The sequence below is a fragment of the Pelobates fuscus genome, chromosome 2, assembly GCF_036172605.1.
Source record: "Pelobates fuscus isolate aPelFus1 chromosome 2, aPelFus1.pri, whole genome shotgun sequence".
NCBI classification, from domain to species: Eukaryota; Metazoa; Chordata; class Amphibia; order Anura; family Pelobatidae; genus Pelobates; species Pelobates fuscus.
The window spans coordinates 193,361,073-193,505,251 of record NC_086318.1 but is presented as its reverse complement, the minus strand read 5'-3'; the positions used below and the strand labels follow the sequence as shown (position 1 = coordinate 193,505,251).

General features: G+C 42.2%; 3 protein-coding genes across 3 annotated transcripts in view; 2 read left to right on the top strand and 1 right to left on the bottom strand.

Annotated features, from left to right (window-relative positions):
* Positions 1 to 49,020, top strand: part of ME1 (malic enzyme 1) — a 460,205-nt gene extending 411,185 nt beyond the window's left edge. Inside the window, exons 10-14 of the mRNA XM_063441145.1 lie at positions 19,370 to 19,475; positions 20,318 to 20,460; positions 23,206 to 23,379; positions 44,998 to 45,096; positions 48,844 to 49,020. Coding sequence (XP_063297215.1) covers positions 19,370 to 19,475; positions 20,318 to 20,460; positions 23,206 to 23,379; positions 44,998 to 45,096; positions 48,844 to 49,011 — 690 coding nt within the window. The 3' untranslated portion in view covers positions 49,012 to 49,020. The remainder of the gene's footprint in view (positions 1 to 19,369; positions 19,476 to 20,317; positions 20,461 to 23,205; positions 23,380 to 44,997; positions 45,097 to 48,843) is intronic.
* A 17,415-nt stretch (positions 49,021 to 66,435) lies between these two features.
* On the bottom strand, positions 66,436 to 103,186 carry RWDD2A (RWD domain containing 2A). The gene is made up of 3 exons (XM_063441144.1): positions 103,157 to 103,186; positions 68,790 to 69,041; positions 66,436 to 68,078 (listed from the first exon to the last, which is right to left on the bottom strand). Exons 2-3 carry the CDS (start codon positions 68,988 to 68,990, stop codon positions 67,410 to 67,412), a joined length of 870 nt encoding a protein of 289 aa, XP_063297214.1. The 5' UTR covers positions 68,991 to 69,041; positions 103,157 to 103,186; the 3' UTR covers positions 66,436 to 67,409.
* Positions 103,187 to 103,311: 125 nt separating this feature from the next.
* On the top strand, positions 103,312 to 139,211 carry PGM3 (phosphoglucomutase 3). Its single transcript, XM_063441143.1, has 13 exons — positions 103,312 to 103,434; positions 115,089 to 115,287; positions 115,373 to 115,557; positions 128,826 to 128,893; positions 130,126 to 130,259; positions 131,691 to 131,886; positions 131,967 to 132,124; positions 132,679 to 132,762; positions 134,172 to 134,270; positions 134,779 to 134,895; positions 137,215 to 137,337; positions 138,355 to 138,528; positions 139,088 to 139,211. The coding sequence occupies exons 2-13, from the start codon at positions 115,090 to 115,092 to the stop codon at positions 139,175 to 139,177; spliced, it is 1,626 nt and encodes a 541-aa protein (XP_063297213.1). The 5' UTR covers positions 103,312 to 103,434; position 115,089; the 3' UTR covers positions 139,178 to 139,211.
* Positions 139,212 to 144,179: the final 4,968 nt, after the last annotated feature.

The following is a 144,179-nucleotide window of genomic DNA, read 5'->3' as shown; positions in this document are numbered from 1 at the left end:
AGAACTATCACCGTAATAGGGGCAACTGGAAGGAGTGCTGCAAAACCGGTTCTTAAAAGTCGACTCTGTACATTGGGAGGCCACATAGTGAAACATCAATTCCTTTATATGCCTGAATGTCCAGTCCAACTGCTAGGACGTGATTTGCTGTCAAAATTACAAGCGCAGATAACGTTCCTACCAAATGGAACAACATCTTTAAAGTTTAATGGACCTTCAGGTATCATGACACTATCAGTACCAAAGGAAGAAGAGTGGCGACTTTATACAGCGTTGACTAGCCAAAACCCTAAGAGTGATGAATCCTTATTCAATATACCAGGAGTTTGGGCAGAGAACAACCCACCAGGACTTGCTCGCAATATTCCACCTATTCGAATCGAACTAAAACTTGGGGTCTATCCAGTGAGCCTACGGCAATATCATATGCCGCAAAAGGCTAAGAAGAATATCCAATCATATCTGGATAAGTTCATACGGTATGGTATCCTAAAATTCTGTACTTCCCCCTGGAACACCCCATTGCTGCCTGTTCAAAAGCCCGGTACAGATGAGTATCGCCCTGTGCAGGACTTGAGCGCAGTCAATGATGCGGTCGTAAGTATACACCCAGTTGTGCCCAATCCGTATAACCTGCTTGCTTTAATTCCAGGCGGGGCTACCTATTTCACTGTCTTAGATCTCAAAGATGCCTTCTTTTGCCTCCGAATTGCTGCAGAAAGCCAGTGTATCTTCGCATTCCAATGGGAAAATGCTGTAACGGGCTCGAAACGCCAGATGACTTGGACAAGACTGCCCCAAGGGTTTAAAAATTCACCTACCCTTTTTGGTTCAGCTTTAAGTCAAGACTTACTGGATTTCAAGTCCATCCCAGGAGAGTGTGTACTATTACAATATGTAGATGACTTGTTGATAGCCGCAGTTACAAGAGAAATATGTCAGCAAGCAACACATGATCTACTACACATTCTCTGGAAGGCAGGATACAAGGTGTCCAGGAAGAAGGCTCAGTTGTGTCAGCCAACTGTCAAATATCTGGGATTCCATATCTCTGAAGGTCAAAGAATCATGGGACCAGAGAGAAAAGAAGCTGTATGCCAAATACCAATACCCAAGAATAGAAGACAAGTGCGAGAGTTCTTGGGGGCAGCAGGCTTCTGTAGGATATGGATTCCCAGTTACGCGATATTGGCGAAACCTCTGTATGCAGCTATAAAGGGTACAGAACACGATTCCTTCCTATGGACCCCAGAACAGCAAAAGGCATTTGAAGATGTGAAGAAGGCTCTGATGAGTGCCCCAGCATTAGGTCTACCTGATCACACACGTCCATTCTACCTGTATGTACACGAACAAAGAAGAATGGCTGTGGGAGTATTAACACAGTACTTGGGATCATGGCAAAGACCTGTTGCCTATATGTCCAAACAACTAGATGCAGTGGCCAGTGGTCTTCCACCTTGTCTAAGAGCCGTAGCTGCAGCCGCCCTGCTGGTAGCTGAAGCCAATAAACTTACTTTGGGTCAAGAACTCTATGTGCGAGTCCCGCACGCAGTACAGACGTTGCTAGATTACAAAGGCAATCATTGGTTCAGTAACAGCCGCATGACTAAGTATCAAGCTATGTTGTGTGAAAACCCAAGAGTGCATTTAGAGACTGTCAATACCTTAAATCCAGCTAACCTTTTGCCGCAACCTACTGAAAGTCAACACGATTGCTTGGAGGTGATGGATGAAGTATTTTCAAGTAGACCAGATCTTCGTGACTTTCCCATCCAGAACCCTGATGTCCAATACTATACAGACGGCAGTAGTTATGTGAAAGAAGGGATTCGCTATGCAGGATATGCAGTAACAACAATAGACAAGGTGATAGAAGCTCGGCCACTGTCAAAAGGAACATCGGCACAGAAGGCAGAATTGATTGCACTGACACGAGCGTTACAATTGGCTGAAGGTTTAAGAGTGAACATCTACACGGACTCCAAGTATGCGTTTTTAACCACTCATGCCCACGGAGCTTTGTATAAAGAAAGAGGACTATTGAATTCAGAGGGTAAAGAAATCAAGTACGCAGCTGAAATTTTACAACTATTGGAAGCAGTATGGGAACCGAAAGAAGTTGGTATTATACATTGTCGGGCGCATCTGAGAGGAGATGGTGATGTAACCAAAGGAAATCGGATGGCAGATAATGCAGCTAAGCCTGCCGCTGAATCAGGAAGACAGGAATATGTGGAACATATAGCTGCTCTTATACCGACTCCACTGTCTCAATGGACTCCAGTTTATACAGCTCAAGAAGAAGAGTGGTTAAAGACTGAACCTGGAAAGTACCTGGAGAACAAATGGTATCAGTTAGAAGATGGGAGAATAGTTATTCCAGCATCACTAGCGGTAGAAATTGTCCAGAACTATCACAACGGGACACATTCTGGAAGAGATAGTATGGAAGAATCTCTCAGAAAACATTTCTACATACCAAGATTGTCCAACTTAACTCAAGCCATTGTACGAAGATGTGTAATATGTGCTAGGAATAATGCAAGGCAAGGACCAGTAAAACCACCAGGAGTTCAGTATATGGGGGGACTCCCTATGTCCGATCTACAAATTGACTATACAGTTATGCCTAAATCCGGTGGACATCGCTACCTACTAGTAGTTGTGTGCACCTATTCAGGCTGGGTAGAAGCATGTCCTACTCGTACAGAGAAAGCAGGAGAAGTTGTGCGATTCCTGCTACTAGAAATAATACCCCGATATGGACTACCATGCTCTATAGGATCGGATAATGGTCCAGCTTTTGTTCACCAGTGCCTACAACAACTGACTCATATGCTTGGTATTAAGTGGAGGCTTCATACGGCATATAGACCTCAGAGTTCTGGTAAAGTAGAAAGAATGAATAGAACTATTAAGAACCAGTTGGCAAAGATGTGTCAGGAAACCCAACTTAAGTGGAATGTTCTTTTGCCTATAGCTCTGTTACGTATTCGAAGTACACCTACCAGAAGGATGGGTCTCTCACCTTTTGAAATCATGTATGGGCGTCCACCTCCCGTACTTGGTAACTTAAGGGGGATTTGAGTCAGTTGGGAGAAGGAATTACTCGGCAGCAGGTTGTAGAGTTGGGTAAAACTATGGAGGAGGTACAGAAATGGGTACAAGATAGATTACCTGTGAATATTTATCCCCCTGTTCATAGCTACCATCCAGGAGACCAAGTGTGGATTAAAGAGTGGAATAATATACCGTTAGGGCCTAAGTGGAGGGGTCCTTATGTTGTTCTTTTGTCTACCCCTACAGCAATAAAGGTGGCTGAAGTGACTCCGTGGATTCATCACTCCAGGGTTAAACCAGCAGCAGTAGATTCTTGGCAAGCTACACCAGATCCAGAGAATCCCTGCAAGATCCGGTTAAAGCGCACGACTCAGTCGGAGTGACGAGGAGACATTTGGATTACAATTATATTTAAAGAGATTGGTAAGTGAGTGTTTTGACGGCCATAATAACGCCTGACCACTCACCCACGTATTATAAGTCAGGATGTCTCGAAGGGACCCCTGTGAAGAAAAGCAGAACTCCATTCCCTGCAGCCCTTACATCCTGGAAGCTGAGGTGCCATCGCACGGACGAAGACTGAGGATGAAGGCGTCGAAAGAAGTGTTATTGATAATGTTTATTTATGTGTCTTTTTATATTCAGGAGGGTAGAGGTACCGACACTCCTAGCTGTGAGGTTTGCATTAAGACTACTATAACAGGTTATCATATTTCCCAGACCCTAATTTGGCATTCACAATATGAATGTAAGGGATATGTGTCTAGGTGTAGATACCTAGGTATAGAATATAGTGTATGCCATTTAGGAGTAGGAGAACCTAAGTGCTTCAATCCGGAGTATCAACCCCGTACAATTTGGTTGACCCTCAGGAATGGAGATCCACAGGGGACCCTAATAAATAAAACTGTGTTAGAAACCGTACATTCTTCGGGTGTTCTGCTATTTGATGCATGTAAAGCGATATCAAGTGGTAGAAAGCCGTGGAATGTATGTGGGGATCTTAAGTGGGAGAGAACGTATGGGTCTAACGATAAATATATTTGTCCCAGTAGTAAAAACAAGTACGTAAGTCCAAGATGCCCAGATAAGGAATATAATTATTGCCCATATTGGTCTTGTGTGGGGTGGGCAACTTGGGGACAGACAGCAGACAAGGATATGATTGTTACTAAGTTGCCTACCAAACCATATTGTAAGTCTATGGAATGTAACCCAGTCCATATACTTATAAATAATCCTGAACAATTCTTAGATAGGTTCGGTAACTTATTTGGGTTTCAGATATATGGGACGGGTTTAGATCCTGGGACAATATTATTTATAGGGATAGAGACCGATACTGTAGCATCCCAAACTCATCAGGTTTTCCATTCTTTTTATGAAGAGATGAGTGTAGATAATAAGATCCCCCATAATGCTAAAAACCTGTTTATAGATTTAGCTGAGAGTATTGCTGGTAGTCTTAATGTGACCAACTGCTATGTGTGTGGAGGTACTAACATGGGAGACCAATGGCCTTGGGAAGCAAAGGAGGTAATGTCCGGTTCTGAGGCAGTTGAACAAATAATATCTTCACAAGCCGATTATCAGATGAGTGTTAGAGGTAAATCTGAGTGGAGATTGAAAACCTCCATCATAGGTTATGTTTGCATAGCAAGGGGCAGAGGATGGTACTTTCGGATATAGAACCCCAATATATATGCTCAACCGCATTATAAGGTTACAGGCGGTGGTTGAGATAATTACTAATGAGACCTCACAAGCGCTCAATCTTCTAGCGAAGCATAACACCAGGATGAGGACAGCAGTTTACCAAAATAGATTAGCTTTGGATTACCTATTGGCAGTAGAGGGAGGTGTATGTGGGAAGTTTAAACTGAGCAATTGCTGTCTTCAAAAAGATGACGAAGGGCAAGCAATAGCTGAGCTTACTAGCCATATGGTTAAACTAGCGCATGTGCCTACTCAGGTATGGAAAGGGTATAATCCAAGTAGTTGGTTTGGTAACTGGTATGAGCAGTTTGGAGGGCTTAAGGCATTGGTAGGCGGAGTCATGCTGATTTTAATGTTGTGTCTACTCCTACCATGTCTTATTCCTTTAGTAGTTAGGTCTGTGCAGAGCGTTATAGAAAATATAGCAGAGAGAAAGGCTGCTGCACAGATAATGGCCATATATAAATACGAGGCTCTAAATCAGGGAGAACCAATGCAGGAAGAGGAATGTTGAGGGATTCACATCATCAAAAAGTCTGGTCTGGTTCATGGCAACCTGAGGTATATGCAAACTAAGGTTAAGTGATGCCTCAGTAATTGTGAAATATCAGAGGCATCAAAGGGGGAATGTGGTGGAATCTCGGTAAAAATACATTTAGTAGGCCGAGATTACCACGTGGCATGTGTACGTGCATGTACTGGTGTATCGGTCGGTTGGTTGCACGTGGCAAAGATACGATCAGTAGTGTACGGAGCATGTGCGAGAATACCTGATATAGTATTCCCCTCCTCCATTGTGCTGGACAAGCCATGCGGTCAAGCAGGAAGTTAGTTCTTGTTCGTTTTGATTGGTTAAGAGAATGTGTGGGTGGAGCTTATTATGGGAGGAGTTATGTGCCTATATAAGGAGCCTACACTATTGTCCGGGGCTCAGAACTTGTTGTATTTTGGTGACATTAGTCCCTCTGAGTCCCGATCGGTGAACCGAATAAAGAATCTCTTCCTTCCTTAAGAAACCTGTGTCCATCTCTCTGTGCTTGGCTTCCATCAGTTTCTCCGGTATCACTGGTATATAGTCTGGGACAGAGAAAAGGTGTATGTATTGAGTGGGAACATGCCACAGCGAGAGACCAAAGCAGCAAGAGTATTCATGTAGTCAGCTTTACCTTAACTACCGTATTTATCTGCCTTTTTCTCCCTGAAAATAGGGGGGAAATCGTGGGTGCGTGTTATACGCCGATATCCCATAATTACTTACCTGTCTTGAAGCGTGGGCGGGTGTTCAGCTCGCACCGCGGTACTGGAACTTCAATTTCAGGTTCCGGTTTCCGGCGGGACTGAAAGGAAGTGTGCACTATGGGAGGGGGGGAGAATACTCTGGGAGGGGGGGGAGAATACTATGGAAAGGGGGGGACACTATGGGATGAGGGGGGGACACTATGGGATGAGGGGGGGAACACTATGGGAGGGGGTGGAGAATACTATGGGAGGGGGGGGAGAATACTATGGAAAGGGGGGGGTCACTATGGGATGGGGGGATACTATGGGAGGGGGGGAAATTTCCTGGAATTTCCTTCTTAAAATGAGGTGCGTGTTATACGCCGGTGCGTGTTATACGCCGATAAATACGGTAATTTCATTGTCAGCCAGTCCACACATGTTTTGTTACTCTACATCCCTCTTATGTTCCCATGCTTAAAGGGATTCTCCAGTGCCAGGAAAACATATTCGTTTTCCTGGCACTGCAGGACCCTCTAGTGCCCCTCTCTCTCCCATCCCCCATCCCAAGTTGCTGAAGGGGTTAAAACCTCTTCAGTGACTTACCGGAGTCCAGCGTTGATGTCCCTCGGCGCTGGGTCAAGCTCCGCCTACTCTCCTCCCCCGCTGACGTCAGCCGGCAATGGCTGCGCACGCGCATTAGACCTCCCCATAGGAAAGCGTTAAATAATACTTTCCTATGGAGATTTTGGCGATGTTGGAGGTCCTCACATAGCGTGAGGACGTACAGCGTTGTTTTAAAACACTTTTCGTGTTCTATGAACACGGAACTTCCTCTAGTGGCTGTCTACTAGACTTAAGGACTTAACCCTACAATGTAAATATTGCAGTTTATGAAAACTGCAATAATTACACTTTCAGGGTTAAGGGTAGTGGGAGTTGGCACCCAGACCACTCCAACGGGCAGAAGTAGTTTGGGTGCCTGGAGTATCCCTTTAAGCAACAGCATGTGAAGAGTAGTAAAAAAAAACGTGTTTTTTTTTAAATCAATGGGCCTATTCCATGGTCATGGACCTGGAGCTGCAGCTCAATCAGCCCCTATGTTAATACCGCCTTGGTTAGAGACACCAATAATACCAGGTAGTAGCCCAACAGGTGGTACCTCAATAATAAATATTCAGTTAATAAAACATTTAAGACCAATCCGTCTAAATCTTTAGATGTCAGAGATAATTGTTATTTGTTATTTCTAAATATGTTTCTTTAGACACAATTTTCTATGTTTCTCCATATGATCCCTCTTCAATACGATGCTTGGTAATGTACTTCAAGAGAAGCAAATGGCATATAACATTAAGGTACATGTAAGACAAAAAAAAATTAATACATTAATGTAGTAAATTCAGACATTGCAGTACTTCCATCACTTTTTCATTACAAAAAAACATACTCAGTGTATGTTTGCAAGGGGCATGACCAATGAACCAGGTAGGCATGACACCTTATTAAAGTATTTTGGGCGGGGCATATGCACCCAGGATTGGGGAGATGGACATACGTATGGACATAAATAATGGCACCTTTGACTCATTCAACAACATATGCAAATATCATGTTTCAAGGACATTGGTTCACACTAGAGGAACTCTCTTGATAAACTTATATTTTTCTCCTGCTGCTCATGTGTTGAGAGAAAATAAGTAAAAACCGGGCTACTTTTATTTTAAGTGATTGTATGCTTGCAAGGACATTGTTCTCTTCCCGACCAGTAGCTAAATTGTGTTATGTTAGTGATGTATTTTTTTTTAAATATCAACTGGTCTGTAACCCTGTAATGCTAATAACAATTATGTCACACTGCATAATGAGTGTTTTATAAAAATAAATAATATGGGGGACAAGAGGGATGATGTATGGTACATTAACCTCACAGCATATTAGAGGAGATTAGATTATTTGAGAGTTAGACAATGTAACAGAGCTGCAATAGATGACTTGACAACTAACTTACACTTACTGTATACCTGGAATTTTCAACCCATGTTGTCAACTTTTCCTGGCATTAGAGGGACACTCCTCAGCCCAAATAAAATAAATTAAAATCACAATTTAGTAGATATACCTACGATGAAAACATGTATGTATTTCTGTGGCTGTCCAATCATTCCCAATGCAGTTCACTTTCAAAAGCAGGTGTTCTGGGTAATTGCCTGTCTCTTGAGTTTAGCCTCACTAAAGATAAACAACCAGGAAGTAACAGGATGGTTGTCTGATTGACAGCTAGGGGTTGTAAGAAGGATAAAATATAAAAGTGTCAATCTCTACTTAAATCTGCACTTTTTGTAAAATGGACTAAAGTTAAAGTGCTTCTGGTGTTTGAGTTCAAATTTTAACCTATGTCAATGGACTGTTAAATGAACTGTTTAAAAAAACAAAAAATGACCATACACAATAGATATGCAACAATACCAAGACAAATGAGAATGTACATACTTGTCTTAGTATGTTTAAATACTTTACATTTAAGAGCCTGAGAAAAAGGTCATAGTAGGAAAAAAAACTCAAAATCCAGGCTCTGTAATATAGGAATTATGATGCCCTCTAGTGGTAGATCTCCAGAAATAACATCATAAAAATAAAGTTAATATATTTATAATTAAAATATTCATAATATGTGTTACACTACATACATAAACTAAACTGAAGCTCATTTTTAAGCAGTCCCTAAATTTGGAATGCTTGCTAAATTTCACATTCGTGTTGTTTTGTCCCTTTAACCCTAATTAGAGGAGACAGCAGACTATATGCCAATGGAAAGCTGCATTCGGTGCTCCAGCCCTTCTGGTGTTCTCTCACAGGGTTTTTAGTAAAGTGATAATGCAAAGTGAATTTCAAGTGCATTTAAAATGTAAGGCCAGAGTAGCTGAACTGAAAGCATTGCTGACTTAGAGAATTTTTTTTCAAGTTTGGCTATTTTAAACTAAAATTTGAAATTCACTTTGAATTCTCACTCTAGTGAAAACTTTGTGTATATTATTAAAGGACCACTATAGTGCCAGGAAAACAAACTCGTTTTCCTGGTTCTATAGGGTCTTTGGGTCCCCCCCACCCTTTGGGTCCCCCCCACCCTTTGGGTCCCCCTCCTGCCGGGCTGAAGGGGGAGGAAGGGGTTACACGCTTACCTTTCTCCAGTGCCGGGCTCCCTCGGCCCTGGGGACTCTCATCCCTCTTCCGACGTCATCCGCTGAATGCGCATGTGCGGCAATCAGTCCATTGGAAAGCATTTCTCAATACTTTCCTATGGATGTTGGCGTCTTCTCACTGTGATAAGTACGGAAGGGCCTCTAGTTTAATCATTGCGTTTCAGTTAGATCCATTTCAATTGGTTAATCACAAAACTAAAACAATCTCTGACATTCAAGATAGTCACTTCACCGTATAGCTCATGCATTTCTTTTCAAATACATTTTATTAAACATTTCTCAAAATATAGTAAAATAAACATTTTGAGAAAATAAACTAGGTAAAACACTACAGATGAAAAAAAGGGGGGAAATGGATGGGGGGGGGGGAGGGGGGGTGTTGAATCTACACCCACAACAATGTGTACCTATATGTATATGTAAACATGCAATACAGTATGGCCATTAAACCGTAGAAAATATTATTATATAAACAGCCCATACATTACTAAACAGTTTTAAATCTAAATAATATACCGCTGAGTAGGGAGGAGAGAGAACAATTATTCAGGTAGAAAAAAAGAAGTGTACACAAAAGTATATACCAATTTATAATAGGCCTTGGGAGGGAAAAAAAAAGCAAAACAAAACTTTTTAGATCATGCATTTCTACGTAATACTGTACATCAATGTTGATGCCTCAACGCTGATTTATTGTTTTCTGGATAATTATCCGTCTCCCAACTATTAAAATTAATTTGAGCTGTGATGAGAAAGATCTGTTATTCCGTCAGCAGGAATATACATGCATATTCAGACGGATGGCCTATTTTTTCCAAGTGGGTTTTTAAATGCTGGTCTTTGATGGACACCACACCCGTCTTCAGAAGAGAAAGACTGTAATTCTGGGATGTGGTAACACAGCTGTAACATGTAATATATGCAAGCATAGTGAATTAAAGGGTAATCTAAGAATCTGTTTCACATGTCAAAAAATACCAAATTTCATCAATTTAAAAATAAATGTAATTTCATGAATGCTACTGGAGATAAATGATCTATTTTATAGACTCAAAAGTAATAGATATTGTAGAAAGATTTGACAGGACCAGGGGATATAGATGTATATAAATGTCAGGCATCCATTTCAATTACGAGATTACTTCAAGTTACTCCAAGCAACTTTTCTGAAAAAAGGTACCATGACTACTTCACTGAGTCTGTGTGTGCAGCATTTCGCATTAAACACCGCACATTTGGTATTTATCCCCTTTTCTGCCAGCTGTGTAACTCCACCTTCAGCAATGTTATTGGGGTTTCATTATCCAGCCAACAAGAGTTCCATGCTAGCTAATTTGGCTCACTGTTGTAAAAAAAAACACAGACCACCCACCAAATCCAATAAAGGGAAACCTGACACAGGTCCCCCATGCCCCCACTGTGGGGCACCTATTAAAATAATTAACGGGGGTAAATAGTGTCCCTCCGAGCCCCCATCCATGCCCTGCAAGTGGGGGCTATAAAAGTTAACGAAATCCCGACCCATTAGCTTCTGGTGGGGGCCCTAAATGTCAGTGGGTGAGGGTGGGTCCCCCTGTAAGCTCTCCTAAACCCCACCCATTAGCAGCGGGGGAGGGGACATATTGCCCCCAGCCATTTGCGTAATAAAGGGGGGACCTACTGTCTCCCCCTCCCTGGCCCTTCACCCATTAGCGGCGGGTAGAGCCATAAGTGACATGAGGGGACCTATCATCCCCCCACCCCGGCCCCCACCCAATAGCGGCAGGTGGGGACCCTAAGTGACAAGAGGAGAACCTATTGTCCCCCCCAACCCCCGCCTCAACTGACTGTTTATCCCCGGCCCCCCATTTCCCAAGCCTATTTAGTAAATGGAGAGTTACTGATTGGCTGAGAGCATCAACCAACTGACCAGTCTCAGCCAATCAGCAGCGGCCCTGCCCTGCAGCCCTTCACTCTTTCTTAATCAGAAAATTGCTATCTGCAGCGAAGTGAAGAGTAGATAAGGCCGCTGGAAGCAACTTTGAGGTTAAACTGTTCAAGAACAGTTTAACCCCTTGAGATAAGAGTGCCTCTGGGGCTTCCTGGCACCATAACAACTTTATTTAGATGAAGTTCTTTTGGTGCCTGGTGTGTCCCTTCAAGCGACTGGATAGTGAAATGTGTTTAAAAAGAAACATGAACAGTGCGTTTAAATAATTAAATGCAAAGGTTAAGTTTATATACAGAGTAATCAGCATCTACTTCAAGTTTACAAAATACGATGTTCAAGCAATATTTTTGTAGATAGTTATCCTGTATTGCCTGAATGACTATAAATCCCGTGGGTATTATAGCAACCAGTAAATCCATACCACTTTAAAACCTATATATATAAATTAACATTTTACCAAGCAAAAGGGAAAAAAGTAAAATCAAACTATTTGCGTTTGTGTGGGCCCTTATAAATCAGATTGTAATATGATTTGTAGCAAAGTGCAATACATTTTTTTTCCCAGAGCTAAAAGCACTTTCCATTTTCAGTGCTTAAAGCACAATATTTTTTTAACAATTCTCAACTGGAAAACTCCTTAATTAGCTCCTAAAGGCAGTGGTGCTGGATAGTCAGTAATCCTTTGCAGCCACCCACCCGTTGCCCATGTGGAAAAAGCATTAGTTTTTCCATTGGAAAGCCTGATATAGTGGTCTGTATAGATTATACTAACATCATGAATTAATTAGATGTGTGCTTGAATCTCACTATTAAAATGTTGGCCTTCATTAAAATAACAATAAGAATTCTGTAACCATACATGGCATGAATGGCATTGTTTAATGCTTAAAAGAGATAATATAAACTGAAAAGCAAATGTAATAGTAAGGTACTGTCATTGTATATGTAATAATCATTATTATTATTTAATAGTTAAAGGGACACTCCAGGCACCCAGACCACTTCTGCCCATTGGAGTGGTCTGGGTGCCAACTACCACTACTCTTAACCCTGCAAGTGCAATTATTGTAGTTTTTTATAAACTGCAATAATTACCTTGCAGGGTTAACTCCACCTCTAGTGGCTGTCTAGTAGACAGCCACTAGAGGGCACTTCCGTGTCCAAAGCACAGGAAACCTGTGCTAGAGTGTTGCTGGACGTCCTCACGCTGTGTGAGGACCTCCAGCGTCGCTCAATTCCCCATAGCCATGCACACACCTATTATTGATACTCTATTCAGGGTGGATAAAGAGGACTCTCCACTGAAGAAAAGTTAATTATATTATAATGTTTATTATTTTCATTTGGGGGGAGGGAGGGGGCACCTGGCATATAAGGTTCAAGGAACAGTCTTATAATTGACATTTTAATGTCAAAACATAACACCTCAAAGTCATTGAAAATATCACACATCGCAACATTTCAAATGAACAAAGACACTTTTGTTTTAGAGGTGGTATCAGAAGGCTGTGGCGCCCAAAATAGGAACTGTCCCTCCTGGTAAGTATGACAAATACCCTGAAATAAATCTTTGCTATATGAACAGAACTATCACCAGAAAAGCCTCCACTGACTTGATGATATTTGTAAGCAATATCAACTTACTTAGATACTACCATCAACAAGTCCGATGACGCTTCAAAAATAAGTGAAACTTGGAAAAAGTGTCCAAGAAAAAGGAAGAAATTACCAATACAGATGTCCCTTTAGGTAAAGTAAGATGTTAATAATACAATTACCCATTCAGTATACTATAGGGAAAATGGGACTTTTAAGCAAAAGAGAATAAACACTAAAAAAAGAAAAATCATAGCATAACTAGAACCACTAACATACTGCAGAGCCATGAGCAAGCTCTGTGATATCAGCAAAAGGAAGTCCACTTCACAGGCCACAATAAATCTCAAATGGCAGTGAGTGAATGCCGCCAAAAAAGTATGGACAATAAATATATTTATTATAAAAAATATTTCAAAAGTGAAGGGCTACAGTGCCAATTAAACTGGATACACAGTGATACTGAATGTTCTCACCAATGGCTCACCCAAATAAAAACATTATGCGTTTCAGAGATACACGTCTTCTTCAAGGTGAAATAAACTAGTCCAGTACAAGTCCTCTTAAATAGGGAAACCTTAAGTGTGGAAAGACTTCAGGTGGCATCCGACGCGAGTTCTGATACAGAACTGACAGCATGAAAACAGAAAGATCAAGACAGATAGTCTCTCTCTAGTGATTAGCAGCTTTACACAATGTGGAAGAGGTCTACATCTTCTGTTTATTACAAGGTTTTGGATAGATAAGGTCTGGATTGGGTTTCTAGAAATAAAATCCTCTCTTTTAACCATTGAAAAGTGTATTTAGATAAACATTTTATTCATTACAGTGAACCTGTTGGTGGCTATTAGTTCAGGATGCAGATCTCTGAACATCAGGCATTCTTTTGTAAAGAACCCTTAGCGTATTCTCATGACAATGAGTGTTTTTTATGAACTGTATATGAATTTAGACCAAGTGTGATCTCCACGTTCTATGTTGACCAAGAAGTACTACTCCATTTTTACTACACAGAGCTCTCTTTAACCCCTTAAGGACCAAACTTCTGGAATAAAAGGGAATCATGACATGTCACACATGTCATGTGTCCTTAAGGGGTTAAAGGAGAAACATAACTGAAGAAAATTGGATTTAGTGAGAGCTCTATCTATCAATATTGAGATGTAAAGAAACTTTGTGACTGTTTGTCCTGCATTTGGAAGGCAACAAAGCAGGATCAACTGCTATGGCAATCATAACCCACCGGATTGTGGTTGCCATCTCCAAATCTCTTCAGGCTCTGAATTTACCAGTGCTCTTGGGAATCCTTGCTCGGTCCACAAGGGCGTTTTCTTCACTCTGGGCATAGTGGGCAGAGTATAGCAAGACTACTTCTGTAGGACAACTACATGGATCTCAAAGAATACATACATCCAGCATTACAAATTGGATATAGATGATTCTTCTAATGATTACTTTTGCCAAGGAGACCTCCAAGCTGCTGTCTTCTAAGTTTTTAATTCAATATTTTTCAGTTATTTTTAAGTCTGTTTCTTCATGGAGCAGATGTGCCAAGAAAAAATATAAAATACAAATGGAGTAGGGAGACCAAAGCAATACAATTTTTAAAATAAATAGAATTGGATAATGTCCTTACAGAGATAATAAATGGAGTATCAGGTATAAAAGAGTCCCAAATACTGTATCCTTAGTAGTCCTAAATATTCAAGCAGTGGTTCTTTTAATAGCTTAGTTTCTTGGTAAAATATATAGAAAAGAGCAGAGAAGAAACCAATAGTGCAATATGGCAGTTAAATATGGTGCATATAACACATCAGTCCTTTAATGGCAACACTCTTTATTTTATTGTTTTTAATGCCTTGTTCTCCCTTTTTTTTTTTTTTTTTTTTTTTTTTTTTTTTTTTTAGCACAACCTGTATTCTGTTATTTCTATCTTAGTTTGAGTATTACCTATTGCAGTGCTGCCTTGAATATGTTTGGGAAAAAGGAAAATGTATTCATATATACCACAATTTTTTTTTACTGGTTGTAGGCCGTGGTTGCAATACACACCTGCCCTTTTTTTCTCGTTCTTCTGGGTTTGAGGTGGTGCCAGACTGGGTCAGTACAATGAAGGATGACTGTTGATTTATTTAGCTTAATTTACTATGGCATGGCAGTTGTGGATTGAGTATGCCTATTGTGCAGATACCATGGCCTGCAACTGATAAAAATCAATTATGGTCAAAATGAATATGTTTTTGTTTATATAGACAAATGCTGTTCTTTTGTATCTCCACTGCATGGGCCACTCTGACTGGCATAATGTATATGTCCTGAGATGACACATCCCAATTCCAGGACTCGAGCATTACCATTATTATGATTAGACCGCACTCCAACCCTGCTCTCTATACAGATTGCATATGTAAGGCATGGTCATATTTGTCTAACAGGATCTCAGTTATTTACATCATGGATAAAGTGTTTTCTACAGATTCTCAATCTGGTAGCATGTATAATGTAGATGTGGTGTGGCATCTTTCCAGCATCAGAATTTCCTGAGGAAATTAGGAATACATCTCTTTTTGTATTTACTGTACAGAATAAATTCTAATTTGGTTCCAAGGCTTATGATACGCTATGTTTTGTATATTTCTACTTTACACAAATATATTCAACAGCTGCCTAAGGCCTGCCATCATGTTTCCTGTATTATTGTAAATATAATTATTAATAAAATCTTATATCCAGAAGATTAAATAGGAATTCTGTGATTTTAGTACCTCATTTAACATCACACTTGGAATAGTAACTCGAAATGTAATAACGTATACAGTCCCATGTTTGCTATGGTTACTAAATCTTTCTATTACAAGATGAGATATATGTCTTTGTTGAATTACACACTCCTACGCTAATAGGTTTTTCATACCATCATTTTATATATACATTTTGTAAAGCTAACTATAGTTTAAATTGTTGCAGAATTACATTTTAATATATTATATATTAATCATTGTTTCAGATTCTTCTCTATATGTCTCTCTAATCTATCTACACCAACCATATAGCTACAGGTATATGGATAACTGATCATCACACCTATGTGAACTAACTTCTTGGACATCCTTTCCAGAACCATTTGAGTTACTATGGTCCTCTTACTCTCCCACCTCTTTCCCACTCTTCTGGGAAGGCTTTTCATAAGATATTGGAGATTTTGCATCTGTAGGAATGTGTTCCCTTTCAGTCAAAAGAGAATGTGTCAGGCACTAATGCTGAGTGAGAAAGTCTGGTGCCTAGTTGGTGTTCCATTTTATCCCAAAGGTGTTCAGTAGGGGTCAGGGCTCTGTGTAAGCATCTCAAGTTCTTATGCTCCTAACTCATTAAGCGATACCTTCATGGACCTTAATTATACTGTTGCCACAAAGTTTAAAATACCCAATGTGCGTGGTCCAACAGATGATAGGCAATTTTTATGTGCTATGATCTGTAGGACGTGGTGTCTTCACTCTGTTAGTATGCATGGTCTGTCACTTGATGGCTGCTATTGTTTCTAGATACTTTGTCACCTGTTACTCCCTCGCCACCTCTCACCCTGCGGCCGACACAGTCCCTACTTGGAGCACGCCGGACCCTCCGGCTTGTTTACTGTTGAGAGTGGAGACCAGGCATCTGACTCTGTTATTGCAGCATTGCTGCAGCTCTTCCCATCTTGCCGCAGTGCACTGCCACTCCACACGTCAAACAGTCACAGGCGTGCTCGCGTCTAGAGAGCCGTCTCGTAAAGGGGCAGAAGACTTAAATTACATAAACCAATTAACCATGGGAATAGGAGAGGTGTAAACCTCTCTTCTATAAAACTCCATCCCAACATGTCTCCAGCAGTCGGTTATACTGTGCTTACTGTGGTGTTAACTTCAGTGTGCCTATCCTGCCTTGTCTGATTTATCTAGTATCTGACCCTCCGCTATCTTAATTGTCAATGAACCTGTGCTGCCTGTCCTGACCCTTGGATTTTTTCTGACTACGACTTTGTTTATTCCTTTTGTACCTCGCTTTGGCTCATTCCTGCTACCTGTGCATTTCCTGTCAAATACGTAACACAATTCTACTTCTAGTTGGCCTGACCAGATCTAGTAGGTCGGAAATGTCACAGAAAGCAAATAAAGTGAACAGTGAACATAATAACTGGAGTGCCATAGACAAATGCTCACTAAGTGCATGAGCCACCTGATGGGCCCCGTTATTGTGCGGGCGCCGGTGCAGCTGCTCTAGTATTCACTGCGGTAGTTCCGCCACTGATCTGTGCTTTATCTATCAATCTATCTTTCAGTGTGATCATTTATATTTTTGTCTGTCTATTTTCAAATCTGTCTGTCTGACATGACCAAAGGACACTTTGCACAATGTGTGACGTTTTTAAATACCAATCCGTAATCATGCTCATTCATACCAATGGCAACATTGTTCCATAACTCCTGGAAAAAAATGTTTTCCAAATGATAGTAAACCCACCCAAGATTTGCACTTGGTAACAACATTCATTGTTCTTAAAAATCCTAAACTATCTACATGATTCTCTGCTTGGAGACAAGACCTATCCTCTTTATTCAGAGGCAGCTTTCACTTCAAGTGTTCTATATGTGTGATAGGGTCGACTACCCATGCAGTTAGAATGTATGACAAGCCTCAGTGGAATCGGTTTGCACCCTTAACTTCTTCTCGGATCTCCTCTCTCCATACAGCATTGTGTTCTGAAATAAGGTATGCTATTATACCCTCAACATAACCACAGGCCACTCGAAATTTTCAACCGCCCTCACAAGTGACCTCTAATTTGCCCTCAGAGAACAAGGAACTACAGTATCATTACAATCACACAATTAAGACAAATCTGCCGCCTCAGCACAAACACTGTTGCTATGGCAAGAAAACACTAAAATGTACTAGTGCGTTTCCAAAAAACTATAGTGAAACATGACATAATTTACAAAGTAGAACTTGTTACTATATGCTGCATTTTGCATATGTCACTTCTAAACAATATGTATTCAGTTAAACATAATTGAATTATTTATAATTAGTTAAGAGGCACAGCAAAAGTTCACGTAAATGAGTTTCACAATACAGTGTGGCAAATGGTGACTAATAATTCAAAGTATGTAATTGAGGGCACACATTGCTGTTCCCAGGATCATTAGCCAATCATTTTATTGGTCAAACTATTGACTGTATAAATCATTAATGAAATACTGATTACATTTATAGAAATACACCAGTTTAGAAGGTATGTCTGTTGGCATGCATTTCTACTGGTAACACTACTGTACTGCCCCCTAGTGGGGAAAAAGCTTATATGTTCTTGTTAGCTGTGTTGCATTTTGTCACTATTAGAGTTATCTTCCACTTGCAGTCAAAGTTAAAAACTGTGCATCCAATGTGGAACACATGATATGTATCTAATTGTTCAGAAAGGGATTGCTCATGTTTATTACAGTGTTTTAAAAGTGATCAGTTGTTTCCATTTCAGTAGACATGCAGAAATAGAGATACAGAAACATTGAAAAGTTAAACAGCATACTAAAAAAAAATTGAATAGGCAGGATCTGACTGCCAAGCTGAACAGTCGCACATCGCTTGAGCTCCAAGAGCTATGCTGAAATTTATACTTTTGATGAAATGTTGTTCTACTATACCACTACTGTACTGGAAGAATTGATGATATTCTGTAAGCCTGTGGGCTCATCGTATAAGCATCTTGGAGCCATGTGAGCTCATAGGACCCCTGGTCGTGGAAGCCGGAGAAGATGTCGATGACGTGATGCAATGGCACTGTTCTTAACTTTACCACCACTCTCGGGCAGTTATTGGGATAGTTCTGGACAGCGAGACTGGCTGGACTAGAGGCATAGTATACAGGTCTGTCTTGTTACCTGGGGGCTGGATTGTGGCTCTCTCAGAGTGCATAGTATGGACTTTAGGACATGGTTTCACTTTGTCTTTTGTATGCCTTGGTTTCAAGCCTCTGAGAAAGGAATTGGATGAACATTTACATATTTGCAGGGAGCATGCTTCCATCTATAACACAGGTTCAGCTTTTCAATACATGTGCCAATTATAAAAAAAAAATCTCATTATCTCACCTATACATACTTATTTTTATTTTCTTTAATATGCTCCTGAGATTTCTCATTTGAATCTGCAGAGTCCTAATGCAACTTATCTTATCTATGTTATTTGCATACTCTCTATTGTCTTTTTTTTTATTGATGTAACAGATCTCTCTTTATTTCTAAAAATGAGGCACCTTAATATACAATTTAGACAGATATTACTTGTGATATCTCCTTAAATGGATTCCTCAGGTATATTGGTAATACATACTATCTCTGTTCAGATTTCATCTCAATAAAACAGTGAGTGACATAAAAAACAATGAATATTCAAGCATGGTTAGGGCTCCATCGAAGCAACAGATGAAAGAAAATCAGATTTAATATTCTGCACCACAAAAGTGCAGAAAATTGTGCAGAAAAGTGTAGCTGATGCTAGACAAATCTTCCCCACTATCAGGTTAACATGATATCAATCAGCATTGGCAAAGCATAATATTCTATATTATATTTACAGAATAATTACTATCTTTTTTTTTTTACAGGGCAGGGCTTCCTTAACACATGAAAAAGAACGCTTTGCTCATCCACATGAGGGAATGAAGAATTTACAAGATGTTGTCAAAAACATCAAGCCAACTGCTCTGATAGGTACTAATTCATATATCCCTTGACATTGTCTTTAAAATCAGAGAAAGGAAAAACAAAATACAATTAAAGGGTTCCTCTAATCATTATAACCATACAGCCTGCTAAGTGGTTATGATGCCAGAAGTACCCTGGATAGTATCAATGGGGCAAACTGTTTATCAATGTTTGGATCCTTATCTGGCTCCGATGCTGTGGTCCAGTGATGCAATTCTGGCTACGGCAGAGCTTCAGAAACCAGAAGCTGCAGCCATCGCCATTCCTTGCCTGAGAGCATCCGTGTTTTTACATACTGGCAAACCGTGATAGTGGGAATCTGGCTGGGAAATTCACCAAGACTTCTAGTAAGCTGTATATATATTGTGTTTTATGAATAAATATTTTTGATAATGTACCATTGTGTTTTTTTGCTCTTTGTTTAACTATATTGAATACATTTTCTGTTTTTTATTAATCCTACATCATTTGACACTATATTTTTTAGAGGAAAGGAGTACATGGGGGAAGCTGGGGAGCTAGGTTTCGTGTTATGATACTAATGTATTAGGTGAATGAGTTGGCATTTGTAGCCATTGTATATATTTAAGATATCTGTCGTACTGTCTAATGACCTAATTAATTGTAATGTTTAAAATTAAAAGATTTTACCGGCCACTGTTTCTTTAAGGATTATATCCAACAAATAGTGATGAATACATTATTACACATCCTGTTAGCAGTTATAACGATTTTAAGTGTGTCACATTTAATAACATGCTTGCTTGATGCTGTGTAATGTGCAATGTTCGTTTTTACAAAGTCCTTTCATAAAAACCTAATTTCATCCCACAATTTTTGTGTTTTAGGTGTGGCAGCCATTGGTGGAGCATTTACTGAACAAATTATTAAAGACATGGCTGCCTTCAACAACAGACCAATCATATTTGCACTGAGTAACCCAACAAGTAAAGCAGAGTGCACCGCAGAGCAATGCTACAACCTGACTGAGGTAACAGCCCTCTTTATAACTGTGTGCAGTGTCTTTTGTGTTAAAAACACTTTAGTCTTGCTAATTAATGATTTTGTTTTTCAGACATGCTCATTGACATGAATAGAAAATTATTTAGAATGTGCACATGATCAGTGGTGTATTTTAGATTTGTGCTTCCCTAGGCATGACGGAACGCGGGCACCCCCTAATTTACATTTGCCCCACCCCTTCCTATCAAGGCCACACCTCTTCCTGTTAAAGACTAGCACACACTTTGACTGACAGACACACACTCTCGGATACAGACATACACACTCACTAATCTGACAGACACACACAATCACTGATTCACTCACAGACACACACAATCACTGACAGACACGCACACACTCACTGACATATACGCACAATGACGCAAGCATGCACTCACTTACTGACAGACACCCACCCACCGACTCAAAGACACACACACTGACAGGCACGCGCCGCAGAGTGATGTGACGTTGTATTCCGGCTCCCCGGCATCACTATGCAGCGCGCAAGGGAGCTGAGCAGGGAGAGCTCACAAATCAGTGCATTAGCCTGGGCATTTGGGGCGGTGTTTTTTTCCGCCCCCTGGAAAGTGCCGCCCAAGACAAATGCCTTGTTTGCCTCGCGGCAAATACAGTGCTGCACATGATATCATGCATGTGAGATTGTTCTGTAATTTTCCATCAGAAAAATATGGGAGAGTAAAAATTATCTTTGATATCACAGCCATTTCACTGAAGAAGACCTCCTTGGATAAGTGACAGAAAGATACATATATCATTTTTTTTATATAGATTTGTTTTTATGTATTTATCATTTTTATTTTTTTTGCAAATATATATAATGTATTGTCATTTTTATGGAATCAGATTTTTACCTTTTTAGGCATAGAAACTGGATGAGAGTTAAAATATCATCATTGTGGAACCTTTTTTTACTCACTCTCCTATTAACTTAATAGTTGCATGGCCTAAATAGCGTTAATTGGTGAAACATTTCCTTAGCATGTAACCTGAGTTTCTGCCGGTAGTACAGCAAATCCCTGACATAATAGTGTGCTAAGCTATATTATGATATGCATCCCAGAGCAATATCAAGGTTAATAACGTATTAGGTTTACTTACTGATTACGTAGATCTTTACTAGCCTACTCTATAGATTAATTTGCATTGCCCAATATTTTTTAAAATATGCAGTGATGACATTTCCTTTTTAAGTCCTGAGATGGGCCACCAGTTATGCCAGTAAAGTGACCTACAGTTGCAAAATAATAGCTCTTTCAGCACATTCTTTAAACTGTCTCCCAGTAGCTTGACATGACAGGAGCATAACAGAAAAAAAAAGATTTTTGTACACTCTACAAATATAGTTGTTAAATATCAAATATTTACAGAGTAACTAACACCCTCATGAACACTACTGTCAAATAGCAAGCACCGGGGTCTGTTTATTAACACTGCAGATAACATTCTGTGAGCAAAGTCCCGGTGTTCGTCAATGGGAGCTATTCATTAGACTTGCGCATGGCAAGAAAATTCAGCTCGGCCAAATTTGTTTTTTAAAAATAGAAAATTGTTTGGGATGCCCAATATTTGGCCGAATGTCAGCTAGGCAGATTTTGATTATAAACCCAGTTCAGGGACCAAATGAGATGAGACAAAAGGGCATGGAAATTGGCCAACCAGTGTGCTGCAAACTATATATATACATTTATAGGTAGTTGTCCTGTTGCTTGGAGTGTTCCTTTAAAGCATCTGAAGTGAATAAGCTATAGCAGAAAATTGTATTATGCTGTGAGAATTGTATTAGCAAAGTTTTAAAACAAGACTATGATACAGATGTGCACAGTAGGACATAGGACTAGAAATAAGAGTCTCAAAATGGACCAGTCAAATCAAAAAAGGAACACGAGTTAGGCACAAATGTACAAACATAATAATAATAATGCTTGAGTGACTCTTAACCCCATGAACTTACAGTCTTAATAAAAAACATGGATTCCCTGACCTCTTTGGCCCGGTCCTTAGTGAGTTAATTGTGTTATTTGGTGCTCCGGCATATTCTGTTTACCCCATGTATTTATATACACAACTACATTTCTTAATGTAAATGTTTCTACAGATGTGTTTAAATTTGCTGTATATGTGGTATACAGTAGAGCACTCTCTAACTGTAATACTACTTCCAGAATTTAGTTTATTTCTGATTTCAGTTTCATGTTGTACTAAATGGGTTGTTAACTATATATAGATAACTATAATTTGCCAGAATGTCTAATGTTATATTTACCTAAACTTATAGTTAACAAAGATATGTTTGTGGGGTATGAAAAATAAAATTAAATATAGAAATCCACAACGTGTCAAACATTGTTAATAGAAACAGCCTTTCATCTGTCATCATAAGGAGACCTCAAATTATTTTGCTGCACCAGGAATTGACTTGCTTGTCAATTGCTACATCTTTAATTTACATTTCAAGAAAACGAAAAAATGAAGCTTCACATGAAAAGCAAGTTGTCACGTTATAGGTGATTGTCAGCATATTATTCAATTATGTTAATTCTAGAGAAGTTACAGTTCCCCTTTAACACCATTAAAAAAAATAATAATATTAGTACTATTATCCTAGACAATTTGGTAAAGAAGCTAATACAATGTGTAAAGAGTTAACCGGAAAAACATATATAATTGTGCTAAAGTGCTATTTCTTCTTTACTCTTATTAACTAAAGGGTCGTGGAATTTTTGCAAGCGGAAGCCCATTCGATCCAGTCACTCTTCCAGATGGACAAATCTTACATCCTGGACAGGGCAACAATTCCTATGTATTCCCAGGAGTTGCCCTTGGAGTTATTGCGTGTGGCGTGAGACATATAAGTGATGAAGTCTTCCTCACAACTGCCGAGGTAAAGGCAATGCTCAAATTGTTAGGTGCAGTTATGTTACTAGCTGTTAGATTACGTGAAATAAACAGCGTCGGGCACACATATTAAAACTCAGCTTCAAATCATTATTTTACTCTGCTAATGTTACACTAATAGCCAACTGGTAAAAACGATCCCCTGTTAGGAACGCAGGGATTAGAGTCTGCATTTCAGATCCTGACTGTTCCTGTTATAAATATAAGCACCCCTGTGCTCCATGCACCTGGGCTATGGTGTAGGCGCTGATGTTCCTTTATTTATATTACTTTATGGAAGTCCATATTCATATCAACTTATAAAATTCAGAATTAATTAAATTTACACCGCCATTCAGGACTTACATAAATTCTGTAGAAAGGGATATTCTGTGTGTTCTATCCTCATTGTAAATGGTGTCACATTTAAAGGGCTACTCCAACCCCTACTTTTATTGTATTTCTTTTCTATTTATATTTCCCTATTGTGCATTATTCTGTAGCCCCCTCCCCCTTTAACCCTAAAATAAGTAATAAAGCTCCTGGCACAGCTCTACACTCCCCCATCAGGCGTCATGAAATTGTATTTGTCACACTTTATGATTGCCTGTCTGTCTATATGTTTTTTTGTTTGTCATATGTGCTTTCATATAGAAATCTATTATATATCATCCTAGGGTGATTACTTCTGTTGCAGGTTATCCCTGCTGTTAAAATAATCTCAGGAGGCTTGTGTATGAACCCTAAGAACCACAAGCGAGAATAGAATGCAGGACAAAGGTACCTAAAGATGGACCCAACGAAGGGCAATAAAAAAGTGGATGTATTGAATTTCTGCGGTCTAAAGCTTTTCTACAGTTAGGTCTAGAACATGTCAGGTGGTATCTGGCACCAATACATTAGTAGCAGATCCTTTAAGTCCTGCAAGGTGCAAGGTGGGGCCTCCATGGATAGGATTTGTTGTGTCAGCGCAATCCACAGTTACTCAATCGGATTGAGATCTGGGGAATTTGGAGGCCAAGGCAAAAATAAAACTCTTTGTCATGTTCCTCAAACCATTCCTGAACCATATTTGCAATGTGACAGGATGCATTAGCCTGACGAAAGAAGTCACTGCCATCAGGGAACACCATTTTCATGAAGGAGTCAGTAACAATCTTCAAGTAGGTGGTATGTGTCTAGGTAACACCCACATGAATGCCAGGACCCAATGTTTCCCAGCAGAACAGTGCCCTGAGCATAGCCCAACCTCCGCCAGTCTGCCTTCTTTCCCTAGTGCATCCTGCATCCATCTCTGCCGCAAGTGAACGATGCTCCTGATCATCTACCAACGTGATCCATCAGACCAGGCAACCTTTTTCCATTGCTCCATGATTTAGTTCTGACGCTCCCCATTGAAGGAACTTTCGATGATAGACAGGGGTCATCATGGCCACTCTGAACGGTCTGCAGCTACGCAGCCCCATGCGCAGCAAACTGCGGTTTACTGTGTGTTCTGACACTTTTCTATTATGGCCAGCATTAGGTTTGTCAGAAATTTGACCTACAGTAGCTCTTCTGTTTGATTGCACCAGGAGGCTTGCCTTCACTTCCCACGTGCATGAATGAGCCTTGCCGACCATGACCCTGATGCTGGTTCACCAGTTGCCCTTCCTTGCACTACTTTTGCTAGGTACTACTAAGACTTTTTGGAAATGCTCTCACCCAGTCGTCAAGCCATTACTAATTGACTCTTGTCAAATTGGCTCAGATCTTTTCACTTGCCCCATTTTTCCTGCTTCCAACACTTGAAATTCAAGAACTGACTGTTCACTTGCTGCCTAATGTATCCCAGCTCTTGACAAGTGGCATTGAAACAATATAATTCATGTTATTAACTTCACCTGTCAGTGGTTTTAATGTTGTGTATGATCAGTTATTATGCCCAGTAAAAATGAACAAAACTCCATACTAAATTTGTAAAATAAACCCTTTTTTTATTTCCAAATGTCCTTGGCTGCCAACATAAATATTTCAGTTTATGTTTGTGTACTTTGCATTCCAATAATATATAAAGCATTCCATTAGCCCCCCCCCCCCTCCCCCCCCCCAAGTCACACTACAACGAATGTTTTTTAAATTTTTTATATCTTTATAAAATTAGTGTCACGACTACTAGTGTGGTCCAGCACGCAGAAACTATGTAAACATATACATATACAAGGAAAGGAAAAATAAAAGGACAGAGCGTAAACCGGACCTTAGAATGGGCGGACTAATACGCTAGAGACAGAGAATGGTCAAAGGGAAAGCCGAGGTCAAGGAAGCCAGAAAATACACAATACCGTAAACACAAGCCAAGTCAGGGAAACCAGAATTCAGAATAACCAGGGAAAAGCCAAGATCAGGATACCAGGAAATCAGATACACGAATATAGAGCACTCTCAGGAAACCAGGAAACGGAAACCACGACAGGGCAAGGTACTGGGGTGAGTTAGGGATTAAAATATCTCTCTCAATGCTCTGATTGGTCAGAGGGCGACCTCTGACCCCAAAACGTGCGTGTGCGTTGACGTTGTGACGTCACGCACACGTTAGTATAATTTTTGGGGGCAGAGCTAGAGATGGACGCGACCACACGGTCAGCGCCATCTTGGATTTGGGCGCGATGCCCGGAAGACCTGGGGGAGCGGTTGCCGGCTCGCCGACGAGCAGGTAAGCTCGTGTTGTCAGCGAGGCTGTGCCGGTCGGGCACGGCTGTGTGACGCGGCGGGCCGGCGACCGCAACAATTAGGTTGTATTTCTCCATCTGATATACTTTGGTACAGTACTTTGACTCGTATTGCTCACTTGTTTATATATGTATCAAAACTTAAAAACTTAAACCTCATTAAAATAAAGATGGACAAAAAAATTGTAAATTGTATATTTCTATGTAGGAGATATGTGTATAATGTTGTTTAAATTGTTCATAGTTTGCTATTTAGCTTTTAATTCCCCACCACTAAATTCTGTCCTGTCTACAACACAGTAGTAGGCGATGGGGTTAATAGAAAATCGTAGTTTTAAGATTTTACTAGTAAAAATTTTCACTTTTGACATAATATTGCTTTATCTGCGTCATTACACAACGCAGATGGGAAAATGTGGCACTGAATACAGGAGATTGTGGGGAGTATGAGTAAAGGAGGGTTGCAGGGGATATCTGGCAATGCATATTAAGTATTCTAAGGAATATGTGATATCGGATATAGGGAGATGAGGAGGAGACATGAGTAATGGAGGCATGAACAGGAGAGGATATTGGAGGCTGTTGAGTGTGTGGCAGTTGATATAAAGACAATGGAAGTTATAACTAAGGGAGGACTCTTTGGTACATGTGGCATTGGATATTGGGGTCATGTAGGGGACATGTGATATTGGAAATTAAGAGATTTTGGGGACATGTGGTACTGGAAGTTTGTGGGGGTATATGAGCAATGGAGGGCTGTGGGGGACATGTGGCAATTGATCTGGGTCCTGTGCTGGGGATGGCAGGCTGTTACATCATGCTACCACTGTAGTTACACATATCAGCATTGTAAAACACATGACAATATGTTATTCTAGACATATAATGTTCTTGTCCTCTGTGTTCTGGCCAGCCTTCTCATCACTAAAGAGATAGGTGTGGGAGTGAATTAAATTAGGAAATAACTCAGCATGTATGAGGGATGTGGAGAGGTAAATAAGAGAAGAGACAGCACGTGAGAAGGATAGGGAGAAAATGCAGGAAATAATGAGCACATTAAAATGAGACAGTGCAAAAATACAATTATAGTGTGCTCTAAGTGGTCAAGAGGTAGCACTACCAGGGAGGCCATCAAGTTTTTCTTTGGGCTTAATCCCAATCTAGCAACACCCCTGAGAGAGAGAGAGAGACCAGCTTCCTAGAAGGGGTTTTATTTAACTGTTATTTTGCTTGTAAACATTAATAACAGACTTTTGGGGTTTTCACGTTGTGTATTGAACCTGATGATAATGAATTTGTATAGTTGTGTTTTACAAATGTAGTGCATTTTCATTTTTGCCTGTTCTACTAATGGGTTTATTGCTTTGTAAAGTCCTCAACATGTATTTTTGTTGATAATTTCTTTAGTCGTTCAATCATATGATAGTCAGCACGTGCACATCTTGGCTAGTGTACAGCTTTGTGTCCTCTAGAATAACATTTATAATAGGATTATCTATGAAGTTACTTGGGCATACAGCTCTATCTGTGCCAAAACTATTTCATTAGTTTATAAATCCTTGACATTTTTGTTCTGCTTGGTAAAGCTCATAACAACAGGGAACATTGCTTGTCAACGCTGTGAAATTGTCTGCAATTAGAGGGTATTACAGCTTGAAATACCTGGCATCAATCAACCCCAATCAAAGATACCTTATGTTTTATTTGGCCTTAGATAGGGAACACCTGAATGCTAGCCCGTCTTGCTCACAATAAATGAACTGTTACTTCAATAACCATTGACTAAAGAGGTGGCAAAGCATAATCAAGCACTCAAGCTTGGTGGCTTGATGATAAATATGTTGTTCACAATTAATTATTCTTTGATGAATGAGAACATGTTTTTTCCAAGTTTAAATATAAGGGAAGTGGGCAATGGCAGAGTGGGCTATATACTATAATTGTGTTAACCTTGCAGTGACGTAACAGATGAGTTCACTTAGAAATCATTTTATTTGACTTGTACATCTTAGCTTCTATTTCTGTCTTGTTTGTGTGCCGTGGCTGGGGGATTAATGTATGGCCTGTAAAAATGGCTAGAACAATTTGTAGGCATCGATTACATTTCTTTTCTTAGTATGATGTAATATGACGTGTCAGAATATCAGTGGGTAGTGTAGACTGAAAATACCTGGTGTGGTATATTACTAAACTCTATAAATTATGTACACATACACATATAAACTCTGGTCTGTCTACTTTAACAAATATTTATTCAGAGACAAAACAACATCAACATACAAATAATGACACACAATATAACTAACTATACCAACAACAACAACAATCTAACTAACTAACAATAACAACTAAATCTTATAAAGTCACCAGATCGCACTCACAGTTCACCATGATAAAAATTAGCCCATGTCTGCTCACGTGTCTGCTCAGTGGCACAGCCAAGAAGGAACAGGGAGGAATGGTGATATGGGGACAAAGGTGGTCTATTGAGCTTATACCCCTGTAAGAAAGGCATACATGAGCTTGGTCACATGACCCCTGGTCACCATATTAGTTTGATGACAAAATGTCACAACACTTGGTAGATGCTTCCCTAATGTGGGTTTAGGGTATTGAATGAATAAATGAATAAATAAATAGCGTAAAAAGGAGACCAACTTGAAATTACATAACTAGCAGCCTGACATGTTCATGTCCAGAATCCTTCCATATGCATTTAATTGTGTAAGTTACCATAAGTCACGCTATTCCATCTAACATAAGAAATCAGATGAGGACAGGAGGGCACACTAAGGTAGAACTGTACTATGGAGATTAAAAAGATCCCCTAGTAACCAAGGAGGACTTGAAAGGTTTATAACAAACTGGTAGTTGGGCAATACTGTTGTCCATTGCTCTCAGTCCTTTTGTGTTGGGTGGTTAGGTTTGCAATATACAATTGTGAGTCAGGGGATCTCCAAACCCACTCACCCATATATGGCACCATAATTCGGGACTTTGCAGTACAATTGCTTTTACATGTATTCTATACACAAATGAGAGCAAGGGATGGCCGGAACTCCCAGTAGAATATAAGATATCTGCCTACAGGCACACTTCACAGAGCTGCATCTGTCTGACACTATTAATTCTACTTTTATAAATATTTATTCCCTCCATTTAGTTGCCTGTCACTTTTTTATAGCATAATGACTTCTGTCAACAATTAAGCGGCTGTGGCATTATTGATGGGGAGGTGGATTCACATAGGTACTGCTTGTCATGTGGTATAAGTTAGTTCTGTTTGCGGTATTATCTTTGGCCCAATATCAACTAGAATAATGCTTCTGGCTCCTGTAGACAATAAAGATAGCTTTACAGCAGAAGCACACATCACCCAGGAGAGAGCCAATGGTAGATAGTGGATGCAAACCCAGGTTATTGTTATTGATAGATCTAAATAATGCCTGCTCCCTTACAAACATACCACTTTTAAATGGCTTTTTGAGTCTACCTAGGATTGGTGCTAGACTATTTTGCTTCCTAGGAAAGACCAGTTACTTGCAGACCCCTAAAACAAAAATGTACAACTTTATGTGTCTCATTCTCTTTTTCCCCAACCCCTTTATGTGTCTCTTTTTCCCCTTCCCTAGCCCCTCTTTGTATCTCTTTACTTCAAGCACCTTTTTGAGTGTTTTGTCTCCCCAGACCCTTTTTGGGTCTCTTTCTCTCCCAGACCCACTGTATGTCTATTCCCCTAGCCCCTTTGTGTATCTCTTTCTCCCTAGCCCCTTTTGTGTCTCTTTCTTCCACAGCCCCTTTTGGTATCTCCCCCCACCAGCCCCTCTGTTTTTCTTTCCCCTCCAGCCCCCTTTGTGTGTCTCTTTTTCCAATAGTCCCTTTTTGTGTCTCACTCCAACTAACGCCCGTTTGCGTGTCTCTCCCCAAAACCTTTGCATATCTCTTTTTCTCTTTCCCAGCCCTTCTGTGTGTGCCATTGTCTCCTTCCCCTGCCCCACTGTCTGTGTGTGTAATTGTCCCCTTTCCCAGCCTCTTTGTGTGTGTCACTGTCCCCTTTACTAACCCCTCTGTGAGTTCCATTGTCCCTTTCCCTAGCCAATATAAATGTCTGTGTCCCCTTCTCCAGCCCCTCTGTATGTGTGTCATTGTCCCCTTCCCCAGCCCCACTGTTTGTGTCTTTGCCTCCTTCCCCAGCCTCTCTGAATGTTTCACTGTCCCCTTACCCCAGCCCCTTTAAATGTGTGTATCTGAGACCCCTTCTCCAAATACTCTGTATATTTAATTTCCCCTCTTCTCCAGCCTCTCTGTGTGTGCCACTGTTCCCTTCCCAAACCCATCTGAGTATCTCTGTGTCCCTTTCCCCGGGCCCCTGTGTGTGTCATTGTCTTCTTCCCCAGCCCATTTTGTGTGACTTTCTCTCTTCCCCTCCTTGCATGCCTGCTCACCTCCCCAGTGTAGCGTAGCCGAGTGGACCGTATTTAGTGGATCTTCTGTATCTTCTACTTGGTGTGACATGAAGTTGTTCATTGCTCCCAGCAAGCACTTCCTGTCAGATTGGGTAGAGGATACAGACGATTCTTTAGTCCACACAGCCACGCTACAAGAAGTAACTGGTAGGAGGGGGAGCGCTGAGCTGTGCACTCTTCTCCTGCTAGTCACCCGGAGCCCTTCACGGAGTCCTAGTCTAGCCCTAGTCTAGCCGACATCCTCTGCTGCTAAAAACTAATAAGACACAGATAAAATTGACCGAGTCAGGCTCAGCACATCTAAACCTGTCTCAGCAGACAGGTATAAAAATATGCTAAAAAATAATAAATAATTGTGATGAGTGTAAACTTGTTATGTTCTTTCCTGCCAGTTGTAGAAACTCTCTATATTCAACTATACTCATCCTTCATAGACTTTTCTTGACTGTTGAAAAATCAAGGTGAAAGTGGTTCTGTACACACCTTCACTACTGTGGCTAATTAAAGAGTCTTTGGATGCTGCCCCGACAGTTTGTGTCAAAATCTTTTTGATTCTGTATCTTGACTCTGCATTCACCTGTCCATGTTTGTAATGCTGTGGAAAGACTGTGACTGCAACTTACATTTCTATATGTCATTTATGGTCATGGCTGAATCAGCCCAGTCTGAGATAAAAAAAAAAAAAAAATTACAAAAATCATTTGACTTTTATAGTGTTTGCATTTTATGGCAAGTTGTTGAAGTCTAACAACAATTTATATAAACTTTTGTTAGGCTTTAACCACTCACTATAAAATACACTGTCCCTGAGATGCCCTGTGCATACTAGTGCGCTGGATAAAAGTTCTCTTATCAATCCTTTTGCAGTCTTGCGGAGATAAAGGCATGACAACCTGGAATAGTGGAACCGTTGGTAATTGCATCATATGCCAGACTATACCAGAACAGCTTTTGATTTGATGCCTATTCAAATTTTAAAAAGAGATTTAAATAACAAAAATAAAAGAAACGACTAATAACAAGCTTATGGTTAGCAATGTTCCATTCTCTCCATCTTTTAATACATGTGGCAATCACAAGCTGCCAAACGTTTGCAGGTGTTGAAAGCATAAATCATAGTACTCATGATGACCTTCATAGTAGACAGGAAATGTGAAAAAATACATGTAACTTTGTGATAGACTTTCCATTACAGTTTATTTTTTTTACTATGTTGTTACTCGCAAGGTGCAAAGAATTCATGAAAAAAAATTTGCACACATCTGACATCATTCAATCAGAGTTACTGGTTTCCATTTTAAAGTATATAAAATAATTTACTTCCCTTCACACAGCCATCTACTCATGTCACTTACAGAACAATCTCCCAAACTCCAATTTAACTCTATTACACCTTCTTACTCTATTTCTGTAAATGCACAAATTGTGCACTTTTTTTTATCCATCTTATCCCAAAAGCCTTTTCTCTGTGCAAGCTGGGGATGGCTGTCATTTACAACCTCTGAGGTAAGACATGTCAGCATTTGTAAAGGGGAGGCATAGCATGTCATTGAGAAGGGATATCATCAAGGATATAACTAACCCCCTGATCCCTGACTGAGACGAGCAGAGAATTTGATTGTATAGCTGTACTTGGACCAAGTGTGAGGTAGAAGCTTTTAAATTGTAAAACTTATGTTAAATTGGCTTTTCAGCCTTCAATGGACACAAACATGCCTCAAGCAATTGCTATGCAGACTTACGTATATAATATGGTTTCTTTAGAGGGTGAAGATGGTAAAATCATGATTGGAAAAGCTTGGTCATGCAGGTCTAAGGTGTCTTGCAGGTAGAGAGCAAGGTTTGCCTGGGTGCACTCTCAAACTTATAACCTAGGGAAACGACATCTTCTCCTATGTGATACATTTTAGGATAGTCACCATAAACCTTATTCAGACCGTTTCTCTTGAGTTGTGCTCCAAAACCTTGTATGGACGATACATGCATGACATCACGTGTTAAATTGCTGGATTGCCTTTTATTTTCAGAGTAGGTTACATCAAAGATATGTAAATAACCTCATAGTACTTTATTTCATCCTTTTGTTTTGCACGTATCAAATCATGTTAAAAAAAAATAAGGAAACATTGTATAATGAAATGAGAATGTGTTGGTAACTTACTTCATGCATATGTCCATTCAAAGGCCTGTGTCAGATGTATTATCTATGATTTAATGCTCAGCCTGCTTTGTTTTATGTATCTCCACTGTCTCGGGAATTTACAATGAACACACAGCTCTTCTAATACCAATCCAGTGGTGGACATGCTAGGATGTGTTATTTGCATAATGCTTTAACATCTTCTAAAGCCAGCATGCTGGACATTTAATAAACATGTGCCTTGATTATTTAGGTTTCGTTTTTGTTTTCTGCTTCTGAAATATCTCTCTAGGTTGTTGGTCCCATAACATCTTTAGTTTCTATCCATCAGTCAGTGTATTAAAGGGTTCTCCAACCCATATATAAAAATGTGTACTCTCCATTTAAATCTGTAAAAATAAAAATGTTAGACTTTTTACTTTTCTTAATCCAGCGCCAGACGAAGGTCCCAGTGCTGATCCTCCATGCCTCCTCCGTATAGACAAGCCTGTGTTTGGACCATTTTGCCAGCTCAGAGCACATGCACGCAGTCTGAGCTGGCGAGGGGAGCTGGTGAGAGGGATTTTGGGAGGGAGCATGGAAATTTTGATACTTTAAAAAAAAAAAAAAATTAAGAAAGAAACGAAGGGAGCATCCACAGGGTGAGGGGGAGAGGAGAGTTATAAATTATACATTTAAATTAATGGTAAATTTCACTATAAAAAAACTATACATTTGGACTGCTGTGTGATTCAGATAATACACACAATTTGTACATAGTCCTCCTGAAGCCCATGGAACAGTGAAACAGGGGAGTGGGCCTTGACAAGGCCAGGAAGTAGGCAGGTGGAAAGGTTTGGGATGTTCAGGGCGGGGCTAAGTAGGGGAGGAGTCAGGTAGTGTAAATAGGCGGCCATCTTAAGTGAGGAGCCAGTTAATCTGAATTGCACTGACCTGTCACTTGTGGCCGGTCGGCGGAGTTCTTTTTTCTTTTTCTCCCTCTGCAGGTAATGGCGTCCCTAGAGGAGATTTTGGACGGAGTTCGGGCGGCGGTTCGTGATCGAGGGCTGGCGTGGCTGCATGAACAGATCGGGGCTGCTGCCACCCACGCAGAGGGACCGGAGAGGAGGTCGGCGCGGAGGACCAGGCCGCCACAGAGGTTGAGCCCGGGAGAGGCCCCAGCGGCCCGGCGGCGGAGGAGCCCTTCAGCGGTCGGCGGTTCGGAGGCCGGACCGAGCACGGCGACGGCGGAGGGAATGCGGCAGGCGCCTTCGGGCGGACCCGCCGGGCAGGCGACTGTGGGCGCAAAACGGAGGCCACGAAGTCAGAAGGCGCCCCGCGTAATGGCGGCCGGCGGGACAGCGGAAAGAGGGACTGCGGCACCTCCAGTGGACCATGCGGCTGCGGATGGGTTCACCCACGCGGCCAGTGGGCAACGGACTGAGCGTCCCGGTGAGTCAACCTCCAGCGGTATCACTGAGGGGCAAGGTGGGAATACTAGTCGGGTTACTACTGCACCAGCGGTCCGCCAGGCAGTGCGGGGAGACCAGGCCAGCAAGGGATCCGAAGGGGCGGCCGGAGGGAGGGCCAGGACTGAGAGCAGTAGACTAGGAGTAGAGGATAGCGGAGCGGGTCGGGCGGCTCAGAGGGTCTCTGGAGCTAGGAAAGCGACAGGCGGCCTATCCTTAGGGGCTAGGGCAGAGTCAGACGGGGCGGCCGGTGGGGGGCCAGGCGCAGCGGCTGTGGGAGAGCCTGTGGTGTCAGCACGATACCGGGGAACTAGAGATGGCAGTATAGAGCGGGGGGGCCCATCCGGCTGCCCTCAGGTACGGCCTAGTGAAAAGGAAGCGGCCGCAAAGGGCCGGGGCGGCCAGCGGCGCAGCAGCAGCGCCAGGTGCAGCAGTGACAGGAGCTGGTCGGGAGGACGGGACAGCAGGGACAGGAGCCATTCACGGCTAGGCCGCAGTGAGTCCAGGTTCAGCGTCAGAGAGAGGAGAAGGAGGTCCAGGTCAGAGGAGGGGAGGCGGAGCAGAAGGCACAGTGGATCGAGATCTTCAGAGAGGAGCTTCAGGGAGCAGCGACGGGGAGAGCTCAGCAAGGGAGGTCGGAAAGAGCAGTGGAGAGGATCCAGGGCAGTCGGAGAAGAGCGTAGGGAGGAAGGGCGGGTAGGGAGCTACTCGGGCAGACTACCCAGGATGTCTTCTCCTTACAGGTCGCGGAGTAACTCACCAGCGGTTCCGAGGAGGGACCAGGCGGGCAGGAGTCGGCGTCTACTGGGAGCTCCAGTGTCAGAAATGGCGGATGGAGGGACAGCAACCCCGCGGCCTGCGGCGGCCAGGGGCATCAGCGGTGAGTCTACCTCTACACCACACCCGGGGACATTCCTACATTGTTTGAAATCATTTATAGATTCGTGGTCAGAGGATAGGGAGCCACTTAGGTTCGATAGGGTTTGGTCAGCAGGTGAAGGCAGTGGGTCGGGGTTGGTGGGGGTATCCTCAGGAGTGACAGGTGGTACTAGGGAGGAAACGCGTCCCACTGATAAGCCTGACGGATCATCGGTGGGGGACGGGGTACTCGACGTGACGGGGGGGGACATTACGGAGGCAGCACGTCAGAATGTACATGTGTCCTTCGCGGGGCCGTTGGGTTGCCATTTGAAAGGGGAGGTGAAAGAGAAGATTGCGAAAGGGGAATTCGTGGAAATATTTTCCCTTCTTCCCCTGGAGGAATTCTTAGATTTAAAAGAGGAGGACAAAAAAGACGCCAAGAAGGAGGAGGAGGAGAAAAGGCGGAGGTATCGCAAGATACCGAAAACCTTCGGCAATTGGCTGCGAGCCTTTTGCATTTTGGCCAGTGTTATTGGGGAGAAGCGGCCGGAGTGCTGCTCCCAGTTGTTTTGTTACTTGGACGGAATCGGGGACGCATACCGCACCTATGGAGGGTTGGCATGGTGGAGGTATGACGAGCAGTTCCGCCAGCGACTGGCGGCCAACCCTTCCATGCGCTGGGACCAAATGGACCTGCCGCTTTGGATGCGGTTAATGATGGCGCAAAAGAGTGCGCCCTTTCCAGGGACTGCCGGCACCGCTCCCGGGGGGGCGGTGGCGGCAGGTCAAAAGAAAGGTGCCTGCTGGGCCTTCAACGAAGGACAGTGTAAGTGGGGATCCGCGTGTAGATTCCGGCACGAATGCTCAGGGTGCGGCGGGAACCACGGGGTCAACAGGTGCTTCAAGAAAGGTAAGTCGGCCACAGGGGGAGGAGCAGCGGGAGCGGCCGCTCCCACAGCTCCCGCTGGGGGTGTCACCAGTGAAGGTAGGCGCGATGTTGCCTTGGCTAAGGCAATACGCTGATCAGGACGTGGCAGAATTCCTTCGGGCGGGATTTGCCGAGGGTTTCAAAATTCCCTTCAAAGCCACGGGGCCGGGGGCACCTTGGGAGAACCTCAGGTCGGTCAGGGAACACCCGGGGGTTGTGCGGGAGAAGTTGGCCAAGGAGGTGCAAGCTGGGAGGATGGCAGGGCCATTTCCGGCTCCGCCCTTGGCGAATTTGAGGTTGTCACCATTGGGGGTGGTTCCCAAGAAGGAAGAGGGAAAGTTTCGTCTGATTCATCATTTATCGCACCCGAAAGGGTCTTCGGTGAATGATGACATCGACGCCGACCTATGCTCGGTCTCCTACACGTCATTCGACAAAGCCGTCGAGCTGGTTAGGAGAGCGGGGCGTGGGGCGCTGATGGCCAAGGTGGACGTGGAGGCGGCTTTTCGGCTGCTGCCCATACACCCGGACTGTCACCACCTGTTGGGGTGTCACTTTGAGGGTGCAATCTTCGTGGACTTGTGTCTGCCTATGGGTTGTTCCATCTCTTGTGCTTACTTCGAGAGGTTTAGTACCTTCTTGGAATGGGTGGTGCGCACGGAATCGGCCGGGGGTGCTGTAGTGCACTACCTGGATGATTTTCTGTGTGTCGGCCCACGGGACTCGGAGCGGTGTGCTCAGGTACTGAAAGTTTTTCAGCGGGTGGCGCATACCTTTGGGGTGCCGTTGGCGGGGGACAAGACGGTGGGCCCCACCACGTGCCTTAGCTTCTTGGGTCTCGAAATTGATTCGGAGCTCGGGGAATGCAGGCTGCCTAGGGATAAGCTGCGGCATCTGCGACAGCTAGTGGACGTGGTCAAGGGGGCAAGGAAGGTGACCTTGCGGGGGCTCCAGTCCCTCGTGGGGAGCCTTAATTTTGCGTGCAGGGTGATCCCCATGGGGAGGATATTTTGCCGGAGGTTGGCGCAGGCAACGAGTGGGGTGCGGCGGCCGTCGCACTACATTCGGGTGTCGGCCGAGATGAAGGACGATTTGGGGGTTTGGGAACAGTTTTTGGGCAACTTTAACGGGACAGTGTTCTTTCGGGAACCGACGGTGTCGTCGGCAGCAATGAAGTTGTTTACGGACGCTTCCGGCAGTGTTGGTTTTGGGGCCTACTTGGCAGGTAAGTGGTGCGCGGAGGCGTGGCCGGAACCGTGGAAGGTGAGTCCTCTGATTAAGAACTTGGCGTTCTTGGAGTTGTTTCCCATCGTTGTAGCGGTGGTACTCTGGGGTACGGAGTTGGCTGACAAAAAGGTGGTATTCTACTCCGATAACATGGCGGTAGTGCAAGCGATCAATAGCTTGACCGCCTCGTCGCCCCCGGTAGTACGCCTGCTTAGACAATTAGTACTTAGTTGTATGTCATTCAACATAGTGTTCAGGGCTAGGCACATCCCGGGGCTCCAGAACGTGGTGGCTGACTCACTGTCTCGTTTTCAGTGGGAACGCTTCCGGGAGGCTGCGCCGGACGCGCTGGCCCAGGGTCAGGAGTGCCCGGGTGTGATGTGGCAACTCGGGACGGCCTGCTTGGAGACTGTGTGAGGAGGTCACTGGCGCCGAGCACGTGGGCGTCCTACGTAAAGGTTTGGAAACTGCGGGACGAGACGGTGGCTCAGGTGAGTAGCGCCCCTACGGAGGGGCAACGCTTGGATGCACTTTTGTGGTTACTCTGTCGACTGTTCGCGGCTCAGGCGTCGCCTGCCATGGTGGATAGGCATCTCTCTGCCTTGGCTTTCCTGTTTAAGTTCAATGGCTGGGTTGATGATACCAAACACTTCCTGGTCCGTCAGGCAGTGAAGGGATTCAAGAGGGGGAAGAAAACGGTAGACTCGCGTAGACCAGTGTCCTTTGAATTGTTGCGGGAGCTGGTGGGCGTTCTTCCGGGTATTTGCAGCTCCTCATTTGAGGTGTCGTTGTTCACGGTGGCATTTGTGTGGGCTTTTTTCGGGGCTTTTCGGATCGGGGAGTTGGTGAGCGCAAACAAGAAGGGCCTTGGGGGTCTTCAGCTCACAGATGTGGAGGTTCGCGAGGACAGGGTGCGAATTCAGTTACGCCGTTCGAAGACGGACATTTTTGGCAAAGGTTGCGCAGTTGTGTTGTTCGGGTTGCCTGGGTCAGGGGTGTGCCCAGTCGAAAAGGGGTCGGAGTACCGGGCATTGCGCCCGGGGGGTGATGGTTGCTTCTTGGTGCACCAGGATGGCTCGGCCCTGTCGCGCTTCCAGTTCGCGAGGGTGTTTAGGATGGGGGTAAGTAAGCTGGGCCTAGAGCCAGGGCAATTTGGGACTCACTCCTTTAGAATTGGGGCGGCAACTGAGGCCGCACGGCTGGGACTGGGGGACGAGAGGATTAAACGCATAGGGAGGTGGGAATCCTTGCGTTTTAGATCATACGTTAGACCAGATAGGCTGGTGTGAGCAGGGCGATGGGATGCTGTGATGGAAGTGGAATCCATCTGTTTGGTATTAACGTGTTTTTCTTTGCAGGATGGAAAGTGTGGATCTGGGGCCACTCGTATGTCTATTGGGCTCAGAAGAGGGCTGCTGTTCGGAGAAGTGGAGCACAGCTGGGTTTTACTCAAGGAGAAGTGTCGATTTCTTGGTTTGGCTTTAGGGGGTTTAGCTGGCAAAGCCTTAGTAGTTTGTTGTTTAGCAGGTTGGCCGGGGGGTCTGCTCCGGACATAGTTTTATTACACGGGGGTGGGAATGATTTGGGTCTGATTCCGCAAAGGGAGTTGGTTAGACGGATGAAGAGAGACGTGGATCGGCTGTTGGACCTGGTCCCTGGCGTGGTGGTAGTGTGGTCGGAAATGGTCCCCCGTTTCACGTGGCGGCACGCCAGGGATCCAGCTGCAGTGGCTCGATGCAGGGGCAAGGTTAACAGGGCAATGGCGAGTTTTGTGCGGCGAGTGGGGGGTATTGTAGTTCGGCATAGGGAACTGGAGGACATGCTTCCGGGCTATTTTAGGAGAGACGGGGTGCACTTGTCAGACGTGGGTTGTGACTTGCTCAATCTAGGCTTTCAGGAAGGGATTAGCTTGGCCCTGTTTCAGGGTGGTGGGGGGCGCACATGTCCTTAAGGGATCAAGTCATGTGCTATGGCGGAACAGGGCGTGTTAAAGCCAGGAGTTAGATGGAATTGGGAATGGACAGGCCAAGGCCTAGGCTGGAGTAGGCCAGATGGATTAGATGTTGGTAGGTTCAAGCTCTTCGGTGGCTACGAACCTAGGGGGTAGGGGTGTCTGGGTACACCCCTACAGTTAACAGATGGTTTTGGGGCCTCTCTGGTAGGCCGTGTGTTTCTGGTTATATGTTAAGTGAATGTTAATTATTGTTCAAAAGATAGGGTCATTGTCAGGGGTATTGTACGGGGGGATAGTAATATAATGTTAGATGGACAATGACCCTAAATTGTTAATTTATTTATTTACATATTTAATAATTAATAAAGCTGTGGACGTTATAATCCAACAGATAAATTCGGTGTCAGTGTTTTATTTAAGGTAAACTAAAATGGCACCTGCCGAATAACGACGGTGCATATGTCATGAAGCCCATGGAACAGTGAAACAGGGGAGTGGGCCTTGACAAGGCCAGGAAGTAGGCAGGTGGAAAGGTTTGGGATGTTCAGGGCGGGGCTAAGTAGGGGAGGAGTCAGGTAGTGTAAATAGGCGGCCATCTTAAGTGAGGAGCCAGTTAATCTGAATTGCACTGACCTGTCACTTGTCCCACCCTCCCTCCCTATAGTTGAGTTTGATCCCGTTTGGTCACAGCGGCGGGAACAGGGCGTGTTAAAGCCAGGAGTTAGATGGAATTGGGAATGGACAGGCCAAGGCCTAGGCTGGAGTAGGCCAGATGGATTAGATGTTGGTAGGTTCAAGCTCTTCGGTGGCTACGAACCTAGGGGGTAGGGGTGTCTGGGTACACCCCTACAGTTAACAGATGGTTTTGGGGCCTCTCTGGTAGGCCGTGTGTTTCTGGTTATATGTTAAGTGAATGTTAATTATTGTTCAAAAGATAGGGTCATTGTCAGGGGTATTGTACGGGGGGATAGTAATATAATGTTAGATGGACAATGACCCTAAATTGTTAATTTATTTATTTACATATTTAATAATTAATAAAGCTGTGGACGTTATAATCCAACAGATAAATTCGGTGTCAGTGTTTTATTTAAGGTAAACTAAAATGGCACCTGCCGAATAACGACGGTGCATATGTCAAGATGACCCAGTATTTAAGCCCATGTTCAAACACTTTAGTAGCATATGGAAGCAAGGAATATGAGTTGATGAAAACCTCAAAGTATACACAAACAATGTTTCCAATGGAGCATTAATACATAGGGTATAGAAAAAAATGGAAGAGACTGCAAATGACACTCAAGCTCTTTTTTCAAGTCAACATAGTGACCTAATATGATCAATATGTTCATCTCTACCAGTGCTTTCACATCTTTCAGTAGAGTCTACTCATGTTCAATGATGAGAGCGCTTAAATTCACGTTTTGCATTATACCAATATACGCAGTAATATGTAGAGCTGTATTCAGGAGTATTTAAACCTAGTAGATAGGTAGGATTATTCACCTAGAACAGTGATGGCGAACCTTTTTGAGCCCGAGTGCCCAAACCGCAATACATGCCAACTTTTTTTTCCTTAAAGTGCCAACACGGCAATTGCGCGTGTGTGTGGGGGGGGGTGCGTGTGTGTGTGTGGGGGGGTGCGTGTGTGTGTGTGGGGGGGGTGCATGTGTGTGTGTGGGGGAGGGGGGGTGCGTGTGTGTGGGTGTTGTATGTGTGTATGAGGGGTGCTGTGTGTGTGTGTATGAGGGGTGCTGTGTGTGTATGAGGGGTGCTGTGTGTGTGTATGAGGGGTGCTGTGTGTGTGTATGAGGGGTGCTGTGTGTGTGTGTGTATGAGGGGTGCTGTGTGTGTGTGTGGGGGGGGTGCTGTGTGTGTGTGTGGGGGGGGTGCTGTGTGTGTGTGTGGGGGGGGTGCTGTGTGTGTGTGGGGGTGCGCTGTGTGTGTGGGGGGGTGCTGTGTGTGTGTGTGTGAGGGGGGTGCTGTGTGTGTGGGGGGGTGCTGTGTGTGTTTGGGGGGGTGCTGTGTGTGTGTGAGGGGGTGCTGTGTGTGTTTGGGGGGGTGCTGTGTGTGAGGGGGTGCTGTGTGTGTGTGAGGGGGTGCTGTGTGTGTGTGTGAGGGGGGTGCTGTGTGTGTGTGAGGGGGTGCTGTGTGTGTGTGGGGGGGGTGCTGTGTGTGTGTGTGTGAGACGGGTGCTGTGGGGGGGTAGGGGTACTGCTGGGGGGGTAGGGGTACTGTGTGGGGGTAGGGATACTGCTGGCGGGGTATGGGTACTGCTGTGGGGGGTAGGGATACTGTGTGTGTGGGGTAGGGGTGCTGTGGGGGGGTAGGGGTACTGTGTGTGGGGGGAAGGGGTGCGGTGTGTGGGGGGGTAGGGGTACTGCTGGGGGTGGTAGGGGTACTGCTGGGGGTGGTAGGGGTACTGCGGGGGTAGGGGTACTGCTGGGGTGGTAGGGGTACTTCTGGGGGGGTAGGGTGCTGCTGGGGGGTTAGGGTGCTGCTGGGGGGTGGGGTGGTGCTGTGGGGGGTAGGGTGCTGCTGGGGGGGTAGGGTGCTGCTGTGGGGGGTAGGGTGCTGCTGGGGGGGTAGGGTGCTGCTGGGGGGGTAGGGTGGTGCTGGGGGGTAGGGGTGGTGCTGGGGAGATAGGGGTGGTGCTGGGGGGTAAGGGTACTTCTGGGGGGTAGGGGTGCTGTGGGGGGTAGGGTGCTGCTGTGGGGGTAGGGGTGGTGCTGGGGGGGTTAGGGGTGGTGCTGGGGAGATAGGGGTGGTGCTGGGGGGGTAAAGGTACTTCTGGGGGGGTAGGGGTGCTGTGGGGGGGTAGGGTGCTGCTGGGGGGGTGGGTGGTGCTGTGGGGGTAGGGGTGGTGCTGGGGGGTAGGGGTGGTGCTGGGGAGATAGGGGTGGTGCTGGGGAGATAGGGGTGGTGCTGGGGGGGTAAGGGTACTTCTGGGGGGGGGTAGGGGTGCTGTGTGTCAGTATCCCCCCCCCTCCCTCCTTCTTACCTTTAATGAAGTGGGGGGGGGGACACAGCCATCCCTGGTGGTCCGGTGGTGGTACCGTCATCCCTGGTGGTCATGTGGTGGTACCGTCATCCCTGGTGGTCCGGTGGTGGCAGGCAGTGCTTCCGTGTCGGGAGGCAGGGGGAGGGATCTGTGATGCTGATCCCCTGTCCTCCCGCGCGATGCTGTGTGGAGCGTTGCCATGGTAACACTCGGCAACGCTCCACACAGCATCGCGCGGGAGGAGAGGGGATCAGCATCACAGATCCCTCCCCTGCCTCCCGACACGGAAGCAGAGTAGGCGCCTGCCGTTTCGGGCAGGCTGGTGCCTACTCTGCAGTGATGGCGGACCTGTGGCCGCGTGCCCACAGAGAGGGCACGGCGTGCCACCTGTGGCACGCGTGCCATAGGTTCGCCATCACTGACCTAGAACAAAGAACTAATTTAGACAGATTGTGTGTATCTGTATACTCCACACCCACAAGAGAAAACAGGGGGGGAAACAAACACACACCAGCGTCTAACGTACCGTAAGGAGACTCCAGGGGTCTCAATGGGATTTAACCCCAGATATAAATACTATGAAAAGAGAAGAGAAATACAGACAGTCTTTGCAAAAAAGTCAATCCTAGACTATCTGTATAGCCTGGAAATAATGTATAGTACAGTAGCATAAGACATAAACTTGTTATCATATATTAGGCTAGAGCCTAAGAGATTTCTATAAAGTGTAATACGCTCAAAACTAATATTCCTTATGCCAGCTGCAAGGTAGGTATATATAAATAGGAAATCCAATGTATGGCATTATATAGTCTGATCACCCTTCCTATATAACAGCTTTATTCAAAAATTATATGGACTAAATAGGAAAGGGTCCAGTATGCTATATTCCAAATATTAGCGTCCTCAATGCAGTGTCTCACAGAAATCCTGTATCCAATAATTAAAAAGCCAGGTAGTAATGGTGTCTGCTGTAAATTATACAGGTACACAGCATAATGTATTATTACAATACATGGTAAATACCTTACACACAGCAGTACACCTTTTATATGGGAAATTATTCCAAACAGGATGTTGCTCCTAAAAAAATGGAGCTTCAGGGAGAAAGAGAGTAGAAGATATCAGAAAGTCAGTCTAAAATAGGCTGACTATAAAAATTACAAAGCCTCTCTCCCTGGTAAACTGACTAGACAGGCATAGGAATACAAAGAGAAAATAATAATAAGGAAAATTAGAATTAGGTGAAATTCATGGTGCTAAAGTGCCAATCAGTGCCCAGTGTCATTGTGAGGTGAATATGAACGTCCAACGCACGTTTCGGTGCTTAGAGAGTGCACCTTCGTCAGGGGCCAACTTACTACTAAAAATCCTACCTCTTAAATGCTCTATCGCCCTCCCTCCAGCCAATCGGTGTAGGGGGAGTGTAAATCCCCATGTGTTTCAGATGATGCGCCCGTCTTTGCCGTGTATCGGTTCCGGCCACGTGGTGTGCGTAACCACGTGGTCTACGTGAGGGCGGAGCTAGCTCGCGGGCTGTCAGAATCAAACAGCCTTGCGGGTAGCCGCTAGGGAACGCCCATAGATGTACTGTGGGCGTGTGTAGACTAGTAGGGTATTCAATATGCCGGATACCTTACGTCAGATGTGGGCGTGCTTAAGGTATCTCGGGCTGTCAATCATTGGTCTGGGACGGCTCCATGATTGAAGAGAGACTCTATTCTCTTTTCATAGGATTATTCACCTAGTGCTAAATAATCCTAATTTATGTATCAAAATATAGGCAAGATAGATAGCACATACCTGATGGGTAAGAATACCTGCTTCCACACACATGAAAATGTACATCATCTGCACAAATAATACCTATTGGATGATGTCCAACTATTCAGTGGTCTATTACTGAAATCTAGAGTAGCAGTGAGCATAATCACTAGTTAAAAATGTGTGACTGCATCTTAAACTCTTCAAAATATGTTTGTTAATCCTCTACATCGATAGTTCCCAAACCAGTCCTCACGCCTTCCTGCCAGTCCAGGATTTAGGGATTACCCAGTTGAGTCTAAAGTGATCCCTGGTTTGGGAACCACTGCTCTAGATTGTAAGCTTGTTCAAGCAGGGTTCTCCTTAACCTCTTGTTACTGTTATCATTTGTAATAGTTTGCCTAATTTGCTGTTATAGCCCCACATTAAAATTGTAAAGCGTTGCAGAATATGCTGGTGCTATAATAACAGCACTCTTGCATAAGGAATACAAACAGTTATTACAAAAGCTAAGTATAATTATCACTATTTAGACAGAATTGTATCTACAAAAACAGCATTTTACTTACCTTCTTTCCCTGGCGCACCATTCCTGCTAATGCATTAAGGGGCCAGCACGCATGCTCTACAAGTTGCCGTGCTTCATTAATCAGCATCTCCTTATAGAGATCCATTGATTTAATGCATCTTTGTGGGAAGCAGTAAGCATGTTCATGCATTTTAGTGGATGCGGAGTGACAACCACTAGAGATGTCCTTGGGCAGCAATCTAATTCTGCGTTTTTTTAGAAAAGGCAGTGTTTTGTTTATAGTGTTCAGGGAAAGGCTCTTTGCCCCAGAGCCACAACATTACTTTACAACATTACACGCTTTAATTCTACCTGACTCACTAGCAGATTTTGGCAAGTTCTCACTGATCCTCCAGTAAAGTCAAAATTGTCAATTATTATATATATATATATATATATATCTGTCAAAGAATAAGAAAGTCGCTGAGAAGCATGTGCTGAGCTTTGCACAAGCTGAGACTAACCTGTTAGTTTAGCACTTAATGAGTGGAAGAACGAAATAAAGGAAAATTAAAGTTCCAAAAATAACCCACATTTTTTATACTTTTGTTTTCAAGGTTATAGCTGAACAAGTTTCTGATAAACATCTGGACGAGGGTCGTCTGTACCCACCTTTGCAAACAATACAAGACGTCTCTGTTAAAATTGCTGTTAAGGTAAGAAAGGAAATTTGAAGTGGTTATGGTGCCTAGAGTCCGTGGGCACAGAGTCCTATATTGCTTCTAATCGATTTACTTGGCAGCCTGCAACCCGGCCTTTTTTTACCAGGGATTTGGTGTGCTAACTACATTCAGGCAATCAAGGCATTTAGCCAATGTGAGAGTGCTTAAACACATTTGTGCATGGATTGACCTGAGTGGTTGTCTTGTTTTTTGTGTAGTCTAGCCCAGCACTTAATTATTACCACGCTACCCTTGGCCCCTCTTGTCTCGCCCCACTGCCAACCAGTGCCGATTGGGCATGGGCGGTGCCTAACGAGTGGTGGTGGGAGCTGCATGAGGAGACAGAGCTTAGCCCTGCACACTCTGCCTATCTACAGAGCACCTGGGCGGTCCGCACACCCATGATCAGCTCTGAATGAGGATTAAGTATAGTATATGATCACTTAGTGCATAAGTCTGACACAACCCATATATACTAAATTTTTGGCTGTTCTCTAGCAATGTATCTTATGTATTCATAAGTGTGCACAGAACATTTCATTAGAGTGCGCACCCGGGAATTTTTAATTTTTAGAAGGTTTATATCTTTTTTAAATACTTAAAGTAACACACCCAACCCAATAATAACTTAAGTTCATTTAAGTTGTTATGGGAACAGGAGTGTTTAGATACAGTTTTAACTTCAGCGATTAAACTGCAAAGTTACATTGGGGCTCCAGCACACCGACAACACTGCCGCCTTGCTTCCTAATCCCCCTCCTGCTTCCACAATATGAGGAAGGTGTAACCAGGTAGCTGGTGGTAGGCTGAGAGCATTAGTTAATGCTCTAAGCCTAGCAGTAGTAGGTACTATTTCTCTCAGTGGGAGGCAAGTGACAGGGGGCACTGGGCATTTAAAGGAACCATTCTCAAACAGTTTAACTCCAAAGTCTGTGTTCCAGCGCAGAATCTCTCTGCCTCTCTGTTCTTTCTCAAAATCGGTAAACCAGAAGGCTCTTACAGAATCGAAAAGTAGCACCACTGATTGACTGATTGACTGAAAGCCATTAGAAACTCCCTATTGATCAAACTGGCTTTAAAAGAAACTTACGTTTTTCAAGCCAATTTTATAAATGAAGAGTCACTGATTATCTGACTGCTTTCAGTCAATCAATTACAATAAATAGTAAGACAAAAAAATAAATACAAAAGTGAAAACAGCACACACACATATTAATGAGAAAGTACATACAACTTGCCAGAGGATAATACCAGTGAGAATAATATCTTAAAAAGCGGATAAAGTAGAGGGGAATCTATATACTAAACATAGGAGGAGATATGTCAGTTTAAACATACATTTAGGTATCTGATAATCTAGCCGTACATGATAGCAGGCACTTTAGTCTGTAGGGGAATTGTTTGTTTTACATGTATAGCTTCTATATATGTTTCGAGATAACTACCTCTGAACTTGCAAACTATGCTTCCAGTGCTATCTCTAGCAACATTCAGTGCCTTCGCTATCTTTTTGGATGCTATTCTTTGTCTGTAAGAGGTAATGATCTCTTCTCTTAACGGGACCATTCTTTTGATTTTGCCATATTCTAACATGCAGTCAAATGTGACACTCAACAAACCCCTATCCAGGTCAGGTATTTCAAGTGTTACAACTCAAGCACACCTTGTGCAACTAATAAAACACCTGATTAGTTGCATCAGGTGTGTTTGAGACAACACCTGTTTTGCATATTTGTGCTATTGTAAGGGATTCTATTGAATAATTTTGAAACTGGAGAAGTCATTTCAGTTGCATTTTCAGTCGAATTTGGAAAAACCACTTGAAGCATTCATTGTGTTGAGTTATTTTAATTCCTTTTGTTTCATTTGTTCATTGCAAACAGCTGAAAGTCTGTAAATTTTGACAATAAATTCTGATATTCAATGGGGGTAGAATAATTTTGAGTACAACTGTAGCTAGTTTTAGAGTGGGTTAACAAGTCAATATAATGGAGGTTGATAGCAAGTCTGCTAAATGAGTGATATAAGATTTCTGGAGCACCAGGCGTTCATCTAAATGAAGCCCAACTTCATGTTATACTTGAGGGGACTCTTTTTCTATATCCCTTGTACCTTATTGAAGTTGATCATTTTGTAACAATTATGTTACATTTAGTTTCCCTATGAGGCTAGAATATATAAAGTATTTATTACGTGGAGTCACCAATATGTTTGTTTCTTGCTCTAGCAAATACTCCTAATATTTTATCTCTGACCCCACACTGTTTATACAACTACCTTCTTTTTATTGGTACCTGTATGTTATTTTATTTATTTAAATTGATTCTCTGTAGCTAGCTAGCTAGCTTTAACTATACTCCCCTTTACCTAGTTGTCTTTTAGGGCACTATAATAAAGTAGAGTTTGTTAGCAAGTATACTAAATGACATTTATTAACGTTTTGGCACATTGGGTATACAGGTAAATTAAGTTTAACTTCATGCTATATTTAGGGTATTTTCAATATATTTTCAGTTCCATATTGAGGCTTTCTTTGTATCAACTTTTGTTATCTTTAGTTTTCATATATTGATGGAATAAACAAAAGAGTTACTGTGTTACTATCTCAGGCTCATTGGCATGACTGTCTCATGCGCCAGTAAATGCTCCTACCTCTAATTGATTTTTGTGCATATATTGCTGACCGAGACATCCAAATGCTTTTTCAGCATGCCAAAGCAACCAGATGCCCTCTGCCAAAGGCAGCTTTGGTGATTGCTGTGAGACCCGGAACATACCAATCACAGCATGTACTATTTCAGGATGTATTGCATAAGACATCCAGTTGGCTCAGAGCTTTCATGCCACCAGCCAATGTCGCCACCATATCTATGTCAGTAGTTCAATGTGCATTTAAAACAATGGCAGTCCATGAATAGACCTCAACCCCCAAGACTACTAAATTGTGATTGCTATAGACATTTATTTCGGGGGGGGGGGGGGGGAGTTTGTTTGTCACGCCCTAGAACTCTTTTGCACTCTTTAGCCTCCTTTTTCTTTTTGCGTTTTCTCCAACATTTATCTTACACTATAAAAAGCAAACAATGTTCTTTGGACTATTAGCTACATTGGTTCATCATTTTGTACTACACAGATATCCTGGTCTTACTGTCTTTTATGAATCTTAAAATAAATGAATGACATGAATTCTCATATCCTAGATAGGGTAAAGGCACGTGACTGATGGTCTTCATTTCATTCCATTTTAGCACTGAATGAAATCTATGAGGTAAAAATGTCCACTTAATTTTCACTGCCTTATGCTATTAATGCACACATAATAATTCAAAAATTGTAAATTTAAACAGAAAGTGCCTACATTCCTTTAAGGTTTCTCTTGGTGCATTGTTTAGTTTCATTCCCCACCTGGAAGAATATCTTATCCAATTAACTCCCACACAACAAGTTCCGCTCTGCTGTCGGTATAAGGTTACAAAAAAAACCCAGTATACTATGTATCTATGGCCCAGCCCTCTATCGGAGGAGAAGAGAGGGCTCAATTTAAGTTGTGTGTCCAGAGTACAAACACCACATGTAGAACTTGGATAGAATTGGTAGCTTCTGGTAGGCTGAAGAATTGAAATATCCTGTAATTGACAGAATTTCAAGTTGAAACATTCCACTGACAGAGTAGCCCTTTAAATTTGTAATTATATACCATGAATCCACCATGTCATTAATCACATGACTCTATATTTGCAGATTGTAGAAAATGCATACAGAGATAACACTGCATCCGTGTTTCCTGAGCCTGAGGACAAGGAAGGTTTTGTCCGCTCTCAGATGTATACCACGGATTATGACCAGTTTGTGGTGGATTCCTACTCGTGGCCTCCTGAGGCAATAAAAGTGCAGACTGTCACTCTCTAAAGGTGAAGCCGGTGATGCAGAAAACTATGTTGAATTGAGTTGAATATACCCTCAGGGTTATTTACTAAAGTGAGAATGGCTGGAAAAATTGAAAGTGAATTTTAAATTGAATCCCAAAGCCGGAAGCATTGCAGACTTACATGGTTGATTAGGGTTTCAAAGTGAATTTCACATTTTAGGCCAATGTAGGAATTCTCGAAGCATTCTAGAAACATGATTTGAAGAATATTGAAGATTTGAAGAATATTTTTGCCTTAAATTTAAAATTCACATTGAATTCGACAATTCTCACTAGAGTAAATAACTCTTCCTGTGATTTATACACCAAAGTGAATATTTAACTTGTGTGGTCACATGGTAATAACTTTTATTGATGTTTGTATTTTAAAAGTTATATTTTTAATTCACGTTTCAAATAAAAACAAATTTTGTGCAGCACTTTGGGACGTATCGTTTTATTTTTTCATTTTATAATCAAATCAAGAGTGCGTTGCTATTCCGAGTATGCATGATGTTAGGACAATAAAGAGTTACTAATTACTAAAGAGAATGAAACGTTTTAATCATGCTATGATAAAGCCCATTGTACAGTGCTACGGAATTTGCTGGCGCTATATAAATAATAAAAAAATTATAATATTAATAATAAAGAAGTTGTATTGATTTGCATTAGAGATAAGTGACTCAAAGGGCATATGATGACAGACAAACATATACAGCGTAAATACAATCAGCTGTATAGTGTCCTGTTATCAACAGGACTGTAGTAAAGTAAAGAGGTCATGCAATAAGACACGTGATTGAGATCTATAAAATGAGTCTAAAAAATTTATTATTTTCAGGAAAAAATGTCTTCCCTTACATTCTCCTTATTCCTTATGGATACAGTAGTCATAATATAATTCTACCCTTTAAATTATTCCAGATCCCATTTTTCATAATGTCACTCTAGAAGTGTTTCTTTTTATTTTATTTTAAGGATAATGTTGATAGCTCTGACAGCTAATTTCAGGGTTCACCACTCTGCATGACAAAGCTGTCATGTTCAGAAACTGAAATTGCCTATGCACGCCTGTATTTTATTCTCCATGTTTTCTTTGTGGGTATATAGAAGGCTGTCTGCAGCCGAAAAATACTCCAAGCACAAGCTCATTGAGAAGCCTCTGTGCTCGACTTGCAAGTGCGTTCATCCATTTTCAGCTTTTCTGTTCTTCTCATTGAAGCACAGCTCATCTACCCCTTCCTACCCCTTCTATTTGCTATGTGGAGCTAACAAGCAGAGGAAAACTTTCCTGGCTATCTAATTAACAACCAAGAAGGTGTTTCTGTCCCAGATGATAAAACTGCAGATTTTTTTTAGAATTTCTCAAGAAAATGACAGATTCCTGAGTGCTACATGTGTGTGGAGTATTCCTTTATAAAAACTGTGACTTTGTGGTATTAAAGTTAGGAAAATCTTAGATGTTTTATAGACAAGAGGCTCATATGCTAATTCAAAGTTAAACAGATCACAATAAGTGACATTCATAGAAGCATGACCTATGGGTTTAATGTAGAAAGAGTTAAAAGTTAATCTAGACTGATCTGCTGCATTAAGAACAAGATCATTAAAGTTACCTGTCTGAAAAATGTTACTATTCATACGAGCTCTAGAGGAATAAGGTCCAAACTTAGAAATGTCAGTACCTGCTAATGACATTACATGCCTGACTCATTGAGCTAAGCTAGCTGGTAAATAGTGTTTTTCCCAGAAGAAAACTGATCTAAACATTTAAACATTTTCTTCACAGACTTTCAATTTAGGGTTTCAAGACATAGGATAGAAACCAAAGTTAAAAGAACACTGTACTCACTATAACAATTACATGTAAATGAAGTTGTGATAGTGGTTCTCCCTCTGTCCCAGGCTCACAAAAGCAATATTTTAATAATTAGAAGGCTTGGAAGCATGACTTCAAGCCACGTCTCAAAGCCCTCTGTGTTGGAGAGCCAGGTTGTTAATTCACAACTCTCATACTCTAGCATACTGTGACATCATGCATGCTTTGCATGTATTGATTCTCTATAGCAGAATCATTGGTGCCGTGCATGTGCCTATGGTCCCCAGTGCTCCTCTATGTACAGTGCAAATAATATAAAGAAATCAAAAGAAAAGAAAAACATAACATATGTAATCATATGACGGCTCTTAGAATCATAGATGGCTTAGATGGTGCCTAATAATATCAGCTGAACAGCTGGAATGTACCAGAGGAGTACACAGACTGGAGAGTCCATAATCAGCCTGTAAAAAATTATGACCCTCTTACAAGGATATTCTTTAGGGAATGTGTGACAAATAAGACACAAACACAAGTGTATAATAAAATGTATTGTAAATATTAATTTAAGGATACTGTTAAATTTTAAATGGATATACACATTACACATTATACATTATATCCAGTACATAATCAAAAGATGCATACTAAAAGGGCATACTAAAAGGGCAATACTTAAATGGAGCATCTCTAAGCTCACCATGGCACCTGCTTGCTGCGCTGTCCTCTCCAAAGGAGACAAAGAGAGAAAGAGAGAGAGCCTGTTGTCATTTTAAAGACTCATTCTTGCTGTCATAAACAACAATTCCCAGAATCCCTTTTCCCTCCCAAAAGTGGTTTATCCCGCCCTCTTTTTCCAGAGAGTTCTGTCTTTACACAAGTCTTTCCCTTTGAACTCTTCCCTCCAGCTATTCTGTAACATACTATAAGAAGTGACCAGTTAGGTTAGGTTTCTGGGTAGATGGCTTGGGAAAACACACACTACCATGGTTACACCTAGATGTTCATTACTCTGGTCTTCTGATATCATGCATGGAAAACTGGTTGGCAGGAGAACTGCTGGAGGGATGTAAGCTTTTGTTTTAGCTGGGTGTTGTAAAATGCAACTGAAAGCTTTGATCCTTATCACACTGTTATCAAGGAAATGACCCCAACTTGTGAAACCATTCACATACACAGAACGTTATATACAATATTGCAGTTTTGTATATCAATTTGTTACAAGCCGATTCCTCTACTTGGCAGGGAGAGAGCTGGTATATCGAGATAGATATTCATTCTAAGTGTGTATTTATTTATTATTTGAACATAAGTCGATTTTACTAATTATATGTTGGGGGATCTGCTTGACAACCCAGGCAGCTAGTTAATGTGTTAATCAAGCCAGATGACGCGGATCGTCGAGTTTGACCTTGGTTGTCAGGCAGTACCCCTGATCAGATGAGGAGGGCAAGTTTCTGGGCTGCTGGGAGGATCCGATCATTAGGGCGTGCTGTGCTGCCCTAATGACTTTACAGACCTCCTCTTGTAGGATGGCATAGCACGCATTTCGTTGGGAAGAAGTTAAGGTATATTAATATACATTTGACCTTCAACTTTAATTTTAATTTTGACAACAGAGAAATAGGTTTCTTCTCTATCCGTGGAAGATATACTGTGATAAGAAAATAGATATCAGCTGGAACCAACTGAACAGAAGAAAAGAAGGTAAAGGAAAGATTTACCCTCCTTAGTTTTCCCATGGCTGCCATGTTTTGTGAAAGGCTGGTATCTTATGGTGCACCTGCTCCTATTAGCTGCCTAGAGATTAGGGAGATTGTGTTTCTGTTATCTAATCCTGAGGGCTTAGAAAGGAGAAGAGTTCCCAAGTTTAAGTTCAGTTATCTATGGGAAATCTCTGCTATTAGGTTGTTCACCTTTGGGCAACTCCACCAGAAATGTATAAATAAATAAAAAAGAATGTAAAAGTACAAAGTATGTGTAAAAGTGCCACGCTCCCCACATATTTGCCTGAAGTCGTCCATGGTGGATTTACCCATGTGGTGCGCCCTAACTGGTGCATCATACCATCTAAATAACACTTTATAGAACTGCTCCTGGAGCTTTACACAAACTGATATCTTCGAGCAAGCTTCCCATTCTGCCCCCTCCTGTACCCCTCCCATATAAACCTCCTATTCATCAGTGTATCTCAAAGTACCACATTCTTTTGATGTCGAGATGTGACCTTTTGGGGGTTGTCTGTAATGCACAATTTAAAAAAAAAAAGGTTAGGTGCTTACCAGCTGCCCGTTTAACCTCTTGGCTCTAGGCAAAATCCCTAATTTGAAGGTATCAAATATAGTCAGAGGGAGTCAGGTTGGCCGAACCCTGCAGGTCTGTAAAAATAAGTATTGATTGGTTTAGGTAGAGATGCAGGTATCATTACAGCCAAGACCCTTCTATTCCTCCCAAATCCTGTGCCCTCATACAGGCAGGATTTCCCATAAGACCATGGATAGGAGTGGCACAGTAGGTCAAGGATCTCACTCACCGCCAAGCCCATTCTCATGCCGAGGTAGCTGGCCGCTGTAGCATTTTGTGCAGCGGCCAGCCCTTGTGAGAAGAAGATTTCAGTTGAATTTGGGGAAACCACTTAAAGCGTTTGTTGTTTTGAGCTTTGTCAATTGCTTTTGTTTGACTTGTTCATTGCAAACATCTGAAAGTCTGTAGATTTTGACAATAAACCTGATTTTCAATGGAGATTGAATCATTTTGATTGCAACTATATGTAGGCATGTATATTAGTATACCAACATTTTACATGTATTATTTATAAAGCACCAACAAATTCAGCAGCACTGTACAATCAGAGGACTAACAGACACGTATTTGTAACCAGACGAGTTGGACAGACAGGAACAGAGGGATTTAAGGCCCTGCTTAATGAGCTTACATGCTAGAGGCAATGGGGTATAGTGACACTATACTGAACCGACTGCGGGCTGGCGTATGGAGGAAACAGCCCTTGACCAGCAAGCAGGGTAAAATAGTTATTTATAGTCTGGCAGTTTGTTTGTAGCAATGCCCTTTGGGGTTTAGGAACCCATATCTAGAATTGTTGCAGGTCAGCACCCATCAGGAAGGATTCTGCCCACCTTCTTCTGTCTGGGAGGACATGTAAGGAGTTTATCTGGGCCAGCTGAGTTGATAGGTTGTAGAAGTATAGATCGGGCAGGCCAAGAACTCCCATCGAATTAAGCTGGTACAGAAGGTTTTTGGTCACTGTGTGTCATTTATGTAGGCTGGTGATATCTTGTCTAATGCCCACTATAGGGAGGGCATGGAAGAGGATCTTAGGTAATAGATTAGTTTTTCTAGTGTGAATATGTCCAATCCAGGAGATCGGCTTATCCATCCTTGATTAGGTTGCTGATCCGCAAAAAGTAATTTTCAGCATATAATTGGGTTGGGACAGCAGTTAATTGAATTTAAAGCACTCCTTTACTATCCTTATCCCATGGGTCTATTCCACATATGCTGTGTCTATGGCATCACTATTCATTTTGTAAATTAAACTTATATCCGGATTATTTTCCAAAGGAATCGAGGTCTTCTACTTGGTTTTGCATTGTTGGTCAAGGTAAGCAACACCGTCCACATAAGCTGATACCGTAAACGTAGCTACAAATATATTATTTCCCTCTATGCCTAGATGGTCTATATATGATATAGCAAAAGTTCAAGAAACGTTGCAAACAGTAGGGGTGATAGAGGACACCCCTGTTGTGTGCCTTTACTCAATATAAATGGCTCCTGTGATCATAATTTGCGGTAGAAAGTTGGAGTAGAGGGCACAAATGAATGTCACAAGGGGTCTCAAGAACCCCAGATAGTGCAGAAGTTTAAAGAAGTACAGCCACTTTACTCTATCAAATGCCTTCTCCCCATCCATAGAAAGCGCTTTTGATTCCACTAGTTTCCAAGTCAGATCTATATTTTGTCTGGTATTCTCATAGAGTTTTCTTCCAGGGATATATCCCACCTGTTCTGGATGTACAGCAAGTTCAACAAAGGGTCTGTTGGCCAAGATTTTTGCTAGTAGTTTAAGGTCTGAATTTATTAAGGAAATAGATCTGTAGTTTGCTATTTGAGTGGTGTTTAGGTCGGGTTTAGGGATTCATATTATATTTGGTATATATATAGGGTTTCCCCTTCCATGTAGCTATTAAATAAGGGTTCTAAATGTAGGAGAAGTTATTCTCTAAATATCTTAGTAACTCCGATCAAATGTGGTTTTATTTCCCTTAAAGTCTGCAAGGGCTGATTGTATCTCATCCTTTGTGATGGGAGAGCATAAACTAGGTTTAAGATTCCATGGACAATTGGGGTATTAATAGGGATGTTAAGTATTCCCTGACCTTCCATCAAAATTGTAAGTTATCAAAGCTATTGTTAGGAGAATGGTTGTATAACGCACAGTAGAAGTCAATAAAAATGTATAAAAGCCATACGGCAACGTGTCTATCTCTCCTCTGTCTTTTTTTAGGGCTGAAATTGATTTGAGTTGTAAGGTTCTTGCCAATAGTGTGCCGATTTTATTAGCTGTTTTGTAGAACATCTTTTTTTAGACCATAGAATTGAGTGGGAGACATTATTCATAGTCACCTTCCTAATGGAATGTCTAATGGCTAATTTTGCTTTGGTAGGGTTAGCTTTGTGCTGCTCACATTTAAGCAGACAGCTCTATTATTAGTTTGTTTGTTTTTGTTTTTCTTATGTTTGCCTAATGCTATAAAGTGTCCGTGAAGTACTGCTTTATGAGCCGACCACATTGTTGAGAGTGATATTCCAGGAGTTTTATTACAGCTAAAGTAGTCCCTAAGAACCACTTTCTTCAACCACGTTGGTATCTTTTAATAAGGATGAATTCAGTTTCAAATACCATGGGGAGAAGGTGTGCAAATTGTGATAGGTGATTGCTATGACAGTGTTGACCAGGTTATGCAATTTATCTCTAGTTTTTCCAATTTAGACATCACCAGGCAGTTAGTGACAAAGTAATCAATTCTGGAATAATTTGAATTATGGGGCTGAGTAAAACAAATGATCATTAGTGCAAGGGTTTGGAACTTGCCAGGCATCAATAAGGCCTGCACCTTGAATAAAGAGATTGACTAATTTGTCCTGTTCTCCTCCCCCATGGGATCACAATGTTCCTGATCAAGAGATTCTGTTGAACGTGGGGAATGGCACAGAATTAAAATCGCCCTGAACCAGGATCTTCTCCCTGGATAGTGACTCAACCAAGAACTCCAAAAATGTTGGCGAGCCTAAGGCACAAGAATTCCTGAAACAAGGGCCTATGCTTTGTTTAGCTTCCATAAACTGCCTTTGAGGGCTCACTCTATTGAGTTTGATGGAGGGTGATAGGAGCAATTCACTTACTATCAGATAAAGCATTACTATGACACACTAACAAATCGCTTCTGCTTACTGATTTGACACTGACAAAAGGAAATCTCAGTTCTGTATCAGCTTCTGATTGCCCCGAAGGAGCCACTCCCTCCAAAATCTATGGAGAGCTGGGGAGATGACTTGGTAACGTTTTGGAAGGATATTGGTCTAAAATTTGTAGTCTTCTTCATTGCCCCTTTTTAAGTTCCTGTGTTCAGGAGATGAACTATAAACCCCTATCACTGTGGTACTGAATGTCTCAACTCCTTCACTTGATTTTCTCTGACATTTCTAACAAATGCTGGAGTTGTGGGCAGATTACTGGCACGCAGGGCCGCCATCAGGGGGTGACAAGCATAACAGTTGTCACGGGCCCGGCGGCCCCACACTTAGGGCCACCTGATGAGCCCCCTCCTTCAGGGGCCCGGTCAGCGCTGTGGCCGTTGTATAGCGCGACCGGGCCCCTTTAAAAAAAAAAAAAAAGCAGCCACAAGTGCTGCTGGGAGGAAGTGCTCACTCCCTCCCAGCTCACTCCGCGCGGGAGGAGCGCGCCCGCTGCCCGCCCAGCCGTAAAGAGGGAGAGCCAGGCAATGAAGAGGGAGCAGCGCCGACTCCCATCATCCCCAGCCACCCTCCTGCAAAGAAAAGGTAAGAGACAGGAGGGTGGCTGGAAAATGAGCTGTGTGTGCATGTATGTATGTATGTGTGTATGTATGTATGTGTGTATGTATGTATGTGTGTATGTGTGTATGTATGTCTGTCCGTATGTCTATGTTTGTATGTATGTATGTATGTATGCATGCATGTCTGTCTGTGTGTGTCTGTCTGTCTGTGTGTCTGTATGTGTATGTATGTCTGTCTGTCTGTCTGCATGTATGTCTGTCTGCATGTATGTCTGTCTGTGTATGTCTGTATGCATGTATGTCTATATGTCTATGTATGTATGTCTGGATGCATGAATGTCTGTCTGTATGTCTATTTCTGTCTGCGTGTATGTCTGTGTGTCTGGATGCATGTATGTCTGTCTGTGTATGTATGTGTGTATGTCTGTATGCATGTATGTCTGTCTGGATGCATGCATGTCTGTCTGTATGTCTCTGTCTGTCTGTCTGTATGCGTGTATGTCTGTCTGTATGCATGCCTGTGTGTCTGGATGCATGTATGTGTGTGTATGTATGTCTGTCTGTGTATGTATGTCTGTCTGCATGCATGCATGTCTGTCCGTATGTCTATGTTTGTATGTCTGTGTGTATGTCTATATATGTCTGTATGTATGTATGTATGTCTGGATGCATGTCTGTATGTATGTCTGTGTGTATGTCTATGTCTGTCTGACTGCATGCATGTCTGTCTATGTATGTTTGTGTATGTCTGTATGCATACATGTATGTCTGTATGTCTATGTATGTATGTCATTATATATGTATATATGTATGTCTGTATGTCAGTATGAATGTATGTCTGCATATTATTATGAACGTAGGTCTGTGTATGTGTGTATGGATGTCTGTATGCATGTATGTCTGTCAGTATGTCTGTATATATGCATGTATGTCAGTCTGTATGTCTGTATGCCATTATGAATGTATGTGTGTATGGATGTCAGTGTCTGTATGTATGAATGTGTGTGTGTATGTATGTATGTCGGTGTCTGTATGTATGTGTGTCTGTATGTATGTTATTATGTGTCTGTCTGTCACTATGTATCCCTGTGTGTATGTCTCAGTATGTGTGTGTCAGTATGTATGCCTGTATGCGTGTATGTCTGTTTCAGTATGTATCTGTGTCCTTTTGTATCAGTGTGTGCGTTTGTGTCTGTGTGTGGACCCAGTGGGCGGTATTTGGAGGCGGGCCCCAGGGGGCCCAGACCCTGAGCTGAGTTAGGGGCCCCAAAATTTCTGGTGGCGGCCCTGCTGGCACGCTTCCTCATATTTATTGGAGTTTGCTTCACAATAAAATAAATAAATAAATAATTTATAATGTAAAAAATTCCACAAACTCTATAAACACACTTTAGATATATGTATTAGTGAAAACCCAAGGGGATAATCTTCTAAGCGGTGCAATCAGGTAAAATGTGCAACTGTCAAAATGGCCCAGATGGTCAAAGGCCCAAGGTAGGTGCAATATATAAAAATAAAGACCACTATAAACATAAAGCTGGTTCTGAAAATTGCATGAATTAACTAGCAGAAAAATGTATATAAAAATGTCCACAAATCTTTGTAAGCGCTATCAATCCAACTAACATACCTTACCATGGGGGCCCCACCACAGATTCTGATGATGATAGAAGTAGCTTATTGAATTTGTTCTGATGAGTAGAATCATTACATTCAGGCCTTTTGCTGTAAACACTGACTTTTCAGAGAAAATGCAGTGTTTACTTTACAGCCAAGTAATAACTTCACTGGCCACTCCTCATATGGCTACAAGAGGTGCTTCCTGGGGCAGTGCTGCATAGTGTGCAGCAGTACCATTCAGTATCTCCACCCTCTGCATGGAGACACTGAACTTTCCTCATAGAGATGCATTGATTCAATGTATCTCTATGAGAAGATGCTGATTGGCCAGGGCTGTGTTTGACTTGTGCTGGCTCTGCCCCTGATCTGCCTCCTTGACAGTCTCAGCCAATACTACGGGGAAGCATTGTGATTGGCTCACAGAATCACTTCTGATGTCAGACAAGCAGAGAGATCAGGAGCAAAGGCAACAGCTGCAGGCTTGAATTCATGTAAGATATTACTGTATTTGGGGAGGGCAAAAGTAGGGGGGGTGGGTCAGGTCAGGGGGGCTAGATGGTGGTTTTAACGCAATAGGGTCAGGAATACATGTTTGTGTTCCTGATTCCAATAGTGTTCCTTTAATTGTGTTTTTTCAAGAATTACAAAAAATAACAAGTGGGAGATTCTTAATAGACGGAACACATCTAATTAAAAAAAGGCGATTGCCTTTTAATTAGTGTTCATTTAAGTGATATATTCATTCAGAGAAAACTCTGTAGACATCTGCTGAGCAGGCTGACTCCATCTCCAAGCTACGCCCTTATACAATGCTGTTTCTGTAAACACATGTTAATGCTCTCTGGATGCAGGGAGTGCTCTGCATTCTAAACATTTCATAAAAGAAGATAAATGTATCTAGTAATGTGATTCGCCCACCCATATAGGTATTTACAAGGACAGAAACAAACAGAATACAGAACAAGTTTTTTTATCTGTGTTTCAAAGAAAATATTTTGACAGCAGTCGTCCTCTCACCTTCAACCTATACAATTTGGCTGCACACAGTCATTCGGAGATGTTAATAAGACATATGTCTTTTATTGAGACAAATATGGTTTTAAGACATTATGGCAAATTTGAACTTATGTGACTCAAGGGAAGACAAACTGTTACTATAGCAGGGCTTATGTTGTTGTGTTCAAAATCTGGGAACAAGACAAATAACGTCATCACAGTGGCCATGCAACTTCAGCTGTAATTAGTTTAGAACAGTCTGGAGCAATGCAAGGCTCCTTCATCGAGATGCACAAACAACAGCGATCATACAAAATTGTGTTCAATAACAGGCATGTGTTAACAAATGTGGATACTGATTTATTTTTTGCACTTGGGGGGGTAGCAAAACAATTTCTTGCAACAGGGCCCCCTCTATATTAATTGCACCACTGGGTGGTTTGGGGTGGAGGATCCAGCGGGCCCAAGCAAATGCTTGCCCAGAGTCCAATCAGTATTAAAGACAGCCCTCCAAAGACCCACAGGAAAGTACTGACTAATTGGATCAAAATGGCTAAACCAAGGCCAAAATAGTCAAGGCTATGGCTGAGTTAGAGAATTTTATCAGGTCTGCTATTTTTGCCTCAATTTTTAAATTCAGAGTGCATCTGCGAGTTTAGTGAATAATCCTGTTTGGGTTTTTTTACATCCTCCTACTTGTACAGATTTCAGTTGATCCATTAAGAAAAACAAAACAAAAAAATCACAGTTCTCCCATCTGTACCTATTTTGATTTAGTGATTTACAAATGAAAGTCTGCCCCAGCCATCATATCAACACATATAAATTGCATGATTTTGCTATTACATGACGAAAAGTCATGATTTTATTTAATAAAAGACTCAACCATAGTCACCTCACCTGGCCTGATTTCTGAGTCGGAGTCACTCTCAGGTTGTGCTCTAGCACATTTCCAGAGTCACGCCCATTCTGCCTGGCGCGGAAAGGCTCTTTTGCGTGGGTGGGACACGCTTTCTGGGGTGACCGTAGGTACGCCAGTCATAACAGTTCTGGAGGCAGAGGGGTGTTTGGACTTATGGGTCGCCTTCTTAGGTGCGCCCTCAGACAGGTCCATAGTGGGACGCGGAAGAGGCGTCGTGGAACCTGACATTTGCGCATTCAAAGGACGTGGCAGGAAGGCCTGGGAGATGGTATGGGCAAGGGTAGAAGACATGGACCCCATGGCTGACATAATGGCATCTGTCATCGAGCGCTGTAGCACCAAGAATTGGTCCCCTTCAGGTTGGGTGGGTCTATCTGCCAGAGTGGGTCTCTCCCAGAGGCAAAGGGGCATCTATCACCCCAGAGGGTGGTGAGATGGAAGGCATCCTGGGTTTGGCCATATTGGATGCAGCTCAATATTCCTACCAGTTAGATTACAGGGTAGTAAGAGTTAGTCACCCAAACTATAGGGAAAAAGAATGATAGGGATCTCACCAGGGTCCAAACCAGAGGCACACAGACACACACGAGGTAGTATGAGAGACAGGAAGTCGGAAAATGGCCACTGCGAGTCTCGCGGCAAAACCAGTGAATTTGTCAATAGAAAAGAACTGAACGTGAGGTAAAATAGGCGAATTCGGGTGAATAAAACAGACGAATGAGTAAACCGCACAAACCAATAAGTCGAACGCGGCAAATAGGCGAATGTTGCTGTATGCCGGTGAAACTAACTAATGGTCTGGATTCGTGAATTTAGCCGGAGGACATGATTCATGCACAAAACAGCCAAACAGAACAGAGAAAAGTAGCGCAAAATGGTGCCTGAGGACAGGGAGAGGAGAGATGGCGAGAAAAGAAATAAGAGCAATCATAGAAAAAAGTCAAACTGAGAGTGCATAGATAGATACTTCACACAGAAGGTCTGGAACCCTGGGAGACAACAATATGTATATACAGACATATAATAAACATAAATAGATAAGCTGAGGAGAAAAGAATTCTTAATAGAATCAAATAAAAGAATAGTATTGAATCTGTCAATAAGGAAGAAACAATAGAACAATAAATGACAATAAATAGCAGAATAACAACCATAACTGACAGAATAAACAAGTAATCAATGAGAGAAAAATGTGAGCTGTTACTTATCTGTGGAGCAGCAAAGAAAGAGGGAAATGGAAGGGAAGTGCTGCCTATTATACTGGGACCTGTGTAGGGAGGGGCCTATGTCACTGTATGCTCATTGTTTTTTCATTCTGTTTATATCCTTTGCTGCTATTGGTGGACAGTAAAGAAAGGGATATGCAATATGAGCCTCCGTGTCTTGTCATAAAATTAGATTACAAATGCTTTACTGCTATTCTTACGCAAAGCCAAAAAGAAATAAGTCATCATCAGGACAATTCTACTGCACAATTCAACTGTAACTAATTTCTAGGATTTGTTTTTTAAATTCTCATTTCATTAAAGTAAAATCTCCTTATACAAATCATTTTGTTATACAAATCCAAAGTTATAGTAGAATTGTACAAAATAATGTTTAGGTGGTGACCAGACACCACATCCGCTTTGCTTCTGTAGAAAAAAATGGAAAATGTATACGTTATTCATTGTTTGGGAGATATCTGGTATCTTTATTTTTATAGGGACACCATTATCACCAGAACAGCTTAATGTAGTTATTCTGGTGTCTACTGTCTGTCCCTGCAGGCATTGTAATATAAACACTGCTTTTTCATAGAAAAGGCAGTGTTTATATTGCTGCCTAGTAACATCTCTAGTGGCCGTCACGCAGATGACCACTAGAGGTGCTTCCTAGCCCAGTGCTGTACAGTGTGCAGCACTGACGTTCAGCGTCTCCACACTCTGAATGGAGACAATGAACATACCCCATAGAGATGCATTGATTCCATGTATCTCTATGAGATGCTGATTGAAGCAGCACAGCATTTTGCCACGCATGCGCAATACCCTCCAATGCTTTCCCGTGGGAAATTGGTTGAGTTAGTCAATTTTCATGATCTCAACCATGGAAGCAGATCGGGTGCGGAGCCAGCACCGGCGGACCCGCACAGCACTGGAATAAAGGTGCGTAAATTACATAGGTTACAAGGGAAGACAGGGGGGCTAGATAGTAATATTACAGCTATAGTGTTCCTTTAAATCAAGAAAGGTTATTTCAGACAAGTGGATAGGGATACATATCCCTATCTGTATTTCTTCATATGTTTTAACAGCTATTAGTGTTGGTTTCAATTTTTGCCCTTTGTGCTTTCCCTACTTTTCTTGATCATAAACGCAGGAGCTCTGGCATAAAAGGACTTTCGTATTTAGCCCGCATGCGCAAACTATATAACCACACCTTCAAAAAGAGCGACTGCCAAGCAGGATGCACCGAAAATACGTTTCATCGTTTGAAAGTGGAACGCACGCAGGGCGCATTCGCACCACATGAACTGGGATGACCTTTTTAAACTGGACTCTGCATACATTTTATATATCCCTGAAGAAGTCCTATTAGGGCTAAATGAGTAGGATTTCTATTTATTTTATGGCTGTTTTGAATTAGCATGCTTTTTGGTTTTTAGCAGTCTTTTATTTTACCCAACTACTTCCCTCTTTGGAGTCTGAACTCGTGGGATTTTACCACCTAGAGTGGAAACATGCCTGCTTTGCGTTTGTGTTTGTAAGTGCAATATAATACATATTTGTATTGATTTATATACATGCTTCACTATTGTGGCTATTTTTAAAAATTTCTCCACATTAACAAGAGGATCTTCATCACGAATAATTGAAGCTTTCACACACTACCCCTAGAAAGCGAACAGCCTGAATCGCCCTTTTGGTTTGTGAGTGCGCTACTTTACCACTTTTAATTTATTCTTTTTTTTACTGTATCACACTATGTGCGATGTGTTTATATATTTTCTAGATTGACTATATTTTTCTACTGGATTTGCATATATCCACATTCCCCCTTTTCAGGTTATATATATATATATATTTTACATATGTGTTTTTGTTTTTTCCTCCTTTTTTCTATATATGTTGAAATTTCGCTGAAATTTACTTACATCATAGTAGTTATGTTATATAAGTCAAACCTTAACCCCTTAAGGACCAAACTTCTGGAATAAAAGGGAATCATGACATGTCACACTTGTCATGTGTCCTTACTATAGGCACCCAGACCACTTCAGCTTAATGAAGTGGTCTGGGTGCCGGGTCCATCTAGGATTAACCCTGCCTGCTGTAAACATAGCAGTTTCAGAGAAACTGCTATTTTTACCTATGGGTTGATCCAGCCTCTAGTGGCTCTCTCATTGACAGCCACTAGAGGCGTTTTCGCGCTTCTCACTGTGATTTTCACAGTGAGAAGACGCTTGCGTCCATAGGAAAGCATTGAGAATTGAATGCTTTCCTATGGACTGGCTGAATGCGCGCGAGGCTCGTGCCACACATGCGCATTCAGCCGATAACGAGGAGGAGGAGAGTCCCCCGCCCGGCGCTGGAAAAAGAGGTAAATTTAACCCCTTCCACCCCCTAGAGCCCGGCGGGAGGGGGGACCTAGAGACCCTATAGAGCCAGGAAAACGTATGTTTTCCTGGCACTATAGTGGTCCTTTAATTTAACAACTGCCACGTATGGAGGGGAGTGTTCTGTCCGACATTTTTAGATGGGGCATCGAGTTAAGCTTGGACATGATTGTCACAATTACTTGTATCCTTTTTGTTCTAAAGGTTTTAGCAATGCTCTCTAATTACTATGTACATGGTAAGGCCAGAATTCTAGACTGCAAAACCCTATCATTTTGTAAAGGCTCCTGGAAGTCATTCAGTTGTACAAGAGATGAGACAGCTGGACTGAATGTGATGTTTTTTTTTTAGCTTTTTAGAGAGCTGACAAATACTGGGTATTGTCACAACTCGGATCATGTGATGTATTCAATTAAACAGCGCATATCTGCTGAGTTTATCAAATTAATAGAATCAGTTTGCCCTCTTGTACACTACTGGCTCTTGGCGTTACATAGCTTTTTGGATGGAGTAGATATCAAAGAAGCCAAAAAAATGATGAGTTAGTAAAAAATGTTTATTTTAAGTACATTCATCACAGTAAAATAATATTTTGTTATAACAGGCAGTGGATTGTGTAAATGTGAAATGTAACATGCAGACAAGATAAAGAGGTATGAATTATCTCTAAACCAGCAGTAGAGTTTCATCCTTCAAGTAATTTATAATATGTCTTGGGGAGAAAAATATACATAACTACTGCGGCATCAATGTAAGATTATTTATTTTAAAGAATGTTTTATTATAAATGTAGGTCAAGTTTCCAGAAAATTAGTCACAGTTACATGAATTAATTGGTTGTTTCTCAAGAATGTTGGTACCAGGAATGAGCCACTAAATTGAAGATTATATTCCCTGTTTTGGCTCAAGCATGGTATATAACACTTTTATACCTATAACAACCAAACATTACAGAAGGCAATTTTTGCTAATGGGGGTTACAGCATTTTTCCAGTAAAAATGCTTTTATTATTAAACAAAATATTATTGCATTCCCATCATTTAAAACATTCAAACACTAGAATCACTAGAATACATACTGAGGTTAATTGCCTAATTCGTAATGCACTGAGAACCAGACTGCAAGGCAGAAGAAAAGCTGGATTTTCCCACTTGACTATTGTGGCCTAAATTCTGTAATTTGAATGTTTAATTACTGCAGTTCACTATTCATAAAACCTTATGAATGGAGCCTTCACAGGTTTGCCATTAAATGGTATTTTGTAGTCCTCACTAAGATTTAAAGGAACACTCCAAGCACCATCATCACTACAGCAAGCCTCCTAACGTCCCAATTACAGCAGAACATTCCGGATTTACAAACCGATCCCAACTGTCCCTGTTTTTTGCTTTTGGGGACAGCAGGGAAATGTCCCCAAAAAGTGTAGTGCGCTTCATGCTAAGCGTGTGGGCTGACCTGTGTGATTGGCCAGCAGCCGGTCATGTATTCACACCATGTCTGGCGTATTTTTTCCCCATTCTTCTGGCAGATCCATCCCCCCTCCCAAGCGATTAATGTCACTCAAGTGCCGGCATCCTGGTTCAAGGGCTGCCGCCGATGTTGAGGATATTCTACAGTGCACTGTAGTGGTTATAGTGACAAGAATGCCTTGGCACCCCCCAATGTAAGTGATCTGCTTTAAAATTGCTCTAAATTCTTACCTGGGTCCACCAAGCACCACTCACTGCCTCCAGTACTGATGATGGAGAGCTCTTCTGAACTAATCATTGTAGTACAGAGCTCAACTCATTGGCTGAGAAGACAAACTGATCACTCTCATCGAGTGAGCTAAGCCCTGCACCACTGGGGATTGTTCAGACAGACAGCTTCTGGCGTGTGAAAAACCACAAAAAATGTTTTGCAATGTTAATGTTAGCTCTAAATCTGTAATTCACTCATTGCAATGTATTGTTTTATGTTTGTTGGGGCTATCTCTTTGGTTCCTCTCAGATGTATGTGAAAGACAAAAATAAAAGGAAACACAATGGTATAGTATATCAGGCAGGAAAAGTACAATGAAATATGTAATTACATTCCCACTTACCATTTTTAGAGCCTACACCAGCTCTAGTGTGTACACAAATGTGTTTAATAGCTTTTAAAGTGATCCTAAAAATCTTCCAGTTATATAAATGTGCACAGGAATTAAGGATAGTGTGCAAGTGTCTTTTTTCTTTGATTATAATTGTATGTATTGGGGCTGATGTGTACTAAAGTAATTGCTGACATCCAGGAGTAGTGGGAGTTTGAGTGAAGGGCTCAATTTTGTAAGACACAGCCATGTTACAGTGCTGCCGACCTCCCCATGTGATACCTATTAAAGGTTAATAAATAAGTAAGGGTATAAACATTTTTTTTAAATACCCCTCTGTCTCATTGGAGATGTTGCCTTTCGGCTGAAACAGCAAGGTGAATTGTTAGTGTAGGACTCACCAAAGAGGTTTTGCCTTGACGTGGCAAGTGAGCTTACACTTTAATGGCCATTGAAGTATGCTAAAAATCCTCCAGTTATTTAAATGTGCATAGGGAATTGGAATACTGTGCAAGTAACTTTTTCCCTTGGTTTTTATTGTATGTATTGGGGCTGATATTTACTATACTCATAGCCGCCTAGGAGTAGTGGGAATTTGAGAGCAGGGCTTAATTTGTAAGTTTGTATTGCTGACAGTTAGTTGGCCTGATGCTTTCACTGCACTGTGCAGGGAGTGAAGCAAGGACAACTATAGACCCAAGGTGTATGTATATGGCTGAAGGATCCTGTCATAGAATTACGATAGGGATGAGATTTTTTTTCTTACATATCCTTCAATTAACACAGAATCTATTTCCTTTCAAAACTTGATGAAAAGATTATTACATTAAAAAAATTGTGTTGAGGTGACATCAGTTGTCCTTAGGATTAGTGGTGTTGGTGCTTAGTAGAATGCCAGCCACAAGACAGGAGGTAGAATGGGTTTATTATATGCATATGTCATGATTACGTATTTTTAATGGCAGGTCTAAGGTTAACATTCCCTGGGACAGCAACACCATACACACGTTTCAGTCTGCCTGATATTGGTGCGAGTTACATTTCCAGGCATTATCTTTTGACCCATTTGTGCTGTTTTTTGTTACCTCAGTTCCTTTACTGCAATATCATTATCGGGATCTGTGAGCATAACCTCCACTAATAATGGGCATGGAGAGACCAGAACATGTTGCGGCATGTGATATCTAAATCTACATCTATATATAGGTATACATCTCTGCAGCTCACAGGATTCAATGGAGCAATATTGATAAAAAAAAAATACACAAAAAACTCACTCATTCCAACCATTTATCTCTGTTGGTAAATACATCAAGATTTGCCCTCAATGCCAAATAGAATCTGAAATATATGTTCACTCTTATGTTGTTTGAGGTATTCAAAAAACTGTCCCAAGTCCATATGGTAGTCATTGCGGAGCCCGTAATCCCCATGTGCGGCAAACTGTAACTCCTCAAATGAGTTAAACAGTCTTACGGCATCAAGGTTGCCAGTTACTTGTTTACTGTCCGTGTGTTTGCATGAGATATGTTTCCAGTTTGGGTACCGTATGTCACGCCAGAACTCTTCGCATTGACCTTTAAGTCCTTCAATACATATCACCCCAGGCTTCCCGGTCAAGCAAAATCCAGTTAAGTTTAGATGCTTAGCGCAGTCTAAGATCTTTTTTCTTAACTCTTGGCGATATATGTGGTGGCTGTAAATCCACATTCTGTGGAAGGTGTCTGTAATCTCATCCACATGCGACTCAGCTTCCTCACTGGGCTTTGCGCTCTGCACATAAGAGGAGATGTTGTCTTGCAACCACTGCGCAGCATTAGTGATGCAGAGCTCTCCTCGATCAAGTGACATGATATAGGATTCCAAGCATTTGTTCAGAATGTTTTGTTGCTGTCTGTCCAGTGCACTGTATCTCACAAATAGCTGGGGTTCAGCTTTGGGGTAGTTATGAGGAAGTGACACGTGCATCTGTAACTTAATCTGAAAAAGATGTATTGAGAATATTAAAAGTCTGTATGTCTGAGTCTAGGTGGCAAAATGACAACAGTTTTAAATGGTGTAAGAGGAGTTGCTTAACTTTTGAACGTGGTTATTTTATAATGACCAAATATCAGAACAGGTGTCATATTAAGGCACACATTACAAAGGCTCTAGCTGTAGTTTCTGGGGCACCACTTCCAAATTGTTTACCAAAAACCTGTGACAGCACCCACAGACACAACACCGAACTGTAATGGTTATTGTGACCCTTTCATTAAAATCTAGAAGGTCCTGTGTTCTAAGGAAACAGATCACAGATAACAATCGCTATTTTGGGACTATAGGCTCCGTTCTGTCCACCCCCACTGCTCAATAAAATGAAGTTAAATAAATTTTATTGAGTAAAAGCTCATATAGAAGCAATGGTTTTAAAGTTGGCATGTGCAGCCAAACATCACGCTCCTTTAACATCATACTGCATACCATGAAGAATACAGCTTCAATAGCTGCTATATGAATGCATTTCACGGGAAATAGAGGAAAACAGAAATATCTTCCTTGAATTGGTATAATAGAACATGAAGAATTGCAAAAAAAATATTAATAATATTTAGTTAATGACAAATCAGAAACAAAAAAAAACCCCGTCCTGTAGAGATATAAAATAGATATAAAATAAATAAAAGGATAATAAGTAATAATAATACTTACTGGTGAAGCCTCAGTTTTGAGATATAGTGAGAAATCAAGGCGTGGTGGAAGTGACTCACAAATCCCCTCTAAATACCTCTGTACACGTAAAACAGAACTGGTATCTTCCAGAACAATATCCTCTTTGTTGGGGAACATTGAGAAAAGCATTTCCATCTCCAGAAGCTGTAGCTCCAGACATTCGCGTTCTGTGGCGTTCATTGTTTCACACGTAAATACAGACAATTCCCAACTAATGGTCTTGTTCTTGGTCTGCGGAGAAAATAGTTAACAAGTATTTGTGATATCTTTGCATTCTGTATGAATGTAGAAAGCAAGGTGTGTGAACTTACAGAGAGAAAACACATGTAAGTGTAGGCAAAGTTTAAATGGACCCTGTATGCAGAGCACACACAGAATCTTTACACACCTTTAATATTCCTTCTATTGCTGCCCTGTTCCTCAAATAAGAAACTGAAGCCTTTCAGCCATTCTTAGTCTTCAATCAGCTAACAGGGGTTCTCAACCCAGTCCTCAGGACCCCCTACCAGTCCAGGATTTGGGGATTACCTAGTTGTGTCTAAGGTGTTTAGAAAAAGGGGGGGAAAAACACCTTAGACTCCAAGGTGTTTTTTTTTTTCTTCTAGGTAATCCCTAAACCCTGGACTGGTAGGGGGTCCTTGAGGACAAGGTTGAGAACCCCTGATAATAGTACATTGCAAAAAAGCTCAATACCCAAATCTTTCCATAAAGCAACTGAGTGAGGGAAAGAAGAACATGGAAACTATTGAATGAAATTGTACTCCGAGTCTCCATTTTTATTACAAACTGTTCTTTGAGTACCACTATAGGACCTAGTATGTAGCTGTGTGAAATGTACAGTTTGTCCTTAACCAGCTCCTGCAGTAACTGTGCAGGACGTGCTGGGATGGACACACCTCCAGATCTCCTCTCTCTCTCCTCCGTTCATATTTGGGCTACAGCAGGGATGTGTCTATCAGCAAAATGAATTGGACACACATGGTGTGAGTTGTGAACAGTAAATATTTCCTGATTAAGAGACTGGAGACTGTTGTAAGCCAGCTATCATCAGACATGACAACAAGCCTATTACTGGAGGACTGGGAATGGTTTAGTATTTGAGGAAGGAGTTGCATGGTAAAATGGCGTGAAAATGCTGATTATATAAGTCCCTAATGTGGGTGCACCTCTGTGACTGCTCGAAGGTAAAGAAGGACCTACCCCAGCCATTCCTTCTCTATTTTGTATTGTTATTGTAATGGTGTTTGTGGGAATTAAAGGGGAAAGTCATCCTTGTGGTTAATAAGAGAGGATGAAACATTGTATTCTGTAAATAAACTTTATTTTTAGTAATTGTGTCAATTTGACAATTCATATATATTGCAACCTCTTTAAATTAAAACATGTTATAAAACAAATAATTTACTGACCTTTGTCCCAGCGCTGACAACAGCCCCCTCACAGCATCCCGCTCTACCCTCTATGGCATCAAGGGTGATGATATAGGTCCAATCAAATGCTTCTCTTAAAGAGGCATTATTGACCTATAGTGCACGCGTGGCAACCTGTCAATCAAATGCTTCTCATACCAAAGCATTAAACACAATGTTTCTCTATGAGAAACAGTGAGCATTACTGTCAGGATATACTAATATGCCCAACACTGAAAACTAAGTAAAAAATAAAGAAAATCCTAAGAAGTATTACCGGGCCTTAGAACGGCCGGATTTAACGTATAAAAAGGAAAAAAACCCGGACGGCGGGGCCTGACCGCCGACGGGATCAGACGTGTTGTGTCTGAGCTCCCGCTCCAGGGCCTGACGGGTGGCGCAAATTGGAGGCCACCCGTGACAAACAACCCACACCGGGACCACACAGACCCCCAGTAACAGGAGCGAGCGGAAATAACGTCTGAACCTTGTCCGGCGCCGACCGTAACCCGCGCGGGGTCCGGAGCTGGATGGAACTTGAGCCGGGATGAGACAGACGCTCTCCGGCCGGAGTCTCGCTTTCCCCCCCCTCTGGACCGGGGGGGTCATCCCGGTCTACAAGGGCATCAAGCAGAGTGTCGGCCTGGGCCTCAACACCCGCCCTGGCAAGGAATATCCAGCGGGCAATAATCCACAAAATGGCCGTCGTGCGCCGAAATTAACGAGCTGACTGAAGGGGAAATTACCAAGCACCATCAGACCACCATGACAGCCTATCCCAGGCTTATACTGGCGGACTATGCTGGCCAGATCAAGGTACAGGCTGTGGGCAAACAATAAGGTGAAAAGATACATACACAAAACGGGACCTGCCCTTATACAGCAGACCCACAGGGGTCACCAGACCCTACAGCTGCCAACCCCCGACAAAATAGGCCAGATGGACCAAACAACAAGCCACCCACCCTGCATCCAGTTAGAAAGGGCCCACCCTACCAGACCGGACCTACGACACCATAACCACCGTCATACGCAACGCACAGCGCAGGACGACTAAACTGCAGCTCCAGGGCACAAGCAGCACCTACCAAGCGAACGCACAGCGGCGAGAGCCGCAGGGGAACTACCTGCTGACCAACTTTGGAGCCGACGCAGGTACAGTTGACCACACAAATCCTGCTTAACCTGGCGGACTCATGTAACTAGGCCGAAACCCAGAGACAATGATCTAAGCTCATTATTACCTGCCCTAGCATAAACTCCAACTGTGCTTAGCCAGACACACTGCCTCCAGCCCACACAGCATGTTTCACGCATTATACCAAGCGAGGCACACAATCAAGAATGCCACACTAGCAAACTTTAGGGCTCTGACACCCACTTTAACGAATGAAAAGCGTCACCAAACTTAACCCTAATGTAATGAGGCATTCCCATAACTTGCTAATACATTTTAAGCTAGACCATATATGTTTGGTCACTCACTCATACGTAAGTTCAGATAACCTAAAAACTAAGCCACGGTGAATCCCTCAACTACTGACAAATATCACTCTACTATTGTTATTTGTTTGTTATCATACAAAAAAAATGTGCAATCCCTACTAATGCTATGTTACTGATATTCTATGTTTATCACACTATGCTTGATAGTGCTGTTGTGGCATATGAAGCTTGTCTGTACACACTTGTACGATAAAAATAAAGAATTAAAAAAAAAAAAAAAAGGAAAAAACACAAGACAGGCTGAGAACAAGAACACAGAAAACACAAAACCGTTAAAGGGACACTCCAGGCACCCAGACCACTTCTGCTCATTGGAGTGGTCTGGGTGCCAACTCCCACTACCCTTAACCCTGCAAGTGTAATTATTGCAGTTTTTCATAAACTGCAATATTTACATTGCAGTGTTAACTCCACCTCTAGTGGCTGTCTATTAGACAGCCACTAGAGGTCACTTCCTGGGTTCTAGCACAGGTTTCCTGTGCTAGAGCGTCGCTGGACGTCCTCACGCTGTGTGAGGACCTCCAGCGTCGCTTAAAACCCCATAGGAAAGCATTGAAATGATTTTTCAATGCTTTCCTATGGGGAGACATAATGCGCATGCGCGGCATTTCCGCGCATGCGCATTAGGTCTCCTCGGCCGGTGAGCGAGATTAGTCTCGCCCACCGGCCGACGTAATCATTAGGAGGAGCGTCGCGGAGGCGGAGACAGCGGCGAGGGACATCGCCGCTGTCCCAGGTAAGTGACTGAAGGGGTTTTCACCCCTTCAGTAACCGGGGATTGGTGGGTGGGAGGGAGAGGGACCCTCCAGTGCCAGAAAAACGGATCGTTTTTCTGGCACTGGAGTTTCCCTTTAAGTAAGCCAAAGGTCAAGGAATACAGAAGTCAGAAAAGTCAGGAGCCAAGCCAAAGGTCAAGGGATACAGAGATCGGAATGTCAATAGGTAAGCCAAGGTCAAAATACACATGAAACAGTACCAGAAACGCTCTCTGATAACCAGAATGGAAACCACGACGGCACAGAGAAATGAAGGAAATGGTTTAAATAGCCTAAGGTACTCCTTGATTGGCTGCAGGGGAGCATGTGACAGTTAACGTGTGTGTGTGACGTCTCACATACACGTTTCCAAAGTGTAGGCACTCATAGGGTTAAGCAAGAACCTTAAAAGATTCTTACTTGCAGAGGCTGGGGTCTCTAATGATTACAGACCCGGCCACTGTGAGAAGGGAGGAGAGCACGTCAGTGGACAGCAGGCATCGCAGGAGGAGGTAATTGGCTGCATTCTCATTACCATGTGGGAATGCCGCCACAACAAGATGCGCCCACCGAGTCCCAGTCCGCTCTCGGGCATTAGCAGACCCGGCGGGTGCCTGCAGAATGGGTGCGTAGTCGGCGGCATTCCCTTTGCGATGTGAGAATGCCGCCGCAACAATACGCGCCCGCCGGGACCCATACCGCTCTCTGGCAGAAGCGGACCCGACTGGCGTCGTGACAATTACCCTGTGTATGTGTGCTGGTGTTGTAGTGTGGGCCGTTAAAAGACCCAGGTTTTACCATTCCCATAATCAGAGGACTTGGAGGCATGGTTTGAAGCCATGATTTCAAGTCCTAAAACACATGAAACAAAAAGAAGTGGAGAACAGGACAAAGGAGACATATTTATGATACTGTAACAACTTTAATAACATCAAGCTGTTATAGTGCCTACAGTGTTCCTTTAATGGAAATAATAGTGAAGTTACCTATGACTGACTGGCATTTAGACATGTCAAAAGGTTAAAGGAACACTATAGTCACCTAAATTACTTTAGCTAAATAAAGCAGTTTTCGTGTATAGATCATTCCCCTGCAAATTCACTGCTCAATTCACTGTCATTTAGGAGTTAAATCACTTTGTTTCTGTTTATGCAGCCCTAGCCACACCTCCCCTGGCTATGATTGACAGAGCCTGCATGAAAAAAAAAACTGGTTTCACTTTCAAACAGATGTATTTTACCTTAAATAATTGTATCTCAATCTCTATATTGAACTTTAAATCACATACAGGAGGCTCTTGCAGGGTCTAGCAAGCTATTAACATAGCAGGGGATAACAAAATCTTAATTAAACAGAACTTGCAATAAAGAAAGCCTAAATAGGGCTCTCTTTACAGGAAGTGTTTATGGAAGGCTGTGCAAGTCACATGCAGGGAGGTGTGACTAGAGTTCATAAACAAAGGGATTTAACTCCTAAATGGCAGAGGATTGAGCAGTGAGGCTACAGGGGCATGTTCTAAACACCAAAACTGCTTCATTAAGCTAAAGTTGTTTAGGTGACTATAGTGTCCCTTTAATAATGAATGTGTTATATGTGGTTAATGTTGTTACTGCCTTTAAAATAAAAAAAATGTTAAGCCTTTTAAAATATATTCTAACCCCTTAAGGACCGGACTTTTTTTGCGATGTTGTTCATTTGCGACCAGGCATCTTTTTGACACTTTTGTGGTGTTTGTGTTTAGCTGTAATTTTCCGCTCTCTCATTTACTGTTCCCATACAAATTATATATTGTTTTTTTTCAGGACAAAAGGGGCTTTCTTTACATACCATTATTTATATAATCTCATGTAATTTAATTTAAAAAAAATGAAAAAATATGATGAAAAATTGAAAAAAATACAAGTTTTTTGAATTTTATGTGAAAAATCTTTTACTCATCTACAAAAGCGAATGAAAAAAACTGCTAAATAGATTCAAAATGTTGTCCCTAGTTCAAAAATACCCAGTGTTTACATGCTTTTTGCTATTTTTTTGCATGTTATAGGGCTATAAGCAGGGGTCAAGTCCTGGGGAAAAAAGTGTGGGAACTCTCCCCCACCAAAAAAAAACCCACTCGTATGCATATATAAATGCGTGCACACACATACACTCACAGACACACACATGCACTCAGACACTCACAGACGCACACACATACTCAGACACTCACACAGTGGTGTATTTTAATTTTGTGCTGCCCTAGGCATGACTATACCGGAGCACCCCCTAATCTAAATTTACCACCCATTCCTGTCAAGGGCGCACCGCTTCCTGATTAAGAACCCACCCCTTCCTCTTTAGACTCCACCTTTTCCTGCTCCTTTTAAAGAAATACTATAGTGCCAGGAAAACAAAGCTGTTTTCCTGGCACTATAATTCCCTGTAGTGCCCCCCCTCCCTCATTCGACACTGATGGGGTTAAAATCCTATGGGTATTTAGCAGATGCTGGATGTCCTCATGCACAGGGGTGAGGACGTCCAGCATCAGTTAGGCGACTTTTGGTCACCTAACCACCCGAAAGTCCCTCTAGTGTCTGATAGACAGCCACTAGAGGTGGAGTTACCCCTCAAGGTAATTATTGCAGTTTCTGAGAAACCGCAATAATTACACTTGCAGGTTTAAGGGGACTGGGACACTGCACCCAGACCACTTCAATGAGCTGAAATTGTCTGGGTGCCTATAGTGTCCCTCTAAGCACACTCTCTGACAGACACCCACACTGGCAGATACACACTGACAGTAACACACACACTACGTGACAAACACACAGACGTCACTGATTTGACACACACACACATTCACTGACACACACTCATTCATTGACAGAGAGACACACACAAACACACTGACAGACACACACTAATAGTCACACACACTAAATGACAAACAGACTCTCACTGATTTGACAGACACTTACAAACATACACTAACAGAAGCACATACAGGCAAACATGTGCATACACTAACAGAAGCATACACTAACAGAAGCACATACACGCAAACATGCATACACTAACAGAAGCACACACACATGCGTACACTAACAGAAGCACATACACGCAAACATGCATACACTAACAGAAGCACATACACTCACACACACGTACATATGATAACAGACGTAAATACACGCATACACACACACACACTGACACAAACACACACATACATACACCAACAGACATGAACTAACATACACACACATAGACTAACAGACATACACTAACAGACATACACACATACATAGACTAACAGACATACACTAACAGACACACACATACACTAACAGACATACACATACACTAACAGACATACACACACATTCATAGACTAACACACATACACATACACTAACAGACATACACATACACACACACATACATACACATACACTAACAGACATACATACACATACACTAACAGACATACACACAGACATACATACACACACATACACTAACAAACATACACACAGACATACATACACAAACATACATACACATACACTAACAGACATACACACACATACACTAACAGACATACACACAGATACATACACATACACTAACAGACATACACACAGACATACATACACATACACTAACAGACATACACACAGACATACATACACATACACTAACAGACATACACACAGGCATACATACACATACACTAACAGACATACACACAGACATACATACACATACACTAACAGACATACACACAGACATACATACACATACACTAACAGACATACATACACATACACTAACAGACATACACACAGACATACATACACATACACTAACAGACATACATATATTCAAATTATTCAAATAAACATTGCCCACCCACCCAGCCTCCCTACCTTTCAGGAAAGCTGGCATGGATGGGTCCCTGGGGTCCAGTGGGGCTGCAGTGAGGCTGGCATGGGGGGGGCCACCTGATTGCCCCCCTCCTTCCCCCCGGCGGGCGGCTCTCTCCCTGTCACACACGGCGAGGGAGCTGTGTCCTCTCTGCTCCCTCTCGCCGCGCGCCGTTTTCTGATGCAGGGAGCCGGAATATGACGTCATATTCCGGCTCCCGGCATCAGCAGACAACCCACGCGGCGAGAGGGAGCAGAGAGGACACAGCTCCCTCGCCGCGTGTGACAGGGAGAGAGCCGCCCGCCGGGGGTGAGGAGGGGGGGCAATCAGGTGGCCCCCCCATGACAGGGGGAACAGAGGGCATTTGGGGGCGGCATTTTTTGCCGCCCCCTGAGTGCCTGCAGGGGGAACGGCGTTCCTGCTGTGAAAAAAGTGCAGGAACGCCGTTCCCACGCGTTCCTGCAGGACTCGAGCCCTGGCTATAAGTACAAGTAGGATATTGCGGTTTCAAAACATACATTTTTAAAATGTATCAATAGTGACATTGTAACACTATTATCTGTCATAAATTGCTAAATAACACCCCACATGTACATATTTTTTTAAAAGTAGACAACCCAGGGTATTCAATATGGGGTATGTCCAGACTTTTTTAGTAGCCACTTAGTCGCAAACACTGGCCAAAGTTAGCGTTCATATTTGTTTGTGTGTGAAAAAAGTAAAAAACTAAATTGAACGCTAATTTTGGCCAGTGTTTGTGACTAAGTGGTTACTAAAAAAGACTGGACATACCCCATTTGCAATACCTTGGGTTGTCTTCTTTTGCAAATGGTATGCCATCATGGGGGTAATTCTCATTCCTGGGCTACCATACGCTCTCAAAGGCAACGTAACCAACCTGGCCATTTTCAATGTAAAAATATTTGACCCATATATTTGACCCTGTAACTTTCAAAAACGCTATAAAACCTGTACATGGGGGGTCCTGTTCTACTCAGGAGACTTTGCTGAACACAAATATTAGTGTTTAAAAACTGGAAAATGTATCACAACAATTATATCATCAGTAAAAGTGCTGTTTGTGTGTGGAAAATGCAAAAAAAGTAACTTTCACTGACAATATCATCGCTGTGATATGTTTTACTGTTTTGAATCACTAATATTTGTGTTCAGCGAAGTCTCCCGAGTAAAACAGTACCCCCCATGTACAGGTTTTAGGGTGTCGTAGAACGTTACAGGGTAAAATACAGTGATAGCAAATTAAATTCTCTGTACTTTCGGCCTGGGTTGGCAGGCAGGTCCCTTAAATTGCAATCAATAAAATAACTTAATTATGTAAAAATATTACATAAATACGCACGTAGAATTTAAATATATATGCATATTTATATATTTGAAGTCTACGTGTATATTTATATAATTATTTATGTAATTTTGTATATGGACATATGAATAGTTTGCATTCTTTTTATTTATTTATATATACATAGATATATATACAATTTCATTCTAAGTGTATTTTGATATAAATATATATATATTAATATCAAAATACAGTTAGAATAAAATTTCGTATAGATATATAATTTTAATTTTTATTATTATTTTTTATTTTTTAAATGTAATTTAAATTATTTATTATTCGTATTTTATAATAATATATATATACAATATATATAGTTATTATATATATTATATTTATACGTGTGTAAATTAATTATAAGTGTATTTTTATATTAATATATGTACATATTAATATAAAAATACACTTAGCATGACATTATATATATGATATATAGACATATATTATATAGGTATAATATATGTCTATATATCATATATATACACATATATAATAATATATTTTTTTTTATTAACTATAACTTAAATTTTTTTTTTGATTTTACACTGATTTTACAGTTGCAGGGAGACTGCCTGTCAGCACAGACAGTCCCCCTGCAGGCAGATACTTGGACACCTATTGTGACCATGTGGTCGCCCTGTTGGCGATCACATGGCCACAGGGGTCCTAAACCGCCATGGGGAGACTGTCTGGGCTGCAGGCAGTCTCCCCACACCGGGAGCACCGCCGATCGCCGCCGGGGGAACGACGGCGATCGGGTAAGTACATTGGACGGTTAGGACGGTTCAGGACCGTCACCGGTCGGCAACGCAAAAATGCCGATGACGGTCCTGAACCGTCCTCCGTCCTTAAGGGGTTAATAAACACCAAGGCTTAGCTCAAGATAAACATTGTTACAAGTTGTCTGTGTTGATTGTGTGGTCTCTTAAATTCTTTTAATTTAATACATATTTCCTATTGGACATATGTTGGTTTCATTTGATAATCATACTCCCACCCACCCCTAAATTGAGAAGCATAAATAAATAGTAACAACTTTTTTCCCTCTTCACACCCCACACTCAGATAACCCAATTCTCTTTTCACCAACTGCATCATATAATGCTTATACGTCTTATTTATTGTAGACATACTTTGCTTTCAATATATACTGTGTATAAAATACACGTTACCCTTTCATTTTGGGTAATTATACCCCACTACCTTTAGAATGTAAGCTCATTTGAGCAGGGCCCTCAGCACCTTCTGTGTCTCATATTTATCTGCACATAAAAATGTGATTAATGGCATTTACTGTCCTGACAGGAAAAGTTGTGCCGAGCAGCAATCAATCCACAGGAGGGTTTGTGCTGAGCAGCAATCATGCAAATAGGAACCTGGTAACTGCCTTGGGGGTCAAAGGCCGGTTACAACCAATCAGATCCACAGGTGGGGTATTTAGGCCCAGTTCTCCTCTTGCTCTGTGCCGTCGTGGTTTCCCTTGTGGTTGTCCGAAAGCCCGTTATTGATTCTGTTTTTTCTGGTTATTTGACTTTGGCATTGATATTGACTTCCCTGTTTTCTGGCATCCCTGACTCCTGGTTTTTCCTTATCGTTGTGTCTCTTTCTGTATCCCTTGACCTCGGCTATTCCTGACTATTCTTTGGTACGTTAGTCCGGCCATTCTAGGTCCGGTATATGTTACCTATCAGTCCTCTGTGTTACACAATTCTACGTGCTGGATCATTCTGTAATCCTGACATTCTGTTCCTGTAATTCCAACTTGTCTTACCGCAATAACTTGTTTATTTGTCCACCTAAAATTCAGTTTCTCCAGCCTAATAGATGGCAGCATGTAGGGGATGGCTGGTAAAAAAAAATAGGGACATGTATGGAAACAATTGGTGTAAATGTATCCAACTTTCACACCCAAGTTACTTGGTCTATCTAACAAATACTGTTCCCCATGTTTATTTCTATGTTTCTCTGGAAATGGAAATGTCTATTCTATGTGGAGAGTGTTCTATGTTAGTGTAACTAATTAAATATAGACACATGGATTCAAGTAAAGGATATTTTCATGTAACTTTTACCCGGCGCAATTTTTTTTTTTTTTAATGCTGGTACTGGACACTGGGCATTGTAACAATGACATATTAAAGATAAATAGTCAAGTAGCAGAGTAAACACTGACTGTATTCACATCTTTATATAACACTTGTTTCTCAGATCCAAAGTGCAGCTGACTATGCTTTTTATTGAAGTTGTTTGAAATAGACAGAGCTATGTCTAATAGCGTGCAGGGTCCAGCAGGAAATATTTAGCCCTCATTAAAGAAGGCGTGAATGGCCCCATGTCCCAGCAGGTTCAAGGAATTACTTTCCTGGTTTGAGTCCAGAGTTCTTCTATTCTCAGTAAATAGGTTATAACATCAAGTGGTTGATCATTACTGAAAATGTTGACAGTGGTGCTGTTCACAAAATTATTATTTTTTATATTTTAAGAATCCAAATTTTAACCAACAATTGAATGTATGAAGTGTTAGGTTTCCTCACAATCAAAACTTAAACTCTTTAGTGACACCCAGGGGATTTTTCATTTATTGCAGTTCAGTGAACATACATACGGTCTGATTTCCTGTTTAATGAACACTATAGGTATGTCTCTATATGCCATGTGCCCCCTGTTTAAACCCTGCAGCTAAAAACATTGACACTAGAGGTGCAATATCAAAGAAAAACTCTTTTTTAGTCAGACTGTCTTAAAGGGACTGATTGGCACAGATTGGTGTTTTGCCATTTAAGTACGCTAATTTCCTAATGCTTTCCTATGGGAAAGCACTGGATTGGCAGAGATCATTGGATGTTGTTGATCTCAGCCAAATTGTAGGGCTTGTAAAAGGAGACACTGCGAGTGAGAAAGGGTAATACTCGCAGGGCTAGTCCGGTCACCTAAACAGTGTCTAGGACACTATCGCTTTTGAATTAAATATCTGTATCGCTAATGCTAAAGGGTTCCTTTAATAATAAATTGCATTGTATAAAATAAATATTTTTATTATGAAAAAAAGAAAAGTATTTCTTGCACAAAGGCAAAAAAAAAAAAGAATAAACTAAATGTGCACAGTGATTATTTTACAGGCTGGAAAACAATAATGACAAACTGATTTTCTGCAGATAAGAAAGAGCAAGTGTATCAACTGACTACGTATGTATATGTATATATATATATATATGTATATATTTACTGTGAAGAACAGTGTGCATCACTGAGTAGATAGATGGAAAGGCTATGCAGAGCGGTGCGTCAGTGTATAGAGGGATTTACTGTGCAGAGCAGTGTGGATGTCACTCAGATCTCAGTTGTGCGTGTATATAAATATATAATAGTCACATTACCGTGACAATATACAATATTGCTCTCACATTGCAGCCATGTTGCCTGGTGCATGTACACATAATGATCCATCCCCCTAACCCCTCTTCCCTCCATGTAAGGGACCAGGCTTCCTGATCTGCCAGCTCGCTGCTGGCTTTTTATAGGCTCACACATGGCCTGCATGCTCTGGTTGCATGATCCCCTCCATCTCAGAGGTTCGCTCCATAAAGGAAACAAACAAATGTTTTTCCAAGTAGTTGGGCTCTGTTTGGGAGAGATGGGTGCAAGCCCTACAACTTTCCACTATTCCTAGGGATGACACTGATTGATTACATCAGTGTTCCCACTAGGGTGGGAATGGCAAGTTCAAAAAAGAAGAAGCAGATAAGTATGAAAAAAAGTCATATTTACCTGCATTTTCTGAATGCTGAATGAGACAACTGTCTCATTTACAACTAAAGCTTATGAGACAGTTGTCTCAAAGGGATGCATGTTCCTTTAATATCTACAGGTTAGGTGTCACCATGGAAGGCAAGATTGCTGAATGCTGTGAAGCATTCTAATGGCTGAGGACAGCGATTGCCAGGTTTGTCCAGTAGGTCCACAATACTTCTTCATGAGAATAAGACTATTCCAACACATTTCTGTCAACAAGAGTGTACTTTAGTTGTGTCCTGTGCCGACATCAGATCCATGGAGTCCTACCAGCCACGAGCTTTTTATGTCTATAAGTATTTTAGTGGTCTGGAGTGTCTGTAGCATATTCTTCTTCTTCCTTCTGTGTCTTTCTCCAGTTGATTGATATATATATATATACACGTCTTTTGTATATATAGTCTTGGGTCAAAGGCTTGCGACATTAATATACATCTATATTAATGAAAAGTACTAATATGCAATCTGACTTATGGTTTATTCTTAGTTACTGATACATAATAAAACAACAAAGGATGTTACATGATCATGGATGTTCAACAGCAGATGGTAATTGCTGGACTCCTGAAGGGAGAGTTACATCGTTGTAAGAGAGAGAGAGAGAGAGAGAGAGACAGAGAGACAGAGAGAAACCTCATGTCCCTTTGTTCAATTACTATATAGATGTGCCCATACTGACGTCAGAATATAACTCTTGCCATATAAGGACAAGACCCCCAACCCACATTCCAGAGTTCTCATACAAGAAAACCTTGTGACTTATACCATCTGTTACTTATGTCAATCCACACATCCATATATAATCAATAGAAACATAGAATATGCAATATTCTACAGTGTCCTGTTAAAATATGTTTCTATGCTCCTTAGACTGACATTGCAATCTTCTAGTTGACATGATAACTCCCAATGTTAGGGAGACTAGTTTGCATAGTTCAAAGCTGAATGGAGAAGCACACGCAAAACATTTTTTAGATTTAGAAGACAGCAGTTGCCTGGACAAATCATGCAAGAGAATATATATTCACAAACAGCGATTTGGGTTGCTTTGGAGGTCAACGAGCAACATTTAATCCCAACAATAATTCTTCAATTCACACACCATTACAGTAAATTGAGTATATTACACAAAAACAATAGAATAAAGTTAAACTGTACCATACTTTAGCAAATTCACAATGCAGAGATATAAGTGAGTTATTGATACCGGAGAAACTGACGGAAGCCAAGCACAGAGAGATGGACACAGGTTTCTTCAGGAAGGAAGAGATTCTTTATTCGGTTCACCGATCGGGACTCAGAGGGACTAATGTCACCAAAATACAGCAAGTTCTGAGCCCCGGACAATAGTGCAGGCTCCTTATATAGGCATATAACTCCTCCCATATTAAGCTCCACCCGCACATTCTCTTGACCAATCAATACAAATAAGAATTAACTTCCTGCTTGACCGCATGGCCTGTCCAGCACAATGGAGGAGGGGAATACTACATCCTGTATTCTCGCACATGCTCCGTACACTACTGATCGTATCTTGCCACATGCAACTAACTGATCGATACGTCAGCATATGCACGTACACATGCCACGTGGTAATCTCGGCCTACTAAATTTATTTTTACCGAGATTCCACCACATTCCCCCCTTTGATGCCTCTTGATATTTCACAATTACTTGAGGCATCACTTAACCTTGGTTTGCATACACCGCAAGTTACCATGAACCAGACCAGACTTGTCTATGATGTGAATCTTTCAACACTCATCTTCCTGCATTGGTTCTCCCTGATCTAGAGCCTTATATTTATAAATTGCCATTATCTGTGCAGCAGCCTTCCTCTCTGCTATATTTTCTATCAGGCTTTGCACAGACCTAACTACTAAGGGTATAAGACATGGCAGGAGTAGACACAACATTAAAATCAGTAGGACTCCGCCTACCAATGCCTTAAGCCCTCCAAACTGCTCATACCAGCTACCAAACCAACTACTTGGATTATACCCTTTCCATACCTGAGTAGGCACATGCGCTAGTTTAACCATATGGCTAGTAAGCTCAGCTATTGCTTGCCCTTCGTCATCTATTTGAAGACAGCAATTGCTCAGGTTAAACTTCCCACATACACCTCCCTCTACTGCCAATAGGTAATCCAAGGCTAATCTATTTTGGTACACTGCTGTCCTCATCCTGGTATTGTGCTTCGCTAGAAGATTGAGCGCTTGTGAGGTCTCATTAGTAATAATCTCAACCACCGCCTGTAATCTTATAATACGGTTGAGCATATAAATTGGGGTTCTATAACCAAAGGTACCATCCTCTGCCCACGTGGCTGGCCCATAGTAATCTATAATACGCTGGGGAGGCCATTCATCATCTTCCCAGGCGCCTATCTCTATGGGTCCCCTTTTCTTCCTATGATTCACATCATACACTTTAACACCTAAAGTCTCACCTGTTTCAATAGGTAACAAGAAGAAGGATGGTTTGAGCATACCCAACACACATGCCCCTTCCCAGTCCTGTGGCAACTCCGAATAGGCTTTCTTACCACAGATCCAGTACAAATTTGCTGGGGCTCTCCAACTAGATGTGATGGATAAATCAAACCATACGTCCTTTAAATTGGCATATCTTGCAAACGGGTTAGATGGTTCTGAGACATTTGAAGCCGACCACCAAGTTGTATTCTTTGTATCATCATCATAAGCTTTTTGCCCTAGACAAGTTAACTCTCCTACAGAAGTATTATACATCATTCCTTTCCTCGCTATCATAGGTGTGCGCAGCCTGTTGCATTAGGGTGTGCACCCTAAAGCACAAACACACACGCCGCGTGTATATGTATTTTTATATACACATACACACACACACATACATACATACATACATACATACACACACATATATATATATATATATATACAAATATGGCATATGAGTTTCAGCGCTTAGTAGATATTCCCCTTTAAAAATAAAAAGGGGGCATTTAGTATGAAAAAAACAATAATATAAAAAAATCATATAGATCACAGAAAAAAGAAAAAAGAAAAAAAGGGGAAAAAGATAAAAATGTGTCCAAATGTTCTATCTGTAACAAAGTCCTGAACAAAAAATCCAAATTTCGTAATGATTTGCAGGGACTCGAAAGTGAGTTGAGATACCTTTAAAAAAACGGAGACAGGGAAAGATACATAGCGTGATACTGTATCAAAAAGGTATTTATTGTCCAATATACAGGAACAAAGTTAAAAAGGATCCCCCCCCAACATAAGACTCTTACATAAAATAAAATGTAGTACTCATCGTAATATATATTGCAGGCAAATAGATCTGTCCCAGCGGCTTGTGTGTTTCCCTATGACAGCTCCTCTCCGGTGCACTCGGGTAGGTTGTCGGTAATATGCTCAAAGGGAAAATGCTGGCTGGAAAAACCGGCTTCTAGTAGGCGCTGGTGCAGTCTGCTGCAAATGGTAGTTCTCAATGAAGAAAAAAGCACCCTATCGACGCGTTTCGCCCTTCCACAGAGGGCTTTTTCAAGATAGGTGCTTGAGGCTTGATGTGGCAGTTTTATACCTTGCCGGGTAAAAAAATTTTAAATTTCTTAAAGGGATACACTCCTTTTTTTGAAAAATGAATGAAAAATAAATGTTTTACATAGGGGAGAGCTGAGGAAAGCTTGCTTATAAAACATATGATAAAATATAATAAAATACAATGTTTATATGGACTTAAAATTAGTGCATCTGCACTCATAACACATCAAATTGAAATTGAAATATAAAGCTACTCTGTAGTGATACTTATTACACATTTATAGATCTAGCTTAATTCTGACATAATTATTTACGTTTGTCATGGAACAGTCATAAGAACAGACATTTGCAATAATTGCATATAATCACATTTTGATGTGATATTGTTAATTGAAAGTGTTTAAATTGTATTTAAATTATGTATTAGCATAAGGACAAGTATAGTTATACTGTAAAAGGTTTCGGGATATATACTTTGTTTCGAGTTTTCCCATCAGGACTGAAACTCAATAACAAGACATCCTAAAGCGTGATAATTTTATAAATTTGTAAAAAAGAAAATTTTTTTTTTTAGAGGATTCTAAATCTTTGGATGAACCTAGAGCTCAGAGCCCATGGTTAAGACAGAAACACATGAGAAGATATGGAGACTAATATACTACTTCTTTTCTAGAAAAGCTCAGAACTTGAGAGAAATCTGGAATTTGAGGCTTAAGCTATTTCTTTTTAGTAAGTGATAATCCAAAGCTAATTACAGTTCCGGTTCTCCTTTATAGTATGTTAGCTAATTCTAGTTCAGCATTCAGACCCAAAGGGGTCAGGGTCTTTAAGGTATAGATCCAGAACATTTCCCGGTATGTTAGGGTTTTGCTTGGTTCGCCTCCCCTCCATGGTATTTCCACCTTCTCTATCCCACAGTATGAAAGAAGTGTTGGATCTCTGTTGTGGTGTGTTCTAAAGTGGTTGGAGAGAGAATGTTGCTCAAAGCCCCTTTTGATGTTGTAGACATGTTCTCTGAGTCTAATTTTGAGTATCCTTTTTGTTTGACCCACGTATTGGAGGCCACAAGGACACTCCAACTTGTAGATCACTTGTTTGGTATTGCAAGTGATGCAGTGTTTGATATTGTAGGTTTCTTTTGTGACTGATGACTGGAAGGAGGTTTGGTTTTTTCCTTTGGAACTGGTTTTACATATGTTACAGTTCCCACATTTGTAAAATCCCTTTTGACTTGTTAAAAAGTGAGTGGGTTTCATAGGTTTATGATAACTATGAACTAATCTATCCTGTAATGTAGGGGCCCCCCTGAATATTATCCTGGGTCGTATAGGTAAAAGTGTGGCTAAAGTCGGGTCTTGCCGGAGTAGATGCCAATGCTTTTGTACACTCGCCTTTATAAAGTTCGCTTGTGCACTATAGTTGAACACCACCGGACACATGTTTTCCGTATCCTTGTCCCTTTTGGCTTTCTCCTGCTTAGTTTGTAAAAGGGTCGTGCGTTCTATTGTTTTCACTTTTCGGAGAGCTAGTTCCAGTGATTCCTCGCTGTAGTCTTTCTCAGCAAACTGCTGTTTTACTTTTAGTGCTTGCGATTCATATACCTCAGGGTCCGTGCAGAGGTATATGAATCGCAAGCACTAAAAGTAAAACAGCAGTTTGCTGAGAAAGACTACAGCGAGGAATCACTGGAACTAGCTCTCCGAAAAGTGAAAACAATAGAACGCACGACCCTTTTACAAACTAAGCAGGAGAAAGCCAAAAGGGACAAGGATACGGAAAACATGTGTCCGGTGGTGTTCAACTATAGTGCACAAGCGAACTTTATAAAGGCGAGTGTACAAAAGCATTGGCATCTACTCCGGCAAGACCCGACTTTAGCCACACTTTTACCTATACGACCCAGGATAATATTCAGGGGGGCCCCTACATTACAGGATAGATTAGTTCATAGTTATCATAAACCTATGAAACCCACTCACTTTTTAACAAGTCAAAAGGGATTTTACAAATGTGGGAACTGTAACATATGTAAAACCAGTTCCAAAGGAAAAAACCAAACCTCCTTCCAGTCATCAGTCACAAAAGAAACCTACAATATCAAACACTGCATCACTTGCAATACCAAACAAGTGATCTACAAGTTGGAGTGTCCTTGTGGCCTCCAATACGTGGGTCAAACAAAAAGGATACTCAAAATTAGACTCAGAGAACATGTCTACAACATCAAAAGGGGCTTTGAGCAACATTCTCTCTCCAACCACTTTAGAACACACCACAACAGAGATCCAACACTTCTTTCATACTGTGGGATAGAGAAGGTGGAAATACCATGGAGGGGAGGCGAACCAAGCAAAACCCTAACATACCGGGAAATGTTCTGGATCTATACCTTAAAGACCCTGACCCCTTTGGGTCTGAATGCTGAACTAGAATTAGCTAACATACTATAAAGGAGAACCGGAACTGTAATTAGCTTTGGATTATCACTTACTAAAAAGAAATAGCTTAAGCCTCAAATTCCAGATTTCTCTCAAGTTCTGAGCTTTTCTAGAAAAGAAGTAGTATATTAGTCTCCATATCTTCTCATGTGTTTCTGTCTTAACCATGGGCTCTGAGCTCTAGGTTCATCCAAAGATTTAGAATCCTCTAAAAAAAAAAATTTTCTTTTTTACAAATTTATAAAATTATCACGCTTTAGGATGTCTTGTTATTGAGTTTCAGTCCTGATGGGAAAACTCGAAACAAAGTATATATCCCGAAACCTTTTACAGTATAACTATACTTGTCCTTATGCTAATACATAATTTAAATACAATTTAAACACTTTCAATTAACAATATCACATCAAAATGTGATTATATGCAATTATTGCAAATGTCTGTTCTTATGACTGTTCCATGACAAACGTAAATAATTATGTCAGAATTAAGCTAGATCTATAAATGTGTAATAAGTATCACTACAGAGTAGCTTTATATTTCAATTTCAATTTGATGTGTTATGAGTGCAGATGCACTAATTTTAAGTCCATATAAACATTGTATTTTATTATATTTTATCATATGTTTTATAAGCAAGCTTTCCTCAGCTCTCCCCTATGTAAAACATTTATTTTTCATTCATTTTTCAAAAAAAGGAGTGTATCCCTTTAAGAAATTTAAAATTTTTTTACCCGGCAAGGTATAAAACTGCCACATCAAGCCTCAAGCACCTATCTTGAAAAAGCCCTCTGTGGAAGGGCGAAACGCGTCGATAGGGTGCTTTTTTCTTCATTGAGAACTACCATTTGCAGCAGACTGCACCAGCGCCTACTAGAAGCCGGTTTTTCCAGCCAGCATTTTCCCTTTGAGCATATTACCGACAACCTACCCGAGTGCACCGGAGAGGAGCTGTCATAGGGAAACACACAAGCCGCTGGGACAGATCTATTTGCCTGCAATATATATTACGATGAGTACTACATTTTATTTTATGTAAGAGTCTTATGTTGGGGGGGGATCCTTTTTAACTTTGTTCCTGTATATTGGACAATAAATACCTTTTTGATACAGCATCACGCTATGTATCTTTCCCTGTCTCCGTTTTTTTAAAGGTATCTCAACTCACTTTCGAGTCCCTGCAAATCATTACGAAATTTGGATTTTTTGTTCAGGACTTTGTTACAGATAGAACATTTGGACACATTTTTATCTTTTTCCCCTTTTTTTCTTTTTTCTTTTTTCTGTGATCTATATGATTTTTTTATATTATTGTTTTTTTCATACTAAATGCCCCCTTTTTATTTTTAAAGGGGAATATCTACTAAGCGCTGAAACTCATATGCCAATTTGTTTCTTAGAATTTGGGAGAATTCTTTTCGTTTTAGCTGCTATTACTGTCTAAGTACCAGAGGGTACTATATTCACTGTATTATTCTAACTATATCTTGACTTTTTGTTTAGGACATTTGCTTTAATTTCATATTGCGCTCTCTTTTTAGTATTATTATATATACAAATATACATAGGTGCAGTGTGTGATTGTGAGCGGTGCAGCGTGTAAGGGGTGCAGTGTGTGTGATTGCGAGGAGTACAGTGTGGTGTAATTGTGAAGGGTGCAGTGTGTGATTGTGAGGGGTACAGTGTATGTAATTGTAAGGGGTACAGTTTGTGTAATTGTGAGGGATACAGTGTGTATGATTGTGAGGGGTGCACTGTGTGGGCGACAGGGGTTAGGAGGGTGGAGGGGCAAAGACAGGGGTTGGGGGTAGAGGGACAGGAGGTAGGGGGGTGGAGGGGCAGTGACAAGAGGTAGCGGGAGTAGACGGTTAGTGACAGGGGTTAGGGGGTAGAGGGGGAGTAACGGGTTAGGGGGATAGAGGAGTAGTGACAGGGGTTAGGGGGATAGAGGGGTAGTGACAGGGGGTGGGGGAGTGGAAGGGCAGTAACAGGGGTTAAGGGGGTGACATGGGTTAGGGAGGTAGAGGGGCAGTGACAGGTGTTAGGGGTAGAGGGGTAGTGACGGGATAGAGGGGTAGTGACAGGGGTTAGGGGGGGTAGAGGGGCAGTGACAGGGGGTGGGGGGGAGTGGAGAGGCAGTGACAGGTGCTGGGGGGTGGAGAGGCAGTGACATGGGTTAGGGGGTAGAGGGGCAGTGACAGGGGTTAGGGGGGTAGTGACAGGGGTTAGGGGGTAGTGACAGGGGTTAGAGGGGTAGTGACAGGGGTTAGGGGGTAGTGACAGGGGTTAGGGGGGTAGTGACAGCGGTTAGGGGGGTAGTGACAAGGGTTAGGGGGTAGTGACAGGGGTTAGGTGGTTAGAGGGGTAGTGACAGGGGTTAGAGGGGTAGTGACAGGGGTTAGAGGGGTAGTGACAGGGGTTAGGGGGTAGTGACAGGGGTTAGGGGGGTAGTGACAAGGGTTAGGGGGTAGTGACAGGGGTTAGGGGGTTAGAGGGGTAGTGACAGGGGTTAGAGGGGTAGTGACAGGGGTTAGAGGGGTAGTGACAGGGGTTAGAGGGGTAGTCACAGGGGTTAGGGGGATAGTCACAGGGGTTAGGGGGGTAGTCACAGGGGTTAGAGGGTAGTGACAGGGGTTTGGGGTTAGAGGGGTAGTGACAGGGGTTAGAGGGGTAGTGACAGGGGTTAGAGGGGTAGTGACAGGGGTTAGGGGGTAGTGACAGGGGTTAGGGGGTAGTGACAGGGGTTAGAGGGGTAGTGACAGGGGTTAGGGGGGGTATGGGGGCAGAGGCAGGGTGGGGGGGCAGTGAGTGACAGGGGACAGAGGGGGGTTTAAATACCTGCCCTGGTGGTCCAGTGGGTGCCCTCTCTCTTCAGTCTGCAGCTCCGCCGGGAGTGAGCTGCAGACCACATGGTGAGTCTCGCGATCTCCAGTCAGGGCGTTGCCGCGGCAACGCTCTGACAGGCTGGAGATCGCGAGACACCTCAGTCTGCAGCTCACTCCCGGCGGAGCTGCAGGCTGAGGATCATGGCAGACGGACAGGAGGGGCCTTGCACCCGGCGGCATTGTGGGCAAGCCGCGGGCCCCCTCCTGTGTCGGGTCCTCGGTCATAGACCGAGGACCCGACATGTCAGTCTGCCCAGAGGTAGTGCAGCACGGAGGTGTGATTAGGGTGTGCCCAGGCACACCCGGCACACCCCGTGCGCACGCTTATGCTCGCTATGCAAACATAACCTATGATGGAGGTCTTTAATCTCCACTCAGATTTACCTCTAACACTCATCTGATAATCGGCTTGTGAAGATATTAATTGTTCAACTGCCTCAGAACCGGACATTACCTCCTTTGCTTCCCAAGGCCATTGGTCTCCCATGTTAGTACCTCCACACACATAGCAGTTGGTAACATTAAGACTACCGGCAATACTTTCAGCTAAAACAATGAACAGGTTTTTAGCATTATGGGGGATCTTATTATCTATACTCATTTCTTCATAGAAGGAATGGTATACCTGATGAGTCTGGGAGGTTACCGTATCAGTCTCTATCCCTATAAATAATATTGTCCCAGGGTCTAAACCAGTCCCGTATATTTGAAACCCAAATAAATTACCATATTTATCTAAGAACTTGTCGGGGTTATTTATAAGAATATGGACCGGATTGCATTCCATAGACTTACAGTATGGATTGGTAGGCAACTTAGTCACAATCATGTCCTTGTCTGCTGTCTGTCCCCAAGTTGCCCACCCCACACAAGACCAATATGGGCAAAAATTATATTCTCTATTTGGGCATCTAGGACTCACATACTTATTTTTACTGCTGGGACAAATGTATTTATCATTAGACCCATACGTTCTCTCCCATCTAAGATCCCCACATACATTCCACGGCTTTCTACCACTTGATATCGCCTTACATGCATCAAATAGCAGAACACCCGAAGAATGTACGGATTCTAACACCGTTTTGTTAATTAGGGTCCCCTGAGGATCTCCATTCCTGAGAGTCAACCAAATTGTACGGGGTTGATACTCTGGACTGAAGCACTTAGGTTCTCCTACTCCTAAATGGCACACACTATATTCTATATTTAAGTATCTACATCTTGATACATCTCCTTTACACTCGTATTGCGAATGCCAAATTAGGGTCTGGGAAATATGGTTACCTGTTCTTGTAGTCTTAATGCATACCTCACAGCTAGGAGTGTCGGTACCTCTACCTTCCTGAATATAAAAATACACATATAAAAACATTATCAGAAACACATCTTTCGTCGTCATCCTCAGTCTTCGTCCGTGCGATGGCACCTCAGCTTCCAGGATGTAAGGGCTGCAAGGAATGGAGTTCTGCTCGTCTTCACAGGGGTCCCTTCGAGACTTTTCCTGACTTTTAAACTACACGTTGGTGAGCGGACAGGCTTTATTATGGCCTTCTCACTCACTTACCAATCTCTGAAACAATAAAATTTGTAATCCACAAGGTTCCTCGTCACTCCGACTGAGTCGTGCGCTTTAACCGGATCTTGCAGGGATTCTCTGGATCTGCTGTAACTTGCCAAGAATCGACCGCTGCTGGTTTAACCCTGGAGTGATGTATCCACGGAGTCACTTCGGCCACTTTTATCGCTGTAGGGGTAGACAAAAGAACAACATAAGGACCTCTCCACTTGGGCCCTAACGGTACATTATTCCACTCTTTAATCCACAGTTGGTCTCCTGGGTGGTAACTATGAACTGGGGGATAAATATTCACAGGTAATCTATCTTGTACCCATTTCTGTACCTCCTCCATAGTCTTACCCAACTCTACAACCTGCTGCCGGGTAATTCCTTCTCCCAACTGACTCAAATCCCCCCTTAAGTTACCAAGTACGGGAGGTGGTCGCCCATACATGATTTCAAAAGGAGAGAGGCCCATCCTTCTGGTAGGTGTACTGCGGATTCGCAATAGAGCTATGGGCAAAAGAACGTTCCACTTAAGTTGGGTTTCCTGACACATTTTAGCCAACTGGTTCTTAATAGTTCTATTCATTCTCTCTACTTTACCAGAACTCTGGGGTCTATATGCCGTATGAAGCCTCCACTTTATACCAAGCATATGAGTCAGTTGTTGTAGGCACTGATGAACAAAAGCTGGACCATTGTCCGATCCTATAGAGCAGGGTAGTCCATATCGGGGTATTATTTCTCGTAACAGGAATCTCACAACTTCTCCTGCTTTCTCTGTACGAGTAGGACATGCTTCTACCCAGCCTAAATAGGTGCACACAACTACTAGTAAGTAGCGATGTCCACCAGATTTAGGCATTACTGTATAGTCAATCTGTAGATCGGACATGGGGAGTCCCCCCATAAACTGGACTCCTGGTGGCTTTACTGGTCCTTGCCTTGCATTATTTTTAGCACACGTTACACATCTTCGTACAATGGCTTGAGTCAAGTTGGACAATCTTGGTATGTAGAAATGTTTTCTGAGACATTCTTCTGTGCTGTCCCTCCCAGAATGTGTCCCGTTGTGATAGTTTTGGACAATTTCTACCGCTAGTGATGCTGGAATAACTATTCTCCCATCTTCTAACTGATACCATTTGTTCTCCAAATACTTTCCAGGTTCAGTCTTTAACCACTCCTCTTCTTGAGCTGTATAAACTGGAGTCCATTGAGACAGTGGAGTTGGTATAAGAGCAGCTATATGCTCCACATATTCCTGTCTTTCTGATTCAGCGGCACGCTTAGCTGCATTATCTGCCATCCGATTTCCTTTTGTTACATCACCATCTCCTCTCAGATGCGCTCGACAATGTATGATACCGACTTCTTTCGGTTGCCATACTGCTTCCAATAGTTGTAGGATTTCAGCTGCGTACTTGATTTCTTTGCCTTCTGAATTCAATAATCCTCTTTCTTTATACAAAGCTCCGTGGGCATGAGTGGTTAAAAACGCATACTTGGAGTCCGTGTAGATGTTCACTCTTAAACCTTCAGCCAATTGTAACGCTCGTGTCAGTGCTGCTATCAATTCTGCTTTTTGTGCTGATGTTCCTTTTGCCAGTGGCCGAGCTTCTATCACCTTGTCTATTGTTGTTACTGCATATCCTGCATAGCGGATCCCTTCTTTCACATAACTACTGCCGTCGGTGTAATATTGAACATCGGGATTCTGGATGGGAAAATCACGAAGATCTGGTCTACTTGAATATACTTCATCCATTACTTCCAAACAATCATGTTGACTTTCAGTAGGTTGTGGCAAAAGGGTAGCTGGATTTAAGGTATTAACAGTCTCTAAATGCACTCTTGGGTTTTCACACAACATTGCTTGATACTTGGTCATACGGCTGTTACTAAACCAATGATTTCCTTTGTAATCCAACAACGTCTGTACTGCATGTGGGACTCGTACATAAAGTTCTTGACCCAGAGTGAGTTTATCGGCTTCAGCTACTAGCAGGGCGGCTGCAGCTACTGCTCTTAGACAAGGTGGAAGTCCGCTGGCCACTGCATCCAATTGCTTAGACATATAGGCAACAGGTCTTTCCCATGATCCCAAGTACTGTGTCAATACTCCCACAGCCATTCTTCTTTGCTCGTGTACATACAGGTAGAATGGTCGTGTGTGATCAGGTAGACCTAATGCTGGGGCACTCATCAAAGCCTTCTTCACATCTTCAAATGCCGTTTGTTGTTCTTGAGTCCATAAGAAGGGGTCGTGCTCTGTACCTTTGATAGCTGCATACAGAGGTTTTGCCAGTATCGCGTAACTGGGAATCCATATCCTACAGAAGCCTGCTGCCCCCAAGAATTCTCGCACTTGTCTTCTATTCTTGGGTATCGGTATTTGGCACACAGCTTCTTTTCTCTCTGGCCCCATAATTCTTTGACCTTCAGAGATATGGAATCCCAGATATTTGACAGTTGGCAAACACAACTGAGCCTTCCTTCTAGACACCTTGTATCCTGCCTTCCAGAGAATGTGTAGTAGATCGTGTGTTGCTTGCTGACATATTTCCTTTGTAACTGCTGCTATCAACAAGTCGTCTACATATTGTAATAGTACACAATCTCCTGGGATGGACTCGAAATCCAGTAGATCTTGACTTAGGGCTGAACCAAACAGGGTAGGTGAATTTTTAAAACCTTGGGGCAGTCTTGTCCAAGTCATTTGGCGTTTTGAGCCCGTTACAGCGTTTTCCCATTGGAAAGCAAAGATACATTGGCTTTCTGCGGCAATTCGGAGGCAAAAGAAGGCATCTTTGAGGTCTAAGACTGTAAAATAGGTAGCCCCGCCCGGAATTAAAGCAAGCAGGTTATACGGATTGGGTACAACTGGATGTATACTAACAACCGCATCATTGACTGCTCTCAAGTCCTGCACAGGGCGATACTCATCTGTACCGGGCTTTTGAACAGGCAGCAATGGGGTGTTCCAGGGGGAAGTACAGAATTTTAGGATACCATACCGTATGAACTTATCCAGATAAGATGGAATGTTCTTCTTAGCCTTCTGCGGGATGTGATATTGTCGTAGGCTCACTGGATAAACCCCAAGTTTTAGTTCGATTTTAATAGGTGGAATATTGCGGGCCAGTCCTGGTGGGTTGTTCTCTGCCCAAACTCCTGGTATGTTGAATAAGGATTCATCACTCCTAGGGTTTTGGCTAGTCAACGCTGTATAAAGTCGCCACTCTTCTTCCTTTGGTACGGATAATGTCATAATACCTGAAGGTCCATTAAACTTTAAGGATGTTGTTCCGTTTGGTAGGAACGTAATCTGCGCTTGTAATTTGGAAAGCATATCACGTCCCAACAATTGGACTGGACATTCAGGCATGTAAAGGAATTGATGTTTTACTACGTGGCCTCCCAATGTACAGAGTCGACTTTTAAGAACCGGTTTTGCAGCACTTCTTCCAGTTGCTCCTATTACGGTAATAGTTCTTCCAGATGGAGGAGCAACTAGGTTAGTCACCACCGAATGTTCAGCACCAGTGTCGATCATGAACGCACTCCTTTTTCCCCCTATTGATACATCGACCATAGGCTCCGCTCGACCAAGGGGGATGGAGCCCGGTCGGTATCAATAGTCCGCCATGACCGTGTCAGCCAATCCTACGAAGTCCCTACCTTCTCTATCGCGGGACCTTTGCGCTGCGGGATAGTACCTATCTTCTCTTACACTTCCTCTGTTTCCATTACTTCCTCTATTACCATTGCTCCCTCCGGGGCCTCCTCTACCTCTCGCTCTACCTCTAAAGTTTCCATAACCTGCCCTGGGTGGGTCTCTCTCGTACTGCTCTCTTTGCGGACACTCGCTTCTCCAATGCCCTTCTTCCCTGCAATACGCGCACTGATTCCTACTCAGGGGCTCCCTATTCCACCTACTATCGCCTCTATCTGGGCCCCGTCTATCTACGCCTGCGATCGCTACCGCTAGCATATCAGCCTTTTTACGCATCTTGCGCTCTTCCTCTTTCTTACTTTCTGATTCCCTATTCATGTACACCTTATTTGCTACCTCCATTAGTTGGGTGATGGACATTCCTGCAAACCCTTCTAACTTTTGTAGCTTGCGCTTAATATCTCCGTAAGCTTGGCTGACAAAGGCAGAGTTTACCATTCGGGAATTATCAGTGTCTTCCGGATTAAAGGGGGTATACAAGCGGTATGCCTCCAATAATCGGTCATAAAAGACACAGGGCGCTTCATCACTTTTCTGAATCACCTCAACTGTCTTCGACATATTAATAGCTTTCTTCCCTCCGGCTTTCATGCCAGCAATTATAGCGGCTCTATAGGCTTTTAGTTGACGCATGTCTGCGCCATTAACGTTCCATTCGGGATCGGTATTAGGATAATGCGTTGCGGCCCATTCTGCTGGATTGGCTTGATTTAAAGTACGGGCTTCTTCCTCTAGTGCTTTAATGGCCGCTTGGTTAATCCTAGTCCTTTCCTCATTATTGAACAATGTCATTAATAACTGCTGGCAATCAGCCCATGTCGGATTATGTGTCTGAACTATCGAGGTGAACAGATCAGTCATAGCTTGTGGTTTCTCAGTGTACGAGGAATTGTGGGTCTTCCCATTCAAGAGATCGGTAGTCGTGAACGGGACATATACGAAGACTGGGTCAGCATATACCATTTGACCTGCGGCATCGAGATAGGCTGACCCAGGATTCAAACGAAGAGGCATCTGATAATGTTTGGGTTGTTGGGTATCAGTCAGTTGTCGGGTTAGTATAGGGCTACGTGGAGGGGCGTCGGTTATGGGTTCCGGTCAGCGGGTAGTAAGGCGTGGGGATGTAGAGGCTCTATTGTGGGGAAGGCCGGTGAATAGAATATTCCGAGCCGAGCTAGAAGAAGCTTGACCGGAAACTTGAAGTGGCGCCAAATCAGGATAATGGGATCTAACGGGGGTTGGTTCCGGAAGGGGAGGTTTAGTACGGCGGGGGGTGGATTCTGAACTGGAGGAGGAAGCGGAAGCGGATGGGGACAATGGGGGAAGGGGTGTAGAACTTCCTGTACTTGTATCACTTCCCTCTACAGGGAAGTAAGGGGGCGGCATAGGGATCTCGGACTCAGGGGGCGTGTCCAAAATGGGCCTAACCATAGTCCTAGTGGACAAACAAGTCCTGGCCACCATGAGGCGACATTGCTCCTCGTGGCATATCCGAATCCATCTTGGCGAGTCGTTTACGGCCTGTCTCCAACAATCAATATATGGAAACTGTCCGTAAAGTTCAGGCCTACCTGATACAGCCACGTGTACACGTTGTACCAGAGTTGGATCAAAACTGCCACGTGGCGGCCATGCCGCAACCAAAGTAGGCCACTCCCTAGTGCACAAAGTGACCAAACGTACAGGAGACATTTTAACCCCAAAATCACATGTTGTAAATCCCTTTTTAAAATTCTTTACCATACAACCTAAGGGATCCAAAATCGTCGACTCCGACGCGCCCATACTTATCAATGGAGCGTCGTTGACAACGAATACTTTGCACACGTTCTATTCAACAGTCACACCCGTTTCTTCCGGCAACAGCACCACGTGGTACAGTTACCAAGTGAAACGTACACAATAACACAATAAACACTCAGGGAATTCCCGTACACACACAGCTGTTACACCAGTCACTAAGTAATCAATATTATGCCCTTTGGCGAAACTATACAGTCACCCACGCTATAATTCTCTATATATGAATTACCCGTCTATAACACACCCCAGTAACATCGTCTTTTACAAACAGCGGTTACAGTACGGTTAGCATAGGTCAAAGCACAATTTAAGGTCACAATACAATTATTAGTGGTTATGGTGTTAAACATGCAATAGACGACAATGATTAGTACTTATATACAGTGTCAGTAAATATACAGGGTTATGGTACCGTGCACTATAATACAGCAACACACTATTAACACTCTCGCTAGACGGCTGAGCTCGCGCTATCTAACAAGATATACACTTTACTAACAATCTTTAACACATATACAATCCCAACTAAACTATTGGCCAGTACCTTGATGGACTACCTAAAACTATCTACATCCGTTTTGGTTAGCCACACTGCCCAAGCACCACATATAGCGAACTAGAGGGCGGAATTTACAACAGAACCCTTTTAGTCTTTCTACTCTATCAATAGTCTAGTGGGTTCCAAATTTACACGCCTTCCCACTTAGCCAAGATAGGTTGAGATCTAGCAAACGATAATGTACATCAGAGTCTGCTTAGTCTCCCGGTCCCTCCGACCTAGCGAACAAATTGTACACCCTAGAACGCTAGTCTAGACAAGACACCGGTGTCCGGCTAGGGCTATTTACACAGAACCCCGCCTGACTCCAAACCAAATCAAACGGTCTTACTAAAGAGCGTTCGATTGAGCGGTGCGCCTTCGCTCCTTCCCTCCGACAGAGGGGGCAGATTCCATACACAGATTTAAACCCCTTATGGGTCCGCCGTCTAAAATAGCGGTCATCTTACCTCCTCGTTCCTGAACCTGAGTTCACACTCATCGACGGGGACACCCCAGCACTTACTACGTAGAGGCCGATGATCTCCTGGACAAAAGACCAGTGGCGCCGAGACGAAGGGAGGTCCACGCAGAAGTTCAGGGGTGCAGCCGTAGAGAACGTGGGCAAAGATAGACCGTCTCACGCCTCTGCCTCTCAGCTACCGTTGAACGATGAGCTTCCCGGCCAATGCACCAAATGATACCGGAGAAACTGACGGAAGCCAAGCACAGAGAGATGGACACAGGTTTCTTCAGGAAGGAAGAGATTCTTTATTCGGTTCACCGATCGGGACTCAGAGGGACTAATGTCACCAAAATACAACAAGTTCTGAGCCCCGGACAATAGTGCAGGCTCCTTATATAGGCATATAACTCCTCCCATATTAAGCCCCACCCGCACATTCTCTTGACCAATCAATACAAATAAGAATTAACTTCCTGCTTGACCGCATGGCCTGTCCAGCACAATGGAGGAGGGGAATACTACATCCTGTATTCTCGCACATGCTCCGTACACTACTGATCGTATCTTGCCACGTGCAACTAACTGATCGATACGTCAGCATATGCACGTACACATGCCACGTGGTAATCTCGGCCTACTAAATTTATTTTTACCGAGATTCCACCACATTATATTAAAATGACTGTCAGATAGCAGTGATCAGCCATAGGTCTGACAAGTATCACATGATAGCCCCCAGCATCTCTCTCCAGCCCCCAGCACCTCTGTTCTGAATTCCCTCGGACTGTAACGGGCTGTTACAATTCGAGGGAAGATAATAAAAGCACATGGCCCAGCAAGTTGCTGGGACTGTGCAAGGAGAGTGAATTGCCTGGGACAGACTCCAGCTTGCCGGGACTGTCCTGGCAAAAACGGGACAGTTGGTATGTGAGTTTTCAAATCACCATAAGGCAACTGATTTACAAGGAGTAGGCCAAATATGCAGAGCCAGAATTGCGGGTATATTTTCATAAACACTGGAGGGTCATTTCACTTAACAGAGAAGGAACAGTGTCAACAATACAACCGCATATGACACAGTTTATTTCTGAATATTGACAGTTTAACACTTATATAGACACACAGGATAATTGCTAAATGCCACATATGTTTAGATTAGCTCAAATAATGAAGAAAGAATTGCATCAGTCCCAGCTAAATTTGCCAAATCTAAAACCTATGGCAGGGCTTCTATTCTGAAAACACTTGTACCTAAGCACCAAGCACAAACACACTTAGGCAGGTTTATTAAGCCCAAAACATGGACTCCTGCACAATGGTAAAAAAAAAAGTAATATGGCCATGTATCCAATACCTGGACAGGTTTACTTTGGAAAAGAATGGGATGCTATACATTCGTGTTGCCAGCTGTTAAACATGTTGGTACCTGGTAAACTCTCTCTATCTGCTGTCCATAAACGTATATCATGCTGACAGCAGCCTTGCATATTTCTAACTTGCAAACGGCAGTCACAGCTGTTTCAGACAATTCACTTACCAATAGCTTTGGAAAAGAGCAACCCCAAACTGCAAAAACAAATGCAATGTAAAAAAAATAAACTCAGCAGTTTCCTGCTGTTCAGTGCCACATGGCTGAACCAGCACTGCCATCTAGCGGGTGATCTGAAATATTACAATGAGACAGCTCTTAATAAATATGATACATGAGCAGATTAAAAGGTCAGATTCTCACTAAAGGGGACACTGCATAACCACCAAAGCATGTGAGCATACTGAAGAGCTTTATGTGTGAAGAATGTTTCCTGATATTTTTATTTGACAAAAATTGCAAATTTCAATGGAAATGGACCTTGTTACAGCGCCATGGCTGTTTGCCAGTCAGACAACTAGTCCTGTTACTTCTTGTTATGTTTAGCTTAGTGGAGCTTAACTCAAGAGGCAGCAATTGCCCGGAGCACTTGCACTGCAAAGACGTTATCGTTGAGCTGCATTTGGGATGTCAGCAGTTTGACAGCCACAGAAAGTATGGACTGTGAGTAGAAGGTTGCAGACAAGAGATCTGCAGCTTTTCCAAGTTGCTTTCAGATATAACCCCAATAAACAAATGCATAATTAAATGCATACATGTTGTTGGGATAGTAAGCATTGATTTTTTGTTATTTTTGTATCTGCACATTGGGTTGCTTTTTTAAAGGGTCAATCTGGGTTTAATTGTTCCCTTCATTTTAACCTGCAGGATTTGTAATGGATTTACAGAAACACTTCAGGCATTACATTTTTGGCTGTTGATACGTATATTGCCTGCCCCTGATATTTACTTTTACTGTTGATAATGAGCTCTTTTCAGTTGGCATGCCCCGATCATGTATCAAAAACATGTGCCCCTGAAATCAGCTATAGTAAACCTGAGAAACGCCTGCTGATCTGTTGGTCTCATGAATCCTAGCTGCAGCAGGGGAGAAAGAGGGAGCATCTGGAAACATGAAGAAGAGGCACAGGTAGCATACACCCCAACATTTCAAATGGACAGAGAGGGACTCTTTGATTTTAGGGTTTTGGGTGTGGGTGTGACTGCTCTGAGAAATTTTAGGTGACTAACTAATAATTTAACTAAAATGAAAGTTAGAACAAGAACGTTATAATTTCTAAAGACATTTATTTAAAGGACCTTTAAGGACAGAGGCAACTATTCAACTACTGAACAACAGCAAAGTCTAGAATGTGCAGCATAATTAAAGGGTTTCTTTTATACATGTTATATTTTGTGTTTTACAGGGCAAAGGTTTTCATTTTATATCATATACCGGTATGTACACCTACTTGACAATAAGTATAAATGAAATGGAAAAAGAAAAAACTATTTTTTCACAATTTTGCTAATAATGTTTACACATCAACTGCAACTAAATAAAAAGAACTCGAAATGGATTCACATATTACTTATTATTACCTTCTGAGATCGGTGCTGGGTAGTTGGTAAAGCCCAGCGCCGATCACTGTTGGAAGGAGGGCATGCAATGAGACTCTTTCAGGTGATTTTTAGATCCTGGGGGTCTCCCTCTTTTTTTATGAACAAACTAAGAATTTGTGTGTGTGTGTGTGTGTGTTTGTGAGGGCGCTGTGTGTGTGAGGGTGCTGTATGTGTGTGTGTGTGAGGGTGTTGTATGTGTGATGTTAGTGTGTGTGTGTGTGTGTGTGTATGTGTAAGGGTGCTGTTAGTGTGTGAGGGTGCTGTGTGTGTAAGGGTGCTGTTAGTGTGAGTGCTGTGTATGTAAGGATGATGTATGTGTGTGTGTGCTGTATGTTTGTGTGTAATGTGTGGGGGCGGGGGACCGTTTAGTTAATATCCCTCTCTCCCTTCTTATCTTTTTGTAGGGAGGGGGGACCGTGCTGCCATCCATCCCTGGTGGTCCAGTGGTGAGTGAACTCTGAGCATTGCCGCAGTAACCGCGGCAACACTCCGACCTCGCGAGAGGAACCCGGCGGAGCTGCTGGCAAGAGCTCCCCGGGTCCTCTCCTGCCTCCCTCCCTGCGGGTCGGTGAAGGAGATCTTTGATCTCCCTCGCAGGCCCATGGAGGGAGGCACATAGCGCCGGCCACTGGGATTAGGGTGTGCCTAGGCACACCCGGCACACCCCGTGCGCACGCCTATGTGTATTAGGCAGTATGTGTGTATGGATGCAGGTAGTAAGCAGTCTGTGTTCATGGATGTACGCATTAAGCAGTATGTGTGTATTAGGCAGACCTAACTGGAAACCATATGGCAAAATTTAGGCCAAAATAGCTGATGTAGAAGAATTCTCCAATTCGGCTACAGTCACAGTCCAGCTGTTTTTGCTTAAACTTTGCAATTTGGTTTTCAATTCACTGCAATTCAGAGTTTAGTGAATGAACCTCTGTGAGATTGTATTTGCTTTTTATGAGGGGGCGGCACAAATCCTTGCCAGGGGCGTTTTAGCCGCAAGGCAAACAAGGCATTTGCCTTGGGCGGCATTTTCCAGGGGGCGGCAAAAAACGCCGCCCCCAAATGCCTAGGGCAAATGCCTTGTTAGCCTTGCGGCTAACTGGGCTGCCGGTCGGGCTGCTGGTGAGGGAGCTCTTCCTCTGAGCGCTCTGCTCAGCTCCCTTGCGCGCCGCAGAGTGAGGCTGGGAGCCGGAATATGACGTCATCTGTATGCGTATCTGTTAGTGAATTTGTGTGTGTGTATTTAGAAGGCGGGACGGGGGGGGGGGGGAAGGGTTGGGTGGGGGTGTCGCGGGGGGGGGGGGTGGGGTGGGGGAGAGGGGCGCCTGAGTTTGTCCTGCCTAGGGCAGCACAAAACCAAAATATTGGCATAGGTTATCTAAGCGGAACGTTATCAATCAAAAGAATTGCCACTAACATGATTTGTAACGGTTTCCAAAAACTAAACTATGTGTACTATGTGATATTGTTTATTCCCATGATCCCTTTTCACTGTTACAAACATGATATGGCATTGGTCCTGGGAGTGTGAGGCCAGAAGTAACACACACCCATATAAAGTGGCGAGGAGAGGCTGATTGTGGCTAGTTATCCCAGTAATGACAAGCAGTACAGGTAGCCCGGGCTCAGCTGAGTGTAGGAACCTGCTGAGCGGACATGTTGCTACTCTCACACAGAAAGCACTGACCTGTATGTAGCTTTAACACTCCTCCTCCTCCTGCTGTAGGCCACGCCTCCTGCTGTAGGCCACGCCTCCTGCTGTAGGCCACGCCTCCTGCCAACACACACCAGTCACGTTCCACACAGCACTGACTGTGGGCGGATCCCGGAAGTGTCCCGCTGTGTGCTGATTGAATAGTCTTACAGGGACACGTTACAGTCCGCCACACCCCCTCCCACCACTAGATGTCACAATCACACAGCAACGTCATCAGAGGAACGTCACAAGGCGCTGTGTGCGATCAGGTAGGGGATTGTCTATCCTCCCGGGGGATAGAGACCGCCTGTATCCTCCCTGTATTCTGTGTTATTTCTTCATCCTGGGCTCCCTGTTGTCACCAGTGCCTGCCTTGCAATTGGAGCTCTAGTGATTGAGTGAAATGATACTAGTACTCTTTACTTGATGTGCATCTCTGTCTTAACCTCTTACTCTTTTAACATTGCCCTGTCTTTCATTATATTTCATTAAATCCTATATCCCGAATGGGCTCAGGTTTACTAAACTGTGTATTTTCTCAATATTTAATTTAAAAGCCAAATTGAAAAATGTTGGTCAAAATAGTAAATTTTTAAAATATTGCTTAATTTTTAAGTAAATGTCATATTTTGCCTAAAGGAAACCTGCAGATTAATGCTATATGGCTACATACATCATTCAACAAAAAACAAAATAGGTGAAAAATACGTACATCTTGTTTGTGTGTTGTGACTTAAAGGGATACTATAGGCATCAAAACAACTATAGCTTATTGTAGTTGTTCTAGTGCAGGGATAGGCAACCTTCGGAGCTCCAAATGTTGTGGACTACATCCCCCATAATGCTCTTACATGCACAATGCTGATAAAGCATCATGGGAGGTGTAGTCCAAAACATCTGGAGTGCTGAAGGTTGCCTATGCCTGTTTTAGTGAGTATAGCCTGTCCCTGCTGGATTTTTAATGTAAACACTACCTATTCAGGAGGGGGGCTTCCTGGGGCAGTACTGCACAGTATGCAACACTGGCATTCATCATCTCCACGCTCTGCATGGAGGCGCTGAACATTTGAATGATTAAATGCAACTTTATGAGGAGATGCTGATTAGTGCAGGGTGGTGTTTTGGATTGGCTGAAATGATCGAATCTGATGATCTCAGCCAGGGCCGTCTTTAATATTGACCAGACCCTGGGCAACCATTTGTTTTGGGCCACTGGACCCTGGACCCTGCCCCCTGCCAGACATACTAACACACATACACAGACATACACTGTCAGACATACTGACACGCATACACAAAGACATACAATGACAGACATACTGACACATACACTGAAAGACATACTGACACAAGCACAGACACATACACTGACAGACATACTGACATAAGCATACACTGACAGACATACTAACAAAAACACAGACATACTGACACAAACACAGACACATACACAGACAGACATACTGATAAAAACATACACTGACAGACATACCGACACACATACACAGACATACACTGACAGACATACTGACACACACACAGAGACATACACTACAGACATACTGACGCACACACACATACACTTACAGACATACTGACACACACGCAGACACATATACTGACACACATACACAGACATACACTGTCAGACATACTGACACGCATACACGAAGACATACAATGACAGACATACTGACATACACAGACACACTGACATACACATACAGACATACTGACACATATACTGACAGACATACTGACACAAGCACAGACACATACACTGACAGACATACTGACATAAGCATACACTGACAGACATACTAACACAAACGCAGACACATACACAGACATACTGACATAAACACAGACACATACACAGACATACTGACACAAACACAGACACATACACAGACAGACATACTGATGGAAACATACACTTAAAGACATACTGACACAAACAGACACATAAACTGACAGACATACTGACATAAACATACACTGACAGACAAAGTGACACAAACACAGACAGACATACTGACATAAACATATACAGACAAACATACTGACATAAACATACAATGACAGACATACTGACACAAACACAGACATAAACATACTCAGACAAACATACTGACATAAACATACAATGACAGACATACTAACACAGACACAGACATAAACATACACAGACAGACAAACTGACATAAATTTACACTTTTAAACTTACCCTCTAGCTTCCTACCTTGGAAGGTGGTTCCCCAGTGTCCAAACTGAGGCTGTTGTGATCTGCTTCTCCCGGCACAGGCTCCCTCCTTCGTCTCCTGCGCGGCTCCCTCCTTAGTGGGAGGAAGTGACTCGCAGCCGTCACTTCCTCCCAGCACTGCCGAAAAGCAAGGGTGTTAAAGGGCTACAGCGTGTGACCGGGCCCCTGCTTACAATACCCACCCGGCGGCCCCATGGGGGAAAATTGTTGAGGGCAGCGAGATCCACGGGGCAGTTGCTTTGGGCCCCCCAAGAGTAACTGGGCCCAGGGCAGTTGCCCCGTTTGCCCTGCGTTAAAGACGGCCCTGATCTCAGCAAAGGAGGCGAGGCCAGATGGGAGGAGTCCCATGCGGTGCTGGAAAAAGGTGAATAAATCATCTTTCTAACCTGAGGTAAGTGGTCCGACCACCTAAACGGTAGTTTTAGAACTATAGTGTCAGAAATACACATTTGTGTTCCTGACACTATAGTGCCCCTTTAACTTGCTTTAGACGTTTCTATTTCCTGCTCTATAAGTTTAACTTTAATCACACACAGAAGGCTCCTGCAGGGTCTAGAAGGCTATTAACAGAGCAGGAGATAAGAACTTTTAAATTAAGAGCAATAAAAGAAGTTTAAACATTAGATCTTTCATTACAGGAAATGTTAAGGAAACTGCAAGTCACATTCAGGGAGATGTGACTAGGACTATATAAACAAAGTGATTTAGCTTGGAAACGGCAGTGGGACTGCAGGGGCATGATCTATATACCAAAACTGCTTCATTAAGCTAAAGTTGTTTTGGTGCCTATAGCTGATTTGGATAATTCTACAACTTATAGTCACAGCATGGCTTATTTTGCCTCCGTTTTGGAATTCGGACTCAAATCGGTAAATGATGGTGTATATACAGTGTTTTTATTTTATTTTTTTAATATAAGATGTACGTACCCACGGCACATTTTGCCTGAATTTAGAAAAAATAAATAAAAATACCAGTACATACTATAATGACATTCCGTTTGTGTGTATACCATAAAAAACTTTTCCCGCATGAGGTCAGGAGCCATCCATTCCATGATTGGAGGGCAGCATTAATCTATATAGGTAAACATGTAATATACTAATGATGATAATAGTGTTAACAGCACTAGACACAGGAAAGAAAACTGTTTCTTAATTTTGATCTTTCTGATTCCTTATGTGGAATTGCCATATAGAAGCATACTACACAGCTGACAGATCAGAATTACGAAAAGCACTTTTCCTCTCCCCATGTCCCTTCCTTTTTTCATCATGTCACATTTTCCCCATGTCCCTTTCTTTCCTTATGCATATCACCTTTCTCCATGTGACCTTCTCTCCCTATCAGTCTCTTCCTTTCTCTAGCAGCATTTCCTTTCTCTTCCTGATTGAGTTCCATTGCTTTAACCCTTTTTTTAGCATTGTCTCCCTTCACTGCCACTCTCATTTCTGCTCACAGACACATACACTCCTAAAGACACAATTACAGTACACATACACACACCTATACTGGCACATAGTTATACAGAAACACAAACACACTCATGCAGACACATAGTCATACAGACACACATGCACATAGTCATAAAGACGTCCATACATACATATAAACACACTCATACAGACACATAAGTTATACAAACATATACACACTCATGCACACATTGAAATTAAGTAAGGGGACTTCCATGAACATCAGAAGGTAAGAGTGACACCTTACTTACTGGGAGGGCCTTGGTCTTTGGTGTCACTAGTGAGCTATGACTAGCAACTTGCATAAGTTCAACACAACGCTTCCTTACGGCCTGCTCTGTACTCTATAGTGACATCATGCATCACTACAGTCCAAGTTGCCGGGGGCAGTGTGTATTAATTGGATGTATGATGCGGCATGGCATTCCATAATTTGCAGCAGTTTGCTGCTGGGCCAGCTAATTGCCCCACTGGGCCTTAAAGGGACACTATAGTCACCTGAACAACGCCTCACTGCTCAATCCTCTGCCATTTAGGAGTTAAATCCCTTTGTTTATGAACCCTAGTCACACCTCCCTGCATGTGACTTGCACAGCCTTCCATAAACACTTCCTGTAAAGAGAGCCCTATTTAGGCTCTCTTTATTGCTTCTGTTCTGTTTAATTAAGATTTTCTTATCCCCAGCTATGTTAATAGCTTGCTAGACCCTGCAAGAGCCTCCTATATGTGATTAAAGTTCAATTTAGAGATTGAGATACAATTATTTAAGGTAAATTACATCTGTTTGAAAGTGAAACCATTTTTTTTTTCATGCAGGCTCTGTCAATCATAGCCAGGGGAGGTGTGGCTAGGGCTGCATAAACAGAAACAAAGTGATTTAACTCCTAAATGACAGTGAATTGAGCAGTGAAATTGCAGGGGAATGATCTATACACTAAAACTGCATTTATTTAGCTAATGTAATTTAGGTGACTATAGTGTTTCTTTAATATGTACTTATATATTGATAGTCGCTATATACATACACACGGAATATAGGATGCAAATAGTTAAAAAAAAAAAAACACTTCTGAAAAAATATAGTAAATTATATTTTATATGTCCTTAAAGATGTGTAGTTATCAAATCTATTAGAGAGGAGCAATACTGCAAATGAATAAAGTCATCCCCAACCTCTAGTACACCAGACTGTGACAAAAGCCTCTAAATCCCCCCCCCCCCCCCCCCCCAAAAGAAACATGGCAGCACTAGCATGAGTAATACCCAAGCTAACCAGAGAAAGGGAGTAAGATACATAAACCATAAAACACAAAACCTCTTTACCAGAATCTGCATCTACCGACAACGTTTAGGGATATTCACTAACCTGAATTTTTGCTAACCGAAATAGCAAAACTGAGGCAAAATAGTTGATATAAAACAATTCTCCAATCCAACCATAGTCACAGGCTATTTTACCTCAATTCTGCCATTTTGTTTTAAAGGACCACTAAAGGCACCCGGACCAGTTCCTCTCAATCAAGTGGTCTGGGTGCAGTGGCCCTGTAGTGTAAACCATGGTGTTTTAAACCATGCAGTTTTATAGAAAGTGCAATGTTTCAATTGCAGGGTTAAAACATCTCTACTGGCTCTCTTTCTGGCAGCCATTAGAGGCACTTCCATGTAGAGCAGCATTTGATTGGCGCAGTTACTGCGCATGTACACGAGTCTCCCCATGTTTCTCAGCCAAGGAGGCAGAGCATCAGGCCAGAGACTTGCATGAGCTCTCCTTTCAAACCCTCACAGGCTCCAGGGGGTGTTAAATAGCTAGATTAAAACTATAGCAAATGTGTATCACTATTGCTGTAGTGCTCCTTTCATTTGTGAAAATTCCATGTTTGGTGAATAACCCTGCTTATGTCCAATTTAGAAGTGTTTGATAAATGTAGACAGTAACCAAGTAACTGCATGGCAAATATAGTCAGAAGAAACTTGTGGTGCATCTGATTATGGTACTAAAACTTCCCTTGTAGAATGAGCTCCTAAATTGGTAGGCCAATGCCATGGATATCCATCTGAGAGTGGTTGTAGATAACATTCTATTTTTAAAACTTTTTTATTTTCATATTTCATATTCAAATATACAAAAGAACATACATTGACATAAGATCACATTTGTACATAATACATACTAGTTTATAAAGTTTGATCATTATGTATCCTTACAACACCCTTTAAATCATACAACCTTGATGTAAAAAAAAAATATTGCCTTGAATGCTCCAGGGGGAAAAAAGAGGGAGACGAGAGAAAGGAGGGCAAATACATGCAGTTCTATCAAACTTTCACAATACAGTAAAGACATTATTACACACCGACAAAGAGGGGATGGGAGGATCTCCTACAGCGCAGTTAAAAAGCCAAAGGAAAGACAATATGAAGCTTATACACACAGATACTTGTAGATAACATTCTTATCTCATCCCACTGGAAGGATGGACAGAGAAGGAAGTCTCTAACCAGCTGGTCTGTTGAGATAGATGGAGAAACATTTGACTACGTCTAGCTCCTTGTGATTCTCTTCCGTTGGATAGAAAGCTGAAAGGATAATGTCCTGGTTGACGTGATGGGATTGTCTTTACACAAGATGGAGGAAGGGCAGTGACATGGAGGGTATTGCGCCTAGAAGACTTATAAAAGCATTTTTAGAAAGCTGGACTAGTACCTAATTGAGATTTCACAAGAGAATGCAACAAGTTAGCTATTCTTGAAATTAATAAGTCATCCATGATTCTAAACGTTTCTCCGTAGATCTGCTTTAGATAAGGCCAGAAAGAGGATATCTTTAAGTTAATAAAAGATGGGTTATCTCCGCAGTCTGATTTGTGCATTTAAAGGGAAGCTGTCACTACTATGACATTTACACCTTTTGAATAAAACATTGGAAGTCGTGTATCACTTTTTTAATTTCTTTTTTTTTTTATCCCTGGTCTTTTTTTCTTTCAAATTTATATGTATAAATGTTTAGAAAATTACATCGTAATCCACTTCAGACACCATTAAGCTAGGGCAAACATTGCAAGTGAAAAGAATAGAAACATTGTTTCTTGTCTCTTCCTTACTGTATGATTTCACTATATAGAAAGAACAGAGCATGAAACAATGATTGACATGGACCTAAGATGGAGGTGCACATTTACAGTAGGAGTGGATTTTTCATTTAATTTTATTTTTCACACAAAATAAATGTGATAAATTAAAGATAAAATGAAAAATAAAATGGTTATCATCCTGGCCAAAGCAGAATGTCAGAACCTTTAAGGATATAGGGCAATATGAACGTGGAACTACACAAGTCTCAGATTGTCCTAAACCATCAAATCTAGAGAAAACACAGCTATCTTTATCGAGACTAAATATCCTATCTTGAATCTTTGTTAATATGGAAATGTTAAAGATGCACTTTAAAGGGACATGCAATCACCTTGAGACAACGGTTTCACTCAAAATAATTTGCATTGAATAAGACAGTTGCCTCGCCACAGGCTGAAAAAAGTAGGTAAATATGATTTTTTTTTCACGTTTACCTGCTACGTCTTTCTTATGCCCACTCCAGGAGAGATTTAACCAATCAGTGTCCTATATCTGCATTGGGCATGCCCGGCAGATTTATACATGTACAGTTAGAAGATCTTTTCAACATGCAATATCCTGACAGGGGAAGAAGAGAGGGAGTCTGATCCTGACCACATGCCACTCATGCACCCTTTACAGATGTGTGGTGTAATAATAGTGCTGAAAATTAGGGATTTGGGTATGCATAGAATTTCATGTCTCAAACTTGGACGAGTGCCCCTCCTTTATTTTATCACCGCGCTCCTCAAGGATGTAAAGAAGGCTTGCGAGAGTTCTATTGATATAGTCTGGAAGAGGTACAATAAATGTGGCCGGACGTTCATCTTTAGTACATTGACCCGACCAAACCACGATATATGTGGGTATGTCCACCTCCTTAAGTCCATCTGTATGTAGTGCAGAAGTGGCATGTGATTTCTTTGATACAGCTTTGCGAAATCCGTTATCACTCACACCCAAAGATATTTTATCTGATCTTTGCACCACCTGAAGGGGAAAAGTTTTGTCAGAGCTTCATTCTCCCTCTATGGTACTGTTATATTTAACACCTCACACTTCGTAGAATTCAACTTGAGGTTGGAGAGGAAGCCATATGTTTTGAAATTTGGCCATCAAATTCGACAAAGTTATGCATGGTTGTTCAATAAAGAACATATCATCAGCATATGCCGATGTTTTGTGTCTAGCTCCATCACGCCAGAAACCCATTATATCTGTGTTACTTGCAAAGTGTTGTCCCTCGCTTCCTGCCCTGAGATAAAGCCGCTCTGGTCTAGATTAACCAGGCCCAATAAGTGTGGTTGAATTTAAGTGGCAAGTCCCTTGGCAAATAATTTAATGTCTAAACTCAACAAAGAAATGTGTCTGTAGCTGAAGCATGATTCTGGATCTTTTTCCTCTGTAGGCAGAATGGTGACATGGGTCACTAGAGAGTCTGGGTGAAAGGCTCCTCCCTCCATGATGGAGTTCAGAGCTGCCATGATATGGGGCAGCAGGAGGTTCTGAAATTATTTAGTACAAGAGTGTGAACCCATCAGAACTGGGTGCCTTTCCATTTTTTGCTTCTTTGACTATCTCCTACTCCAGAATTCCCACTGCATCCATATCTAGCATTTCCAAGACATTGTCTTTGAGGTAGGCCTTAATTCTATCAAGGTGCTCATCTATCAGAGTCCTCCTTTCAATGTTATTAGAGAGTGGAGTATGATGAGTTCTGCTGCAATTGATTCTGGGGTCAATTTACCTGAGGCCTGTTTTATGCAGTGCATCTTCTTCTTAAGCATGCGTGCCAATAGTTTGGTCCATTTATTTGTGTTTTTATAAAAGAACCCCTGAGATCATTATAGAGTGCGATAAAACCTGTGCATGAGGAGCCAAGTCAACTGCCTGCGAGCTTGCAAGAGCTCCCCATACGTACCTTGTGTCTGTGATTGTTTAAGGATTGTTTAAGGATTCCAGCTCTCCAATTCACTTAGAGAGGTCTGTCACTTGGACTTTGTTTTGTCACTTGTGCCCCCATTTAATGAATTAACCTCTGGTTACACATTTATGTGCCTTCCACAGCATGAGTAGAGACATTGAGAATGTTTCATTCTCTGCAAAATATTGATGCAAAGCAGTATAAATCTGATTAACAACCTTTTGGTTGTCTAGTAAGGCCTTGTTTAGTTTCTATGACTACTCTCGAGAATGGTAGCATGCTGAGCCCATATTAATTCTCACCAGATTGTGGTCGGATCACAACATAGATTCAAGTCTTGCCGAGATATGGTCCCCCTTTCTCACTTGTTGCACGAATATGTAGTCCGTTCGAGTATCTGTTATGTAGAGCGGAATAGAAGTCGTAGTCCCTACTGTCAGGGATAAGAGCCTGCCTGCAATCCACCAGTCTCAGCCTGAAGAGTGCCCTCCTGATCCTCCTAATGTTTCATTTTGGAGTGCTGCTTTGTCTTGTAGATGAGTCAAAATGGGGACCTAAAGTGACATTAAAGGGACACTCCAGGCACCCAGACCACATCTGCCCATTGGAGTGGTCTGGGTGCCAACTCCCACTACTCTTAACCCTGCAAGTGTAATTATTGCAGTTTTTTATAAACTGCAATAATTACATTGCAGGGTTAACTCCACCTCTAGTGGATGTCTACTAGTCAGCCACTAGAGGGCACTTCTGTGTCCATAGCACAGGGAACCTGTGCTAGAGCGTTGCTGGACGTCCTCACGCTGTGTGAGGACCATCAGCGTCTCTCAATTCCCATGCGCATTAGGTTTCCTCAGCCGGCGGGCGGGATCAGTCTCGCCTACCGGCTGATGTCATCACTGGGAGGAGCGGCGGTGACAAGAAACCATCGGCGGGGTCTTCACCCCTTCAGCTACCGGGGGATGGGTGGTGGGAGGGAGAGGGGACCTGCAGGGCCAGGAAAACGGATTGTTTTCCTGGCCCTTTAAGATCTCCCCCCGAGAATTCGAATGCCTTCAGCAAAGTTGGTTAGTTTACAGAGAACTTCTAAAAAGGAAATTAGTTTGTTCTGTATTAGGGGCATATACGGTGGCGAAGGAATATATCTGATCTGCCACTCTATCATTGACAAATATCAGCCATTGATATCTCTGATCGTTTTTGTATGTTGAAAATTAAAGTTGAATTCCCATCAAGACTCCATTGAAAGGTTCCAAAGTTTGCCTTCCTCTTACAAAAAAATGACAATCCAGATATCCTAGAGAGATTCTCTGTGAGATGGACATTTTAGAAGGCCTACAGTTTACCTCAGGTGGCTACGATTTCAAAGAACCTTCATAAAATTTCAAAAGACCTGTCCTCCATCCTGGCAATAGTTTTCTTCTGGCCAAATTGCAGCTGGTTCTCTTCCCTACTCCATCTAATCCATATAGTGACAGAGCCATGGGAGCTTTCTGTAGCACAATAGATGTTGGGAAAACAAGAACGTGCCAGAACCCTTTATGTAAATAGAAACACTTTCAAACTAAGGGCATGGAAGTTGCAAGGGTTGATCTTTTTGGGGAAAGGTATTAAAGAAAATGTTGTTGACAAGAAAATCTAGCTTAAAAATATACTTGCGTGTCTGGAATAAATTTCTGTCATGGCGAAAATTTTGACTCCTTCAATCCAGGAATTCTAGAATTTCTTCAAGCAGATTGCAATTTAGGTCTCTTTCCTTCCACTCTGAAAGTCCAAATCTCTGCACTTTATTTTTTCTCTTGCCCAGGATTTTGCCTCTGAAGCATTTATTAGAAGATTCTGAAAGGTTACATGCCAACTTCGTCCTCCAGAGCATTCTCATATTCCAGTTTAGTATTTTCTCTGGTATTGAATGTGTTATGCGCTGGACCATTTCAACCTCTGGAAGAATGTTCATTAAAACACATTTTTAGTTGCTATAACTTCAGCTAAAAGGGTTAGTGAAATTCAAGCCCTTTCTCCACCAAGACAAGGTTGCTCTAATTCCAAGGATGTCTTTGTACAAAAGTTTTGATTTAAGCAATCATATTGCCAACTTTCTATCAGAATCCTACCTCATCCACAGAATCTCGTTTTTCATTGTTAAGAAGATGTAAAGAGACCATTGTCCATTTATCTGGCCAGGATTGGCGTAATTCAGATTCTTTTCATTAATTACAAAGGGCATTCTAATTTTAAAGGTCTTCAAGCATCTAGAGGGCTATTCAGCTGATTTATTCTACCCATGGTGCAATTATCCCCACCCCAAAGTTAGGGCTCATTCTACTAGAGCTATATCCAGAGGATATCTTCAAGGCTGCCACCTGGTCTTTTTTTCATTAAACACTACAGGTTAGACATCTCGGCCTCAGGGGAAGCGTCATAGGGGGCGTAAGGTGTTGCAAGTACACATCTTAAATTCCCACCCTTCAGGGAGTTTTTTGGCTTTCTCCCTCGTGTACACAGGTGAAATCCTGAAATCTTACAATAATTATTTTTCCCTTAGTAGCAGCAGTACGAATATGTCCTCCCTTCTTGAATAAATTTGAATACTACTGAATTATAATTGGTTGCGGTGTATTTTTTGTATGGCACCAGCTTTACAGGTATTTATAGCCAAAAGGTGAAGGGATCGCTAAGATTTTAAATTGTATAGGCTACTTGTCCCATTCAGTCTGAACATTCCTCACATACTGTCAATAATACCAAGAAAAAATAATTTACAGTAAGTAAAATGTCTGTTTTGTTTGATCTTCAGCCACCCTATGTATAACCAATTATGACTGCAAAATGCTGTCATTTAGCACCAACCGAAGACACTTTATGTTTACAAAACATTCCGAATAAAAAGGTTTTAAAAAAAATGCAATTAAAAAAAATTTAAAAAATGGTGGAAATTGATAGGTTTATTTCCTAAACAGCGTATTGTGGAAAATTGACAAGCAAATTGCAAATTTGAGGTCAAAGTATTGTAATAAAAACTCCAACTTTGCTTTTTTACTCACCTTTGCTCAATTGGCTTAACATTTGCAATATCACCATTCCTGCACAGTTCATGGTATAGTAAAGAACCCAGTTATATAACACCCCTTGTCATGTCCATTTTCTAAACAGAATGGAAAAAGTGTTGAAATATTCATCTCGTCATCCCAAACCCGCTGGCCTCAGCCTTCAGTATGGCACAGCTGGATTTCGAACCAAAGCGGAACATCTGGACCATGTTATGTATCGCATGGGTCTGCTAGCAGTGTTGAGGTCAAAGAAGACCAAGTCTGTTATTGGGGTCATGGTCACTGCATCTCATAACCCAGAGGTAAAGCAGTTTACAGCTATATCAATTCATTATCCATTCAATCTGCAGACCATGTTATTTGATTTTTTTTTTTTTGTCTGTTCAGGAAGACAATGGTGTAAAACTTGTGGATCCTTTGGGAGAGATGTTGGTACAGGCTTGGGAAGTGTATGCCACAAACCTGGCCAATGCAGAGCAGCAGGAATTACAGACGGTAATGACTATCATAATCCAGCAGGAGGATATAAAGATGGACCAAAAGGCTTCTGTAGCTATTGGGAGAGATACAAGGTAGGCAGAACGGTTCTCTTTACGCATTTGTCATTGTACATACAGAAAATATGTTTTTATTTGAAATTTAAGAATCTGCTTATTTCCTGACCATCTCTCACCCCATTCTCACAGCTGAAATTGTACACTGCGTCACTGCAGAGTAATTTCTTAAGGATCACTATAGTGTCAGGAAAACAAAGCCGTTTTCCTGACACTATAGTGCCCTGAGGGTGCCCTCACCCTCAGGGCCCCCCTCCCGTGACACTGAAGGGGCCGTGGCGGTGAAGGGGCTCCCTCGGCACTGGTGACCTCTCCTCCCCGTCTGACGTCAGTGGAGCCGAATGCGCATGCACGGCAAGTGCTGCGCGCACATTCAAAGTGTCCATAGGAAAGCATTTCTCAATGCTTTCCTATGGACGCTCTGTGCGATGGATGCAAATTTTGCTGTAACGGATCCACTGGCACCCCGACTGAGTACCTCCGTTAATGGATGCTCCTAGTGCTTCCTGAGGACTCCAAGCACTCTGGCAGACACCACAATCACCGAATCCGAGAAACCTTCTAATTCTCCCAAGCATATGAATGCTGTAGACCATTGAATAGGAACCATACGAATAGGCTTGTACTCCTAGCAGTCAACTGGAACAGCATGCAATAAATCCTTCCCCCAATAATGAGACGACACATCACTTTGAGGGTAAAACAGGAACTCTGGACTGGCTCATCCAGCCTGGCTTTTATTACAATGATACACATACAGGCCACACCCAGGGGGAGGCATAAAATACCCAATCACATACATGGTTCAGCCCACACATCCCCTCCCCTCAGATAACATTAAACCCAATTATCTGGTACACCTTTTCAGCCAAGTTCTGGATGTACCCCAAAAACCGGGGGTACACCTTTAAATCCAGCAGCGCTGGATAGCCCTCATTCAGGGGGGAAACATATTCAAAATTCAAGTCATTCGGATGAACGGTTCGGGAGATATGGGGTTCCAAAGATTTGACCGACCGCATGGGTAAAGTATCCGAAAACAGTTCCATGCATTTTGGCCCTGCGGTCGGTCACAGACAAGGGAATGAAAACAGACGAATTGCCTGTGTTATAGAGCCTGGAGAGGGTTTGAATGAATTCCCTTGTTTGTGGGGTTCTTTCTACCGAACGGCGGGTCATTCGGTAGTTTCTATATGAATTTCTGGAAGTATGGAGGTCTCAGCGGTGTTTGCCTAGTCAAGTGTCCGATTTTAGTTCCAGACACTCGACGGCAAAACACCGCTGTTCGGTAGTTTAAGATGGCCGCCGCCACGTGTTCGTTTCCCGAATGGCGGCCACCCAGAGGACAAAGCATACATTACACTGATTGCCAATTACCGTTTGCAACATTGTTGCAAACGGTAATTGGAGGCACACTTATTCCTGGGTGGTCTGGTTGTTCGGTAGTTTCACTCAATATACTGAATGGAGTGATTCTACCGAACAATCAGATGAATGCTGCATACATATAACCCAGGTTAACTGAACACATAAATGCATACATGATATTAAAGGACCAAAGGCAGTATTACTGTAATATGCTCCACAGTCTAAAAGGTACAGTATCCCAAAAGTCCCAATATGTCCATCGATGATTTTAAAGGGCCAGTAGCAGCAATATAAAGTACAATATGTACAGATACTGAGGCCAGGTGGTCTCCTGTGCAGCATATTCTTCCACTGTCTGCAAAAGCCTGCTTATTTGTGATAACGCACAGATAACAGCAATCAATGCCACATACCTTGATAGAAACAAGTGTGTGAGGACTTGGAGCTAGGTTTTTCAAAACCTGTCATATACATATGTGTACTTCAAACAGACACCCAGGAAGGTTCTCTTACCTTGGATATTCCTCTGTCACCAGGCTGTGGAATTCCAGCAGACTTTGTACAGCCAGGGTATCCATTATTAGCACTCTTTTTCATAGCGTCTCATTGCATTATCAGCACTCCTTTGCACAATGCCTCCTTGTATTATCAGCACTACTTTGCCCAATGCATACTTGTATCATCAGCACTCTTTTGGGTACATATTACCTGCACCAAACATCCTTATATAAACTTACCTAAATGCTCACCACACAAATCTCCTAGATGTGACTTATTTGTTGGAAGGAAGCCTAAAATAAGCAGCTGGGAGGGACTGAAAGAACAGAGACCCAGGTGCCTATACTAGTTTTAATCTAAACTACTAATGCACTCACCTGAACCGTTGCAGGCCTGTGTTTCAGCAACAAAAATGGGGATTTGAACAACTGACAGCCTAAACTGTTTAAACTATAGGCTTCCATCTGTACCCCATATGCCATTCATCATCACCATACAAGGTGGAACACAAATAATAGGTATACCCCAGCAATCACAACTCTGTTGGGCCTCATGTATGCAGTGTACCGCTGTCAACCCTTCAGGGAGAGTTATAGGTTAGACTCCTCATTGATGAAGTAGGTACCCAGGCTGGCAACTCCTACACATGTACTGTTTGCTGGGTCTTCAGGGATAAAGGCTTAGACTCAACTGGGCCTCATATATGCAGTGGACAACTGTCATCACTTCCAAGAGAGGGAGGACAGACCCCTGGATGCTGAAGCATGTACCCAGGCTGGAAACTCTTACCGGTATGCTGTTTGCTGGGCTTCATGTATACAGTAGATCACATACATCCCTTTAGGGGGTACCCAAGCTGGCCTGCTGCTGGGTCTTCATGGATAAGAGGCTGAACCCTGGCATGCAGTGGACCATTTTCATCCCCTTCAGGGAGAGTTTGGGTCCGACCCCCGGTCACTAAAGGGGGTACCCAGGGTAGCAACTTTTCATCTTAGTGCGTATTGCTGGGTCTTCAGGGCTTAGAGGCTGAACCCTGGCATGGCTACAAAAATATAGCCTGGTGAGCATAAAAGAAAACCTTGGCCTGCATAAGCAGACTCCTTCCAAACTGCTTGTGAAGGACAGGAAAAAGACTTCCTGATGGGTAGGGGGAGGATCTATATATACCAGTTTCAGAGTTCTATTTCCTGTCCTTTCTGCTGTGAGGGGAGGAGCTACCATGATTAAATGCTGCCATGAATAATTGGTCAGAAAATACGTGTGTATGTATGTATATATATATATATATATATATATATATATATCTATATATAAATAAAAATATTACGCACAAACAGCACTTACACGGACGATATTATTGCTGCAATACTTTTTACTGTTTTGAAACACAAATATTTGTGTTCAGCGAAGTCTCCCGAGTATAACAGTAATAACTCATGTACAGGTTTTATGGTGTTTTCAAAAGTTAGAGCGTTAAATATAAGGCTTGTGTTTCATTTTTTTCACATTAAAATTCGCCAGATTGCTTACGTTGCCTTTGTGACCCTATGGTAGCCCAAGAATGAAAATTACCCCTTTGATGGCATACCATTTGCAATAGTAGACAACCCAAGGTATTGCAAATGGGATATGTCCAGTCTTTTTTAGTAGCCACTTAGTCACAAACACTGGCCAAAATTGGCTTTTTTTTGCATTTTTCACACACAAACAATTACTAACGCTAACTTTGGCCAGTGTTTGTGACCAAATGGCTACTAAAAAAGACTGGACATACCCCATTTGCAATACCTTGGGTTGTCTACTATTGCAAATGGTATGCCATTATGGGTGTAAATTTAATTCCTGGGCTACTATACAGTCTCAAAGGCAACGTAACCAATCTGGTGAATTTCAATTTCAATGTCCAGTCTTTTTTTGTAGCCACTTAGTCACAATTTCAAATGTAACGTGCTATATTTGACCCTGTAACTTCCCAAAACACCATAAAACCTGTACATAGGGGGTACTGTTTTACACGTGAGACTTTGCTGAATACAAATATGTGTATTTTATTGCAGTAAAAGCAATTAGTATTATGACAGTTAAAATGTCATGTAGAACTAAAAAAATAACATTTCTTATTTTCTCCCATTTTTTTCATATTAAATTATGTTTCATAGCTCAATATTTGATATTAAATGAAAGCCCTGTTTCCCCTGAATAAAATGATATATAATAAGGGGGGGTGCATTTAATATGAAAGAGGTGAATTACGGTTGGACAGACATATAGCGCAAATGCCAGGTTTTGTTTACGTTTTGTTTTGTTCACAACTTGTACATTTAGCTCAGTCCTTAAGTCACAACTTCTGGAATAAAAGGGAATCATGACGGAATATATCCGTCATCTGTCCTTAAGAGGTTAAGGGGTTAAAAAATAAAAATAAAAAAACCTGATGTGAACAGACTTGGTTCGTGGGATTTTATATTTGGTTGGGAAACTGAGCAGCCGCATGAACCGGAGACCACCCTGGAGCTTGTAAAGCCTAATTGCTACTTTGAGCAATTTCAACCCGCAGTGTTTTAAGTGTTCGCCTGGGTGGCCGCAATACCTATAGACGACCATGAGGTGGCGGCCATCTTGTTCGCATGAAAGCAGGCAGCGGTGTTTGGGCATGAATCTCATAGACCTGAAAACGAACACAGAAACTCCTGAACACCACTGGACTTCCAGCATCGCCTGCGTTCGGTTCTTTAACACTTAGAAAGGCGATGTTCGGTGTAAACGTTCCCATGGACAAGGGGAACAAGCTCCAGGGTAAGACTATTAATATGTTCAGTAGTTTGTTCGTTTTTAAACTACCGAACTAGACCGACCGCAAGCTTTGATTCTCTGGAACTTATTTGGGCAGGGGACCATGCAGGCAGTCGATCAAATTATGACCTCCATGAAATTCCTGAACCCCTGATCCGATCTGGATGATTTTTGGATATGTTGGTCACCCAGATCAGGGCTATCCGGGGATTTTGTGGGGATTTTGTGTGTTTAAAGGCAGGTTTTGTAAAAATTTATGTTTTCTGTGCCTGGTGATAATTGTTTAATACAGTGGCTGACTCCATTATCTCCCAGGCATAGGGGAGTGATTGACCTATTTTGTATGGGAGTGTCCTGGACCTGAGAGCCTGTAATCGTGTATATGTTTTTACTGTAGTCTACTTTCAAGTCCATGGGGGAGTGCCCCTTGCCTGGTGACCTGCATAAAAGGCCAATTGTGGCTGCCATTAAAGAGATACGTTTTCCCCATCATGAAGTCTAGGCTCATGTTTGGGGAATTGGAGAGCTATATTCACTCTGGGGATTGCTATAATCACTATACTCCAATGGATCACAACAATTGCTCTTGTAAGAGCAGCCTGCTTCGCTCTCTGGACTAGGAGAGGTCTACTCACTGGATTCTGGATCCTGGTCTTAGGTCCAGGGTGGGTGGAGGACAGCAAGACCCCAACCAAGCTGCAACGGTTTGTGGGGTTTACGGTGGTTATGGTGTCCCAGTGCGGTGCTTATAGTGCTCGAAACTACTAGGAAGCAGCGATTGACAGAGGTACCCAGTCGAGGTGCCAGGCGGTCCATCACACTTATCATTTGGAGTTTTATTTAGGAGTAAACTCAACTTCTTAAAGACCAAAGGTGGAATAATTCCATTATAACAAATAAGCCTTTAAAACTCCTATATCAAAGTGTAATCCCCTATTAGTTTATGGGTGGCAGGGCTGTATAGATCTGCAAACACAGCATAGCGGCAAAGAGTCTATGGAATCCAAGTGTGGTGACAGCATGAAATATTGATGATCCTTAAGCAGTTAAGAAAACACAATGACGGGTAATAAAACTTCATTATTTTCAAAGAACCAGTATTAGAAAAAGAGCACAATCAGATCAATTAAGGTGAAGGTAAATTGCTAAAAACAAAATGTGGATTTGGGGACAAGGTAGGGTTTTAGATCAATACTTTTCCCCAAAACTTTAATAGGGGGCCATGTTGATTTCTGGAAATGTATGAAAATGTGTAGTGAATGAGCTGACATGAGACAATAAATGGCCCTACATTGAATGGCACGTCTTTATGTAGGACTCCATGTCATGTTCTGATTGCTCTCTTCATCATCTGTGTTGAAATGAACAATGGAGAAAAGAGTCAGTGCAACCAGAACCTGAATAACTATCAATTTTCTTTGGTTAATAAGTGATTGGGGGGGCGTGGCTTGGAGGTCCGCGAAGATGGCAGCATAAACTGAGAGCTCCCCGCCGGCCTAACTTTCAACCTCACCGACCGCACTAACAATAGCCGAAAATGGGGAAAACACATCGCGCATCGAGCGCCCAAAGACCCGGGGACACCCCGAAACGCACCGGGACCCCCTCCGTGAAGCCGTACCTCGTGGCACCGGCGGATCTGGACCAGGCCTCGAACGACTCCACGGCCTCCGGCCTTTCCCACCCGCGTTCCCCGCAGGGTGACCATCCACTACCGACCTCCCAAGCTTCCCTACCCGACATAATGTCTATGCTGCAGCAACTACCCACAAAAGCGGATTTGAAGACTGCAAACGCGGAACTCCGCGCGTCCATTACCGCTGAGCTACATGCCATGCGTGAGGACATACAAGGCCTCAGCCAAAAGGTGACTCAGTTGGAAGCTGACAGCGACCACATGTCTGCGGTTCAGGCAGCAACCACAGACAGACTGCAATCCCATACCAAGATACTACAACAAATGGCGCTTCACATTGAGGACCTGGACAACAGGGGTAGGAGACAAAATATTAGAATCAGAGGGGTGCCAGAGGCGCTGGACAAGAAAAGCCCGATCCAAGACACCTTGCTGGACTTATTTAATAAATTGCTGATGCGACCTCTCCAGACACCCATTAGCTTTGTACGAGCGCACCGCGCCCTGAGGCCTCCGGGCCCCCCAGACGGGCCACCCCGTGACATTATTTGCTGCTTGGAAAGCTTTCCACTGAAGGAGGAAATCCTCCGCAAAGCAAGGGGCACGGATAAAATAATACTGGAAAACTCGGAAGTCCACCTGTTTCCTGACCTGTCCCCAGCTACGCTATCGTTTAGACGAGCCTTGAAACCCCTTACAAGGCAGCTACAAGCAGCCCAAATGAGGTACCGCTGGTGCTTCCCCACGGGCCTACAGGTTGCTACACCCAACGGCCCCTTCACGATCCTAGAGGAAGAAGACGCCCAGGCGCTGCAAAGAGAGCTGCACCTTTCGCCAGAAACTCTGACTTGGCCGAACCCACTCAACTTCTACGCTTTTGCCCCCAGATCACAGGACACGGGCCCTCGCCCTCAGAGAATTCGTCCCCCCCGTACTCAAACGACCAGACCAGTGGGGACACCCAACTGAAACCCGCTCCATTCCTGGGAGGTTACCCCCCCCCCCGGAACCGCCATGCTGACTCCACTAGCAGACTATGAACTGTACCACCCGCCGCAGACCACCCTTGGCGCTTCACCGCTATTGTGAACTTTGACTGTCATTTGGTCACAGCAAGTATTATGAGAACTGAAACTCCACTTTGGGTGTGGGGGGGAATATTAGACCTAGCTAAGATTGCCCCGGGGGGTGAAAGGGGTACTATACCCACACTGCCGCAGAGAGGAAAGGTACCCACGAAGGGCCTAGGCCCGAGAGGGAAAACAATAGGAGCAACGCACCTCATAGCCCCATTACAAGGCCCCCCACACTCTAATACTCTAACAATTAAGGGCCCTCTGTATTAACTGAGATCGGTACATTAGGCTGGGGAAGGAGGGGATGTCTAGCTTTGGGAGCGGGAGGGGGGAAGGCGACGGGGACTTGGGAGGGGGGAGGAAGGCGGAATTGTAGGCCAGTGGACCTGCTAGGCTCTACCGCACAGGGGGGGGGGGGGGAGGGAGGGTGATCTTGAAATGTTGATGTGTTTTGTGTTATGGCTAATACTATTGCTACTGTTTTTTACTGTATTATATGGTGAGGTTGACACTCATGCTGAATTTTGTATAGATTGTGCCGTAAGTCGGGGAGACGATGGATCCTAACTGGGTGGTGCCCCGAGAGGTCACAGTGGTCTGTGACGACCTTTTTGAGAGCGCACTTGACCCCCTGGACCCTACTCACTTGGGATTCCCGGACCCCTTCGACTGCCCTACTGGAGTGAGCGACCAGAATCAGGTGAGCGGTCCCCCTCCGCCCTCTAGCGGACGGGGGGGTTCCAGCCCCCCTTCGCTCTTTTCCGATACCGCTGGTTATAGCGATTTTGTACAGACTTACCGACTGTGACTCTTGACTCCTGACTTTTTCCCTCCCCGCCTAACCCAAGCCTTCCTGTGCCCCCCCCCCCTTTTTCCCTACCCCACCCTCCCGCTTGTCCGCCGGACGGACAAGCCTACGCTGATACACGACTGCTAGAAGAGCCCCGGCCATGTCCATTGCCCCGGCCCCCATCACGATACTTTCCCTGAACGCCAGAGGCCTTAATCAACCTGAGAAACGGTCGGGAGCGGTGAGGGAATTTCTCTCCCGTAAGGCATCGATTGTGTTCGTACAAGAAACGCATTTCAGGGAGGGGTCACGTCCCACACTGACGAATCACCACTACCCCATAGGATACTTTAGCGACTTTCAGGGGGGAAAGTCCAGAGGAACTGCGATCCTCATTCATAGACGCATCCCGTTCACGGAAAAAGATGTACAAACCGACCCGGAGGGTCGATATACCTTTTTAAAGGGGGAGATAGCGGGCACGCTTTACACCTTCGCTAACATTTATGCCGCAGACAATACCGTTTCCTGGCCCGGACACTTCGCTCACTGCGGCGCTTCGCAGAAGGGGTACTGGTCCTAGGGGGAGACCTAAACGTAGCTCTAGACCCCAAATGGGACTCCTCCTCAGGACGCTCACCCGTCCCTACCCAACACATCGCGGCAATCAGGGCCTTACTGACGAGGGAGAGACTAGTGGACTGCTGGAGAGCACTACACCCTGACGAAAGGGACTATACCTTCTACTCTCACCCGCACAATTCCTACACTCGTATTGACTACCTCTTCCTTTCACAATACCACCTCCCACTGGCCCTCCAGGCTGACCAAGGCACCGCAACGTGGTCGGACCATGCACCGGTGTCGGTCACCCTGGAGTCTCCCCTTTTCAGACCTAGGGTCTCCAAGTGGAGGCTGAATGAAGCTCTGCTTGCCATGCCAGAACTGACTGCAGACATAGACACCACACTCCGAGACTACTTTACACACAATGGCGACCAGACGTCCCCCACCATACGATGGGAAGCACACAAAAGTGTTATCAGGGGGCATTTCATACAAAAGGGCGCTCTCCTGAAACGACAGAGGGAGGCACGCATGACTACACTGTTAGCAGACATACACAGCCTAGATACCCTCAACAAACGCCTCCAACTCCCTACCCACCAAGCCACACTGTTAGGTCTAAGGAGGGAACTGACCACACTCATACAATCCCAACATCATAGGGCAGTTCTACGACACAAGGCATTCTTTCATGTAAACGGTAATAAGAGTGGGAAGCTCCTAGCACGCATGCTCAACAAAAGAAGGCGGGACACATACATAGACCGCATTCGGGACAAGGAAGGGAACCTCCACAGACACCCCACCAAGATACAGGAGATCATTCGTTCATATTATGCAGACTTATACTCCCTACCACGACCGCACACTGACACGCACACTCTCAGACTCCGCGACTCTATAGATGAGTACCTCTCGGCCCATGCACTCCCCGCCCTAGCGACTGACGTATCAAACCGACTAGAAGAACCCATTACCATGGAGGAACTTGCGCTAGCGATTAAAAGCTCCAAATCAGGGAGAAGCCCAGGCCCCGACGGGCTACCACTAAAATATTACAGGACATACGCTGACATACTTTACTCCCCATTGACAGACATGTTCAACGCGATCAGAGAGGGGCACGAACTTCCCGGACAGGCTCTAATGGCGCACATTACTATCATCCCCAAAGAGGGGAAGGATCGAGAGCACTGTGGCGGCTACCGACCCATATCCCTCATCAATACGGACATTAAACTCCTAGCAAAAGTCCTGGCGACTAGACTTCAGACGCACGTTCCCGGTCTGGTCCACGCAGACCAGGTTGGGTTTGTGCTGGGTCGAGAGGCTAGGGACAACACTATCAGAGCCCTGACACTAATGCATAGGAACACCGAGACGAACACGGGCCTTCTCCTACTCTCCACAGACGCGGAGAAAGCCTTTGATAGGGTCAATTGGGAATACATGTTCCGGACATTAACACACCTGGGAATGGGACCACACCTTTTGGGCTGGATTAAAGCCCTGTACTCCAAACCGACAGCACACGTACTGGTCAATGGGGCCCTAACAGACCCGTTCCCTATATATAACGGTACGCGTCAGGGATGTCCCCTCTCCCCGCTACTTTTTGTCTTAGCATTGGAGCCATTCCTGAACACCATCAGACATCATCCCGACATTACCGGCATTCACACAGGAGACACGCACCACAAAATTGCCGCCTACGCGGATGACCTACTGTTTTTCCTCACACATCCAGAGGTCTCCCTGCCCAACCTAGTTCAGGCCTTCCACACATTCGGACTCCTCTCGGGATTGAAAATTAATTTCTCGAAATCCTATGTCTTAAACATTAGTGTACCCACACCTCGCGCAGACCAACTGCGCAGGAGCTACAAATTCCAATGGGCCTCGGACAAGATACGCTACCTGGGTACTTGGCTGACAGTGTGCGCAACCACCCTGTACGCGACAAACTTCACCCCATTACTGACCCAATTTCGGAAAGAGATGAGGGAATGGGCCTTCCCCCACATATCCTGGTTAGGTAGGGTGCAGGTGGTGCTCTACCTCTTCCAAGCCTTGCCTATCCTGATCCCAACCTCTTTCTTCACGACACTCCGGGGAGCACTGGGGTCCTATGTGTGGAACGGGAGGAGACCCAGACTGAAATACTCACTGCTCACACGGCCCAAAGACAAAGGAGGACTAGCCCTCCCAGACTTTCTGCTATACTACAAAGCGTGTCACCTACAACGAGTAGTGGAATGGTCCAAACTAGGGGTACACAAGCTGTGGAAGTCCTTAGAGGGACACGCAGCGGGGGTCCCCGCCGCCCTACTCCCATGGCTCCCAGCGGGAGGTTCTGGGAGGGAGGCCCGTTACACACCCTACACAAAAGCGACTCTGACGGTATGGAGGAGTGTGGGGCGTCATGCTCTTAGTACACACCCCTCCCCCCTTCTGCCTCTCACCCATAACCCGGACTTCCAACCAGGCCTAGACCCGAAGGCCTTGCAAATTTTAGTGGACGACCCCCTACCCCGACTGAGACATGTCTGTTCCAACCGGGGACTGAAAGACCTGACAGAGTTACGTGGGGTGACCCCTCAGTCCTTCCTGACGCGTTTTCGCTATGCACAGGTACGCAACTACATAAAACTCCTCCCACAGGGACAGGCTTTGGGCAGAGATCTCACAACTTTTGAGAGACTATGCTCAGCCCCTGACCCACTACCACATGGAATTTCACACCTCTACTCCCTCCTCCAAACGCAAACTCCAGTAGAGACACCTAACTTTATGGGGAAATGGGAGGAATCCCTAAATAAGACGTTTAGCGCCCTTGAATGGGAAAAGATCTGTAATAATGTTCACCACTGCTCAACATTTAGCAAGAGTCAGGAGACTGCTTATAAACTGCTCACGAGATGGTATCACACACCAGCTACTGCGCACCACATAAACTCTCAAGACTCCCGCCTATGCTGGAGGTGTGAGAAGGAGATAGGCACACTCTTACACATTTGGTGGAACTGCGAACTGATTCAACCGTTCTGGCGCACTATCCACCAAGTCCTAGCCCGCTTCTCAGAGAACCCCCCACCCCTTGAACCGGCAGCTATGCTGCTCCACCACACGCCCACCCCCACGTCCAAATATAAAAAGACACTCACGATCCGAATCATTAATGTAGCAAAACAATTAATCCCACAGTTTTGGAAGAATAAAACGGCCCCGCCCTTATCCCAGTGGTTTGCCCAGATGGAGGACCTCAGAGCAGTCGAGGAACTTATCATGTACGCGGCTGGCCCGCAAAAACAACAGCAGACTTACCTAGACATATGGACGCAGTGGATACTGTCGACCACGAAACCGGAATTCCAGTCCATGCTAACGGACTACACGACCGATAACCCAAGACTAACAAAAGCAGAGACAGTAGACTAACCCTACCCCTCCTTCCCTACCTGGACCCTGCCCCCCTTTTCCCTGACTCCCTTACTTCGGACCGACTAGAGAGACGGAAACCCGTAACCAAGAGCAAGCAGACACTTTAGGCTGCATGAACACGAGCATTGGGCACTGACGACTGATGTACACCTCTATGCTTATCGGCCTCACCGACATACACACCTGAAGACCTGGTCGGTAGCCGAACCCGCAATGCCCATTACGATCCTACATGCCACCAGACCTAACTCATGATTGCTACGGATCTGGCCAATCGAATATTGCTTGCAGAATTCTGAGGTACACCTGTGAGCTCTGAGCTCCATAGGGCCTGCGCGCCCACAAGAATCTGTTATTGGTTTTTTTTGTTGTTTACTGATACTATGGATGTGTGAAGTACGACACAGAAGTTTTGAGCACTGACGAGGACCTGCGAGTCCACTACTACATGGGGCCTGCGCGCCCACAAGTTTATATTTGTGCCTTACTGTTTTATGGTTGGACTCATGTTGAGTCCTAAATATTGCTAACAACTGTACGTGGAGACTTGCACGTCTCGGAATGAAGCACATAATTTTGAAATAAAAATCATATTTACAAAAAAAAAAAATAAGTGATTGGGTACCCAACATGTTCGCTGATCATTGCTTGTGAATATAATTGGCTGCAGTCATAGTGGATTTTACCTAGATGTTCAGCAGTTGTGTTAACTGAACTCTCTGCATTGTAATGGGCAGAGAACCATTGACTACAAGAAAACAAATCAAAATGGACAGCAGCACTCTTCTTTCTTTCATTTGTTTTTTTTAAATATTTTTTTAGTCATTTGTGTCAGAATGCTTAGGCCACATTGGTGCTGGTCAAGGAAAACGGAACCAGAGGTACTCGGTGGAAATGTGAAAAAAAAATACTTGTGGTGTATTCATGTATTTTTTTTTATTTTTTTTTATGAGAAAAATATATGCATCTGATGTGATATAGCCTGATTGGGAAAAAAATTTGTTCACTTTGGCATTCAGATTTATAAATGTGTATGTGTGTAACCTGGCATGGGGTATACCTTGTATGGAATTGTGTTATACTCTTCTTACTTTCCTTTTTCTGCTTAAATCTTTAGGCCAAGCAGTGAAAGTCTGTCCCAAGCGGTGATTGATGGAGTAACTGCCCTGGACTCCAAATATCAAGGTATGCATATTCATTTGTAACCTCAGTGCAAACCTACTGTGCCTTCAGGATAATTTTACCTCATCCCTCTGTCAGTCCTTATATCGGCATCCTGTATCCTATAGGAGTCAATTCAAAGTGCTAACCCATACCTATAAAGCACTGAACAATTCTAGCCCCTCTTATATCTCTTCACAGATCCATAGGTATGCCCTTTCTTGGTCTCCCCGCTCTGCACGTGACCTTCTCCTGTCCACTGCTCGTACCCGTACGACCAACTCACGCTTGCAGGACTTCTCGCGGGGCGGCTCCCTTCCTATGGAATAGCCTGCCTACCGCTATCAGTCTCTCCCCTAGTCTTTGATCGTTTAAAATGTGCCTTAAAACCCATCTCTCTAGAAAAGCTTATGGCCTCCCAGAGTAACCTCTTCCTCACATACCTGTCTCTTGCTCTCTCCTAAAGGGCAGCACTTTACTCTCTCCTCCAGGTCTGCTTCACTCTCACCTTATTTGATTACGATTTCCTGTCCTAGTGTTTTTTATACCCCAACTCCAATAGACTGTAAACTCGTTTGAGCTGGGTCCTCTTTTTTTTTTTTTTTAATATAATTTATTTCATTTTTAATTGACAGACTTACAAAACAATACCATCTACAGTAATATATATATAGAAAGTGCACAGTGACCGTTTTCCTCAAATTGGAGAGGACATAAGACTAAAACATTGCCATATTCCTAATTCGTGGTTATTCCACTTATCTTGTGCTCATAACTATTATTGCATACAATAAATCCATATTTATAGTTAAAGTACATTATATTTATCCATACAAATCATCCGCATTTTCTTATTTATATAGCACCACTTCTTAACTATTTAACTTCTTACACCTTCATTACTGTGATAGACTTAACACACATTACAAGAACAAACACTGTTATGCATTGCAATCCCTACTTGGGGAACATCAGTGGGCCACTATACCATTGACTCATATTTAAAAAGAAAAAGAGAAAAAAAAGCTGAGCTGGGTCCTCTTTAATCTATCATTCCTGTAAGTTTTCTTGTAATTGTCCTATTTATAGTTAAATCCACCTTCTCATAATATTGTAAAGCGCCACGGAATCTGTTGGCGCTATATAAATGGCGATAATAATAATAATAATTTTAGGCATGAATTAAGAAGGAATGTGTCATTATTATTCTTTTTAGCTATATTGTGCAATTTCTCTTTCATTACTATATTTTTTAGACTATGGTCTGGTGACCACACCACAGCTTCACTATGTTATCTGCTGCCGGAATACAAACGGAGAATACGGAGAACCAACGATAGATGGGTACTACAAAAAATTGTCTCGGGCATTTAATGAGTTGGTCAAACAGGTAACAAGGCGGTTTATAATATAATTGTGTTTTGTTTTTGTTTATTTAATTACTCCTATTAAACAACAAGCCAAGTAACGGTTATCTATGAATAAAATACAAACAAAGCAATAACCACATACTGATATCTGCATTTGGTCTTGAAGCCTAAATAATCTTAATACCTCAATATATGTGTACGTGTCTATGTATATATGTGTCTGTGTGCATGGGTGTTATGTATATTTTAATAATATATGCACAAATAACCCATAGGGAGGGTTTTTATGCACTTCTGTCATTCTTTAAAACGTTGTTTGAAGAATTGAAGGGACTCTTTACCTCCATGATCACTTCTGCTTTTAGAAGGCGTCATGGAGGAAGAAGTTTGTATCTGCAATTCCTCTGCGTCAAACACTGCACATACAGAACTATCAGCACTTTTGTGCTGGGTGCTTGTTGCACAACAGGCACACGTGACTTGGTTCCAGACTGCCTCATCACTTCAGCGCAAAAATCCCTACATGGCTCCTTTGATTATTAGCTCACAGTAAGAAGTGTAACCGAGTAACGATATGTAAATAAGACTGCTGCGCTGCAAATATATGCATTTGAAAAGTAGCCTACTGTAACTAGTAAAAAGATGCATAGGCATGTGCTTACGTCAGGCTGTAGATTGCACATCTAGAAAATTGTAGATCCTAGCTGTGAGCCAGCTAAAGTAGCTTAATTACTTACATAAGACAAAAATAAAACAGTATATGAGCTCTGGTAACATGCCTGATAGAGTGAGATAGAAAAAGCTGGTTAAATCAACTGGTTGGATCGTCTGAGTGAAAGTGATAAGTGTAGCCGAGTAACGATATGTGACTAAGACAGTATAGGGTCACCCCGAGTACCCTCACATCACTGCTATAAAGTGAATAAAGTAAAATAATGGTTTGGTCCGCGCAAGGCCTTCATCACGACCCAAGAATGTCCAGCCAGCTGGGGAAAAAGCTAATTGACGAAAAATAAAACCATAAAGCGGCTGGCGTAAGCCTTTAAGTAGTTCCTTCTAAAATTAATCTTTTTCTCACTCTGCACATCACTTTGTTTCTTCCTAGTTCATATATCTTACCTTTTTTTGATTTTCAGTTTTGCAATTTCATATTTTATGAGTATTGTAGTATTTGTTCTTATTGTATTACTGTTGTTCAGTAGTTGGCCTCCACATGCTTTTCCCTTCTGATCTTTACCCTTATTACCACCGAGAGTGCTTAAGAATCATCTAAAGCCATCTTAATACACTCTTTACTGGTACAGAAAGTAGGCCTATGTCCAGGAAAACCCAGTCGAATAGTTAATATTACACATTTGCACCATCTTTATTTTTCTATTGATGGTGACATTCTGTTACTCGTGTATTAGTCTGGTGATAAAAATGTTGATATTTTTTACATTATGTTTTAGGTTGCTGACTGTGGGGATGGACGCTTATACTTGAATGTGGATGGAGCAAATGGTATTGGTGCTTTAAAGCTGAAGGAAATGGAAAAGCATCTGAATTCAGTGCTTTCACTTAAACTTTATAATGAAGGCTGCAAAGGGAAACTCAACTGTGAATGTGGAGCAGATTATGTCAAAGTACAACAGAAACCTCCGCAGGGTAAGGACGCCGCTGCCCTAGAGTCAGGACTGGCTTTACTGTAAGTTTATCTCATTACTCTCCTTCCTGTCTCGTTCTAGGTATTGAAGCGAAACCCCTTGATCGTTGCTGTTCTTTTGATGGAGATGCTGATCGAATTGTTTATTTCTACAAAGACCATGGTGGAGTGTTTCACCTACTCGATGGAGATAAAATTGCCACCTTAATAAGCACTTTCATCAAAGAACTGCTAGTGAAGGTAAAGGCTACTTTAAACCCATATCCTATGTGTTCATCGTGAAGACTATAAGAGCATTTTATTTAGCTTTGTTTGCTGTATCAACTTTGTATGTACAGTATAGTGGATCAGTCCTTATTTTAGGAGGTTCCTTTTATTGACACATTCAGCTTGGTCTTGATGTTCCTTTGCAGATTGCTAACAGACATGCCGGTGTGTGCTCTATTGGCCCACACTCACTGGGGCAGTGTCTCCAATTAAATGTTCTTGCCGGTACCACTTGTTTCCATTGTGATTGTCGCACTTTTAGACCACTTTATAGAAAAGAACACCTTGATAATCACCCCCTTTGTTTTTTGTTTGAAGCGTAGTCTTTTGAAACATTGCTGAATTCAGTCTACTCTCTAAAGTCTTTACAGCTTATTAACAACACAATCAAGAATAAATTCATTTGAACAACCAAGAAACACAGTCCAGTTTTATTAAAATACAGAACAAAAAGAGATATGCACAAAAATATATATCACGTACCTTAAATTTAATCCCTAACTTTTATTTTATTTTTATTTACGCAGGTTGGCTTGAGTTTACAAATGGCAGTTGTGCAAACTGCCTATGCAAATGGTAGTTCCACACGTTATTTGGAAGATGTTATGAAGGTATCTTATTTTGGACGTATCTGGTTTTGTTAATGCATTTGGTGATTCTGTTTGCTTCTTTATCCATGTGGATCTCAAATCCAGTGACCCTTAGATATGTTTGTATCAAGATCTAAAATCCACGGACATAGTGACGTGATAATTCGCTATTTGTATTGTAAAGATTTGTGATACTTGCTTAAATAATTTAAAAACGGGTGATCTGTATTATTATTTTAAAAATGAGTATCAATGTGATATAATGTGTAGGAATATTACTAATTTTTATTGGCACTTTTCTTATATAAAAAAAAAACTCTTATCAGGGAGGCGGGGCCTGACAGCCGACCAAGATGGCTGCATGTTGCTTGAGCTCTTAAGTGAAAACCAGAATCGTCACGTTTATACTGATATTGCTGCTGGTTTCCTGACTGAGGAAAGTCTCAGGTGAATTTGGGTCAGCACTCCAGTGCTGTATCTTACTGCAGGAGAACCGAATGTGTGAATGTAATAGGCTGATCTCCAACCTTCATTTCTATAGCAGAGTTGTTTTGTCTAATTTAAATATGTCTCTCCATACGCACTGGGCAGCAGTGTAGACTTTTTCTTTTTTTGTGGTCTCAGTACCCAGTGGCACATTTAAGCTTACGGATTAATTTTATTCTTGTGTGTTCACAAATGAGTCAGTATACTCTACTTCACTAGTCATTGGTGCCAATATCATGCTTTGTTTTCATGTAGTTATTTGTTTGGTACCATTGCATGTCTCATGTATGTGCTATACTCCTTAACCGACCTATAATGCTAGTTTCATAGCAGACAGTTTTCGTCTTATCTAAACTAAGCTCGAAGCCTGTGTCTGGATATCTGATACTGCATTTGTTTTTTTTTCCTCTTTTTCTTTTTGATTTCATAAAAATGTGCTAGTACATGCCATGCCATAGCAATATGCCAACATGTGTCTTCTTGAAAGCTTGCTTTGCTGTTATGGCTTTGCAAGCCTATGTGTACTCTATTGCATGAAAGCAATAAAGATTGAAAAAAAAAAAACCCCCAAAAAAACTTTTTTATCAAATCTTATGTAAAAGATTGTGTTCCATCTTAAACTTCCTACAATAATGTGCTGTGTTTGTTGTATGTTTTGTAATATGTATATAGATGTCGCTCTGTAGCTGGGAGGATGATTTGTGAGCAGTGCAGTGATGGATAGCTGCCATCATTAGCATCTGTTATGAGGTTTCCTATGTTCTATTCAGAGAATGGTTATATGCTGACTTTTTACTGCACCTGAAGATAGATGCAGGATACCAGGACATTTCGCCATGTTGGATTGTTTTAATGAGTGATTTATTGAGTCACATCTGTCTCATGCAAAACTGCAATTTGAAAAGCTCTAAATCTTGTTGCATCTCCTGTTTCTTTTAAAACAGGTCCCTGTGTACTGTGCAAAGACTGGTGTAAAACACTTGCATCATAAAGCCCAAGAGTTTGATATTGGAGTCTATTTCGAGGCTAACGGACATGGAACAGTAAGCATAATTGTATTAATATGTTTACATAGTAAATATGGGGAGGGAGGAGTGATGGATTTGTTTCTTGAGACTTATCAGTTAAATAAATTCTCATATAGATGGAGCTATTAATTGAAAGAGAGATATTTTGTAGAGGTAAGATTGACAGGTATGTGACTTCTACAGAAATGAAGGAAACCAAGTTTTAAGGAGTGATGGTACATGAAAGTGGTATTGTACCATTCTATATTACTCTGTAAATGTATGTTTCTCTTTGTGAAAACTCGCTCCACCGGCATTCTCTAGTGCCATTATGACCTATAGAAGCGGTAGAATGTTTAACTTAACCATTGACTATATAGTGTCTACTTGCTATAAAAGCAGTCTATCTGCAACAACAAAGCTTGTTGTCCATCCCTACTCTCATTACTTTTGGTATACTTAGCCATTCCATCTGCCTCTAGAGATGGGACCGTTCATAAATCTGTGTCCCGGAGCTGTATTTTTATATAACTTCATTTCACAGGTTCTGTTTAGCAAAACAGCAGAAGATCAGATCAGACAGCTGGCTAGTGAGGAGACCACTGATGACAAAAAGAAAGCAGCTCAAACACTACAGAACACTATTGATTTGATTAACCAGGTAAACCATATTTTATACAGTCTTGTGTCTCCTTTCTTTTATCTTTGTTTGTTTGTGCAAGCAATTATCTAAGGATTATGTATGTTGATGAACTGCAATTGGTAGATATTGTATTTGTGTGCAATAAAATCTATATTTAAAGGGTTACTCCAACCACCATTACCACTTCAGTGATTTAAAGTGGTCAGGGTGGAAGGAGTATATCTGTGCAGTGTTGATACTTTAAACGCTGCACTTACAATGTTATTGGTACTCGTATGCTGGGTGCTAGTTACACAGACTGAGGTGAAGGGTGGGGGATGTGAGGGGCCGGGGTGACTATACGATACTTCAAAACTGGGTGTCACTATGCATTGGTGTTCCAAATGTTCTGCTTGGCAAGGGAATTTAAGTTCTTGTTTTGTATCGTTTTACTCATGTCTATAAAATAAGAGGCTCAACAACCCGATTCAAATGTGCCCACTATGCTATTCCTGACATTTTAAATAAAGAGAGAAAAAAAATCATCCGCGTGCAAAGCACACCGACAAAGGTTTTATTAAGCTTTCCCTTGCAGTCAATCCCTGCAAGAGGAAGTGTTTTTCTCTCTTCTCTTTCTCCCTCAGTTGCTCCCTACTTGCTTTAAAATGAAATGTTTTTTTTAATTTTTTTTTTATTAATTCTCCATCCCAGTCTCCCTCGCCACACCTTCTTTTCCTTCCCACACCCTCTCTCCCTCTTCTCGACAGATCAGATTGCGTACATGTACTCTGATACTGCGAAATTGTTAAATCACAGGCTTCTCTATGAAAATCCTGTGACTGGACCTTGCAAGGTTCTGGTTGACGTCAGGAAGGGGGGTGGAAGGCTGGAGCTTTGCCCAGCGCTGGATATTATTTTTTTGCAGGTTTAAAGCTCAATGGAGGAGGATCCGACTAATAGTGCTCATTAGGGCATTTTACATAGGAAAAGGTTGGTTTGCAAGAAGTGGATGGAGTGGTGGAGTTGATACGGAGCCAGGAGTTGCCGTTGCTTCTTTTAGAATGGTTTTCACGTCTTACCAGACGTGTTTCTCTATCTTGGTTACTCCATCTCGGTTTCCCTGAAGTTTTATGCCCGGCAGTGCAAGGCTAAGCTCATTGGCTGAGAGTGGTCAACTGATGCCCACAGCCAGTAATCTAGCCCTGCAGAGCAGAGCTCAGCTCAGGAGAGCTAATGGCAGAAGCTTTTGACTCTCAGAGGAAGGCGAGGAGTAGCTCCTGGCAGACCCCAGGTAAGAAGTCAAACCATCCTAAAATGGAGACAGAGGATTAGAAATAAGATAAAGAATGCTGCAGATCATTTATTTTACATTTTTACAAAACATATACAAAAATACAGCTAAATATTTTATCTGCGAGGAACTGATAAAATGTGAGGACTGCAGTGATAAACGTGATTTGCCTAACTTTACATACATTTTCGGCCTCCTAGCACAGTTCTCCATATAGTACTGTTTTTGTTTTTTTAATGTGATTATTTTTTATTTAGTTTGTACAATGTTCATTTGAAGTGCAGTCATTGTAGTGCTTTAAATGAAAGCAGTATCCGTTTTCCCCTGGATCTCTGTTGTCTTTCACACTGCCCATTACCGGTTACCTCTCTCCATGTTATCCATTAGGCATCAAAGATGCAGCTTGTGTGGCTCACTTCACATTTCTCAAATCAGGGCAGTGTTGGCAACGTCTGCCTGGGCACCAAGTACAGATTAATGGCTTTTCTTTCTGCATGAAACTCTCAGCTTTCATTGAGGATGATCCTCCTCTTATGACACATGCAGTACATGGGCTTGACAGATGGAGGCTGCTGGAGTTGTGAATTGTGATGTCATATATCCCTGCTGCCTCCATCAGTATGACCTGTTCAGCATGACATAGGATTCACAGAGATCTGTGATGGGTTCCTTGAGGGCGGTCTCATCTCATGTCAACGCTACTTGCTAACACCTCCACACAAATACTTATCAATAATCGCACATCCTCATTGGCTCCAGATTCTACCGGCCACTTGGAAACACTTCATATTTATAGGATTGGATTTATCTGCATTTTTTTCAGTCTATATTCCTACAGAGCTTCCAAAATGTGGATATAGCTCTTTATTTCCTTCTGGGCACAGAGAAGAGGCTTTAATAATTTTGTAATGCCAAGACTGGGCACCCAATACAAGTGTTAATGTGTTTAGGTATTTAATCATGCACCTTTCTGAATAAGCTCAGCATACTGCATTCCAACATGTATTAATGTTATGTGAAAATGGTAAGTTATAACTCCGTTTAATCAATTTTATCTGATTTTATAGACTGTTGGAGATGCAATTTCTGACATGTTGGTAATTGAAGCTATCCTAAGTCTCAAAGGTTTGACTGTGCAAAAATGGGATGAAATATATACTGACCTTCCAAATCGCCAGCTTAAAGTGAAGGTTAGTGAAATATCTGCCAAACACATCAATAGTACACGTCTAGTCACAATTCAGATTTTTAAATGACCGAATTCTATTAAACCATTAATGCAGTTAATGTTTGCATTTACAGTGATAAATCGTCTGGTCGCTGATCATTATACTGTCTTTTCCCCCAAAACTGTTGGTTTTAAACCTCTCAGTAGCATTTCAATCCATTTACATTGGAATAATTCCAAAAGTAAAGCTATAATTTGTGAAACCTACTGCAATTAAACAGAAAGATTAATATGTGCAAATATAAGATCAGTGAATCAAAATGTTATAACCAAAAAATAAGTATGTGTCAAAGTTTCCATGTAAAAGAATGATGTCTAAGCATGAAAGAAGGAAAATATTTGGGCCAATCCCTCTCCTGCAGAGCAACCATAACCAGTGGGGGAAAGCATCTGTCCCAGGGCGCACATGATAATTTGATTCTAACCAATTACTGACGAAACATTGTGCTTCACATTACACATGTGGACTCTTCATGGCATAGGGCACGAATTAGGTCATCTTCACTACTTGATCTGACACATTTCTCAAGGACTGTGGAGTTGGTACACACAAGATTTGGCTCTGACTCCCGACTCCTCAGTTTTTCCCTTTGGCTCATTTAATATATAATAATAATAATAAAAAAAAATTCTTTATGGGATGTAGGTATGTGTACATGCTGAAATAGGATAAATTATGTATATTTTGTAGATAGTAGCAACTATAAAGGCAACAAAAATGAATAAGAATGCAACACTCGTGTGCAAATATATAACATGGCTTCAGTTAGTAACATATTAAGTTGATATAAAGAATACTATGCTATATCTTACCCTTACCCTTTGGTTACTGTACTATCCTTCCTTCTTAAAGTATGTGAAAAACTGGCGTGGTCTTCTGGTATCTTCTGTCAAATTTTTTCATTTGCAAATGAGAAAATCATTAAGAATTTGTTTTATATGTTTATTTTTCCTCTTTCTTTTCTCTTGTGCCTTCTAGGTCGCAGATAGAAAGGTAATTGAAACTACTGATGCAGAGAGGCGTACTGTGAAACCACCAGGGTTACAAGAGAAGATTGATGACCTTGTTAATAAGTACAATATGTCAAGAGCATTTGTGAGACCTTCAGGAACAGAGGATGTAGTCCGTGTATATGCCGAAGCAGACACCCAGGTGAGCATTTACACATCATTCAACATTGGGTTGCATGATGTGATCGTAATCTATGCATTAAAGGGATGAGCTTTGAGTCGTTTAAATTTTTTTTTTTTTTTTTTAAATGTATTCGTAATATAGTAATGGAAGTTAGAAAAATACAGGGGCGACAACTATTTAAATCAAATATATATGGGAGTGGTTTTAAAATTAAACATGCCCTGGTGTTGCTATAATGTTTTTGTTGCTGGCTCTATACCCAGGGCCGGCATGTCCTATAGGTTCTGAAAGTTGTCTGTATGTATGGGTGTGTGTGTGTATGGGTCTCTGTGTCTTTATGAGTCAGTGTGTGTGTGTGTATATGTTTGTCTGTGTGTCTGCATGGGTCAGTGTCTGTGTCTTTATGAGTCAGTGTGTGTGTGTGTATGGGTCTGTTTGTCTGTATGGGTCAGTGTATGCAAGTCTGCATGAGTGGGTGGAATGCCTAGGGCGACAAAAATCCTTGCACTGGCCCTGTCCATACATGTACTAAGAAAACGTCCAGTAGAGCTATATTAATACTGTTTTCACTTTATAGGACAATGCAGATGCTCTGGCCCACGAAGTGAGTTTAGCAGTGTTTCACCTTGCAGGAGGCGTCGGAGATGTTCCAAAGCCTTTAAGATGAGGAATAACCGCTGCAGTGTATAACCTATTTTTAGTATCTTTACTTCTTTCTCGGAGACTCTTTTCTACAAAAACAATCTTCAAATATAGTAGAAGTATTATTTTTCTCTTTAACTGGAATAATGTTGCTCTTGAGATTTTGGGTAAAAAAAGAAAAATATGGACCTCATTTATTACAAAATGTAGTCAATATAAATATTTAATAAAATAACATTTCAAATTATTGGTGACAATCCCTTTAAGAGAAATGTGCTTGGTGAGTTCACAAGTGAAATACAATAGGCTGTGTAAATGTCAAATACATGGGCTAGTCAGTGAACATTGTCATATTACATGTGCCAGAATATTAGTTATACTGTATAAATCTGACTTGATCTTTCATTTTTATAGACATTTCTTTTTTCATGCAATGTTTCTGTACTGTACAGTGATGCATAGTATAAAAGCAATCAGAAAAAAAGTGCGAAGTCAAACAATATATGATAGTCATTGTGTTCTTACTCTAGCAAATATGGCACTTGGATACAATATAATTTAATATTCTAATGCAGGAATGCCACATAAAGGGTCTATACTAATGATTCTGATGGCAGCCCTGATGTCCTCCCCATGTACCATATACATTTGCTGGTGAATTTTAGTATGCCCAGGCTCTTGACAAACTTCAAATGCAAGCATCAGAATAAAATTGTATTGCAGTTTATTTGCACTTTCTACAGGGTATACAATGCTGTGCTTCACGGAAATAAATAAAACAAAAAGAAAATTAATCCTACTCCAACTTGGAGACTTACTAAACAATAGTATTCCTAAGTATCCACCTGGGCAGCTAATCCAGTTCCTAGTTTTAAACCGTTTAACCCCTTAAGGACGGTGTGAGTGCTATGCTGTACTTGGGGACCCGGCTCTAAACGTCAGCAGGTCACAGATTATGTCCCCGCCGTCTGGGGGACTTACCTGCTCACTGGCTATCCCCCGCCGGCGATCACGATGAGGGGACTTGCCTGGCATCCCAGGCATTTTCCCTGCGTCTGATCCGGCTCTTCTGGGCCATGTGATTGCAAGGTCCTTATGATCACATGGACGGAATAGCCGTCCATAGCAGTGCCAGCAGGGGGAGTGACAGGTAGTCGCCCTGCTGCCTGAAATAAAGTTCAATAAAGGTTAAAAACAGTGTAAAATACAATATATACTTAGATTGAGTGTATTTTAATAATATATATATATATCAAAATACACGTAGAATATTAAATATATAATATAAAATAAATTAATTAAAAATGAATAAATTGTGTAATTTCGTTCTAACTGTATTTTGATATATATTGATATCAAAATACACATGTATATAGATATATTTCATTCTATGTATCACTATATATATATATATATATATATATATATAATTTTTTATTATTATATATTAATTCTACATATATATGTATGTAATATTTTTACATAATTAGGTAATTTTATTAATTACAATTTGCGGGACCTGCCTAACAACCCAGGCAGAAAGTCCAGGGAATTTAGTTTGTTAGCACTATATTTAACCCTTTCCAAGACACCATAAAACCTGTAAAAAGTAGATAACCCAAGGCATTGCAGATGTGGTATGTCCAGTCTTTTTTTTTTTGTGGTGCACAAATAGTATCACAAGCATGCATGAGGTGCCCCGAAAGCAGTCCTCAGGCGTTTACCACGCTAAACAAGCGGGACAATAATTTTAACATGCACATTTTTATATTATATTCAGGTTTGGCTCGACATTTAAGAGTATGATTATACAGTAACAAAGCTTGGTCATTGTTTAGGCTAGTATATGGGTGACACAGATTATGCACATATTCAACGGTGGCTACTTAAACCGGCTAGTATAGAACAGTGGTGGAGACGTTGCAAATTGACATTTCAAATACAGGCTTAAACTTAATGCACGTTTTAGAATATAGTGAAGATTGGCAGAGTTAGATTAATAGGTTGGAGCAATATGGGTCTACGCCTGTAATGACACTTGTGGTGCAAGGATACATTGTTGGTTATAAGTGCTATTTATTATGCATTGAACATGCAGTCACCGCTTAGTACAAGATATAGGTTAACCATTAAGCTAAAACTGTATGTCGTTTTAGAGATGCTAGAAAGATTGGGACAATTAGCAAATCACCCTGGTATGCCGAGGTTCCCCATGCCGCCTCCGTGGGAAGGGGTCAGCGTTCTGGTGGACCTGAGGCCTTTTCATAAGGGGGCAGTCCCGTTTTTATCCGATACCTGCTCTGTTGTGTCCGTGTGGTAGGGTGCAAGCGTCCTTCAGGGCCTGTTTTGTCCATGTTTTTTTCTGCAACGTTCGCTGAGTTCCTCTGAGTTGCAGCCTTGGTGTGGTAGACTTGACACCTTCGGTCTTCCGCGGGTAGGTGGTCCAGTCTTTTTTTAGTAGCCACTTGGTCACAAACATCTGTGATGAAATGCCTTGGCATAAATAACTCAAATTTGCAATAGTAACAAGTAATTGCCTCATCAGTTAAATAAAGTTAAAGCGGCTCTATTACATCAAACAACATATCCCATATTGATTCTTCTTTTCTTCCTGTCTTTCAATCTGTTCTTCTTAGCACTTCTGTTTTCCTTAAAATACATAAGGCTAAGTAGGGACTACTTTGCCTTACGCATTTTACTCCACTTAACAAAATTTGGTAAATGGTGTAGCTTAAGGCAAAATTCCACTTTGTCGATTTACATTTTCCCATAATGCTCACCTATCCTTCACATCCTCCAGCATCAAGCTGCAAGTCTTTGCATGCTCAACCCACCCTATGATTAATCTACATGCAGGGTAGCCTGAACATGGGAGGGTAGACATTAGAGGAAGGCTGCAAGTTGGATCAAGAACCGATGGAAAAGAATAGAAAAAATACACATTGCCAGGACAGTGATTGTTCACAGCTTATGACACAGCCACTTTAAAGTAAGCCAAGCCCTTTGGCTAGATGGTATTCATCCACAAGTAATTAGGGAGATTATATTAATATCCATATCACTGGTTTTAATATTTCAGGACTCATACCAGAGGAGTGGAGTAAAGTAGATGTGATACCTATATTTAAAAAAGTTAAAAAGCTGAACAAGGAAACTATAGACCTATGAACTGAAAATCTGTGATTGGAAAATTAGTGATATTCAGGGATGATTCCCATAATTTTGAACAATGGTAGAAATCAACGTGATTTTATGAAAAACAGGTAATGCCAAACAAACCTAAATTTCATTCTATGAAGAAGTTAGTAGAAATATAGATTGGTTGTTGCAGTGAATGTAATCAACTTGGATTTTGCTAAGGAATTTGATATGGTTCCACACAAAAAGTTAATTTTAAAACTGAAATTGCTTTAGATGAAAATTCTTGTTCTTGGATAAAACACTGGCTTAAAGAAAGAATGCAGAGCGTAAAAGTAAATAAACATTTTCAGATTGACGAAAGTGGAAAGTGGTGAAGTGAATTATGAAATCCATGTCTGTATTTGCAATGAGACAAAACTAGGTAAGATAATACACTATTAACATGATAGAACTGCTCTACTGAGAAATATTAATAAAATATTGATAAATTGGGTGACTGGGCAGGTAAATGGCAGATGAGATTCAATACAGATAATTGCAAAGTCAATTTTGGAAAAAGGAACCCATTAAGCCACTTCTATATTAAATGTAAATTACAGATAACTGTATGCAATGCTGTCTGCTATTGCAAAAGCTAGTAAGGTGCTTTGGTTTGTAAATAGGGATATTGATTCATGTGATCAAAACATAGGACACCACCTTGAATATGCGGTGTAATTTTGCACGCTAGTTTTAAAGAAAGATATTGCAAAACTAGAAAAAGTGCAGATATGAGCCACAAAACGAATAAGGGGGTGGTGGAAAAAGGCTGAAAAACTGCATTTGTTTTCTTAAGAGGATCTGACAGCACTATACAAATATATACAAAGTCAGTACAAACTGCCATGTGCTAACCTGTTCATTACAAGGAATATACCAAAATTTAGGTTATCCATTGAGACTGGAAGACCTGAGTTTTCACTTACAGCAGAGGAAAAAGTTATCTGCAGTAAGAACCAGTAAAATATATGGAATACCCTACTTGAAAAGGTTTGTCTAGGAGAAATCAGATTGCTACTATGGAGTCAAGTAGGATCTTGACCATTTTTTGTGGCATAATTGATTTTTTTTTTCCAACTTAGATAACTATGTAACAGGTAAAAAATAGCACAATTAAAATATGCTAGTTTATTACAGAGAACTATACGTGTGAGTGACATTCAGCCATTCTTGAATCTACTGAAAGAAAAATACAAGTAAACCACATATGCACTAGGTTCTAGTGTACTGGGCCTAAAACATAAATATGCACAAGGCATAAAATAATGTGAATTGTCAGATAAAGGGAGCAGAAATATTACTCCATTAACTTATGTATTTGATTAAAAAAAAAATAGTTTTGACCTCATGATATCGACATTTCAGAGAGGAGGTAAAATAAAGCAAAACCCTCACAGGGTTAATCACTAAGGTAATAATTATTTGTAATTTAAGGTAAATTTAAAATTCAAAGCCAAAATAGCAGAACTGTAAACATTTTCGCTACTGCAGCCTTAAATTTGATATTCACTTTGAATTCCTGACAATACTCACTTTAGTAAAGAACTTTGTAGGGGTTTAGCATTATTTTACCTCTTTTCTGAGATGTCTATATCAAGTTTAATACAATTGGGTTACAAATGAATGTATGACTTAATGGCGAAGCACTTCTGCTCCCTTTGTCTGACAACTTGCACTATTTTCTACCCGGTGCATAATTTATGTTCAGTATGTTAAGTTCACTAGAATCCAGTAGATTTATGTTTTACTTGTATTTTTTTTTTTCCTTTAGTGAATAACCATGTCACATACTTATAAAATGACTCTGACACTTGTCTCAGAGACACGTTTTGTGGTGGAATCTCGGT

Excerpts from the sequence above, each read along its gene's own strand:
- RWDD2A (XM_063441144.1), bottom strand. The coding sequence starts at position 68,990 with ATGAACGCCACAGAACGCGAATGTCTGGAGCTACAGCTTCTGGAGATG. Across the intron at positions 68,079-68,789 it reads TCAAAACTGAGGCTTCACCA|ATTAAGTTACAGATGCACGT; the intron begins GTAAGTATTATT and ends CATCTTTTTCAG.
- PGM3 (XM_063441143.1), top strand. The coding sequence starts at position 115,090 with ATGGAAAAAGTGTTGAAATATTCATCTCGTCATCCCAAACCCGCTGGC. Across the intron at positions 128,894-130,125 it reads CCTGGACTCCAAATATCAAG|ACTATGGTCTGGTGACCACA; the intron begins GTATGCATATTC and ends TATATTTTTTAG. Across the intron at positions 132,763-134,171 it reads ATTTGGAAGATGTTATGAAG|GTCCCTGTGTACTGTGCAAA; the intron begins GTATCTTATTTT and ends CTTTTAAAACAG.